The following is a 131,778-nucleotide window of genomic DNA, read 5'->3' as shown; positions in this document are numbered from 1 at the left end:
ATGTCAAATATTGTGAGTGCCAAAATATTGTCATAAACATTGGAGGTGGCTCTTTAAACTGCGATAAAACGTTCAAGCGCATCGCATTATTTATGTGCTGTGATAAGAAGAAGACCACAGGGCATCGGTCGATAAAAAAAATCAAGATTTATGATTGGCCAAGCAGGTGGAGGCAACGGAAACCTGATGCGAGCCACTTAATACGAATTTCTGGAAATGCAAGCAGCGACAGGGAGGCAGGGGCAATTTTCAGTTAACAACTTGCAGTTGGCAATCGTTAATTGGCCATCATGGCCAGTCAAAACAACTCAATCAAACGCCAGCGCTGTAAATGTCATTCATTAAATCGAACAAGCAGCTCGAAATGGCCCAAAGCCACAAGCCCGAGAGGACAAAGCCCAAAATGCAAGCGGGCAACTGTTGCAGCCAACCAGCTAACCAGCCAGGCACAAACAGCGACAGGCACGACTAAACTGTAACAAGGAACTGTTCTCCAGAAGGCAGCTGCCAGCAGGCTACGGGCAATGGGCAACGGGCAACGGGCAATGGGCAGCATGTTGCATGCGGCAAGGCAGCTGCTTGTTGAGCAACTTTCTAAATGAGTGCACTATAAATCACGACAGAACCTACAAGTTGCTGCCTTGTTCGTGGCTACCAGAACAAAAATTAATTTAGTCATACGGCCGGCCACTTGTAGCGGCAGCCAGGCGCTAGATTAATGGGCGGTAGTTAGAAAGTATTCTAGCTGCGATTACTGGCCAAAAAGATTTGAGCCAGTCATGCGCTGTGTGTGACCCCCAGTCTGGGCCTAAACTAAATCAATGGAGCGCACTCTTTAGTTTTACATTTTTTGTTGTTTTTTTATTTTGCTTTGTGGCATGGGGCGTGGGCGATGTCAGCTACATCAGCAACATCAACGACATCAGGAACTCGAACAACTTCAGTTTATGCGACTCGGTGCTGGATACGACCCACGTGCCCCGGACCACTCGACAACAATAAGAACTTAAATTTTTATTCATGATCAACAATGCGGAAGTTGCAGCAATCGAAAACAAAAGAAAATGCACTGGCAAAAATTTGCATTTTGTATAAACTCGATTCGTTTCACTGAGAGCCTGGTCATGATGCTGACTGTTGGGCTAAGCAGGCTTTAAGCCAACATGCTGCAGTCTGGCTGGCAAACAATTTTCAGCCTTTGCATATTTTTCGACTAAAATTCATTGCATTTTCATTCTCATTCACATTTCTGCTTAAATGTTTCTGCATGTGCATTTTTGCCAAACTCTGGCGTTGTCTTAACTGTTTTCGTCATTTCCGTTTAGCATTTGGTTGGTCCTCAGCCACATATCCAATGGCACAGTCGAACATGCAATGTAATATCTTTATTTTTTGCCCCGATTCATTAAACGTGTTTTTATACAGAAATTACTTGGGTAACTTTGCCATTGATATGGAATTACAAATAATTGCATTAATATTTTTGATAAAAATAAAGGTGTTATCATAACTGGGTTGTGAAAGAGGCAGAAGAGGGGCCTGGCATTTTTTTTAAATTTCAGCATATATATAAATTCTTTCAGCTTTCGAAGAATATATTCTTGCTTGTTTTGCAAGAAAAAGTAATATGAGCTTTCAATTTTTAAGTGCACGTTCACTTGGGTCCAACCTAGACGTCTTGCAATGCAAGAATTTTGAGCAGCTTAATATCTTAAAAAAAAAACAAAGTAATAGCTGCTTGAAAGTCATTAGCGTTCAATTTTCTTTGCTTTTACTTAAAATTTTATACATTATTATCTTTTTTCGCTGAGCACCTAATTATTGCGCTTTCTTTTCGCTCATCCAAAGTACGATTAATGTTCTCGAACTGCATGCCATTGACGTTCACTTGTAGATACATTTCAATTTGCAGCCAATCCCAGACCCAAACTCCATGCCAGGCATATTATCTTATCTGTTTGTTTATTTGGAGCGCATTGTGTTTCAGGGCTGGGCTTCATTTCTCGTTTGCTGTCGTGCGATTGTTTGACTTTTTGTTGCTGCGTCGCGTCACATCAGCAGCAGGAACAACAACAAACAGTGGCAAATTGTAATTTAATACCTGTAAAAATTTGCAATACAAAGGCGCTTAAATGAGGTGTTGCAAGTTCATGTCTGACCCGATGTCCCGCTGTCCCGTCCTGTTTGCCAGTCGGTTCGTCTGTCGCTTGGCCGCTTGGCTGAGCTCGGGCCACAACAGGCAGCTCTGGTTACAGGCGGAAACAATTTGCAATACGATAGAATTTCGTTGCAATTTTCACAGACAAACCGACCGCTGCTGCTGCTGCTTCTTCTGCCTTTTTTTAATTAAGCCAACGTCTGCTTAAGCCCCTACCAAGTCAAAGGTATGTGAATACGTGGTGTGCATGTTGCAGATACATATTTTCTTTAATTATGCGCAAACAGCCTCTGCTAGTGACACAGATATTTACCAGAACATTCGTATAACTTTTTGCACTGCTTCATACAAATACATAAGCATCCAGCAGGATGTTATTTGCAAATTTAATAATTAAACAGACGGCGTCATTTCTGGCACTTGGCAAGAAATAAGTGACTACCACAACGACAGCTCGGAACATTTCTTGCTAATTTAATCAAACACACTGCGTATGAGTAATGTAACTGCCAACAAGTCTACTGTCACCTGCCTGGCAGTGCATATGTGTATATTACTATATAAATATTTGCAACACATTTTGCAATTGCTTCAAGTGGCATAGTGACATTTGACTACATTGAGACCTCAATTCATAAACGCACAAGTTGCGACCCATTGAGACAGGCCGTCGACGACGGCTTCGGCCATGTTTTGAACTGTATTAGACACACATCAACACACACTCATACACACAGACACACACACTCTAGGGACTGGGTAGCCGGCGGAAAGCGACATGTGCTAACCATGTTCATAACTGTAAAATATTTGCACTGCAGGCATAAATGTAATTTCATGGTGTGTCATTTTCAACCCAGTTGCTCCCAATGGACAAGTACTTCAACCTATTCCCTCAGCTCCAACCCCACGAGCATGCAACGGATATTTGTTATATAGTATTGCGAGCAAAACATTTACGAGTAGATTTTGATTTTACTTTTGCTCCGAATGCAGCCCTCCGCCTCATGTGGAATTCGACTGGGGTATGATATAATATGCCAGTTCCTGGCACGTCATTTCGTTCGCAATTTGACTTTTCGTATTTTCTGGAGCAGAAATTGATTGTGACATTTCTCAATATAAATTCCTAGCATAAAATACACGTCTTCGTATACAGAAGATATATACTCTGCAAAGTAAATGTATGTATGCCGAGCATCTAATTAGAAGATGCTCCTTGAGTTAACACAGAAACTTTTCGAAATTTTAAAATTCAGTTTCTAAATATTGCACATAACATTATTAATATATATAATAATAAATATAATAGACTTGCTGAAAGTTTTATTAGCATAATAATAAAATATATACTAGCTAAAAAATGTATAGCTTTAATTCCTTAACACACAACTGAAAGTACATGCACAGTAATAAATCTTAATATAAATCATTTTATTCAATTTAAATAATAGGCAAATAAATAAATAAAAATAAATATATATTTAATTTGAATATGGTACTAAATAAATACTGAGGCATGTGGCTTTGGGCTGTCTTATATATTGCCTTCAAAATCCCGGCGCATAATTAATATATTGCTAAACAAATACCAAATAATTTGTATAATGATAAATGTATAAAATTATAGCAACATTTTAATGCAAAACGCCTTAAGGTAAGGCGAAAATTGATTTGATTTTCACAGCCAGCTGAATTTAGCCCAGCCGAATTCAGACTATTGCTATGGCCACCTACCAGCTGCCCCAATTTGAGTTATATTAAGTGTATAATAAAGTTTATGGCACGCGCTGGTGCAACAATAAAATTTGCAGAAATTAATAGCACACTGGAGGGCGGTGCCCCTGCGGCAGACCACCCACAATTTACACTCACAATTCCACACAGGAGCAACAAAGGCAACAACAACAGCTCGCCAGATATTTATTACATTTTAGCAATTGTAATTGTCATTGTTTGTCTTGGCGTCTGGCAAATGTCGTTTAATTGCCAGCACAAGCAAGAGAGTGAAAGACAGAGACGGGGGCGAGTACAGTGGGCACTGCAATTGAGGGTTGCCAATGCTTCCTTCTAACTCGGCTGACGGAGTGTGAAAGTTAGTCAGTCCATTTAAAAATAAACACGCTCTAATGCTTGAATAAATAAACAAAATGTCAGACAATAAAAATTTATGAGCCTCAATTGAAATACTGCAATTTCAATGGCAGACGATAAAAATACTTACTCCCTGAGAGAAAGAGAAAGAAGGGGGCAAACACGATATAAGGTACTGGCTAAAAAGTACATTGAAGTACCAGCTAAAAAGCTGATGAGTCAATTCATACAAAAGGCGCCACATGACCGCACACATGACTACAAATACACATATGCTTGGTTAGACATATATACTCCTTATCTAAATTATTGCGTTTGTAGTTTTTGCTTTCATTAGCCGTCGTGCTATTCATAAAACAAGTAAGAGTGCCCTAGTCGGAGGTGCCCGACTAAGGCACACCCTCAACCTTCTTCCCAGGACTTTGATATCAATTTTTATCGATTTCTTGGCTACAGGGCAAGCTTAATGCTAGAAGAAGCTACCTTCAAAATTTCAAGTTTCTTGCTTTTATAGTTTCTGAGATCGACGCATTCATAGATGCAGACAGACAGTCAGACAGACTGAAGGACAGACTGGCGGACAGATGGATAGACAGACGGGCATGGCTAGATCGACTCGGCTTTTGATGCTGACCAAGAACATATATACTTACTTAATAGGGTCGGAGTTGCTCCCTCTGCCTGTTACATGCATTTGCTAATAGCCATTATACCCCTATTACCCAACTTCAAAGGGTTCAGGGTATAATAAAGGAACTGGGTCAGAGCGGTTACAAATGTATCTCGATTTCATTTCATAGCGCCTGCAGCACTAACGCCTATCGCCAAATGACAATCTGCAGCGGCAGTGACAAACTAAAAGATACTTTTGCATATGCCTATTTGCACTGCACAAAGATGTCTATCGGTTGCATTTGAAGGTAAATTCTAAAATTGCCAGGCTGGCTGCGTTTCACTTTTGATATGTCCATAGGCTATAACGAGCGCCATATGGGTCACACTTTGCTGCAAAGCCTTAAAGGTTAAACTAAAGCTCTCCATAGACCTGTAAGCAAATAATATCCAGCTGTGCACAGCGGAGTCATTCACAGCTTAGCTACTATATGTTGGCTATTGGTCGATTCCTTGATAAAGAGTCCCATGCTGCGCTCATTTCTATCATTGATTTCATATGGGAAATTATATTTTGTATTGCCATTGGCTACTATTCAATTTCTTTTTGGCAGACAAATTGACAGAGCAAAAATCAAGATAAGTCGCAAAATAAATTGAATTAAATCAGCTAAAGTCACGTTTTCTGCTTTGCAATTAAGGCCAAGTCGGCATTAGAGTGCGGTTAATAAAAATGAAATAAAATAAATTGCCAAATCATTAATTCATTTGCCAGTTTATTACTTATCGATGAATTGAAATTTTTTGATTACCATTGCCAAACATAATTTCAAGACAGGCCAAGCCCCACTCGCCTATTTTACTTGCGCTTTCAAAGAGCCGTAGCCTACCACAGCATCTTGAAGATACACGTTCTGACAGATTGAATGAACCGTTTGTACTTCTCGTACTTCAAGTAGCAAATTATCTTGTCTCAAGTTGTCAGTGACAAGCAGTCAGTCAGCCAGTATGCGGTGAGAGAAGCATATTTTATCAAAGCAAAACTATCTCTATCTATATTACTTACTGTTGTTATCATTGTGTGGCAGATACAAAGATACATTCGTGCTTGCTCTGCTCGGCATTCAAACATTGTCCATTATGTGATGTTTTCAATTTGCAAAGGAAATGGCATAATAATTTACTTAAATCATTCAGTACAGGAATTGGAAATGCGAAAAACATGCTTTGCTGTGTAATAGATACATTTGCTGTGCTCGCCCCGTTCCGCCACTTGGTGCTGCCAATTTGCAGTTCTATTTATTTTGCATTAAAGTGCAGCGTACCGTGTGGAGCTCATTAAAATTGGTTTTTTGTCAAGAACAGTCGCAGCCAAGCACAAACGGGAGACGAGTCACAAGAGCACAAAGAACCATTTGTTGGGTCTTACAGTCTGTGGCGCCATTGTATGAAAATTTCTTATTAAGTGATCAATAATCATTTTGTTCAAATGCCAAAAGCACTCCATAAACCGCCCACAATGCTGGCCGGCATAGGATACCAAGACCAGAGCCAAATTACAAACAATTTACATAGCTGCCCTCGAGCGTAATTCGTCTGGTCTGAAGACTAAGATTCGGACCGAGCCAAAGTTGGTGCCAGCCTGTGCCGCTTTTATTGCCTGTTGCACTCTTTTGCTCCAAATGCAATTTGCAGCCATGGAATTTGGGTTAAATTACAGTAGATAAAACATTTCAGCTGCGGGCGAGTTGTCGAGTAGCTAGACAAGTTAGTGGAGTTCAAAACAAATCATTATCAGCATTACCTGAACTGCCTGGTGCCGATGTACAAACAACAAACAACATCACACCCAACCACTAAAATAATCAATTCAATTAAAATGCCATGCAACTGACCAAAGGGAACGCCCCATCAGCTACGCCTGCCACAAAACCGACTTCCAACTCCCGACTCCCTGTTGATAATGATGGGCACTGCAGTGATGCCGTCCTGCATTGTCGGTATCAGCTCTTGCCTTCTTTAGCTGCTCGCAAAATACACTTTAAAAAAAAAGCAAAACATATAGTCAGAAGAAGGGGCGTGCTGCAGATCTGGCTGGGCAAGTCAAGTGCCTGTCTGCCTGACTGTTTGGTTGGCTGACTGCTCCGCTCCGCACTGTTCTGCTCTGCTCATGAAAAATTCATTCATAGTGTGGAATTTCGCGCTTAAATGTAAAATAGTTTTTCAAACAAGTCGAACACAAAGCGCATTGTGAACGCAGCCGCCAAGGCGCTGTTATGAAAGGACGCTGCGAAAATGTAGCATAAAATACGAACACACACATACGCACCCACGGCAGTGATACGAATGTGTGTGTGCCTATAATATTTTTGCCCCTCTCTAGTAAGCAGGATTACGATTGCAACTGCGTCTGGGACTGGGACTAAAAAAGGGCTTGCCAGCTGCGTTGCCGTTGCCGTTGCCTTTAAAAGCCAAAGAGTTAAAGTAGCGGCATTACAACGCACCAGCTCGATTAGCATAAATGTATAAATACATATATAAAACCAGGAAAAATTCAATACATCTTGTTGACGGTGACTTGAAGATACCCTTTTTTGCAAAAAATTACTTTCCCAGGTATGGTATACTCTTCTATTATTTAAGATGTGAATATATTTAAGAGTCAGCTGCTTTATCTTAGAATTTCGATTAGAACTATAAAAAATAAACCAGAACCTAATCTGAGCTTGAGCTGCAAGTTTATTTTAAAGCCAGCAAACTCGAACTGAAAACTGGCATACCTAACATTTTAAGCTTTGTTACGCCACGCAGATGCGCGTCTGAAGCTGCAGATACAGATACATCTGCAGAGACGCTTATGTTAGCTAAGCTGGCACATAAGCAACTCCATAAAGATCTCGTCGCATTTAAAGACACCTCAAGTGGAACGCGCAAACAGCAAGCACACACATCCCAACACACACACACACACACGCACACGCAAACGCACACAAATAAGACATCTTGATAGATAAGTTGGGCGTGTGTGTTCCCAGCATCGTGTGTACGTGTTTAACAACAGGCGTCTTGTCAGAAGCCGAGAGCTAAGCACTTCTCCCCACTTAGACAAAAGCCTCCCGCACTCTTGTTTGAGGTTATATGGCACCATGGCGTTACGCCCAGCAGTCAGCCAGCTACCCTTACAGTTCCCTAATAACCGTGCAAAACTCGAGCAATATTACTTTTACGGTGGCAGAGTCGGCTTTTAATTTCCCCATGGCATGTGTAATCGCGGGTATAAAAAGTGCATGCTTTTGGGGCTGGTGGCATTTTTTCATTTCATCATTTTGTCAATCAAAAATCGCGAACTCAAATTGTCAATTAAAATGCACTTGCAAAGTTTGTAATTTGATGAAACGTGCATTTTAATTGCCCGCCGCCTAAATAACCACAATTATTGTGACAAAATGGCGAACGGACCAAAATTTAGTGGCGATTTAATTAAATTTCCAAGCATATTAATTAATAATGAATTCAGATGAAATTTAAATAGTTTTGCCTATTATTAAACGACCGCGCACCGATGCACATTATGTGCTGACTGCTGTTGTTGGTTTGGCATTTAATTTATGCAATGTCACACACATACATACGCACATTAAGCATACGCAATGTTGCTCAATTATTTATTAGCTATGGGCTGTGTAAATTTAACAAATCCAACTGCAACAGCGGCGATCGTCAATTAACACCCAGACCTTGTCCCAGCACTCAGTTGCAATAAAAGCTTGACTCTAAATCAATCATACGCAATGTGGTGCTAATTGACTAGGCAAACAAGTTTAATGATAAATTATGAGCCAAGTTCGGCCTTTGGTGTACCGACAGTAAGATTCGTATTCTCCTTCAAAGCCAGCAGAAAGTTCAACTAACTTATAAATAGTTGCCAGCAAGATTGAAATATAATGGTAATTGTATAAGTTGGATCATGTTTTACAAGTCATGAAAATAAAGAAGAACAAAATAATTGTATTTTCAAGTTAGTTTGTAATATTATTAAATAATGTTGATACAATCTCAAAAAGCACGTTCAATCGACGTGTGCCAGGAAATTGTCAATAAACACCAAAGTTGTCATATTATAAATACATATCACTCGCCGAAAAGTCAAGCGACTTGCACAGTTGCTTTAAGTATATATCTTAATCTAAGCAATAAATGTTTATCAAATTAAAAATGTTATTCTAATTAGACAAGTAAATGCAGAGTATCAAGTGAACTGATTCAGCATTACTGATATGATTTCGAGTGGAATGTAATAATATTATCAGTAGACTAGACCTGTCCTGATATCAAGTAATGAAAATTGTTGGAATACGCTATCAGCTTGCTACTTAATCAAATACCTTCCCTTAAGTACAGCTCTCGAAGAGCCACTAGAGAGTTCAGTGAACGGGCCATTTACTAAGCACCACTTGAAATTTAGTCAAATCTAAGTAAGCACTCGCCCAACGATTCGCACAAAGCTACAATTTCAAGTGTGTGGCAAGTTGAAAGCAAGAACCGCAACTCTAAACCCACTTTATAAAGTTGGCATATTATGAGTGACCCGCAGGCGAGCACCTCAACCTCAACCTCAACCTTAGCCCAAGCAATGCTAAGATCAATGCCACTTTGGCCATGGTCGACGTCGACTTTGCCAACTTCCTGTTAACTGTGTAAGGCAGCACGACTACTACTACCCTATTTATATGCAATGGTAACTAGTATTCTGTCCGGGTTGATTCTTCTCTTTTTCTTTATTTATTTTTTTTTTAAACACTTCCTCATTTCGCTTTGTGCCTTGGCATTTGGCGGCTATTCTGTGTCAATTCCCAGCACTGTGTCTGAGTGTCACCAGAATCAGGTAAAGCCGGGCCAAAGGAACGGTTGAATTGAGTTCGGGTTTCTGTGCTGGCTCCGTCGCCTTCTGGCTGAGTGCCAAGTGTAGTGCAATAAACTCGCTTTTTTGAATAGCTGGCAATCAAAGATTTGAATGCAAGATACGATGACATTTACTCGCACATTCAATTGCGCTTTTGATTTGAATATTTACATGCCTCGAATTCTCTCTCGCCTGGCATACGCTCATGTCTTTTTTATCCTTTGTGTGTGTGCTGAGTGCTGGCTGTATAAAGTAAGTATATTGACATAGTCAAATTGGCTTACAGTGGCTGCCATTGGGTCTTTGGTTCAGCTGGGTTGGCTTCAACCGAAAGCTAATTGATTTCTAAATGTACTGTTGTTTGGCTTTAAGCTGAGCTCTTCATTAGGCACATTTAACTGCTCGAAAAGTAAGATACTTGAAGTGTTTAAGCCTTGGCACATTCACCAACTAATTTGCCTAATTGATAAACCATGCCAAGAAGCATCTTAGCCTCAGCTGAGCTGAGCTGCAGTTTCGGTTTTTGTTTGTTTGTTTGCTTTGCCAGTCAACATCTTTTGAGCCGGTGCAATGAGGCGCAAACAGACGTACTTCAGCTGCAGCAGCTGCATAGAAAGCGGATGCACATTAACCGCCATACAAATCTCTCAGTGCAGCTGCCACGTCCCTGACGGGAACTTCATTCAGCTCCCGTGCCAGCCTACTGCTACTGCTGCTGCTGCTGCTGTTGCTGCTGCTGCTGATCCGCCTTCCCTTACTCCTTTGCCGTAGAGTGCCCATTAATTGCAATCAATTTCGCTGTCAACACACACTCCAAATAACTGCAGGATATTTATTTATGACCACACCCCCTGCCCTTGATGGCCACAGAACCCTTTGCAACTGAATAATTACCTTATGACACATTATCATTATTATTAAGCCTGCCCCAGCCGCAACTTATCATTTTCACATCAGCTTGGGGCCATATAAGTCCTGGAATTATAGTCTACCACGAAACGTGTAGTGGCTGCTCGCCTTGCCCCTAGGCCTCATAAATATGTGCTGCCAGCAAAATTATATAATTATTTCAAGTATTCTCAATCGGACTTGGAACGTGGAACGAGTGTGTGCTGAGTGCGTTATCTCAGCCGGAAACTTGTTTTTGTTATTGCTTTCGCTTTTATTTTAATACCCTGTACCCAATCACAATGGCATTGAAGGGTGTATAAAATGCACATTTGTATAATAATATGTTGCTTTCAACAACGAGTATACATTTTGATCTGCATCAACGCTCGAACGAAACTGCAAGTCTGACCGTCTGTAAGAAAGCGTCGTACAAATAGGATATCCCCTAGTCGAATATACTCGACTGAATTCTCATTCCTTATTTATTTCCATTTGTTTTTGCTGCCTTGACGCATTGCTTTTTTAGGCCAGCGCCAACAGCGAAATGCATTAAGCCCTGGCCTTTACGTACTGATTTCAGTTTAAAGTGCAAATATTTACGCCCTGCGACGCTTAACTGAAAAAAAGTCCCATTAATGAAATTGTGCGGTGCTCAATGTTTTCGCAGCACCACTCGATTTACATGTGTGTAACGTAGTGGTGCGCACAGTCAATATACATTTATTTTATGTAGTATCTGCCAGGGCTGGATATAAAAATGAACTTACAAAGAGATTGAACAGATTAAAAATAGTCATTAATTAGTTTTCAAAACATTTTTTACTAGTTGATGATTTTTTTTTACGAAACAAAATAAAACTCGCTTTCAATTTGTTGTACAGCTTTAAAACCATTTGTAATAGTTTCCACCCATTTTGTGAATTTTCCATATAAATACATACGAGTACCATACAATAAAATACAGTTTGTAGCGTGCAGAAGCTGCGCGCTGTAAATATTTGACCTGCACGCCCACAAACGCCCACTTTCCATAGCAACAAGCGCTGTCGGGTTGAGAAAAACCGCAGCGCATGCTTGACTTCCAGTGGCTCTGCCAGCAGGGAACTACGCACTCCGACCGTCCAAAGGTCTGCGGGTCCAACGTACCCGGGCAGTTATTGAATTGATGGTCGCGGCAAGTGCTTTAATGGAAACTTAAGTATCATCGTTTAAAATGACGCAGAAAAGCGCAGCCGGCGAACTAACAAACGAACCCAACGAATGTTGGTGACCCTTCACTGCCGACCATTGCGTTGCCAATGCCAATTATTATTTGTATACCCTGTAACTATAAAATGGTCGCAAACTGAGAGTGTGTTAAACTTATGCAAATTTGATTCACATTTTTCAAGACTGCAAAAAGATTTTCATTGAACCTGATATTCAAACTTTTTCCCAATATACGAGAAAGAGAAAAAGACTTAAGACCTAACTACAAGTCGTATTTAAGAAAATAGTTATTATTTCGGTTTTGTTTTTAAGATTTAAGTAGCTGAATTGTTTTCTTTAGATTAGGAAATAAAACGAAGCTAGATCCGAACTGGATGCCCGTCTTAAGCTAGTTGATGTTTTACATATTAGTTAAACTGCCAAACTAGTACAGGGTATCAATGTTTTTGAGCATACTTGAGCGGGGCCCTCTTACTGCTCATTTTAATTGTGGGTTTTCGGTGCACATTTATTTTATGCACTTTTTACGACAACTCGCATAGAAATTATGTGCAGGCCGCTGTAATGGACATTGTGAAAATGTATAACAACACTTTCAGCTAAAATATGCAACGCGGCAGGAAAATTTTGATGGAGCTGAAAGGGGCAACAATCACGTCATGAAAAAGGCATAAAAGTCAGACAAGCAATGGGCGAAGCGAACAAAGGCAGGGCATATTAAATATGCACCAATTAAAAATGACAACTGGGCCCTAAAACTCAGCAGCAAATCATCAAAAATTTGTTCAACAAAATAAAAATGCAAGAAATATATTTTTAAAAAGGTGTCGAACGGCTTACGTGAGGAATTAATTCCAACGCCCTTTTTTATCATCCACCTTATTTTGCGAGACCTGAGTAACTTTTGCATTAACAATCTGAGCTCGTAAAACACAAACAACCCACCAAAAGAGATGCACAGTCAGCCCAAAGCTTAAGGTTAAACCGATTTGTAAATTTATTTATGCACGCCCTTAGATCAAACTTTGATTTCTCTCTCATGGATAATAGAAAATCCTTTACAAAGGCCAACAGGATATTCGCTTTTAATATTTAATGCCAACCCACAGGCAGCTGGCTAAAACAAAAACCCTTGAAAACAAAAGCTAATTTTAAAACAGGTTTCAATTGTGTGGACACAATTGATACAAAGCTCGTTGATTTATTTTAACTATTCATTTATCGCATTTACGCTTGATTTAGCAAATAATGCGAAATTAATTTTAAATCTGGCGCATAAATTAAAATCACAAACAGCAGGCAGATAAAAAACTCCGAGCATGTTAATTACACATACGTCATTAACAATTAATTATAATGATAAGGGGTGAATGAGTCTGTCCAACAAGAACTGACTTTTAGTCCATTTTAATCAGTGCCGTTTTTCCATTAATATGCTCGCAAACGCTGACATTATAGAACGCGAATATATTATTTCAATAAATTTAAACGCATTTGCATTATTCAGAGAAATAAAATTGTTCTCACATGCAATTTCAATCTTACGGAATACATGTCAAACAGCAATTAGCTGTCTCAGATACAAACTTAATTTAAATAGGCTAAATTATCTACAAGTAGTTCAACTTGTTTTAATACCCTATAATGTAATGTAGTGCAAATGGAGGCTATCATATGTCACATTCACATTTCAGTTGTATCATAAACTCACACAGGAAAATCATTTTTCGATACATTAATCTTGACCTTCATCTTAATCTCAAGCTTAATTATTCTATATGTAATATAATATTTGACAGCTATATTAAATGCAATTTAATCGTTAATTTAGTACAGAATTGTTTTTCATACTTAACGTTAATGATAGAAAATGTTTGGTGTAGTAAATGCTCCAGCCAGGGCTCTTTTACAACGACCCAGGCTTTTAATCAACAAGTTTGTGCAAGTGTATTATTTTTAGCACCAGCTTAGGGTCAAGTTTAAGGCCAGGAGTTTGGAAGTTGTGTTACAACGACAGAGCATTACCCCGGAAAAATGATAAACAATGTCTGGGGACTGTGTCGCCGACGCTGCCTGGTAGACATTTATAATTACAACAAAAAAGTGTTCCCTATTTACATTGTTTTCTTTTTTTTCGGATTTTTTCTTCTTGCGAGACTTGGCGCATTCCTCTCCGCGCCTCTTATGCAGGATGTGAACGCCCTGTCGGCACATACAAAAAGATGATTTATGTATTTAATTTAATGCTGTTCTTGTTGGTGTTGGTCTCATGGAGGACAGTATTTCTTTGTGTGGTTGTGTGTGTATGTTTGTTTATTTGTTGGGCGACAACGGGATAATAAGAGAAACCAGAAACAGGAATCCGGCAGACAGTCCGGAAAACTCCTTGTTGTACATTATTTCCTTTTGCCGGTTTAACGGCATTTTGCTGTTTTAAAGGCATTAAATTGTCATTGCTGTTGTTATTGTTGTTGTTGTTGTTGTTGTGGCGCCCACACACAAAACCGTAAAAATGAAAAATATGCACCGTGACTTTGTTATGCTCTTCTTCTTTATCACCTTCATCTCCTGCTGCTGGTTCAGTTGTAATTATAAATAATTTGCTTGTTGTTGTTAGTACATTGTTAAACATTAATAAGTAAATAGACAAGAGGCCAACTAGCTTAGCCCAACGGGAACTCGCTCGAATTATGCAAAAAAATTCTACAAAAACAAATCAAATTTTCGGGCACAAAGCAGCTACAAATTCCCCCCTTCTCTGCCTCACAAGCATTACCTTCGACCAGGACTGTGTCCCTTGGCCAGATAAGCCGAGAGTAAATAACGAGTACTTGTAAAACATTAGCAACACACACACACACACTGGCGCACAGCTATAGAACTAGCAATTACCATAAGCTAGACACACACATGCATAAAGATACACACATGGCCATTAAACGAAATATGCCCAAAAAGAAAGAACGAACAAGGATCAAGTGCAAATTTTTGATAATTAAACATTCACAAGCGCCAAAATACTTAACACAAGCACAACGACTGCTAAAAAGAGGGCGTTCTGCCATGTGCCACGCCCCTGCAATGCCAACGGGTTAAGGCGCAGGCGGCTGTACGGGGGTCCTGAACTTATGCTGGCAATGTAATTAACACACAAAAATTGAAATCTGCTGCCAAGCACACACGCACACATAGGCAGCCCAGACGGCTTTATTGAGGTCTAGCAAGTCAGTCGTGTGTATATGTGTGTGTGTGTGCCTGCGGATGTGTGTGTGGGCGTGCACACTTGTGTGTGATTGTGTTTGTGTTTACATACACGAAGTCGCAACAACTTCCTTTCTTCTCTTGTACACATATATTTTTTTTTTTATGTTTTCGTAATTAAAAATCAGCTGCAGGATATTTTCGCCTTTTTCCCAGCGAAATTACAGGCAACATGTAAAACATAAACAGCAATTTTCACCGAGAACTCAACCAGGCCAGCCTGCTCGACCTGTCATATCCTTAATGCCCCAGAATCGGAGCTGAGTTGGGCGCACTGAGAACTTAATGGTTATAAAGATATGCGCGTTTCAATTGAATTTCGCATTTTAAAAAGAGCTTGTGTTTTTCGTTGAATTGTTTTTTTGTTAAGCGAGTGAAATAAAATCACAATGGAGCATCAGGAGCATCATCCAAGTAGAGAGTGCTCGACCGGAAGGTATCCCGACATGGGCTTAGAACATCTTGTAAGTTTTGTAAATAAGATATGCTTGCTTTTTATGCTTTTTATATAAATTATATAAAATATCTTGGATTGAATTAACATAATGACAAATTATTTACAATTGCTTGGAAAGATTTTAAACGTATATACATATTTTCAATAATTAAATACAGGGTATTCAAAAAACTGACAACTTATTTGAAAGACAGTACAACCGCAAGAAGAATATGTCTATAAAACGCCGATGTCATTAATGTTGTAATAATAAGCTTAACTACATTAAAATAAATAATATTGCTCCAGTCGGGAATGCCCGACCAGCAGATACCCTTAACCCCGCGCCGAGCTTCTATTTCAAACATTATATCTTCCTTCTTAGCATTAATATACAAGAAAACACATCCGCACACTCAGACAAGCCACTTGTGGCGCAGCATCGGAATATGTTGTCCGATCTTCATGAAATTTTAAGGGCATAAATAAGAGATATATACTTATTTAATCTCTATATACTATACGAAAGCCTAACCACCAAGTTTGATGAATCTAGCTCTGATAATGTTCGAGTAATGCTGTTTCAATATTGATATTTATCGAAAACATCAAAATGAACCGACGACAAAAGATAATAAGCTCGTACTGCGTATGGTATACATGGATATATATTTTAAATTTAAAGTCTCTAGCTCTGGAGGAGCTCAAGAATACATGTAATTTTTAGAGTCGAACTTGATCTCTCCTGCCCGTTACATACATTTCTACAAAAAACGTTACACCCGTTTTAAACATTTTCAATGGATCCAGGGTATAAAAAAGCTCTCAAGAATCAGAGTGAAAGGATTTTCAACGTACACTGCGTAAATATAAGACTGGCAGATGCATGCAAATATGATTGAATCATTTAAATAAATTGTCTGCCTGCTGCTGGAGGGCGTGACAAATGGCTCAAGCCCGTGGGTTGGGAAATCCGCAACCATTAACAAATATTTTTATTATACTCAAATAACAATTTCACGTCTGCTGCGCCCGAGAGCCGAATTTATTTACGTAATTTATATCCCAATCATTTATTTTGTATTAATTAAATATGTGGTTTTTTCATACAAAACCACGTAAATATTTATGTTTTTATAGGTTGTACAGAGGGTGAGAAAAATCTGTTTTTAAGCCACAATACAAACATGCAAACCCCAACAAAAACATTGACGGATTTTCCTTTTTTAAGTCGCTGCCTAAACTGAAATGAAATGAAAGAGCCTTTGAGTGATCTGAGTTTTTTTTTTTTTTGGGGTGCGGCCTGTTTTTGACAAATTGACTTTGGTAGCAATAATAATAACCAGAACAGCGAATGGCTCTCAAGTACTAAATTCATATTGATTTCAAACGAAACTCAACATGCAAATGACAGATTTATTTTTCATGCTGTCGTTTCGCCTGTCAATCAACTTGGCCAAGGTGTTGATTGATGTCTAGACTCCCAGACGCAGCTGGTTGAGCTCGTGGGCCCTAGCCAGGGGTTTTCACAAAAACGCCAAAGCTGAGCGGCAAAAACATTTCATATACATATGTATGTATGTATATATTTTTTGACAGCTACGCATTCAGTTTTTTCGGGTCTGGTTCCATATTTGGATTTGTTTAGATGTGGGTGCAATGCACGCCAAATAGAACGCCTTGACTACGCCTGGGTGCACTTGATTGACTTTGATATGGTATGGGGAAGCGAGTGGAGCTACTAAGCTGAGCATTAGCAATGCTTAGAAATGCAATGACGCATGTTGCGATCAATGTTGAATAGGATTATATTACAATATTCAAGTACATACATTTGTATGTACATGAGTCTGTCTGTCTGTCACTCAGAAATAGAGATGAACGTGTGTCAAATATGTTTAAACAAGATATTGCCACAAATCTTGGTCAGCACGAAATAGGCGAAGCAATATAATCATTTATTAACCACATTTAACTAAAATTTTAAACCAATAAGTAAAAGGTTCAGCTAGTTCTGTGCGTTGATCTCCAATCAGTCATTCATTCGGGACAAACAATTTTATGCAGAGAGAAATTTATAATTTTACAAACTCCATGAAATTGTAGTAAGACTTGATGCGGCTGCAACTTTGCCATTAAAATCTTAACCCACTTTTCATTGTCTGAAAAGCCAAAAATGTAACAAAAACACCATTCGCAGGTGTACGCAGCATACACAGGTGTGCGCACGAGCTTTTGTTTGTCAAGTACAGTAATTTGTTTGCATGCTTATTCGTGAAAACGCGGCAAGAGCTCAGACAAGAGGCAGACGAAAACCAAATACATACACACATACAAAAGCAAATTCTTCAAACGTGCAATTTAGGCACACTCTCTCTTTCTTTTCCCCGCTATTGCCCTCGCACTTACTCACACACTACGAAGATTTTAATAATTCAACACTTCTCTTAACGCCAGCAACAGCAGCAAAATTGAAAACTTAAGCGGGCAAAAACTTGATGCCGCCCCAAAACAGGCGACAATTCTCGGTTTCAACACCAAGAACAGCTCCTAAAAAAACAGAGTTGTTAAACGCGGCTAGAAACAAAGTGCTTTAAGTCCCCCAAACTTGGGGGTTGGGCATATACTTATAAACGCTGCGAAGATTGGGTCTAAGGCTGTGGCTGTCCTTAGTATGACGAATAACCCCATGAGGGGACAAGATAAAAGAGGCTAAGCTTTATTTATTATGCCAGTTAGGGGGCAAATCTTGGCAGTTCCTTCTAACTAAAAGATTGTACTAAAGGGAATTCGTTATGTGCGTAGTCTGTTTGATTTGAAAACTTATGCTTGGTTTAAATTTTCACAAATTTATCTGCACTTTTGGCCAAATATTTATTTTTTATTTGGAAATGTAAGCTTATTTAATGCTGTATTTAAATATATAAAAGGTTATTACATTGTTTAAGCTACATTTTAAATAGTGCAATGCAAGTCAGTTGTGGGAAACCACATCAGCGAGTTGTTCACATTTTTGTTTTACAGCAATCTTACAGAAGCCACGTCGAAAATTCAATTAAAAACTTTATGAACAACATGGATTTGCAAAAATCAAAGAAAATATTTTAAAATTTGCCTGCACATTACAGCCTGTGCATGGAAGTGCTATAAAAGCAGCTAGAACAACTGATAGCGATATGCCAGCGCCCACATAGACGCCAGTTGCCCAAGCGAATCTATCGGGCTCCCTCTATTCGCATGTGTGTGTGCGTGTGTGAGGATGCGGCCGGCAATGGCATCAGGTAGTCCAGGCAGTCATGTCAGAGCCTGGGGAGCTCGCGCAAACGAAATAATCCAATATACATATTGTATTGTGCGATAATACGCTACACGGGTGGAAAAACTGTTCGCCTCTCATAGAAGCCAGGCAAGTTTTCCTCTCTTTCTGTTTCTTGTTTTTTTTAAAACATTTTCTCGCTTTCGAGTGTTTACCTTGGTTGCTGTGTTGGCACAATGCTACGTATCTAGGAATAACGTTTGGTACGCTGCTCGAGTGCGTTCATTTAAATTTTTTGCAATTTTTAGGCAGTTGTATGCATGGCAAAACAAACAAACAAACCAACTGCTTTACAAAATTCAACGGAAATCATTTCCATTTTCAGAAACTGCGCAAAGAATTTGTATGGGTTTATACTAGGTATAGACTTTGCCATTTTCGCCCTTCGAATGAATGTGCAAATAAATGGCAAAGTCAAAACTCACACAAAAATTTCATTAAGATGAAACGCACTGAAATTCCATGAAGTCCTTTGCTTCAGCTGCTTAAATTAAGAGCGAAAACGTACTATATCAAATATTTTAGCTTGAAGTTCATAATGAATAAACAAGTATATGATATACCATATTTTATCATCATTTTTAATTTAACCGAACAATTTAATATGATAAAATAGTACTAGGTAAATATTGAAACACAATAAAAGCAAGCAGTCCCCTGCCATTTGAGAAATTGAACATATGTACAGATTGCATTTCATTTGTTTACTCATTTTGTCAATCTCTGCACAAACTATGGCAAATAAAAATTTATTTTGATTGTAAGTGCCAGTCGGGCCATGTGCCAAGGATAAACGCGCTCTCAATGTTTGGGCAACTCCCGGACTTTGTGGTCCATAACTGTCGACTGTTTCGACTGCCAACTGCCGGCCAGCCAGTGGGCAAATGTCCAAGATGGTTGGCGCTAATGTTACCGTCTGGACCTTTTCGTGCCACAACGCAACCCGCCCCCGCCCCATCCCTGACTTGGTTCGAGTGCCTCCTGGTGCTGTTTATTTTTATGTGACAATGCAAAGTAAGTGCACTTGAGTTGTGCTCCCGGCCTACAATCAGCTGGCAGCTGCTCAGTGCGCGATAATTAACATTTGTTACGCAGGTCAACAGCAATATACACACACGCGCACACACAAACACACACACACACACACATGGTACACTACTCCACTCCATAAATGCGTTCAGAGAACTGTATAAAAGTCAGTGAGCTTTAAAATTGGCACGGCCTTTCGCTCAATTACGGCAGTATGAGGAGCTCCATTGGCTGCCGGTGCTGCCGGTGGTGTTCCTGATGCTGAGTTGCCATTGCACGGCCATTAGCCCGAGTCCGGGATCGGGCTCGACTCTGAGAATGGGCATGGGCACGGCAGAGCTCCGACTTCAGTTCCGCTTTGTATGCATGCCATAATTGTTTGGCTAGGAAAAATAGCAGCTCGCAGATGCCAATCAATGAGAAGCCCGCTATGATACCGCAGATGTTGCCAATTGTACCTGGAAATGAAGTAGCAGTCGCATTCATATCCATATATATGTATAGTAGGCATATGTTTGTATATTTATGCAAAATTGTAATATGTAGCAGACTCACTGAAGATCTCATACCAGTCGTTTTTAATAATCTGCCGAAAGTATTGAATGTGCGTTTCGGCAAAGTAAATACGCACAACGGCCAATTCGGAGCTGTCATGGCCATAACTGTTATTGGCCATGCCACTGCCACTGCTGATGCCACTGCTGTGCCTCCTGCTGTTGTTGCTGCAAAAAAAAACTTATTGATAGTGACTGACGCAGGGTAAATGTAACCCCATCAGGGCAGCATGCACAGAGATGAACCAAACCAAAATAAAAAGAAGGCTTTTTCAATCACGAAACTTCAGTAATGGAAACTGTAGGAACTGTGGAGTTTTGGGAGCCATCAAATTTAATGTCATTACTTTGAATATTTTCATTTGTCTGAAGCTGAAACCATCAAGAAATATTCGATAATTTCTCATTGAATTATCAGACAAGCCTAAAAGAATGAATTTTGATCAAATTTACTTTTAAAGTGGAATACAGAGAACGGGTGAAAATTGATTTTAAAATGAAATGACGCAAATTCCTCTTTGAGCCACTTCCCTTTCTTTTTTTGTTTTTTTTTTTTTGCAATACTTGCTGCTTACGTCATAGGTCTATGCAGACTGTTGAGGGCCAGAGCTCCGGCGCCACGAACATTGTAGCGTATCTCAGTGCAGGAGGGCAGACATTCGGGACAGTAGAGCGCATCCTCCAACTCATGCTCGAGGCCGGGCACATTGGCGCGACTGGTGATGACATTCAGCCATTTGACTGAAATAATACCAAAAACTCAATCGACTTGAACAACTGCCACAGCCACTGCCCACTCACACTTATAGCGCCTGAGGCACTCCATGTGCTGGAGCGTGCAGAAGACGCCTCCCGTGGCGTCTCCAATGTAATGCTTGGGTATCTGAAAGGGCAGGCACTCACACAAATTATACATGCTGCGGGCGCGGCAGGCAGAGATGCATTTGCTGAAGGTATACCGACTGGTGAAGTTGTGCGGCATCTCATCCCAGAAGAGACATTTACGCTATGCACACGTTTATTGATTGATTGGACAATGATTGACATCTGGCTATGATACGCACCACAGCGGGACTCATGTGTCGGGCTTCCGGCACAGTCTCAAAGATCTTGGGCCGCACGGGCAGATGAGTGCGACGACCTGTCTGCACATAACGTACAGCAACGCCTCCAGATTGAGGATCCGGATAGTTCATGGGCTCGTAGATGGCAATCTGCTTGGATGATAATAGTTATATGTAATAGTTAAGATGTTGTACTAGCTGCTATAAACGAGAATCTTAATTTTTTATAATCTACCAAAGCTATCAATCTATTTGAAAGAATATGGTGTGGATATTATCTTTGCTAATTACCGAAAAACCGTCTAGATGATGCATCTTATAAAAATTATCGTCTTTTGGAGATTTGAGTGTAAGCACCAGACCCATATCGTATCCATAAAAGCGCTGATGATACGTGTGGTCCTTGAGAAACCTGTGAAAAGCCAACAACATATACCCAACATCTAGCACTCGATGCTTAGATTTGCATACTCTCCATCGGAATTGAAAGTGCAACAAAATCCATAGATCGAGAGCGTTTCGGGAAATTCCTGCAGGCAATCGAAGGATCGGCCTGCCAAACGACACGATACAAAGATGTCGCTGCAATTGGGCGTCAGAATGCGCATACGTTTGCTTGTATTAAAGAACAATTCGTAGGGCGTGGTATCCACCGAATCCAAGAAGCCCTGAAAACGCAGCACGCGCTCATAGTCGCCCAGCTCCTCGGGGCTGTAGAACATGCCAAAGGCATGAAGCTCACTATAGAAGTAACTAGCATTTCGCTGCTTGGGATCCTTGTCGCTGCTGGAATGGATAATGAGAAGGCATACCTATTAAGGGGCTTACCACATTTAAACTTAACTCACAGCTCCTGTGCGTACTGCCAGACGGCACGCTTGGATATGCGATTCTGGGTGCATACTGTAACGGCGGGCAGGGCGACTTGGCATACGGGATACAATGGATTGTATAGGGTGGTCACCAGCTCATCCGTTGCGTCCTTATACGTGCCCCATACGAATGCAATTAGGACGGTCAGCGCAGTTATGTGGCAAATAAGCCAAAAGAATCTGCGGCAGAGTTTGCTAATTGAAAGGACTGCCGAGCGGGGGGAACGAAGGCTTTTAAGCCTTGGCCGTGCTGCTTACCGCTCCTGAATGCGACGACCGTGCTCCACTAATTTGCCATAACAATGAAATGACAGGTTTTGCAGCAAATCCTTTAACGCCGCGGCAAATGACAGTTTTCGCGTAGCTGGTTCCTCTTCGCGAATAGCCGCCATTTGCGGGACTGACGCAGGTGCGTGAATCCTTGGTTTGGGTATCCACCAGGCGGCGCGTCCAACAACCAATCGTTGGGGTGGCAATCGCGGTGCCTGCTCCGCATTTGTTGTCATGTTTGGCACTCACTCAGCCGTTTGTGGATTGCAACTGTTGCGGCTGTCTACGCGGTGCGCGCCTTTTTGTAGGCGCCCTCCAACAAATGTCCTGCCTGGCATTGTCCCTGGCAGTGGGATGGGTGGCGGTTGGATGCCAGCCCGTTTTAATGAAAATTTTGCAGTCATGTCGTGCGTGTTGTTGTAATTAGGCCTCGTGTTTCAACTTATTGCCAACAAATTAACTGCGACATGGCACGTGGTGTTCAGCATTGGTCCCAATCCCACTCCGTTGGCTGTTTATTCAGCCAGGCTCTCGATTCGTCTTGGCAATTTTCCTTAATTGTCAACAATTTAAAATGAAATTAGTTAAATGCGCATTAAATGTCAGCCAACGGAAACAGCAACATCATCATCGTCGTCATCATCATCGTCATCATCATCATCATCATCATCATCATCATAATCATCATAATGACACTAAGTAGCAACAAGGACAGAAGCAGGTCATGTCCTTTTTGATTTGGCTTGGGCTTGCTGGCAGTCTAAAAAAACTCAGCACCCTCCCCAAATATGCCCCGTGGCCTGGATTACGCAGCAGGCAAATGAAGCCACGTGTTGATTGTGAATATAGATATACGAACTTTTATATTTCAAGTATTTATTTTCCAGAGTTTCTGTGCAATAATTTTTTAAAATTTGCTTTTTGTGAATAAAGAATCCAGTAATTCTGGATTACATTTAATAATTATCAATATAATTTTCTAGGCATTTTTCTCAATACTTAACTCTTTTTTCTTCAGCTCTTTTCTTTTTACTATGGGCATATATGTAACTGGCGTGCATTCAACATCTTTGCCTTACTGTTAGCTCTGCTATGATCTATTATTCGACAGCAGCCCATATAAATGTACTTGCAGAAAAAGAACAGAGCCTCAAAAATGGCCACCAATGAAAATCCCATAAATATTGACAAAATATTTCCAATGGTGCCTGATAGACAATCAAATACACATGAATAAATAATTAAGGGTATTAATGTATTCACAAATACTTACTGAATATCTCGAACCATTCGTTGTTCAATAATCTCATGTAGAGCTGAGCATGCGGCTGCCCAAAAAAGACTCGCAGTACGGATAAATCGGAGCCCAGCAGTGTGTCATTGTATTCATCAGGTTTTAGGTTGGCCAGATAGGTATCAATGGGTAGCTCACTCATAGATACCCTGTACTGAACATCATTGCATGAAGGCAGACACTGTGGACAGTACAGTGCTTCTTCGGTTTCACGCTCCAGACCCGGAATTCTAAGTCTCTCAGTAAGCACATTATTCCATTTAACTGCAAAATAATTCTCGAAAGATGTTAAGAGATTACTTGACTAGAGTCCAGGACTTACATTGATACTGGCCGAGGCACGTGACATGACTAAGCGTACAATAGACGACGCCTTCCAAGTTCTCGACTAGATCGAGTGGCAACTGGAAGGGCAGGCAGTTGCACAACGCTATGATGCTGCTAATGCGACATCTTGTAATGCAGTTGGGGAACGTGTAGACGGAGTTCTTCATTCGCATATTCGACTCGCTATGGAAATAACAGCGTCGCTAGAATAAGAGAAACTATTACAAAAATCAATATATAAACTAAACACAATTGCTCACATTAAATGGGGAAAAGGAGTGTAAATTTTTATCGGTATCTATAACACGTGCAAAAATCTTTAGAAAACTTTCCTGCCTTTGTCCTGGAAACATTTCCAATGCATTTGACGATGATATCGATGGATAATTGTCAGCGTCATGGATAATGACCACGTAACCATTTGTATTTAAAATGGGCGCCATATAATCCGCATGACTCGAATTGAGCACGACGGTGAGGCCCAAAGCTGAATCAGCATAGCGATTCTTAAAATCGCGTCTCTTAAGTCTACATAATGATTAAGTCAATATAATGATTGATCAAAGAGTGTGATATAAGGTGACAACAAGACTTACACGTTCTTGCCATTAAAAGTGCAGCAGGGTCCATACCTGGTCAGACTGGTCTGAAAAGCGGCCTCGCTAAAGCAAGGTATGTCCACATTGCGCAGACTGCATTTCATTATATAATCCCTGCAATTGGGCGCTAGCTGGAAAACATATGATATAGCATAACGAGCTTTCGTGGATTGTTAAGACAAACTCACCATTCTCATAATACGCCGCGTATCGAAGAAGGTTTCGTTGTTCCAGGTGCCGAATATGTCCAAAAACGCTTGAAAATTAACATAATCATCGACGTCTGAGTCCCGCTCGCCGGGTATATATAATTTGCGTAGATACGTCAGCATGTCCAAGTAGTACTTCAATTCACGTGGAGATGGATCATTTCTTTGCCTGCTCGACAATGTCGGGGTGTGATAACCAGGAAAGGGTCGATGGGATTAAGGCTACTTACAGCTCAAGAGCGTATCGGGTAGCGGCCCGCATGGAAATGCGATTGTTGGAGCATATTGACACAGCCGGAAATGGCACATTTTCAACAGGATAAAGTGGATCCTTCAGATTGATGACAAAGTATTGTGCAATAAATTGCTCCCAGGTGAGCAAGAGCACAGCCACCATTGAAATGAACGTGGTCGTGTGCACCAGCAGCCAAATTAATCTGCAAACAAACGAGCCCAAGATAAACGCACAAAGCACACGGCCATGAGCGCGTTTTGAGGCAAATACGGAAACGGAAATGAAAAATGTGAAAGCAAAAAAAAAAAATTAATGCAATGCTACAGCGGAACGAGATGCAACGAGACGTTGACGATGACGATGACGGCAATGCCTGGAGAGAGGTACGGAAAGACAATAGATACGAAGCATAGCTGCAAATTTTCTATGGGGTCCACGTTGCGTATGAGCAACGTAACGCCAGTGTAGCAAAAGCAGCATCGAGCTGCCGTTTCCTCTGTCGCTTACCTCTCCGCCAACGTTAATTCCGATGCCAATAGTTTGTTATAGCCCTGCAAGGATATATTGCGCAGTAATTCAGCCATATCCAGACAAAAGCGCGACCCTAGCGACGCCTTACGCCCAGCGCCGCCAACCGCTTTCGCTGCACTCGGATTTTTAATCCACCAGATGGCATTGGATGTTGATTCAATATTAACCATTGGAGCGCACAATTTTAACGATGATGCGAGCTATTCGCGCTATACCTGTCCTGTCCCTATACTTGTTGTCCGCCAACTGAGAGCCTTTCACGTGCAATTGAGTAGCTTCTGACGCCACCAAACTGGGCGGGGCCAGGCGTCGATGCCTTAATGCAAGTTTGTCATTAACTTCAGTTTTAATTGACTTAGCGGCTAGCTACAAAAACTCCTATATTAATTAGGGAAAATCGTGCAGCATACTTTTAGGCATTCACAGCAAACAAGCAGCCAGCGTTGCCAACTACTTATGACAAGTTTCGATGGGCAATTTTACTCAATACTCAGGTTGCTTTGAATAGTACATTTATAATTCAATATACATAATTAAAAGTCCAATGTTTTATTAAATAAATTATATATAAGTAAGCTTAATTAAATGAAAATAGCAAGCTCAAAACATGTAAGCAAAATTCATTGCATACTCTTATGCGCAATGGCTAATCAAAAATACCTTTGAATTGTGAGAAAACTAAATATATGTATTTACTTGTACTAAAACTGACTTAATATATTGTAAGCTTAAGTTTTTATCAAATAAACGAACGGTTACTTTTAGCGGCCTGCTGGCCAAAATGGCTGTCCCGGATAGTTACGGCTGCCCACAAAAGCATATTGATTGGGATTAACAACCCGAGCTATATCCGTATAACTGCGCCCGTTGCGCTCCGTGCGATATCCATAGGCCGGCCAGCCCAAGGCCACGGCAAGCAGTGTGAACCAGGCCAGTAGGGCGAGCAATAAACCCTTTCCTTGCAAAGAAGACATTCTGCTTCTAGGGATCGCTATTGAGAACTGCGCTTCGATGTCGTAGCGTCGATCCCTTTTATATGACTGTGCCCAGTAAGTGGTCAGAAGTGTCTTGAAATTCTGCCGCCTGATCGATCAGGTTTTGGTGTGACAACAACAACAACAATACTTCGAACAATTTCAGAGCCACGCGACGCATGCTGCGCACGTAGCGCCATTGTCAACCTCCTCTTCTCTCAGACTGCGACGTGGGATCTTCACCTGTAACATCTCGTAGTGCCATCAAAATGTCATTCACTTTGCGACCGGTCAGGTTTTAGGTACCAGAAATCACGTTTTGACTCAGAACCAAATAGATATACAATGTACATATGTCTTAATTCATAGTGATCTAAGGTTTCAGCTGTCAATTTTTATAGCTTTGTGAATGATTTGGCTTATTAAATTGTAGCCACTTTAAAAGTACTTAACAATTGCTAAATGACAATCTAATGAGGTTTGTGGGTGCGTTAAGAGTCGTGCAATAGCCAGCGGGGAACTCCCAGGCGAGTGCGAAGCTAAGCTGCATATCTTTATGCCAGACTGAGTCAATGCTAATTGAATCACATATGCCCGCACTTAAGGTACATATATCTTTTATGTGTCAAAAAAAAAACCTGTCTTCCAATCATACTATCTTTGCGGTCAAGTAAAAGAAGTCAAATAAACACATCGCTTAAAGAGAATGCTAAAATCGGAAATACTTGCTTAGATAAGCAAATGCTGTAGTAAACATTGCATTATCATAAATCAAATATTAAACACAATAAAAATGAAAAGAAGAGAAAAAGTTTTTTTTTATAGAAAACAAACTATAAAGTTAATAAAAGCGTCTATTCTTAAACATATTTACTAATAAACTAGAACGGAATGTATCGTTAACGTCCTCCTGGCCAATAGGGCTGTCCTGGATAGTTGCGGGAGCCGATTGAAACATATGGATTGGGATTAACGACACGCGTTATATCCGAATATGAATGTGCAGGCCCGGCCAAGGCAAGGGATAACAGCGTGATCCAAGCAAATAGAGCTATCAGCAAGACTTTTCCTTGCAACAATGACATTTTGTTCATAGATTTTACTATTGAGAACTGCACTTGAATGCCGCCACGCAGAAGCCTTTTATACGACAAAACGCAGTAAGTGGCCAGAAAAATCAATGCACTCTGTTTCCTGCTTATCGATCAGGTTTCGATTTAACAATAACAACATTAGCATTTCTATGGTTATACAAATACGACAAATTCCATGTTGACTTCTACCACTCACAACTTCCGATGTTAATCTTAAGCTGTTTTATTTTACACAATCATGTTTTCACCCAGAACAAACTACTCACATAGCTAACTGTAGATAACTTAGCTTTCAACTCTTTGTTGGAAAAGCACTGTGAATGATCGGGCGCAGCATAACACAACTATGACAATTTAAATAGTAATTAACAAGTATAATACGACTTGCTAATGACGTAGGTGCGCCAGTTGTTCGTTAGTATATGTCGTTAATGGCGAGAAACAATTGCGTTTTGTAGTTATATAAACTTATAAGAATTGCAATGAAATTTGGTTTTTTTGTTTCCTGCAATGACAATTTTATTATGGACTTAGGGGAACTCCTATATGAGTGTGCCGCACATCTTAACAGATAAATGACTCAGTAATGGCATTAAAATCTTATTTACTTGTATTTTCTCACAAGTGTAAGCCTTATGTAACTGCAAACCAGTCTTTGAATCAATTTACACTCAAGGGTTTATTTTTTATACCAGCTAATCTACAATATATAATATCTATACCATGTTTCCTTATTTGCAAAGAAGAAGATTGCTTGACTAGTGATGTATGTAATCATTGTCGATAAAACAGAACAATGAGGATCCGGTTCGAGTCATGGCCCTTAACTACTCTTTAAAAAGTGTTTTGATATTGTTGTATATAAGTACAAAAAGGATTTTAAAAAAAACTGTGCTTTAAAAAATTTATATCTTATAAAGATAATATAAAATCTCAACTGATCTTTAAGCAAGTGTATTGATATTATAAGTACACAAAAATGAATATCTTATGAAGATAATAAAAGATCTCAAACCAATTTCTCTTTCAACGCTAATAATAAAATTGTCTAAACTGGAGACAGGTATGCATATATATTGAAGTTAATTTAGCTGCAGAGACACCCATTTAAAGCAAATTTAAAAAATAGGTTCATTTTAAAAGGCTTTACATAAAAACTAGATGTGTATCAATTCGTCCGTAATAAAGTAAAACATATATATTGCCTATGATTAACTTTAGAATTTGTTAGACCCACAGTGCAGAATAGGGATAGAGCTACCCGCATCTATTCCTAAATATGAATTCGGTCATATAACTGTAGCTTTATGTACCTGAGTAGGTGCGTTCTGTTTTCCGTCTATTTCCGTCATACCTCAAATTTCCAGAACCAGGCCAAAAGAGCGAGCAAGAAGCCTTGCAAGCGCGAAATTCTGTTTACAGAGATTGTCACGTATAACTAAACTTTATAGTCAATACATAGAACCTTTTTAAACGATCAGAAAGTACCAGTATTAATCACTAGATTCTAGGTTCTTCCTATCGATCAGGCATTGATGTAAAAAAAAAACAACATAAGCAAATGCGAAAACATTCGAGCGACAAAACCCATGTTAACTTCTACTATTACTTACTTACAGCTTCCGATGTACATTTTAATCTGTATAGACATATCAACAATCTAGAATACTCACTCGCATCTAGTTGTAGGGAACTTGGACGTTAATATATAAAAGACAATCGCTTAAACATAGATTATGAGATTGACTATGTTAATATAATATATAAATATATATACCTATTTTTTATTTATTTAATTTATTTTTGCCTTATTTAATGCCAGTTTGATTTAGACTTAGGGAAACTCCGACATGAGTGTGTGTTGCATATATTTATTAAAAAATTATTCAGTAATAATAATTAAATTGTATACACTTCTGCTTATGGCAGATGTGTACCTTATATAACTTAAAACCCGTCTTATAAACTATTCGTAGCCCCCTGCCCCTTTTCCATGGAGTCAAAAAAAAAAACATTGCAAATAAAAGTTCTTTCAACTAGTCACAGCTTCAACTAATAATAAAAGAAGTAAATACAAATTGTTAACTGGTTAATACTTATAAATCCGTGTTTGACATTAAAATCAACCAGATTAATTTTCAAGAGCGTGATTCGCGTGACAGTTACGTGACACGCCCTTCCCTAACCTAGTCGCATTTCAGTCACGTAGCGCCGAGCAGCTACAGCTCGGTATATATGTTGTATGTGGTATATATATATGCATACATATGTTTAGTCTGATAATAAATGTTATTGCAAAGCTAATTAAAAATAGCTTTAATTAAAAAAGTTTCACATACAAAGCACGCAACAAGCTGTAGTTGAACTTAAATTATTTGAAAACAAAACTTTCACTGATTTATTTGCCCTAACTTGGTAATATTACACAAATTTTAACTATAGATGCTAGCCCCACAGATGGGAATATGGAGCACGCGGTAGATAACGACCCGCGCCTAGTCCTAGATAGGGATCCGGCCGTAAGACATTAGCAATATCCGAGTAGGTGCGTCCTGTGCGCTGTCGATTTCTTGTCCTGTACGGCTGCTGTGGATACCCATAGCCATAGCCATAACCATCATAACCTCCGTATCCACCATATACGCCGTTATAGTTATGGCCATAGTTTGCCGAATAGCCGTCATAGCCATAGTTGTAGCTTCTATAGCCCGAACCAGCGCTTCCCTTCAGTCCTTTTAGTGCCTTGAAAAACAGAGCGTTGCCCAAGTCCAGGCAGTTGCTCAGCAGCAGGGAGAGGAACAATATGCTAGGAACTCTCATGTTGTCTGTCTCTGGTTCTGGTTCTTGTTGTGTGCGGTTCGTTTGTGTTCTGGCCATATATCTACGCAGTTCCCTTCTATTTATACCCTGCGAATGGATCAGTCGGGATAGCGATGACACATTATGCTTTTAATGGTTTTATTTCTGCGTCTGTCTAGATATTTAGCCACCTGGATCGCTAGAGATCTGCTGCCATAATGCTAATGTCAATCCATCCAGCAACAATTTAATGCATGACTGTGAATTACTTGGACGTTAACAGATGGATCAAGCATATTGACATGCAGAGCACGTCCGTGATTAACGCACTGCGCGGGAAGAAGCCGCTCAAGCGGATCCATGAGTCGGCGGCCGTCGGTCAACGGCTGCCCTCATCTTATTTCCTCTCAAGCTTTTTGGACTTTTTGTTTACAATAAATGTTTTGATGAACACATACACATAATACGCTCCGTTAGAGAGCGAATCTTTTGCAGCTCTCACGATCTCTCATCATGCATTGATTAGCACAAGTCGCAAACAGACAAACAAACCGAGGACAGGTTTTGAATACAAATCCGAAACATCTGCCTCTCTTATCGCCTAACGCCAAAAACTTTCCCCTCAGTTAGAACTGGCTGCTCTTAGCGCATGGGCGCTCCAACTCGATTCATTCCAACGTGATCATGACGCGAATACGAATAAATATGCTAACGGCCTTGATAACGTGCCTTCTACTCCTAATCCGCACGTGTAGTTGCCAATTTCCAATAGCAAGATCATCAGCAGCAGCTGGTGCTGCAGTGGCATCCGCCGGCGCCATAACGGCAGTAGCCCAGTTACTTCAACAAGGATTGAATGGCAGGCAACATCACGGCGGCAGGAGACGTACGCCACCAGGCCAAATGAATAGACGTGGCGGCGGCGGCGGCTGGAATGCTGGCGGCGGCTGGAATGGTGGCGGCGACTGGAATGGTGGCGGCGACTGGAATGGTGTTGGCAGGCAACCACCTTCTGGTTGGGGTAACTGGGGAGGTGGCAGACCAAATCCTCCTGGATGGGGTGGCTGGAGTGATGGAGGCGGAAGGCGACCTCCACCCGGATGGGGTGGTGCAGGAGGCTGGGGAAATGGAGTTCCACCTGGTTGGAGAGATAGAAACGGACCCCCACCACCTGGCTGGGGAGCTGGAAATGGAAATCCACCACCAGGCTGGGACGACGGAAATGGAACACCACCCTCTGGATGGGGAGATAACGACGGGTCTTCACAGCCGGGTTGGGAAGATAACTACGATCCATCACGCCCCAGTTGGGGGAATGGAAATGTGCCATTCCAACTGCCGCCAACGAATGAAGATGGCCAGGAACCTGTGCAGAATACCAACTCCAATCCACCTATTTACACGCCGTCAACAACGACGCCAAGCCCCACTGCCCCTGCGCCATCCACACAACCCACCCACGATTCACTGATAGTTGGCAAAAATCCACCGCCTCTTGTAATTTCGCCTACTCCCACTCCAAATTCTGGTGACACGCTTATTGTGGGCACAAATCGTCCACCTCTGGGGCCACTAACAGCACCGACGCCATCATCTAGATCGATTGAGCAATCCCGGCTGCGAGACATTGTCTTCCCCAATTCGTTACATTACGTGCACGCCCCCGGCCTGGAACTTCAAGCGGATTCAATCGATGTGCGTAGAAGAAAATGAGCTTCACGATCTGTTAGATCTTTCAGTATGTTTGTTTATACTAAGTAGAGGTATTAATTATACATTAATATTTATAGGGAATGTGCAATTTAATAAACACAAATAAAATTGAATAATGGCAAAGCTCAGTGCTCTCTGAGATTCGGCTCGAACTCAAGTTCGCTTTCGTATGTCTAGGGGCTATGAGCTATATAAACAGGTTCTGTGAGCTGACAAACAACAGATAAATATATGTGTAAGAAGAGGGCAATAACAATAAAAATTATGTATGTGCTGATTATATTTTTATTACTTATAATACTGATACGATGTTTTCCATTCCTGGGTAGAAATGTCATGGCATTGATCTTCCATAATTATATATATACAATGTATTTGGTGAGTCTTGCTCTCGTAATCTACGAGGTAAGAATCGGGGCTGAAATCCGATATTTATCGATTTCATCTACAAATTAAAAGTCTCTAGAGTCCCCAATAGGTCTACTCGAATCTTGATGCTAACTAAGAAAATGCATATATAATTTACGGAGTCGGAAATGCTCGGTGCTCAATTTTTTCCCATTTTCACCAGGTACAGCATTGTGTACGCTCTCTAAGCTGTGACCAAGTTCGAGATGCCCAGAAATAACAACATATATGTAGATTGAGCAGATTGCAGTCATATAAATAAATTATGTATAAAAAACATTTCTTATAATCTTAAGTAATTTCTAAAATATGTATCAAATGCAAATGGATTTTAATAGCCATGTTGCTTGTAGCCGCCAACTCCGGGTCCTATTGCGCCCGATCTGCCATAGCCTTGTCCATAAGTAGGTGCTGTAGGTGCATAGCCATGTGGATACTGCGGTTCCGGATAGTAGCCCTTTACTGGACCATGCGCTGGTCTTGGGTAGTAGCCGTATGCAGGCGGTGGCGGGGGCTGGGAATAGGGACTGCCAACAACCACACCATTGCCATGGACATGTCCACCGCCGCCGCCATAATAGTAATCATAGCCATGATCGTAACCCTCCTGTATGAGCGGTGCTGGTGGTGGGTATGATCTATAGGGTCCCGCTCTTGCGTAGTGCGGACTATCATCCAGTACGCCAAGCAGCACCTCAGCCATCTTATCAAAGGTGGGTTTGGCCTGTGCAGCCAGCAGAAATGCCAGCGACAGGAGGCAGAATCTTATGTTGAGTTGCATCTCTGTGAGTGTTAAAAATTAATATGACGCTCTTCCTTCACAAAAGTCAGACTTATATAGCATGCTGATAATCGAACATATACATGTATGTGTTTACTCAATGATCAACCTTCAACAATGCTGATGATCCTATTATTAATAGGCTAATGGAATGGCAGAGATCTAGGTGCAAGTATCAGGGCTGCGCATTCTCGATTCTGCAAAACAAAGTCAAGGTTTAGCGAACCAAACTATGTGCTCGCCCAGAAAACATGGGAAAACCCAAACCATAGTGTATTGTCTCGTTAATACATAAAATTGTGACATCTTTAAATTTGATTAATGAACTTAATGAACGCTTCGCAACATATTTGTTTTGTATATTTCTCAGAATTGAAAAGAGAATTAGCTCTTCGGTTTTGCAAACATCTAATGCCATTATTATTTACTTCTAAATCAAACACAAAACGTCTCAGTCTAGAACATGACATGAACGATAACCCCATCAGGCATAAACTCAGCTAAGCTCACATCGCATTAACTTTAAATATACGAAGCATGCGCTGTTAGGGTCTAGTTCCATCGGAAGCTTCATCATGCGCTGGAGCATTGTCTATGTCGAGCTGCTATTAGCCCTGACCGCTGGCCTGACCCACGCGTCGCAATATTCGCGAGATGAAAGCAATGAGGATTCTAATACCCAATTTAACTTGGCCTCCACTTTTAAAGGCGGCATTACCAGCAATCGTCACCATGAGCGGGCGCGTCTCAACTCGCAACTGTATCCGGATCTAAGGCAGCAACAAAGTGATTCCCTTGACATTGACGCACCGTCCGCTCACGAGAGCGGCGGCAGTGGTGTCGGCATCTTTGATGCTCGTCCTGGGCCGTATGGTATTGCTGTGGGCATTCCACAGCAACAGCCTGTTGGATATCCAAATTATCCTGCACTACCCACCGCTGGACAACCACAGTCCGGCCTCTATCCAGTTCCTCAAAGCTCACCAGCTATATGCGGACGTCTTACACCAGGCGCTGCTCCAAATTCAGTACCAAACGGTTGTCAGCAACCAATTCCGGGACAAGCACAGCTGCCTGCATCGTTTCCCCATGGATATTCGCATAATACAAATCCGCAAGCAACCGCTCATACTGGAAGCAATCCTCCAGGCGTTTATCCAAGTTTTGGAGCTCACCAGCCTGGCTATCAGCCCGTACAGCCTGGCTACCCCTATCCAGGCCAATATTTGCCACAATATCCATCTTATCCACCTACAGCACCATTTCCACACTATTCAGGCGTTCCAGGAAATGTTCCTGTTGTGACCCACCCGGGAGCGCCACCCATCAGCTACCAGAACCAACATAACTATGGACCACATGCATCACCAGGGCAACGTGATCGTTGGGATCATAGCTTCAAAATGAAAACCGAGTACACAGAGGATGGTGTGCACAAGGGACCATTCGATGTGCTTAACAATCACGGTTCCCAGGGCTATGGCAGCGGCTTTGGTGGCGGCTATAATGGCCCCTTCAGTAGGCCAGGTTACTAAAAAGACAAAAATAACATTTAGAGTATGGTCATAAGTTAGGTGTAAGCTAACCTTACCGCGTCAGGTCTAGGAGCAGCAGCTGCTCGACCGTGTGTACTTTAATAAACTTGATTTTTTGCACACACCCAACCAAAGTAATTAGCCATATACCCCGGTTGCACCTTGAGCAACAGCAGCAGCAGCAGAAGTAGAAGAGGACGACATCAACACGAGGACAACTCTGCCTTTGTCCTGTACGTACATAACGCACCCTACCTTGCGAACCGGAAAAAAGTAACATGCATTTCAGTTGCCTCATAATTTCGTTGAGGAAACACACAATGGATATAAAACTACCTGGTTGCAGGCAGCGCTGGCAGCCAAAAAAAATTAAGAACAAGCGCACAATGGGAGGAGGACAGACGACGGACGACAGGCGGCCGGCGACCGACAAGGAAAGGTGGTAGAAAACGTCAAGGAGACAGACAGACAGACAGACAGGCGGCGGCTGCTGCTGCTAGCTGCCTGCCCTTTTAAGGTTCAACTGCAGCGGTAGAAATCGGTTATGTATGCAGTGATTTGTTGGACAAAGACGATTACGGGAACGGGAACGGGAACAGGCATCGATGCTGATGTCTTGCGGCGCATGCGCCGCTTGCCAAGCAAAACCCAAAATAATTTGGCGCTAAAATGTGAAGACGGGCGCGCCAAAAAAAACCAGAGCCTGAAATCAAATACATAGATTATTGATGTGCATGTGAATGTGCGTGTCACATGGGAAATAGACTCACCTGAACAAAATCAATTGAAACTAGAGCTGTCCCAAATAGTTGGTGTGCTGTGAATACATGCAAAATTATATATGTACATAGACATCTATATGGATTTATATGCGAAGCACTTACCTTAAACTCTTGCACATTCCCCCAACTTTATATAAATGTACTTTCTTGAACGGACATTAAGATTGTTTATTGGTTTTCTTGACTCGGCTGCATACATGCATACAGCCATACATATATAGATAACATGGAATACGAATACATACATAACTAGTTATTTAGACAATGGAATATTAATTTTCCCGTTACATACAATGTATAAAAAGTCATGATTGGTAACAAAAACAACAACTACAAAATTACATACATAAATGGGAATTGGCCAGCTGTGTAGAGCATCTGCCGTCGGTTAGTTGTTAACAGTACTACGCGTGTAAGGATCTGTAGAATTGTAGTATTAAATGTTTAAACGTATAATCCATGTCAGCTTTGGTGTCTAACATCATCAAACGGCATTGGCGTTGCAAATGCTTAAAATATGTGTAGAATTTATTATGGGTATTTTCTGATTATAAATAGTATACATTTAAATATATATATATATGTAAATGGTTAGTTCTTGTGGTCGGGTTGGGTGACAGTTGTGCTGGCTACCCTGCTTAATTGCCTTTTTTTTATAAAAGAAGAGTAAACAATAAACATAAATGGAAACAATCTGAATGCTGAACATAAAATTTATAGAAAGTCATAAATGTTAACCAATAATAGAACATCATTAGCAACACGCAAAAAGTACAAAATAAATCGAAAAAATTAAATAAAAATATATGAATATCTTGGTTAAGGGGTTGCTATTTGGACTGATAGGGTTCTTTAGAGGTGTTATGGGTTGAAGCGTCTTAATGTCTAGTGAAGCGTAACAGTTGTTGCTCATTATCAATTTGGCTAATTGGCGTTACAGCAGTGCAAGGCCCCCAATTGTATGGCTCAGGTGCACGAGTTACTTTCGTTCAGATCGAGATTGCTTTGGAATAGCTCCACGTTGCTAAGCAGCGGCACCTTGGCCACCTCATGGAATATCTTATGCGAGTACTTGTTCCGTATCGTCTTGATGGTGGCGCGTGGTTTCCTATGCAGTCCTGCGTTCAGCACCGGCACCACTTCAGCAAACTGTGCCAGTTGATAGCCTGTGTAGTAGGCCAGCGTTGAGGTCCAGGTCTTTTTGTGCAGATTCGCGGCACCGCCATGCATGCGCAGTGCCATGAAGAGAGCGGCCGAGGCCATTTGCGAGTCACTAAAACCAATGGTGGCATAGTCCATAAGCGACAGCTCCAGAATGTAGCGCGCCAGAGTAAGCGTGGGCATTTGCACCTTGGCACATCGAGCATAGCGGCGCAAGAAGCGGTAGGAGAGCGGTATGCCGAGATCGTAGTTGATGGTTCGCAGCGTTTCCATTTCCATTTTGACAAGCTCGTCGTGATTGTAGGCGCCATCGCATATGTACAGAAAGTCCTCAATTAGTGGCGGCTGGCGTTCATCGTACTTGCATGCAATGAAGAACGCGGCAGCGCCCAGCAGCTGCAGTTTTTCCTTGTTTATAACCTCGCGGCACAAATAGAGATCGACAATTTTGACAGCCAAATATAGTGTTTCATGATTTAACTCAAAGGTCTCCTGCACCTCGACCATCCAGTCCACCAGTAGCGTTCGCATCCAGGTGGTCAAATGTACCTGCTTTGGCATATAATCGTGAATGGGAAACTCTGGCTCGCGCAATTTCAAATAATTAAATATGTCCATGGCATAGTGGGACACCTGGAAGGGATCATCCCAGTTCTTGCGGTCAAAGTCCTCCACATCATCGGGCACGGGACGAACAGGCGTCACCATAGCAGCAGCAGCTGCTGCCATATGCACCGATTGCTGCGCCGGTGCTGCCTTTGGCTGATCAGTCTTTAGTTGCAGTTTAGCAGAGAGGCGTCGCGCTGCCTCAAAATTGCCAGACAAGCGCATGGATTCGCAGCTGGAGATGTCCTCCAGGGCGGACATATAGAGGCTCTCCTCAGTCTTATTAAAGTCATTTGATATGCGGCGCACCGGCTTGACGGCAGCCGGCGGAGGCGGTGCAGCCAATTTTTGGACAACAGGCGCCTGCATGGGCGCAACTTTTGGCTCGACTAGCACTGTGGCCGGCTTTTTTGCTGCCACTGGTGCCTTGCGTGTTTTTTGACGCGCTAACGCCTCCTCGAACTTGTCCAGCACTTTGTGGCAGTTCTCCACCGAGTCCTCTGTCTTGGTTGAGGCGCGCGTCATTATTTTGTTGGGCATAGCAGCAGGGAGTGGAGCAGTGACTGCAGCTAAAACATTTAGATTGTCAATAGTCTTTGCATCCAGAAGCGCCTGAAGTTGCTGTGCCGTCGGCTTTTTGGGCAACTGCTGCTTGGAGTCCTCGTCGCCTGGATGCAGCGTCATGATCTTAACATTGTTGGTCAAATTACCCAGCGCCGAGCGCTTGATCTTATCATTCTTGATGGGGCTATTATCGGCCTTGCGTTTACCGCGCGTCTGCATATTCTCTGCATTTGGATCAATGCCACTGTTGGCCGCCCGACGGCTCAGTCCCTTGCCTCGTACGCCTGCCATGGGCAAAAGTGCGTTTATGGTCGCCTGGTTGCTTGCAGCAGTGCGAGTGGTACCTTTAATTGGCGCCATTTTGAAATGCTTGTATGTGTGCGCTGGCTGTGTCGTTGTTGTTGTTGTTGTTTTTGTCGACCCTAGCGTTGTCCTGCTACACAGCGACTGCGTGCGCGATTTAATTGCCGTGCGTTGTATATTTTGTATTTCGATATTGGTACTTTGACTTATTTGCGCTCTCCGCTGTGATATTTGAACTGCTGAGTTGTTTAGTTGTGAGATATACTTGATTTTTGTTTATTCTTTTTGTATACTATAGCGTCGTTGCCTCACAAACTCACTTTTCACTTGGACTTATGGCGCTTGGCCGCTCTGCTCATAACGGCGCTTGCAAAGATACAAAAGCGAAAAACAGCGCCAGCTGCAGATGTCAAAAAAAAGTGAAGTTGGCCGCGGCGTCTTTTTGTAGGGTTGTCATTGCGTCTGCAATAATTTACCGTTGCCAACACGCTGAAGTCGCTTAGTACGTAGTTTGGTTGTAAGAGGCCGTTTTAGTTTTTAACGGTCTGGCAGCGCCGCCAATTAATGTACAGATGCACTACAGTGCAACAAAGAATTTGAATTTTAACGTGCGATGTGGGAATCCAAAATGCGGGTATATATAAGTTATATTGTAGTTTAATTAGACTAATCACAGATAAAAGAGTTAAAATAAGTTACTACTTCCAGAGCTTGATAACACCGTCACGCGAAGCCGACGCTATATAAATTTGTCCCTTATCTTTGCACATGAGCAAGTCAGTGATGGCATCATGATGACTTGCTTTGGGCATATCCGGTCCCGATCTGGGACTTTCCTCAATTGAAGTACGCATCTGTTGCGAGTCGCCTGTACCGTTTTTAGGAATGATTTGTTCTTCAATAACTTGGCTGCCGTCGATTAGACGAGCGCTAGAATTAGTCATACATATAAGAAAGGGTTTGGGAGAATAATTAAATGCATATCAACCATATGAGTACATACCTATAGTTAAAGGACACATTGGACAAATTATCATTTGCCGCTGGCACTTTCAATGCCGAGTTCTTTGGCGATCCTATGTCCCAGTACCTGATACGCTGATCCGAACTACCTGTCAAAATGAACGGTGAACCGTCGACCACACCGCTCAAAATACCACAAGTTGTTGCTGGATCATTGAGACTGGTATTAGTCAGAACGGGCGCTGGGCTGGCCCAAAGCACAGTTTGTCGTTGACCCGTCTCAATGTTCCATACAGATACTTCATTATTGGACTGCGAGGCGGAGATCAGATATGATGGCTCCGTTGGATGGCATGCCACTTTTCTTATCCACGAGTCCGCCGGATGTTTTATCTCGGTTATTGGCAGTCGGAAACGCAAGTCCCAGCAGATATGCTTGCCACCACTGGTGCCTGTTGCCAGCCAAGAGCCCGTTGGATCCGCACAAATGGTGGTGATGACACCATGACGCAGCTCATTCTGCAAACGCCAGGCGCTATGCTGCATGCGCGTATCCCAGGCCACAATGCCGCCATAAAGTGTTGCATAGACAATAACACTCTGAGCCGCCTGATCGTACGCATGCATATCCACAACAGGTCCATCGTTATATTCACTACAAAAAGATGAAAAAGCAAATTATGTCAAATGTGCAATCAAAGATTGGTCTATATTACTTCTGATCCAAGGCTTGCTGTAGGGTCATCTTGGTGGAATTGCGATCGATGCGCATTATTAATAGACTGCCATCCTTGCCACCCACCGCTAGTGATTGTCCAGCATCGCATGCGGCCAGCGCATAAATGGGCGTATGAGCAGAATATACCTGACGAGATTTATTTATGCCCTGATTGCCGTTTAGCTTGCTGCAATCCCACAATCTCACTGTGCCATCGATGCTGCCGCTGGCAAAAAGTGAACCGTCAGGACGCAACGGCGCCAGCTTAATTACCGACTCGGAATGTTCATGCAGATGCGCAACTAGCGTACCATTGAGGCGCCAATTGGATGGATATGGCGTGACCAGCTTATCATAATTGCAGCGTTGGGAGAGTGCCAGCACATTATAGCGACGCTTGATCTTAAGGGTCAGCGACTCCAAGTCCTTGCAACACTCCGAAGAGCGATCTAGCGAATAGTTTCGATCCGGCATGGTATATTCACCCAATGAAGTGGCAGTGCTTACTGTTGTATGCGGCACGCCCAGTAACATGGCGCCGGAGGCGGGACTGCCGGAGGGGCCAGCAGTTATGTGTGTAGTAATAGCCGCATCTGTCGCGGGTGAAACAAGTGCTGGAGCATCTGTATTTCCTAGGTGGAGACTATGTTTATCAAATCTGAAAGTCGATATAGCACTTAGTTTAAATCTTACGATTGTCCTGGGTCAATTTAGTAGCCTTTTCCGCCAGGGGATATTCATGGCAGCCCACCTGCTTGCGGCTGACCACAATCCGTCCATTGGCACAGCTGGCATCATCAAGATCTTGTTGCGCCTTGTGCTTAAGGGATATCAAAAAAGGTTTCATAGCCAACAATTGCATCTCAATAGTCTCCGTCAATCCCTCCGAGATAAGTCGTCGAAAGAGCTGTAGTGTTTTGGAAATGTGAGTGGTCCACTTGGAACAACCAAAATTACCAAAGCACTTACATTGAGCAGCGCCTGACCCATGTCATCAGACTGTGACTGGCCACTGTTCCGTGCACCACCAATCTGCCTGCTTATGTCATCATACTGAGGCTGGGCGCAGTGTCGTGTATTGTTGCGTAAGCGAGCACGGTCCTCGAGAGCACTGACAAAACACTGAACGTCCTGGAAGCGCAGCACGCTGTCAAAGACCTGTCGGGGTATAGGCGGTAGCAGACAATCAAGCAGAATATGCGGTTTGTCCACTTGTATAAGCGGCGCCTTCAAAAATCTTCCAATGGCCGGCATAATCTTACACTGCACATCGATAGCACTCAGATTGCGTGCTGTTGTGGCAATCATGCCGCAAATCTCATGACGCACCCACAAATTTGGATGACACAAATAGCAGGCGGTTTCATTTACAATTTCAGTAACGGTGGGCTTTCTTATGTGGCCCAACTCGATTAGAATTGTCACCGCACGTATGGCCTTTGCGATGACAAACTCCTCGCGATCGGTGAAGCCTTGCAGCAAAAGGGGAACCAGTATATCCGATGCTTGCCAGCCCACGTAACCAGCAACACCAGCAATGTTGTCATAAAAAGCGCCGCGCAAATTCTTATCATCGTCATTGAGGAACGTCATAATGTGCGAGAGTATCACGTCGTTCGCTTTCTCCTTTCCAAAAAACGCGCACAAATCGCAAATACCCGACTCCATCAGTGTCTGTTTGACAATGGGCTGCGTGTCTGTCAACAAACTGAGCACCGCCTGCCGCACAATATCATGCAGAGCATTCAGCTCAGCCTCATATCGTGGCGTAGGCATTTCGTTTGGTGCATTGCGCTGCGTCTCCTCCAGAAAGTAAACAGCACTCTTGGCAAGTGCTGCAATGTTGCGGGCAAAGGCCACGCGCACAATAACAGCGCTCGATTCGCTAGCCAAGTCGGTGATGTAGGGCAGTATGTATTCCGGAAATACATTGGCATCGCTGCGAGGAATGTCCTTGACCATGCTCAAGCAGGCGGTCAACGTTTCAATAGCCTGAACCTGTACCTTGGCTGTCGACTTTTGTGCCAGATTCAGCTGCAGGCAAAGAACATGAGTTAAATGAAATATTTGATAATTCAACTGTAACATACAATGTATGGTAATATACGATCCAGTATCGTCTCAGATGTAGTATACTTCGATAACTTTTGCAGTAGCTGCAACGCCGCAATTTTTGTGTTGGACTGTTTGAGACCTCTAATGCAAGAGGTGACTACTGTTATGATAAGTATAAGACCATCCTGATCTGGCGGCAGTCGCTCGTACTTAAGAGGATCCCTTTTCTCTGGTATCTGTTCGTCTTCCTCACTGGGAGTTACGTCCTGTGCTTGTGTGAGCACCTTAATGCAGTGACCAATATCTTTGTGCAGACATTGTATCTTGTCATCGGGCGACTTGATTGGTGTCGATGAGAACATTTGCAAATATGACTGCAGAAATGAGTAAAAGTATTCTGGAAATAGTTTACCGCGCTCCTGATCTAAATAATCCTCTGCGCTCTTGCGCTTTATTGAATTAATGTCAATCATGGATGCCAGTAAGTTGCGCAGTCGTTCGTTCTCAATGCCAGCCAAATGTTTCTCCACGAGATCTCGTTCACCTTGCCGATAAGCGAGCAGTTGAGAGAGCTCAAATGGAGCAGTGCCCTCTGTCCAGAGCTCTAGCAAGGCACAGCTGTGAATGGAAAAACTCTTAATACATTTATGTTGTGAATGTGTTCTATGTATTAACTCACCCAGCGGAGAATATATCCATGGCAGGCTGCAAAGTGTTGCCAGCATAGGAAGTCGGAACACGTATTATGGAGTCCGAGTGAATAACGGACATATTTGCATTATAAGGATCGTCTTCAGACGACATCGTCTTAACAAAACGCTCAGGAGCTATATAGCAAGTGCGGCGTCTGCTCGTGTCAAAGAAATAGGTATAATCTGCTGGATTGTCCTCAGGTAGATATGTGGGCTTAAATGAAGCAAAATCCGACAACAGGATCCAATTCCATGAGGTGATCAAAATGTTCTCAAGTTTTATATCACCATGACAGATTTTTTGCTTGTGACACTGGTTTAGAGCGCATAAAATCTGAAAGGTAATCCACTTCTTCTCGAGCACAGTAAGAAAAGGTCGAGTGGACACGCGATCGTACAGACTGTGCTTGACATACTCTCGCATTATATAGGCTGCCTTGTCGATGAGCTGTTCAGGAAAGTCAAAGATCGCATTAACACCTTGACGGAAAAATTTAATTGTGGACTAACCTCCACGCGTTGAAAGGGCAAACAGTTAACAGCATTTGCAAGCGATAGGGTCTTCTTGATGCTCTCCAAGCGTTCCTTGTGATCCTCCAGAGGCAAGGTTGGATCATGTTTGACAAATACCTTGACAACTATCAAACCTTCATCGGTTTTAGCTTTTGCCACTTTGAAAAAACGCGTACTCCCCATACTGTGGGTGGATAAGACGTCATATGAACACATATGTGCATATATACACTTATGTGTAATAAGCAGCTGTTAAATATGTACTCACTTCAGGTCGAAAATGATTTCATTGCCAAACTGGCCAGAAAAGTAGTGTTCCACTGCATAGATCTGCGATGGTGCAATGCCAACCAATTGATTACCCATTTTGCTTGCATTTGCGCGTTATTTCTGCCCAAAACAGTGCGCTTAATTATATTTGTTTGTTTTTAATTAACAAATTGCAGCTCTCACTTCTTCTTGTTGGAGTGTTTTCGTGCAGGGTTGCCAAGTCCACAATTGCAGTGTTGGCAAACGAGTTTTGAACAGCTGTCCTGCGGCCGATAACAAGCAGTCTTATCGATTGCGATTGCAATGTGCGATTGCGCGCCTAACTAGATTTAAATACATGCACACTAGCGATAAGAACTGCAAGTGTCAGCAAAACCAATATCGGCCATTCAAAGTGCAAAGCCCTAGCTTAACAAAGCACTGCAAATTCAGCAAAATATTCATAGATTATCAACCGTATAAAAGCCAGTGTCAATAGTGCTATCAGTAGTTGAGTTTAGCATTCATTCATTTTCATATAATGCGTCTCTCTTACATTCTTCTACTTGTCTGTATATTTGCCCTGGCTAAGGCCGGCACGTGGCGGCAGTCACAGGACTATAATACGAGTGACGAAGAGGTCCGACCAAGCTGGACTCATAGACACTCTGAGATGTGGCCCTGTGATGTCGCCGATTATCCAGAAGCCTATCTGCTCATACACAAAGTTGAGAAGCGTCTGGAGCGCATAGACAACGAGCAACTAAAAACCAGAGTCGTAGACTATGTGGTGGGCCAGTTGAGGCAGTGTAAGACAGGCAATGACATGGACGAGCACTGTGTCAAACGCTCCATTGGCTATGCAATGTCCTTTATAAACCGCAACAAAAGGCAACAGCTGTAATGTTATTTAAAAAAGAAACGTCTTAGTTATCAAAATAAATGAATACATAACATAGAACCAAAAAAACTGCAATTAATAAAGTTACTAGTGTGTCTTGCCGGTTACGTGGGTAATTCCGATTCTTGTCGTTCCATCTCTATTTTGGCGTACTTGCTTTTTGTATATAATTGCTCCTTAAATCGTTCCCTACGCGCATCGTCTAACGAAAAACGACGCAGAATGTCCCGCCTATCAAAAATTGACATTGTTATGTCCTGACAATCCCGTGACGGCTGACAAAAGGTCCAACTGCCGAAAATGGTGTCTATGCAACCGCATCGACGACAAAAGCCCAGAAAGGTTCCCATCAAATTGGAGTTTAGCTTCCGACAGGTTAACGATATCGGCCCACCTAAAGTATTGACCGCTTGACCCGTGAATGTCCATTCCGTAAGGTTATCCATCATTTCACGCGGACGTGGTGGCAGCGTGTCCTGTATGGTCACATTAAGCACTTTCATTTGAGATGATACGAAGCGTTGCTTGATTTCGATTGGGGTCATTTTAACACACTGTCGCCAAAGTCGATTGGTGTCGGAGCGACGCAATTTGGGCTGGGAACAGGTCGGCTTGACTTCCGGCACAACGATCTTGTTGTCATCTCTAATATTGATGCGAATGCTTAATAGTAGAGACTCCCAGGAGCCTGTTAATTCACAGGGAGCACCTGATACGAGTAGAATTTAAAAAAAATATGTGCATTTCAAACCTTAGTAGTCTGCTAACCGTCAGTTGGATCGGCGAAGCAACAAGGCAATTTGTCTGCTGTACCCTGATTAAAATTGGAATCTTGCATACTCTGTAGTCGATTTAAAATCTTTTCTAACATGGGCGCTAAATTAGCCGTTGGTCCCTGTTGGCAGGCTAATGTGGCTGACGGCGCAATCTTGGGGCTTGATGCTGCCATTGATACTTGGCATCCGTTGGTCTGGCTTGCTTTTTAAAAATCTTTGTCAGCTAATAATGTGCCAAATGCCAAACTACTTACCTAAGTTGGCCTGCAGTGGATAGCTGCCTGCACTACTAGACGAGGCAATCCGCTGAGCCATCTCCACAGGCGACACATTCAACTGCTTCGCCATATTCTCAATCATTCTGCCGCCGTTATCTTGCGTCTGCCCAAACTTATTAACGAGCACTTCCGGAAAAGCCAAATGGGCAGGCGTGTTATCAAACCCGTTGGCCAAGTTGATCAAGCCGCGCTTTGAGGTTTTTCTTACATTCATAGAGCGATGCTTGGCCTGAAAGACTTTGAGTATGTGCTGCAGCTGCTTTTGATTCTTGATAAATGCAGCGGAGTGTGTCGCGTTTTTACGCAAAAAACTTTTAGAGACTGCCTGCTCAATTTTGACCTTTGGCTTAGTTTTAGATGCGGCATTTGGAGCACGACTCTTCATATTGATTATAGTTGGGTTCATCCTACCATTGGATGCGGACAATATCTGCGGCTTAACAACTTTACCTTTTCTTTGACTTCCGGGCCTTATCAAAGGCACATCATTCCAAACCATCTGCCTGTGCTTTGAGTTTGATAAATAGTATGGTTTAAGGCCGCCATTCAGCTTATTTTCCTTGTTCATCTGCGTACTCGTGCTCTTCTCCTTTGTGCTCCTGCCTGTTTCAGATAAACACGAATTAACCACGTCGGCCAAGCTGGCACTTTTCATGGCTGCACATTGGCAGGGAATCAGGCCATTGGATATTTTAACCGTATCCCCTTCGAATGCCAAGTTGGTGTGTCTTGTGGCCTCACAATGGCATGGCGTCAGTTCCTTGGATACCTTCGGTCCACTACTGTCGACGGCCATGATTAGCGATTTCGCAGAATCACAGTGACACAGGGTCAGCTCCTTATGCTTTCCGGCTGAATTACTATGGAAAGGTACTGTCTCTTCTTTGACAAGGGATTTACGCGGATGCTTGTGTGCCTGTAGAATGCCATTCAGTTTTTTCTTGTACTCTTCATAAAGGCCACCGGTCTTAATATCGGGTGCCACATTAGGAGCCAAGCGCTTAAACATTTTTGAGGATCGGCTGCTAATTCTTTTGTTTTTCTCTTGATTTTGACTAGCTGGCGCTAGATTATTGTTTATATTTAGCTTAATGGAACCGATGAGACTTTCTTTTTCCGGATTCATTTCATCATTGATTGCCTTGACAATTTCATCCACCGGATTCGACTGCTTCAGATTCTCAACAACGTTCATTAGGGAGTTTAGTGCACTTAATCGAAAAGGCCTGGCCGGAAATGTATTCTTCTGTCCAAGCAAATTGTGGCCCCTTGTTTCCGGTGTAGGCCTTTTCCAGGCATTCACAAAATCCTGATACACCCGATTCAACTCTGCTATTCGCAGTTCAGCTGAATCCATTTCAGTTTTTTTGCCCTGAGGCCGTGCGCCTCTTCCCAAGTCCTTTTCGGAATCCGCTTTTGTCTCGGAAGGCACATCAATTTTAACTATAACCACGCCATGTCTTGCTGGATTTTTCGACTTCCCCTTATCGTTCTGTTCGTCCTCCACATCATTGAGTTTTCCAACCGGCACACATTTACCATTCGTCCCCTCCCGATCACCTGTTGCATCAAGTATAGTTTTAGTTCCATTTGCCTTATCTTGAAGTTCTTTATTTATTGTGGCTGCTTTCACCGTATTATTCACCCCTGTAGGTTCCTTGAGAATTTCGACACCTTTGCTAACCGCATCATCATCCTCCTCATCTGCCACAGCTGTTCTCTTGCCTAGTTTGCCCACGTTGAGTTTGACATCGGAGCCGCTCTCCTTCAATAGCACCCGGTATGCAGAGTAGAGCCGAGGTATATCGACTTTGTTGACAGACATTCGTTTCAACGTGGCCGTCTGGCTCTGGGGTAGATGGACTGGCGTACTGGCTATCTCTTTTATTTTGCTATCGCTGTTTGAGGTGGGAATCGAGAGAATCAGCAACAGGTATATGGTTGTTATTCGAAACTCGTGCTGCAGCTCATGCCAACCAGACATCTCATTTTGTGCCACCAATATAATGTCAACATTTGGCAAGCAGCACCATAAATTTCAAATTTTTTAAGCGTAGTGTACAAATATTTTCAGAACCTTTGAAAAACTGTTCACTGATTATCAGACATATAACTCATAACTAGGTATATTAAAAAGAATATCCATTTTCATTAGTATATATATCTAAGAGTAAAGAACTAAATTATTTAAGAACAAACACAGTCGTAGTTAAATCCCACATCCATTGTTTAACTTTAAAGTAATTTCACTAACAAGAATTTGCTGAAGACTAAAGTTTATTCGGTTCTATGCGAATTATAATCGTCAGAATCATCAGTTTCCTGAGGTTTAATTAATTTCTTAACGTCCTGTATAGTATCGCTGATCTCCATATAGGGATAATAAACATTTACATGCGGCACAAAGGACTCTTTAATAACCTGCGGCGATGTCCAGCGCAGCAAATACTGTGGACTTCCCATTTTCTCATTGGTGCCTGTCATTTGGCCAGCTCCAAATGGTTGCTGTCCCACCATGGCGCCCGTACATTTGTCATTTATATTTAAGTTACCCACATTGGATTTGAACGCTTCGCAAGCTTCCTTAATAAACTCATCGTCCATGGCAAAGACAGAGCCCGTCAGGCCGTGATTAATTTCCGCAACTTTATCCATGGTCTTATGTAAATCACTATCCTTATAGACATAGACGCAGAGAATGGGTCCTAACAGTTCATCTTTGCACAGACAACAGTCGAGATCGCTTACAAGCACTATGGTAGGATCGACAAAGTAGCCGCGACCCTTGGAGCATGTGCCACCAAGTATCAATTCACAGTTGGCGTTGTTATGTATATAGTTTAGATATGTAAACAGGCGTGTATATGCATTCTTATCAATGACCGCCGAGTAAAAGCAGTCACAGTAGGTAGCATCGCTGATAAACAGTCTGCGTGTTATCTCCAGCAGGGCTGTCTCAATCTCACTTTTCCACAAAGATTCGGGCACGTACAGCATGGAGCAGGAGGAGCACTTTTGCCCAGCATACTCGAACGCTGCTCGTATGGTGCAGGCTACTGCAACCTCTGTGTTTGCCGAGGGATGCACAAAGTGGAAATTTTTGCCGCCACAGTCACCGACTAGGCGTGGATAGTTCTTAAAGGTGTCAATACGCTCTCCAACCATCCTCCAGAGCACTTTTAGTACCGGTGACGTGCCGGTGAAGTGAATACCGGCTAGATTGCTATTACGCGTTATTGTCCGAGCGAATTTTGTCGGGTCGGCTGGGACAAAGTTTACTACGCCGTCTGGTACACCTGCCTCTTGCATGGCCTGGAACACATACCAGTTGGATAGAATAGCAGAATCTGAAGGTTTCCAGAGCACTGCATTGCCCATCAGTGCGGGTGTATAGGCCAAATTTCCAGCAATGCTGGTAAAGTTGAATGGACTGATCGCGGCTACAAAGCCGGAAAGACCGCGTAATATCATATGATTGCAATAGGCTTCTGGTCGACTGTTAAGTGGTTTGTAATTTGCCAAGTCACGTAGAAAAATTGGATTGATGCGCATAAAGTCCACCAGCTCAGCGACATCCATTTCCGCCTGGCACAGTGTCTTTCCCTGGCCAAGCATCGTTGCCGCCACAATCTTCAAACGATATTTATTGGCTATCAAATCGGCTGCTCTATCCCAAATGGCCATGCGCTCACTTAACTTTGTCTTATCCCACGTTTGCTGCGCCCTGGTAGCCGAATCGATTGCCTGATGAATAACTTTATGATCGGCGTGATTATAACTGTAAATGTTTTGGGATTATCCGATTAGAATAGATTATGATTTGTTTACATGAATATTCATACCGCGCTATATAATGGTGTATATTGTAAGGCACCCTCTGAACTAGCTCACATTTATTATAAAGCTCCTTGCCGTCTATTACGAATGGCACTGGCTCTATTTTGTTAAGGATTTCAGATAGCGCAGCTTTCACTTGAGTACGTTCATCAGAACCCGACTCATATTTCCACAGACGCTCATTTTGAATTGGCAGCATATTAAAATGTTCCGTTTGTATGTTTTCTTTTGGAAAACGGCTTATTGAAGAATGAGACACACTTCTTACATATTTCACAAGCCAAGTCCAATTTAAGTGCGATCTGAAATTAATTTAATTATTATAAATTTAAAAAGTCCGCCATATAATGTGTTGGGCAACGCATATAGATAACGCGGCAGTTATCGATATGGAAAGTCTGGCAACATTGGAGAACAAAACAGATGTTTGTATTGATACATATGCATTGATGTTATTTTATGCAATAAAACTGTTGCGCTTGTTTAAGAATGCAACTTACGCGAATTTTGCTGAAGCCCCGAGCCTCCGAGGTCCTGACAGCATATTTAAAACAGAGTCATGAACCATTTTGGACATCATATTTCGTAAAAGTAAGCAAGAAACAGCGGAATTAACAAATCCTTAACACCATCAATTAAGTTTAAAGACGTTCAGAATGATCAACGGGGAATGTCGCACTTCAATTGGACACTTGACACAGGCACAAACTATCATATACTACGCACAGGCTGTTATCCGTACATGAAATATCACTGTAGCAAACGTGAAGTACAGGATCTTACACTAGAGGACAAATTCTTTCGTTTCCTTAAAGTGATCAATCTAGGTGAGTGCATCAAAGGATAAGTATATGCAAGTAAATCAATTCGTACCTGTCGCAGGCCTTCCTATGCTCTTCTATGGACTTGCAGCAATTCGCCTAATAAGCCATAAAGAAATTGTTCGTGTCAGCGATACGGTGGAGGTACCAATTTACTTTTTATATGCCGAAGATAAGGGGTCCAGATTTTGAATTTAATTATAAAAAATTCCGAATTTGAAATGTTGCGCTCAGGAATGTTTTTTGAATATATAATAATATATATTCTCCAACAATAACAACATAGCTACATTTTAAAATACTTTCAATATAACAAAACATAAAATAATTAACTTAATTCTTGCAGTCCGTTAGGGGGTTCTCACAGGTATCATCATAATTATCTAGCAAAAGAGGCTCCAGCGAAGCACCAAATTGACTTAGCGAACAGGGTGCATCGCAATTTGGGATTGTTAGCTCCTTGGGGAACTTGTCCTCGCTGTTGAAGTAGTATACCAGCTGTGTGAAGACCAAATATATTAGACTAAAGTCAAATTAAGACAAACATGTCTGATGATAGTTTACTTTCACTTCGAAATCGCCATCAGCGAAAGATTTGCTGTGATGCAGCTCAAAGACCAATGCTGAGGCATACTCCGGCAACTTTGCCGTCTGGTCCAAAATGCCCAGCGAATTCATGACATTTACAAGCGTTACATCATGCGCTGAATACAGAAATATTTTGCGATCTGGATTCAAGTTCTTTCTGCGTTTGTTTTGCATTTTCTTGAGTATTTCGGTAAGAAAAGCGCCACCCTTAATGCGCTTCATGAGGTGTGTCTCTGTAAATAAGGTGTAGCTGCGCTCAGCTAACGGTCGCATTTCCTCGGGATATATGTTCTCTGTCCAATCGGGCAGAGCGAGACTGACTTCCTCTTCTGTTTTTAGTGTGGTATACAACAGTTCCACATCCAGCACATTGGAAATATTCTGCAAGATTTTGAAAATGAGTTGCTTGAAGAGTCTCTTATATGTTTTGTTAACCTTGCCCGTGTTCTTGCTGAGTAGTTTATATAGCGCCTTGTTGTCCTCGTTCAGCTTATCTAGCTCTGGAGGCGGAGTTTTGTATAGTTTCTGCAATATTGTGTCATATTTGATGCAGGGCTTCTTTTGCGCCAACAGCTGTAGGTTGATAAGAAAATCTCTCAATATCAATGTAAATTTGCTAGATGAAAAACTTACAATGTCATCATTGCGAGCGAGAGTGTTTATGGCCACCGGCTGCCAGGGTATGGGCAGCACATTGTTGTTCTCCAGCGGCGGCATCAGTCCGGCCAAAACGCTTTGAGCGCTCATCTAAAAGATAACTACCAACTGATAAGACACACAGTTCTCTTATCATCAGACAATAATTTTTGACTTTCACGCACCACACAGCGTTCCGCGGCGGAGCTTAGAACATGCACTTGCTGCTGTGTGTAAATGCTGTTCGAGGGCAACAGGCGATAATAGCGCATGCGCAGATTTTGGCCCAACTTATATGATTGCAGGGTGCCCTTCTGTAGAGACAACGAATCATTTTAGACTGACATTAACACTATTGTGGTCGCTCTCTCACCTGTGTGAGTGCACCGAGGCCTTCCCGCCACTCGAGCGCCGCGTGTGGATCATTTGGGTAGAAGCCACTCGGATTCTTGGCACCATGGCGAAACAGCTGCAGAAACATATGTAAATGACATACTTGATATGCGCATCTTAATTTGTTGTTTGGCTAATGCTCACAATTGATATCATGCGTAGCTTTTTCAAGCCCTGCTCATCGTTGCTGTCGCCAAACACAAAGTAAGCCATCATTACAATACATAGGGCGCTGCCCAATAATATAACAGATATTTTGGTGCCACGCCGTGATTTGCAGTCGAAAGGCGACATTTTGTCTTGTTTGCTGCTGCAGTTTATGAATGTATATACATATATGCTTATTTGCACTACAGCACTTTGATATTTTCACAGCCTAAAAATAGTTTTTGTTTGTTTGTTGTCCGAACTGTTATTGCTTTTAAGCGCACAAACAACGCACCGCGACACGTCATACAGCAGTGAGCTCTACGCGACAACTGAACGAGAATTGATAGGCAACTTGGCTCCAAAGAGAGAGAGAGCGAGAGGTGAACCCCGAAGAGAGTGAGAGCCACATTGATTGTGAGAGTGTACCCAAACATGTGCTAATAATCAAATTATGTAGCCATCGTACACAAATACCCAATAGGAAATTTAAGCGCGCGCATTTTGGATCAAAGCCAAAGAGCGCAACAACTTGTTAGGCTTATAGAAAGAACATATAGGTAAGAGGTTTTTTTTTATTTTTCAGCAGGCTTACGTTTAACAACAAAGAAACAATAAAAAATATGCATATGTATGTGCTTGCGTATATGTGTATGTTCAAAAATATATATGTATGTTCTGTACATGGGCATCAGGACTCTGGTCATTTAACATTTAAATATTAACATAAGCGTAACGGCTAACACAATTATTCGAACTGATATTATGTCGTTCAATGCGTTGCGGCAAGCCTGCCATCCATCCAAAAATATTATTGATTAGCCAGAAAGTCTACGTTGTGCCTTCTTGGTCCTCCTCGGATTCGCTGGTGGGCTCCTCCACCAAATAGCCCTGCTTTGTGCGGTAGATATTTTTTTTGCCACGATGCTTTTCTTCGGTATGTGGTTCCGATGCTGAAGCGTCTCCATCCCCAGTTTCACGCTCATGTTCCTTGGCAATATCTGCTGCTTGATCCTCATTTGTTTGATTAGGCAACGCGTATGTAGAATGTGGTTCCTCCTGATCACTAAATTCATATATAGTCTGCCTTTGGGGACATTGAACCGTGTCGTAGATAAGCTCACTATGCTGATTGTTGTCGCCAGCCATTGCCAAATGGTCTTGCAGATAAGTCAGATAGTTAAAAGAGCAAAGTGGTCGCGTCACGTAGCTATCCGAAATAGCAGCATGCAAAGGCCAGTGTATCGATTCAAAGTCGTATTCACGGGATTCCGGCATCAGATACTCGTAATACTCTACGGTGGTGGTGCGATAACTATGACTCGACATGGTGACCTCTAGTCTTATGTAGTCTTTCGACGTTGCTGTCCCCCGTGCTCTTCGTCCCGCCCGCAAGTCTGCCCAACGGCGCGTTCAATGTGATTGTTCCTCTATAAATTGCTCCTGGATAGCACCACTTTCTATAGGCGCGCTCTGGTTCACAACGCTAAGGCACAGCCGCAAAAAGTAGATACGCACCTCGTTATGCCGCAACAGATAAAACTGCAGATATATTTCAAAGATCATCAGAGGCCAACGGTAATACACAAATCAGCTTAAAAGTCGCTCAATGGGCTTGACTGCTCGCTGGCTATATGAGAAACGTTCTGCCGGAACTGGAAGGCGAACAATAATTTTGAATTTCATGAAAAATAGTAAATTTTGACAAAACAATGTGTTACTAGGAACTGTACGTTCTGTTCGTCTCAAACACAATCCACCGAATGGCAAGAGAAATAGGAAAAACTTATTCGCCAAATAATTTTCAAACTTATTTGTAATTTATTGTACATATTATAACTTAAGTTTAAGCACAGTCTTTGATCCCACACCTTGTAAGCGCATGCGCAATGTGAAAATAGCCAACATTGTCAACTGCCGCCGAGCACGTAGCGTTCTGTGTCCAGCTCCTCATCCGAGTATTGCTGTTCGATGCGCTCACACTCGCCATGCCGGGTGCAGCGCTTGTAGATCATGTATCCACCCCAAACGCTGAGCGGCAGCAGCGCTAAGCCAAGTGGCATGAGAAACAACAAGAGGAATTCGCGAGGATCGCTGGTATCTTCAGTGAGAACCTCATCGCTATTACTGTAGTCCACCCAGTATTCCATATTCTCGTCGGGTGGCAATACATCTAGATAGGCTTCTCTTATTTTGTGGCCCCGATAGCTTATTGCCACACAAGCATAGTAACCGGCATCCCTTAGCCGCACGTTGTTTAATATAAGCTTGCTGAGATAGATCTGTGGACTGATTAGCTTTTCCGGAGATGTAGGGAGCAGCTCGTAGGTACGTCCATTGTAGCGTACAATATGTGCACTGAAATTGGAAGTGCCGGGTGGGAACTGAGGCGTCTCTGGCGCCGGCATATATGCAGCATATCCATGCCGTCTAAACCATTTAATAGTCAAGTGCTCCTCGCTGTGCACGCGACACTGGAACACCACTCGAGTGTCCTGAATAGCTGTCTTATTGCTTGGATACGCATCTAAAAACTCCGGTGCGGCTAGCGAGCTATCTAAAAGGAGCCACAGAAATTAGCTGATTCTTGGCAATGTCCTGCGCAACACTTACTCTTCACTTCCAGCTGATAGGTGCGAATAAGTTGCACATCCCATACTTGAGGATTAATGCTGCACTTGTACAGGCCAGAGTAACGCTCGGTCACATTGCGCAGCCAAAGCTCTGGACGACAGAGTGTGGAGTCGCAGGGCAGTGCAGTCCAGTCATCGCCAGATTCCAGCTGGTAACAATTATTGTCGCTGCATTGCTGATATTGAAAAGAAAATCTATCAAACTTTGAGACAGTTACACTATATCATGCTCACCTTGAAGTACCAGTGTATTCTTATATCCGGCAGCCTGCGCTCATCCACCAGACCCGTGAGGTTGCACTGCAACCTAACGTCGTAGCCGGCACGTTGTTGTATCAGCTCCGTGTTCTCTGTCAAAAATGCAATCATACGAAACAACAGTTAAAAAAGGGAATCATCAATTTATTTTTACTTATTCAGAAAGTATCTTATCTAGCAGCATTGCTAAAAAAAGAACAAAATGATAAACTAGCCTTGTTTAAATAATTGCCAAAGAAATGCATGGCTTTTTATACCCTTGCAGAGGGTATTATAATTTTGTCGTGAAATGTGTACCGCATAGAGGGAGACATCTCCGACCCCATAAATTATATATATTCTTGATCAGCATCAACAGCCGAGTTGATATAGCCATGTCCGTCTGTCCGTCTGTCTGTTTCTATGCGAACTAGTCTCCAGTTTTAAAGCTATCTTAATGAAACTTTGCAGTAATCCCTTTTTCTGTTGCACGCAGCACATATGTCAAAACCAGCTGGATCGGACCACTATATCATATAGCTGTCATAGGAACGATCGGTCGAAAATTAAGTTTTTGTATGAAAAAACATTTTGTTTATCAAGATATCTTGATCAAACTCGGCAATTATTAGTTTTACTAAGCTCCTCATGCATATGCAAAAGCCTATTAAGATCGGACCACTATATCATATAGCTGTCATAGGAACGATCAGTTGAAAACTAGGTTTTTGATTAAAAACCTTTTTTGTTTATCAAGATAATTTGACCAAACTCGGCATTAACTATTTTCCCTGTGCTTCTTAGCACTATAGGCATTATGAAAAGTTTGGGTCTGCAAGGGTATTAGATCTTCGGCGTGCCAAAGATAGCCTTTCTTTGTCGTTTCCCTTCTATTTGTCGAGTATCTTACAGTTATTGTTAGACAGATTAAAATAAATATGATTTAGGTAAAAATTCAATTTATACTCTTAAGCTTTTACACCTACCTGTATAATCAATAAAGTACCCAATCGTCGTGGGCAATGCACAGATGCCAATTAAGAACCAAATGGCTGCTAAACGAAGCAGCCGCAGCTGTTTCATCACAATTATTGTCAACAACATCGTATGCACTGGCTTTAACAGAGTCTTTACATTGTTTTTCACTTTTTAGTTCTCATAATATAGTATAGTTTTATCTATATCTATTAGATTCCAACAAAGTTTCATCAAAAATTGCACAAATGATTTAGTTGTGTCTAAAAATGAATTTTACAAGTTCAAATATACTATATTAAGCTATTTTAACAATGCTTTAGATATTAAGTTTTGCCATTAACACGAAATGATCGATTTGTTTTTAGTTTTATAGTAAACATTTTGTGCTCGATTCAATGCTGCTCAGGTTCTTATTTATTTATTTAGACGTTGCATTTTTCACCGCCGCTCGCACACATTTTTCACACATTTTATTGGGCGCTGGCGGCCGCTGAGTGTACAATTTTCTTTTGTTTATTTACTTGGCCATTTAAAGCGGGTGATCCACATACAAATAGTGAAAAAAAAATACGTACACTCGCACACATACTTAAGTGCTACATACATAAATATGTACATTTAAATCCTTGGCTTACATATAAATTATGGCATTGTGTTTTCTTTTTTTTTTTTTTTGATGATTATTAAATAGCGACAGACCCCATTTAAACACAACAATAAATCATAAAAGCGATAATGCCCACTTATCAAATCGCTACCCACTAAAGGCGTGGGCTGATAGAAGACACTCGAAACGAACGAAATTTTATATATGCCCTATTCGAAAAATGAAAACACAAGATACCCAGAGTATACGTCAGAATATCGATATGAATATACATAAATATATATAATGAAATGAATTTTCTATAGTAAGCGAAGCGAAATAGTTTAACCAATATTCAAGGCATATAAATACCATTTGAAAAGTTAATTATTTATGCATATTATCAAATATACTTGATAATTGCTTTTCCACTTATTTTCAATAGAATTGATTTAAATGCGTTTTTAATTGGTTAGTAAAATGGAAAATCTAATGAAAGTATTCCGAGTTACGCGAAGTGGATTCCACATCATTTCAACACACATTTGCGTGTGTATGGTACGGTTCCCAGAAGAAGCACGTTTTAACACTTATTTGTATGTGGATCGATTCGATGCACCAAATGCCAATAAAACACATTTGTCTAAACGAACCGACTAACCGACTGACTATCTGTTTATATAGCTACTCTCCGCATGATCCATTTGTGTGGTAGATTTATCACAGTTGCCCCCATTTGATTGGCGTTCACTCAATTGATTTATATGGTATCATTTATTAGGTAGCGCTCGTTTCATACAACAAAATATCTATTGCTTGATAGACAATTTGTTTATGGCAAGCAACGTTTTTGAAAAATCAAAACTACGCGCAGTTACAGGCGCCCAGAAACAATGGACACACGACCATGACGGACTTTGACGATCGACTGTTTGGTTACTTAGTTCTTAATCACTTCATGAAGCACGTCGAACTGAAACTTGCTGATATCGAACTTTTTTTTATTTTTATTTTTTATTTTTCTGATGAATGCGCCAAACCGGCAGCAGACACATTGTGCTGATATAGGCGCCTTTTGTTACCTAATGCCACATCACGAAGTCAATTGGACCCCAAAGCTAAAACATTGCCATATTCGCAAGAGGCGCATCCAAACCCAAAGCGTGCAAACATTTTATTGTACATGTGTTTTTTTCATTGTTATTATTGAATAGTTCTCGTTTTTGTTTTCCTCTCCTAGCAATTGTTATTGCTGTTGTTTTTCACTGGGTAAATAGTACTCGTATGGTTTTGTGGGCACATCGATCTCTGGGACCGCATTGTGTGCGTCCGTACGATCGGCTGGCTATCAACAAACTACTGTAATACACGAATCGAACAAGTGTTACCCCTCGGCAGCGAGGTGCTCGCCATAGCTGGGAACAACTAAATAAATGTGTTTTATAAGCAGATTCGCTTATCGCATATCAATATAAATGCGTAAATATACAGTAGTCGATATAGTGTCCCGATATCGGCACAGCTATGTACATAGACGACTATGTACAGAGAGGCGGCCACACACGACTATTAGACTTCGTCTGCGATGCATTCAGCTCTAAGCTTTATCGCTTGCCTCGACCAAAAATGTAATTCAATATTGGTGAACCGAACCGAGCGAGTTGGAGAGGGAGTTAGATAAAGTAAGAGAGCCATGTAAGTATTGTATGGCCGGCACCCTCGTCATTTGTTTATTTTGGCTGCCACAGTGGGTTCTACTTACTATCAATGCCGCCAGTTATCGGTATACTGGCCCTACCTTGCTTATCAATACCGTAATAAATAGCGGGAGCCAAGCGGCAGCCCGATGGCGTCTATAGATTGCTGTCAATGGCGACAATACTGCGAACAATTTGACCAGCCCGTCCATTCATCGAACGTTAGCCCAACAAATCCAAATTAATTCCCAATGGGCTGGTCAACAAAGCCAGCCCGCCGGCCAAGGCGCTGCACTATTCCGTGCTGTTAGAGCTCTGCATAATACTTTACCAATTGATAAGTTTCAACAAGCGTTATATGATAGACCTTTAGCTGCCTGATTAAATAATATATACGCATTGCGATATCAAAGAAACACCAACGATCCAATTGAGTATCCAAATAATCCAATCGAAACCTTAAACTTAGTATTGAGAGTTTTTTGAACTATCTTATCGGGATTTAAATATCACAGTTTGTATTTGAATAAAAAACCCACTCTTTATTTGACTTTAATATAGACACGCGGGCAAATTGAAGTTTAGCTCTATAAGGAAAATTCAATATATTATCAGGCTCTTCATATATGAAGCTCTTACACTTACACTTGTCCTTCGGCTTCAGCTCGTTCAGCTCCGTGGCATGCTCAGCTAGCAAATCCAGCATAACCTCTATCTTCAAATTGCACATATTATTCTCCTCCTCTAGGGCACGAAATTTCTTGTTCAAACGCAGCATGTCATCCACATCCCCTTTGCGAGCCGAATGCATCCAAATGCCGTCAGCGAAGCGCAGCTCTTTGTTGCCCAAACTCAAGGAGATATTTCGAAAATCTTCAATTTCCTCGTTAACAACTGGAAAACCAATATTACAGCGGTTCACACGAGCTGGAATGGGCTTCGACTCGAATTTCTTGTTGAACAACGGCATCTCCAAGATTAACTGCAAACTGTCCACAAACTTGACCAATTCAATGTTTATGCTTTGCCACAAGCCGTTGCCACGGCAACTTGGTTGGGTCACAACCGAACCAGTCGAGCTGTGTGTACAAAATATGAGTACTATCTGCTCCCTGCTGCCAGGTCATTGAGCTGTCAAACAGTGACAGTAGAAAAAGTCTGCCAGCTGCACCGAGAAATTAACTTAAATAGAATTGGTGCTGCTTGAATGGAGTACCCTTGAAATTCGAAGTTTTTAGCGTGAAAAACGTATTTTTTTTTTTTAAATTTAAAATGTCGCAGGAGGCTATAACCTATGAGTTCCCGAGGTGTGATAAATAATAAGCACACAAATACATTCCGGCTCAAACAAATTTATTTTCATTCGTTTCAAACAGCGGTGCCGGCGAGGTGGCATTGTGCGTGGAGCGACTGATAAAGGAAACCAACGAGGACTTGAAAAATTTTCGCGTCGAGCAATCCGATCTGCGATCGCTAATAAGCGCTGTATTAAGTGAGAATCGTCACTTGACCGGTGAACTGGGGAAATTTAAAAAAGTAATGTGTACCAAAAGCAGTGAGAATATACAGGAAAGACTACATTTTGCTAACGATGCGTTGGTCAAAGCCATGGCTCAAATTGAGGCACTAAAAAAGGAGCAACGTAGTCTGCAGACGTTGCAGGAATGCTCACAGCGCACCATTAAAAGCATGGAGATCGAATTAAACAATTATCGTGCCCTGCTGCCACAAGGAGGCAATGATCAGGTGAGTATTGTTCCAGGACCAGAATGCTTTGCTTTTACCGTTTGTCATACCAAATTGTAAGTTTAGATGGCGCAAAAGTATAATAAAGCTGTTAAAATGCTAGAAGCCCGGTTGAGTGAGCAACAAGAGGAAATTCGTACACAGGCGAATCTCATCAAAGCTCTGCATGAGCATAAGCAACGCTGTGGTGAGCAGATCGACCAGTTGCGAACACAGTTAAAGGAACGCCAGCATGATGCAGCTACTCGAGAAGAAGATCACGCTAAGATAGCCAGTTTACATAAACAACTCAAGGACTTTGAGAAATCCTTGATGAAAACTCGAACCTTGCTTGATGAGAGTAAGAAGCGTGAGGTAGAGGCTATGCGCAAGATCCATGATGCGCTCAGTGTTAGCGAAGCAGCTGTTCGTGAAAAGGAGGAGGCTGAAAAGCTTGCTGAATCGTACAAGGAGGAAGCCAGCCATCTGGCATTTAACATCGGCAGCATTATGGATGAGGCGGCTAACCGTGTGGACAGTGAAGTCGCTCAACTTAGGACAAAATTGGCAGAGAAGGACAAAACTATTACATCGCTGCGTGAAAAGGTTAGGGAGATTTTTATGAAATGCATTATTCTTGTACGAGTTTCCATTGCAGCTTAAATTTGAAGCCATGGAATACAAGAAGGCAACGCTAACCCTGGAATCTCGGAATGAGCGTATTACCCTCAAATATAAAGAAGCTCTCAATCAAAACGCAAAACTCGAAAAGCAAGTGGAGTCTTGCAACAAGCGTCTAATAGAACTGGAGCAGTCTGCCTTTAATGATGAAACGCATCACTTACAACAGTGCGCATACTATAAGTACAGTTGCAGGACTTTCATTTAAATTTAATTTAATTTTGTCGCACAGCAAAAAAGATTACGAGTCCAAAATGGAGACCTATCTGAATTCATATAAGGAATTAAAAGCGCATTACAAGGAGCTTTTACAGGATCTTACGAGGAAATTCGAGGGCGCATTCGAAAGTCTACACAAGGAAAAGTGTGAGCTGCAGGCCGAAAACGAGATTTTAAGGAACAGTGCTGCAGGAGACGGCTTGGGAAAGTTATTGTAACATGTATATGCAATTATATTTTGTAGTAGATTGTTAAATAGTTTTATATACATTTTTTTTACAAGTAACTATGCAGCAGCGATTTGTGCATTGCGACCGGGAAACAAGCTAGGAAACCAATAACTTGGCTCAACATCCGATTGTTTATCAATCCAGCACAGGCCCTCGCCTAATACCTTTTCCAGCGCTTGTTTTGTGCGGTATTCGGTCCATCTGAAAGCGAAATTATTTGACTGTCGGTTTTGTTGAGTCGGTTTTGTTGACTTACCCCAAGTCTTTAATGAGTTGATTTTGGGTGACGTAGCCACTTTCCGTATTAGCTGCAGCACTGAGTATGTTGGTTTCCTCCATGCTTAGCTCACCCGGAATAGATTGGACAATGTATTTACCCTTACCCAGCTTGTGAACAACGAAGCTGAAAATATAGAGTTGTTAAAATTTGCGATTACAACGATTGACATGGTTCACACCCGTTGCCAAAAATGATCAATTTTTTTGCTGCCATGAGTATGTCCTCTTTTGTAATCTCCTGATGAACCGCACTTTGACCACGTGCGGCTATGAGACGACGGCGAAGTTCGTCTAATTCCATAAGGCCGCCAGTTTTATGATTGGCTGCAAGGCATACTTCCACAACCTGCACGCTAAGCTCGTAATAGAAATCTCCCATGCCAAGCACACTCCAGAATCCTTTTCCAGTGGCAAGAGGATCCACTCCAATGGCAGCGCACATTTCCTGAAATTGTCTTCGGAACTGCGAGTTTTTGCGTATGTCTTCCTTGTGTTTCATGGCAAACTCTTCCAATTTATTGCGAAAAACTTCCATTTGTTTCGTCATTTGCTCCAATTGAGATTCCTGCAAATCGGCCCCTTTATCCTTATATTTTTCGGCAGCCAACTTTTGCTGCTGTATGGCACCTAGACCCACTCGGCGGCGCATATTGACTACAGTTTCATTTATTGTTTACTTTCTATATAAAAGTCAGCTGTGACGAGAAACAAGTAATCTAATTTGTCAGTCGAACTGGTTCATCGGAATTGTTCATTTAGTTCATTATCGAATTTGAGCATTTGTAAAAGAATCGGCCTTAATTGATTATATGAATCAAGTTAAAAAATATATCACTTAAAATTGAAAAGATTATGCCTTTTAAACAATATGAGGGGAGTGGAAAAATTACACATATATATGTATGTAATATCATAAACTATCAATCTTGCTGGTTTACGCTGTTTTTCTGTCACACTCTCGTCTTCGGCATTTTTCACCACGACGATATTAGTGCATTAGTGATAACTTAATGCTTAGCCCTTTCAGGTCGCAGTTTTTGTTTGTTTTTCGATTAAAAATTCGGGTAATTTTCAATTTAAATAACGTTATCAATCAATTAACTGATACGTTTTAGTACATATTAAGTTGATTTCAATTTAAATACAGTTGAATACATCGATAGTTCGATACATCGATAGTTCAATACATCGAACGAGTATCAAGACTTATTTCTTAGGACTAAATCGATGTTTATTACATCTCTAGTGCATTTTGCTTGTGTTTTTGCGCATTTTTTTGCATTCGCGTTCTTTTAATTATTTTAGTTTAATTTCTCTGCCTGAGATTTATTTCGCGAACGTTTAAAAAATGTTATCAATTCATTTTCAATCACAACAAACCGAACCGCAGAGCAAAAGCCACAGCTAAATTAATATTTTGCAAGGCAGCTCCAAACAGTATCTATAACATAAACAACAACAATAGCACTACCCCTAGGACATCCGCCATAACGCCTCAAGCTCAAGGTTACTCAAAACCCCCCACGCTGCGACTGCAGCTGTCACAAAACCAAACAAGATGAGAATAATCTAGGCTTTTCAATTTGGAAGACATTCTCGCGCTTACTCCGTTGTCGCTTCTACTGCCTCGGCATGTTGTGCTTCGACTCGGAGAAGATGAACTGGTATTATCATGTGCTGGCACGGAGACCATACCTGGTGGTCGTCTCAATTGCAGTTTATTGCGTGGCCTGCATTATAGTCGCATTTTTACTGAACGACCTACCAGATTTTAGTGACCCCACCTTGGTTCGTATCAATCATACCCCAATATATAATTTCTACGCATGCTCATAATTTTACCCACAACAAATATTGCAGGGCTTTGAGACGCGAGGCACCGAAATTGGCAAACGTCTAACCGCTTGGCATAATCTGGATCAGGAGGTTGACGGCAACGGTGTCTTGTTTTCCAACCCCACACATCTGATGCAAAAGCTTCAATACGACAAGAAACGTGGGGTACCCCGTCATCAGCATCCCAATCACAGGCGGCACAAAAAACAGCGTCGAAAGCACAAAAACAGTAAGGGCCGCAGAGAGCACAAGAAGAACGAGCACGACGACATGGCGTACAAAATGATGCTTATTAATAAGCGCCTAAAGGCGACCAAGAGTCCGTTAAGCGATAAGTGGATGGGTGACAACGGCGTATTTCGTGATTACGAGGTAACAAACGACAGCAGCCCTTCCTTGCTAGAGCCGACCAGACGCAGCGAGGAGATTGAGTATGGCCACAATACAACTTTCGTGGATGAGGATGAGCATCGTGAGCGCGTACAGACCAAGAAGAGCACATGGCGTATGCTGAAGCAGGCCTCATTACCCAACGGCGGATGGTCTAGCTCAAGAGTGCGTCAGCCCATCGAGGGTTCTTTTTGTGATTCTTCACCACATAAGGAATACTCACATTTTGTGGTGCAGCGCATTGGACCGAATTCCACAGACTCACTGTTTGATCTAAATGGCATGTTAGCCATGTGCCAGCTGCAAGAGCAAATTGGTACCGTGCCGAGCTACCAGGCATTCTGTGAGCCCGAAATGCTGACATTCAATTGCTGCCGGCCGTGGTCGCTGCCCAACTATGCCACCCTGTTGGCCAATAAGAGTTCCTGTTTTGATCTGACCACGGATGATGTGTCGCTGCTACGATCGCTGCTGCTTAATTGCTACGATTACTTCCACTATCTAAAGCTGGACATCAATTGTAATGAATTAAATCGATGTTATGCGCCGGAAGAATGTACGCGCAACAATTTGGTTTTCAATGTACTCAACTTTCTAAGTGACCACAGCTTTATTAAGCCAAATGTTAGTGTTATTACGATAAAGATTGGTCCAATTAATAATTCTTTTTTTTTTATACAGGACACTAATGTTTATTTGAAATACGCAATGATTTTTGTACCAGTTGCTCGCTCCAATCGCATCCTGCCGCTTTTCCACGAATGGCAACACGTGTAAGTTGAATATTGAATTGTCTTAATAATTTTAGTACTTGCGCAGCGTGTAACGATCGATGGGTCCTGTAGGCATTTTGCCATCCTTTGCTGTCACCAATGCGGGTACGCAGACTTCTTCATAGTATGTACTCAGATCATATTTGCGGAAAAGCTTGCGCATGTTTTTGGCAAATGTCTCCATGGACATATTTTTGGGTTCAGGTCGCCGATACAATGCTGCACCCAAGGCATTGAGCTCCTCGAGCCGATTATAGTAATTACCATAGGTAGTCTGAATGTCCTTGGATGAAAGGCTCGGATCTGATATATCCGCTATTGTGGTTTTCCGACTATGCAGTGACGCATAGTCATTTGGCGAATAGTCTGAACCGTAAAGAGTTTTCTGCATATCCCTCAAAAAATCTTCGACTTGATCAAAACGCACTGGCGGGCACTCAAAGAACAATTTATAAATATCCTCGTTGCACCATTTGGTGCGCATTAAATATTGGCGATATTCTTCACGCCAGTCCATTGCATAGGGCCAGGTGCGCGTCTTTAATTCAAAATTATTAACCTTAAGATTGTTCGCATAATGTCCAGATATCAAAGCCGCATCGGTTTGCTTTTTAATTATCTTTTGTGGTTTATAAATGCGACCATCATGCATGTGGTTCACAAAGTCCGCCTTTGTGACGGTCTTTTTATTGAAACATGTTGGCAGCAGATCTTTGACGTCCACCTGAGCTAAACGTTCGCTGCGTGCCATAGATTCCTCTTCGCTAGCCATTTTACTAAATCAGTTCATGTACATTTAATGTTAAATTTAAATTTTCTAATTTGAGCGGTGAGTGAACTATTTGTGAATACTTTTGGGTACTTCTATTTAATATAATTTTAACATATATTTCTAGTCTTATGTGATTATTTAAATAGTTTTTATTCAACTCTTTTTACAGCGAGCTATGCAATGAGTTAGTGGAAGTTGTTGCCATGGATTTGGGTCTGGAAAATGAGCTATTTAGCGAGCTTTTACTAACTGACGTTTGGCTGGTATCGCTGGGTGGTCTCTTCGTTATGGCTTGCGTTTGGTTATATACAGGCTCTGCGTTTATTACACTAATGTCCTCTTGTGCCATTTGTTTCTCATTGGGATTGGCATACTTTGTTTATACGCTGGTATTTGAGTTAAGCTTCTTTCCATATATGAATCTCCTAGCCATTGTGGTGATCATTGGTATTGGTGCGGATGATGTATTCTTGTTCCTAAAAATCTGGCAATGTGTTCTGGCCGAGCGCTTTAGCAAGAGCAGTACATTAAACACACAATCAACGTTGCCCACTCCATTGGAGCACAATGAGCATACGGAAACATTAGAGAATCTAATGGCGCTGACCATGCGACATGCGGCAGCTTCTATGTTTGTCACCTCCGTAACCACTGCTAGCGCATTTTATGCCTCCTACAGTAGCTCCATAACTGCAATTAAATGTTTTGGGTAAGTCTTGTTAGTCTTATAATAAACTATCCACTATTAATGGCTTCCATTTACAGAATTTTTGCGGGCACCGTTGTGGTCACCAACTATTTGCTTATGATCACCTGGTTACCCGCCTCGGTATCAATTATGGAACGCCTGTTTGCCAGCCACATGTGCTGCCAGCAACATTTAACACAAAAATTGATCAACGCCTGCAAGAAGTCAATTAATCGATTTTGCGAATTGTTTGAAGAGTGTATTACGCAGAGTATTATGAGTTATGCATACCTGTGGTTGTTCATCTTTGCCGTGCTGGGCGTTTCCAGTGCGATCATTGTGTTTTGGTATCCGGGTCTACAGCTGCCAGAGAAACCACATTTTCAATTATTTGTGTCACAGCATCCTTTCGAGGCTTATACAAAGCTAAGGCATCAGTTTTGGTTTGAGAAGCCTCTGCAAGGAGTGGAAAATTTCAATATGAGCATGCGCTTCGTTTGGGGCGTACAAGCGGTGGACGATGGCGACTTCACGAACCCCAGCTCATACGGTAACCTACACTATGACAATAATTTTAATATATCAAGCAAGACGGCGCAGATTTGGTTAAGGAACTTTTGTCAAAACATACGCCAGCAGCCATTTTATCAGGCTACCTTTGGTTTCTTGCTGCCTAATTGCTTCATTGAGAACTTTATAAGATACATGGAGCGTAGGTAAGTATTGTGTTATACAAATTAGTGAAAGTTATTCACTCATTTTTTTCATTCTTAGATGCGTTGATGACATGGACTCAATGAGCTTGGATCGCGCACCCTGCTGCGACGCAGAGTTTCCCTACGAGCCGCACATATTTGAGGAGTGTTTGCCACAATGTATTTCGAATCTGTGCGAAACCAGTTTCTATCAGCACGGCAAAGCGGGTCCAAAGTTTGCTGCTGGACCCATCCACTCGGATGAGTACTTCGAGGGCAATAGTAATGAAAGCTTAAGCATTGAGTCTACACCTACGCAACTACTCGTGAAAGCGATCATTATTGAGTTTGATTCGAATGTCAGATACAGCACGCTCTTCGCTAACATCAACCAGTTTTATGAGAGCGTCGAGACTTGGTTTCAGCAGCAGCTCAGCACGGCGCCTTTGGAGTTGCGTGGTGGCTGGTTTATCAGTGATTTGAAGTTTTACAGCGTTCAGGACACACTTTCGCACGACACAATCATTGCTATTGGGCTGGCCATGGCAGCTTCTCTTGTGGTTCTGCTCTGCTTCACACTTAATTTTATTATTTCCATATATGCCGTCATTACCGTCTCTCTGACCATTTTTAACACGGTGGCTGTGCTTATTTTACTCGGATGGCGGCTTAATATACTGGAGAGCATTGCTGTATCGACTGCAATTGGCTTGGCTGTGGATTTTAGCCTGCACTATGGCATACATTATCGGCTCTCTCCCTCTAAGGAGCGCATTGCAGCCACACAATTCGCGCTGTCCCGCATCATTGGACCAACAGTTATGGCAGCGACTACCACTGGCGTTGCCGGTGGCATTATGATGGCATCAAATATATTACCTTACATACAGATTGGCATATTTTTAGTTGTAGTCATGGCCACCAGTTGGTTCTATGCAACCTTCTTCCTGATGAGCCTGCTTAAAGTGGCCGGACCGCAGTACGATTTCATGCAGTTGGGCTGGCCTGCATGGCGCAAGCGTCGCACTGCAAAGTCTAATAAGTTCTACGAACGGTAGGTCCAACTCCCATATTCTTGGCTATCTCTAATTTGTGTTTGTAATCTTTTACAGCAAACCCAGTCAAATAATTGCCACTGAACAGCTGCTAACACCCACCAGCTCAGCCATTGTTGAGATGGCCAATTCGGAGACACATGAATTGGAATCTCTTAATTCAAACAATCAGATCAGAACCATTTCAGGTACAGAAAGTGGACATCCGCCGCCTTCTCTGGCTGTGGACTCATTTCAAACGACGCACTAGTGGAAAATATCAAGCGGAGTCCGCGATTTTCAATGGAGCTTCTGATTGCCTAAGGAGCTGCAAGCATATGCATTTTTTATACAAAGAGCTACGCAACCAAGCTGTCCGAAATATATACAATTAATATGTATATGTATTTAGCACACATTGCGCCATTGTAAGTGTACGTGTGTGAGCTGTGTTGATATATCACAGCTAGTCGTATGTGCAACTACTTTGTTAGAGTTAAGCGTGACTCAAAGAGGCAAGCGGTTTGCGTAAATGTTTGAGACATTTTATACTTTGCTAATATAATATTCTAGTAGGCGGAGATTCGCAATTAATTGTACTTATGCTTGAGCAAACATTTGCGCCAACTATTTGGCTATTTGATTTACTATTTAGTGTGCTATTTCAAAAAGACTTTAAACAGTTGCAATGCGATTTTTACTTTGTTATTGTAACGTTTGACGCTCGCTCGAGCCAAGTGAGCTAAATATTGTAAACTGAAGCAATTGGCGGAAGGTACTGGGTACGTCCATAATTGTACGACTGCATGATGTCGGTATTATTAGGTTTAAGTAAATTATTGAACAGCAGAGCGCGTCCGCGTAATTGTTTATGTATTTACGTATTTAACTGTAATCAAAACTATTTATACTCTGAATTTTTATTAGCTGTTAAATGGGCCAACTATGTTGATGCCGGCATTATAGTATGTATGCAGCTATATGTAGTTACCATATATGGTAGTTATATACAGAACAAACATAAATATATGTATATATATATATATGTATACTATATATATATACATATATATATATATAATATACATTGGTGTACTATATGTGTTGTCTATCCTACTTAGTTGTAAATGTTTAAAACACACAGCAACACACAACACACTCGCGTTTGTAATAACCATGTAACTGTGATACAGAAGGTGACAAATTGATAAATACAAATCTATGTTTATACAGACAATGAGAGCTAGTTAAACAAAAAATCATGACGTATTGTACTTAACTATAACTGAAAACCTTGTACTTCCTTCATTGAACTTATTAAATGTGTTGAAGTGATTTAATAAATGTTACCTTTAAAACAATTAATAAAAATATTACTTTCAAAACAACCCAATTTAATTTAAAAACAACGTTTGTAATTACTTACATTAATTATCTTATATTTTTCAACTATTTTTCTCAATATTATTTGTGCTAGCAATTTATGAAATTGTGCATTCACTTTCTTCACATTAGTATGCAATACGAAAGAGTATAAGGAATTTTGTCCTAGGGGCTAAAAACTGCATTTGTCGATCGATTGCAGCATTGTCATTATCGCCTACAAGTATTCAACGATATCGCATTTAATGGATATATTAGGACAGCTCTGGCCAACAACACTTCGGCCGCGATAGTTGGGACTCTTTTCGGTGAGCAGCTTCCGGAATATGGGTAGTATAGCTGTCTCCCCCTCGATTAACTCCGTCTCGGAGCTGGCTCCATAGATTGAATGATCCGTTCTGTTGCGCTGCTTCCTTTGCTTCTCCGGCGCCACATTCGGTGAGCTGTGATGGTGCGCCGCATGCTGAATGTTGGAATTGCGATTGAACTTGCGCGTCTGTGTGCACTGCTGCACAGTAGTGGGTGTCGGTTCGCGCTCCCGCTCGCTGTCCGTTTCACTCTGGCACACCGTACCCTTTTGCGGCTTGGGACGATGCTTATTGCGATTCTTTTCCGAGACGGATCGTTGAATGGGCGACGTTGTGTTCTGGTCATAGGCCATCACGTGTCCATGATGTTCGGAACAGCGCTGTGGGCTGGCATAAGTACGCTGCGACTGGCGCGAGTGCTGCTTAGCATGTGAGAGCGTGTGTGTGTCCCAGAGATCGCTCTGCGAGACAACAAAATTAGACTTTAAAGCTGAGCCCATGCTAGTGCGCCGATGGTCACCCGCAGTGGGAGCTGTTAAAAAAGGAATGAAATGTAATTTTACTGAAGCATGAATAACAATTTATATTTGGTTAACATATGTAAGTAAATTTAAAGGGAGATTTATGCTTATAATTAAATATAGGTACTATTTTATTTTTTAACTGAATTTGAAACGTTGTGCAATATATAGGATAGGCGAATACTTACTCTTGATAATACCTGGCGTGCCGGGCTTGCTGTGCGGACAAGCATTGCTCAGCTCCGATTGTGAGGTGGATATATTCGTGGAGGAGTTGCGATGTGTGCTGCTATACTTTGGCTTCGCCGTTGGCGTTTGGCTCCCACTTTCATAGTGTCGGGATGCAGTTGACTGGCGGCGAATCGCGGCACAGTCGCCAGTGCTGCGTTTGCTGGCGCTGCTGGTTATGCTACCAATATTGGCATCTGTTTGAGCCGAAACTGAATTGCGTTTATCTAAATGTCGATGGTGTTGATGTTGTTGTTGCTGCTGTTGCTGCATTTGTTGCTGCTTCTGCAGATGTTGTTGTAGCTGCTGCTGGATAGGCTGCATCATTGCGGGCGGATGGTGTTCCACAATTGACTGTTTCTTTTTTTTACTGTTGGACATACTGATTAAATACACATATCTAGTATATGTGGCTCTCCTAGTACTTACGGCGGCAAAGAGGGCGCCAAAGTCGTGGACTGCACCGAAACGAAGGAATTGTCCATGTCAACGTGCGTGGAAGTGATGCTATCCACTGATGTCAGCTCGGTAACTTCTAAGTGCAATCAGTGAGCAATGCATGAATTTGTCTAGATAGAACCCAAGCTCACTCACCTGTAGTACTGGGCATCTCGCGACGCACCGGTGGCGCTGATAGCCTCGCCATATCCTCGCTTAGAATAGGCTCCATGTCAGTGGGGGCGCCTGTGCATGTGACACCATCGATCCACTTGCGAGCCTCTGGGCCCAGTTTGCGTATTAGAGCCTGCAGCTCGTTCTCCTTTTCCATCAGAGCTTTGCGGAAGCGACAATTGGTGTTCTTAACATCGCGAAGCCGCTGCTCTAGCTCACAGACCGAAGAATCGCGACGATTCTTGGACATAGGGCGTAGAGTAGCGCGCACTCGCTTGTCCACAACGCCCTGAGGATTGCGTTTGAGTTCGACGAGCTGAAATTCAATAAGCCGGGATTAGATAAGTTTGCTGCCAGACAACACAGCACACAGCAAGGAAAGTTCTCAAGTTGAAATTTGAGAATGTAGGATAGAACATACATATATCAGAAATACCGATAAATAGTAATATCCAATTATAGAGTAAAGGTTTTCAATGTTTCTACGGCATTGCTGATATACATAGCTAAGTATGTAGATAGAATTAACAGTTTATAAAAAGTTAGTAGTGTTATGTAGCATCAGCAAAGTTTAGAATTTAGTAACGTTTTTGTTTGTTCTGTGCGTAAAGAGTAGCGCTAAAGGAAATGCTGATCATTTGAAATGCAGTTCATTCGATTGATGGCATTCGAAATGATCAAACGAACAATATTAAACAACATTCAACAAAATACGTATGCACTCGTATGTTTGTTTGTATATAAGTAATACACGATTATATAACAGCTACAAAAACTACAAAACTTCCTTACTACCAGTCTTACTTTCGGTACGAACACCAAACACAAAGTGGCTGTCGTACAAAAAATTATAAAAAACGAGAGTAAGACAAAAACTAAATCCTTGCGATCCGATAAAACCAGCGATATGGCCGCGCCGGCAATACAAGTAATGAACACATTATAAACTGAGAAGCCAATGTGCTTGGAGTCATTTAGGGCTGGTATGGAGACATGCCTGGTTTCCCAGGCCAAGAAGGCGCCAAAAACCTAAAGGTGGCAAATAAGGAACACATTAGAATAAGTATAATTAACAGTCATTAGTGTCAAAGTATACAGACCAGTAGCAAGCCTTTATATGCATAGATGATGCTGACAAATATGGTCATGTGCTCTGATTGGCAGTACTCATTCTCAGGTATGACCAGCACATCATCAATGTTCTCGTGGTGCTGTAATAATAGTAAGTTATTAAGGAAGTCCCATTGGTGTAATACTCACTTTTGGTTCTAGCTGCTTCGTCTCACGATAGAACGGATCGGCTACCTGCCAGGTGGTTATTATCGCTATATCAATGGCTAAAAGCACGCCCACAACCATAAACAGCTGATAGTCCTTGATCACTTTCTTGTTCAGCTTCAGATCGGTAAAAATCGAATGCACTCGCCAAGTTTTCGAAAACATGGCACCAAAAGCCAAACTGAAACCTGCCATCAAAATCCATGCTCGAGCCGTGCATATATAGGGAAAGGCTGCTACACTGCTCAGCGTAGTATCCAGGCCCAGAAAAATGATGCTCAGATACGTCAGCATGCAGCCAACAATAATCAGATTGTTCAAATGTGGACTTGACATTTTGATGTAGCTGCAAGTAATACAGACTTGGTAAGTTAAGGAAGAGTAGCTATGGGAAGTTAAGATCTTACCGTTGATTACGATACTTGATGTTAAAGGCTAGGAAAACGGTGGCTATTATCACGCCAATGACAGAGGCGCTGGCTGACACAATATATATGGTGGGATTAACTTGACTGTGTTCTATATAGATCACCGTGCGATCCTTGGGTGGCGTCTTGCCCACCCAACGTACGGGCTTGCCCAGCGTCATATCCAAGTGTGCTTGCTGTGAGTGATATTCACCTATCTTTTCCATTTGTCCCACTTGAAACTGGGTAATCAGAATGTTAGCCTTGCGTTCGTTGTCGTAGAAGCGTACCGGTCCCTAGAAATAATATACACACGCTATTTAACAGCTTTTTAATTTTAGGGCTAATACCAACCGTGACACCCTCAAAGGAAGTATTACGTAATGCTTCCAGGAAAATATTTTCCCAGTCCTTGACTCGATAATCAAAATGTGTTAACAGATCTTCACGCTTCTCCGCTACATACTGTATGGCCAATGCAGCTGCCCAAATACCATCGTAGGTATATCCATGGAAGCGCGAGTATTCCGTGCCGCGTAATCTATCATACTCAACTAGATACTCATCCGCCGTCTGGAAAATAAATAAGCCATAAGAGGTTGCATATGTGGGTAAAATCTGGAGTCCTCTTACAATGCCTGCAACTGTTATGTCTCCGCTGGTTGAGAGCGGCAGCAAATCCACCAATATGGCACCCTCCAAGGCCGTGGCGATTTCCTTCACGCTGCATTCGCTGTCCATCGTCACATTCCACCAATTCGTGGTGTAGGTGGCCATAATCAGCCACTGATACGCGCGTCCATACATTTGCAATCTAAAAGCGGCATTATTACGGGCATTACAATATATTTATATTTTTCAAGGACTTACTTGAATGCCTCGCAGAAAACCTTGCGGGCAAAATGCTCATTAAAATTGCCCAAAATTATTCGAACATCTTTTTCCCGCAGCTTTTTCAGTGACTCGGCTACATCGTTGACGAAACTCTGGGTCTCTACCACCTCCAGCTCCATGGAATCCAGATCGGCAACCATATGATTGTGAGGCAGTGAATATCGTGGTTCGTTCTGATACACGGTGCCCACTCGCGTCCAATTAAACTCTTTGAGCAGCGCTAGGCGTGGTGCATTAAATGCATTCTCCGAGGGTACCACTCGAAAGAAATTGGGAAACGCATCCTTGGTGAACATGGGATGGGTATCCGCATAGCTCAGCTGTGTCAAATGCCAGTGCTTGCTGGCCTTGGCTATGGGATCTGTGACATGCGTGCAGGCTGCACCAAAGAGCATCACCTTGTTAGGACCAGAGTGCATCATGTCGAAAAAAGATTTCACTCCCACGGCAGCATTGCACTGCAAATAAGAAAAAGCATAAAGGAACTACTTCGCGGTTCGTGTAAACCAATTATACCTGTGTATCATTCCACCACATATGCAGCCTGTAGTTGGTCAGTATCTGTGGATGCTCATTGACATGACCAAGGGCCAGCTTGACACTGGGCATAACTCCGCGTCCCGTGTACGAGTTCTCAACGCCATCACCATATGGGAAGAAGCCCGCTATGTAGACATCGGAGCGTTTGGCAGTTCTTGACTGAACGGTCCACGAGCCGAGGCTAAAGCACAGCAGCAGTGACAGGACCAGATGTGGATGGGACATGTTGTGTGCGCGGGCTGTAATGCCATTAAATATTGTTAAATGTGATATGCCAATAATGCGATGTGGTAATCGTGTATAATGTTGTTGTTGTTGTTGTTGTACTTATGCATGTACATTCCAAATTAAAAGTAGATATGTATGTATATATGCACATTTGTACATATGTATGTATATTTTTAATTCCTTCATATTATTTTTCAGAAATATTATCCATGATTTAACAATTATCTAATTTATCATATTGTATCTCTGCATGTATCGGTTGCAATCGGTTTCAAGCTGCATGTTCTACCAATTATGGCAAATACTTTTCCAAAGTAAATTAGTTTAATACTTGTGTTTGCATACATAAACGGTTTATAAAGCCTTCAAATGCAATGCACTTTTTTTTTTTTGTTCAAAGTCAAAACCAATAGTAGAATTATAAAATTGGTTCAAGGTGCTGCTGCGCCTGACAGGCTGTGCGTGTCGATGCATGTCACAAAAAAAATTACAAACACTTGCACATACATACATACATACATATGTATGTAGATACACACTTTGCATGGCTCGCTAATACATTCATGTGTACATTAAATCGTTATTGACCTTATTGATCATAAATTGTAGTGAAAAGACCATGTAAAGGCTAATAATCATTTAATTTGCATCCTTAAATTGCTCATGTTAATAGTTTTTATATTAGCACAGTACACTTTATGGCACATGCATATATACATACATACACGTACGTACATGGCTGACACATATTTTACAGTTTTTGTAACGGTTATTTGCAGCGTTAGATTTGCAACTGATTTAAAATATAGTTACACCTACCAGCGAGTTAATTGATGTGCACCACTTATTTAATAACTAAAGACATATTTAAATAGTTTTATTTAATTTCGTAAGCTGCGTTCGTTTCTTTGGAAGTTGCGAGGGTCCGAAAAATTGTGTATCCGCACAAATTGACAGTTGACCTGGCACAGCAGAAGGACATGGAAATGCGCATGCCTCGAAATTTGACAGCCCACGCTTTAGGCCCCATTTCGCATTATCACAAACAGCAAAAACTAACTGTAAACAACCAGGCAACAGGTGGCTGAGCTTAAGGACTTCTGTTTTGCTAGTTGTGTTCGCAGGCTAACGGCTGTTTGGCATTGTTGTGACCGTTGCCAGGGACTACGGAGACAGTATATAAAAACACGGAAAAAAAACAAAGCTCATAAATAGAGTGGTACTCAATTACCAAATTAAAATTACAGTCTAATAATGGACGACTATGCGCCCAGTCGTTATAAAATGCAAGATAAAATTGGTGAAGGTGTTCACGGTTGCGTGTTCAAGGCCATCGATTTGCAGCGCAACGTGGAGGTGGCCATCAAGAAGGTCGCATTGAAGAACAAATTTGGCAACATATCCTTGAGTACGCTGCGCGAAATAAAAACACTTCAACTGTGTAATTCGGAATATGTAAGTTACGATCTGATACCAAATCTTATGTGTATGTTGCCTCAACGTTGCTGTTGCAGATATTAAACATTATCGAGATATATCCCGATCTCACTGGCCTTTCGCTGGTGTTAGAGTACATGCCGGACACACTGTATAGTCGACTGAAAAGCGAAGTGAATCCGTTGAGCCGCCAGCAGGTGCGAAAATATGCCCTGATGATGTTCAAAGGCATGGCATACCTGCATGAGGCGGGCATTATGCACAGGGACATCAAACCCGCCAATTTGCTAATCAGTCATACGGATGTCCTGAAGATTGCCGACTTTGGCTTAGCGCGCCTGTACTTCCCCGAAGAAGAGTCACGCCTTTATTCGCCACAAGTATCCACGAGGTGGTATCGTGCACCCGAAATACTCTGGGGCAGTCAGAAATATGGACCTGCCGTCGACTTGTGGGCATGCGGAAATGTGTTGGCCGAAATGCTACGCGGCGTACCGCTCTTTGCAGGCACAACAGATATCGAGCAATTGGCGATTATAATACGTACGTTGGGAAGCCCGCGGCTAAACGAATGGCCAGAGCTTACAGCGCTGCCGGATTACAGTAAAATAAGGTGAGATGTCCGCTTGCTTAGACAATGGGTTGATAATTAGTCTAATTGTTGCTGGCAGGTTTCCCAATTCGGTGGGCGTACGTTGGGACAATCTGTTTCCAAGCTGCACACATGCTGTTGAAATTGATTTGGTCTCGAACCTAGTCGTATATAATCCAAAGAATCGTCTTAAGGCCACCGAGGTGAGCGCTGAATTAACAACAAACAAGTGACGCAATTACCATCCACAAATCTCTTTCCATCTATATTTTCAGGCTGTCGAGCACAGTTATTTTCATTAATTTAAGATACTTGTATTTACACAATTTGTTGAGTAACAGGCTAAAATGATGCATTTAGGAGTTCTCCGATTCTTTGTATCTGTATAATAAACAAAGTTATAGTTAAGCATTTGCTATTGATCCCTTTGATGTTGCACTTACTTGCACTTCAAACAGGTGAAGAATACAGTCTGACCTTCATCCGCCGAACGTAGCTGCAAGGTGGCATAGGACATTTTGTCGTTGCCGCATTTGGGACACTTCCGCTCTACAACTGGACCATCAGCCTCTGCAGTATCGGTCTCACGGTTTCCTTTCTTGGACAGCTTGCTGGGATCGTAGGAATTAAAGTGTATTGTGTACTCGGATGTCTCACCGCTATAAACTGAGAGTCCGGCGTTTTGAGATTAAGCAAAAAAATAATATTAACAATAGCTTACCATCTGGAGAGAACTCTTGTTTACAGTTATAGCAAAAGACGTTTCCTTTAACTTGCAGAGGCGGCAAAATTGATCCACAGGACGGACAAAATCCTGGACGATTATTAAAAATTTCCATTACAAATCAAAACAAGTCTATGCCGCACGTGCAAGTCACCAGTGTTGTGAAATACGCTTTTTTGTGTTCATCCATAGCAGCCATCTTTTGTAAGTGACAGAACCCATCTATTAGCTGATCGAAAACATTACACCCTATGAAACCAAACAGCTTGTCTTTCCACAACAAAATTATCTACTGAGTACTTGAATTTATTACATACACATTTGTAAATGTATCTATTTAAAAAACAAAAGAATTATTTTTCAGATTTATCTTCCGCCTTAGCGGTTTCTTCAGCATCACTGCCGCTAGTCTCCTCTTCGTCATCATCATCGCTTTCGCTCTCATCGTCATCACCATCGTCCTCGTCATCATCGCCATACGTATAGCCAGCGCTGCTACTAGCCCCATAGCCCCCATAGTAGCCACCATACCCCTCTTCGTCGTCACTGCCCATGCCTTGTTGTTGACGGCCAAATTTATGGGATCGCGTGGACATGCTCAAATCCTTTGTCACAGATGTTTCATAATTGCACTTAGGGCAAGGTATAGCCTTGTTCTTATCATACTTGAATCCCTTGCGGCGCACATGGTCCTCGCAGTAGCACGTCTTGCAGCGCAAGCATGAATATTGACCCAGACGATTGCATGATTGGCATTTATAGTTCTCCGACTCCAGCACCTGGCACGAGGCCTGATGCTCAAATTGATCGTCTTCACACAGAAAGCCATCGCAAAAGGAGCACTTAAAGATGCGTCCACCATGCTCCCAAACACCACGTTCGCACTCTAGGCACACAGCGTTCTGCAACGGGCAGGTGCAGGCGTGCGTGGTTAGGCATTTTCGCCCGTGACACACCCAAGCCTCGCAGAAGTCGCAAATGGCACCAACCATGCCCGGAAATCCAGTCGTGTACACGCCGGGATGTTTGATTACACAGTCACCCGTCTTTAGCATGCACTTTATCTTGCCACATTGTGCACAAATGGGCAAACGCTGCACACTCTGGCAGAAATAGCAAAAGGCACGAGACTTTTGCTTTTTCTCACACTTGTCACAGTCCATCGGTGCATTGCAAGGCAGATCAGCGAGAGGAACCTCTCGTCCCCTAATCTCCTTCAAACGTAACTTTTGCTTCTCTGCTTTTTTGCGCTGGCCGGTTTTCTTTTTCGGCATCTTGACTTGTGTGTCGTATTAAAAAAAAAAAGAGCTAGTGAACTTGTTAAGATGTGTACGGTGATCAGATGGTTTTTATAAGTTATTTAAGCAAGTATTTTTTCGTTAGTCTTTGTATACTAATATATATCAAAATACATATTTAGCCGAGATTATCTCGCAACAGAAATTAAAAAACTATTTGCTTGTTTACAACACTGTCTAGTTAATGTAATGCGAATAAATAAATAAAATGTTTATGTTTATAAATTTGAGAAACAATGGTATCAACAAAAAAAAATAGCAACACCAACAACATATACTATTTAAATTTATTTTAAGTATATATATATGTATTCAGTCTGTTTATATCCAAGGAGTGATTTTTATTTATCATCACAAATACATTAAGAGCAGCGTACTATCCTGCAAAAAATATAAGAACCCTGCACAACACTACTTTGAAAGTATCGTGACGTTTTCCAGATTTGGTCACACAGCCTGGCATTACATTTCAATTTTCATTATTCAATTGAAACGGGTGAAGCATTGTGCTGTGTCGTTTTTCAAAATACAAAGGAAAAAGTAACAAATTAAGAACAATATATAAGATGGGCGGTCACAACGATCAAAATGGAAACTCAAATGGCCAGCATGACGATGTAAGTAGGCATATTATATTCGCTAAGAGTTTATGAGTTGGGTGCATGTATGCATGTGTGGGTACATACGCAAACTCGGTGACCGCCATTTTGAAATTTTCTACATGTGCGTCAGCGGGGTAGAGGTTAGGTTTGGCTTGATGAAAAAAAAAATCGATATGAAACTTTTGTTCTTTTATATTTAGGACTCAATTACTGAGCCAGAGCATATGCGTAAATTGTTCATTGGCGGTCTGGATTACCGCACCACCGATGACAATTTAAAAGCGCACTTTGAAAAATGGGGCCAAATTGTCGATGTGGTCGTCATGAAGGATCCGCGTACGAAGCGCTCACGCGGTTTCGGCTTTATTACATACTCGCATTCAAGCATGGTGGATGAAGCCCAAAAGGCACGTCCGCACAAAATCGACGGACGCGTCGTCGAGCCCAAGCGTGCTGTACCACGCCAAGACATTGACTCGCCCAATGCAGGCGCCACTGTCAAGAAGCTGTTTGTAGGCGCCCTGAAGGACGATCATGATGAGCAGAGTCTGCGTGATTACTTCCAGCACTATGGCAGCATTGTTGACATCAACATTGTCATGGACAAAGAGACTGGCAAGAAACGTGGCTTTGCCTTTGTTGAGTTCGACGACTACGATCCCGTGGATAAAGTTGTGTGTAAGTACAAAACTGAAACACTTATGTACATATTCTATAGACAGTCCCAGCTCCGCATAGCAATGTTTGATGTGTCTGTGCGGCGTTTCACGACTGTAAGATAAATGTTGCACATATTATATCTTTGTTAATTGGACACCCTGTATGCCTAATTGATGAAAACGTATGTTCCACAATTGGTGAGATAATTAACACAGTACTGACAAATTGACAGGCTTGACCAACGCTTGTACGGTTTCCCTTTAAACACTGTGAGATAAATAAAAGCGTCGGCTAAGCTATGTTATGCGAATGTATCTAAAATCCAAATTCAGCGTAACACGCAGCCTCGTTACATTAAAGCAATACAATTATTATAAGAATGAGATATGTATAGAAACAATATGAATAGGTCTCACCAAGACTTCAAGCCCAGCCAGACATTCGCACATGGATCCTTGTGCATTACTGACTCAGTAAACCCATCTACCTCGGATGGCATTAATTTATTAATGTTTCACAGTCCCAGCTCCGCATAGCAATGTTTGATGTGTCTGTGCGGCGTTTCATGACTGTAAGAGAAATGTTGCACATATTATATCTTTGTTAATTGGGCACTCTGTATGCCTAATTGATGAAAACGTATGTGCCACACTTGATTAATAAATAAACACAGTACTGACAAATTGACATGCTTGATCAACGCTTGTACAGTTTCCTTTTGAACGCTGTGAGATAAATAAAAGCGTCGGCTAAGCTATGTTATGCGAATGTATAAAAAAAAAGCTTGTTCAGTGTAACACGCAACCTCGTTACAATTTAATATATTAGGCGAATTACACAGTCCCAGCTCCGCATTGCAATGCTTGATGTGTCTTTGCGGCGTTTTATGGCTGTAAGATTAAAACCCAGCCCATATTATATTTTAGTTATTGTTGTATTTGTGCATCAATGATCAAAAAGTATTTGGCACATGTGGTTTTAGCTCAAATTACAAGTCTTACAAATTTTGCTTCGTGTTATACATTACTTACATTTTTTTCTATACTTTTTAATTGCAGTGCAAAAACAGCACCAGCTGAATGGCAAAATGGTGGACGTGAAGAAGGCTTTGCCGAAGCAAAATGAAATGGGCGGCGGCGGTGGTGGTGGTCGCGGTCAGGGTGGTCGCGGCGGTGGCGGCAATAGGGGTGGAAACATGGGCGGTGGTGGTAACTTTGGTAACCAGAACGGAAACTGGGGTAATCGCGGCGGTAATAACGACAATTGGGGCAACAACAATTTTGGCGGCGGCTACGGCGGCGGCAACAATTGCTGGGGCAATAACGGACCCTGGGACAACAATTGGGGCAACAATGGCGGCAACTTCGGTGGCGGCGGCGGTAACGGTAACTGGGGTAACAATGGCGGCAATGACTTTGGTAACTATCAGCAAGGCTACAGCGGTGGTCCACAGCGTGGCGGCAATTTTGGCAACAATCGCATGCAGCCCTACCAGAGCGGCAACTTTGCCAACAAAGCAGGTAAGCATCAATCAAACATGTCTCATCAAATTTCACAAACGATCACTTGAAGCTCCCAGCTCGAGTGCACAGCGAGAACTTAGCGCTTTATAGCGGCGCTGTGTATTTGTGCTGGGCATGGGATTCGTAGTTAATTAAGAGTAGCCTGACGGTGCGTCCATAGAGTTTGCCAGTTTTAGTTTTATAAAGAATGCTGTGAAACGAATGCAGAAGACTTTGTGCTTATGCAGTCGTAACACACACACACACCCACGTCGCAGTTCAGTTTTGTTCAGTTATTAGAGTAATCCTTTTGGGTTTAGTTTTTGAGCAGACTTTTTTAAAAGTGCATGTGGGTTTTCTTTTGTGTTTTTAAGGCGGTGGCAATCAAGGCAATTATGGTGGCAACAATCAGGGCTTCAATAACGGTGGCGGCAACAATCGCAGATATTGAGGCGCCCCCAGACGAGGTGAGCATAGTTATAAATTTAGTTAAGGACCCTAACAAAAAAAAAAAAAGAAAATATTGCGATCAACCTACCAACCACCCAGCCATATATATATATATTTGTATATATATATATTTATTTATAAATATATTTGCATATTTTTTTGTGTTATTTTGTTTATTTTTTTACAAACAATTTGCGTAGGTTTCTTGCGTTTTAAATATAAATACACATATAGCTCTCTTTCTTATCTTATCGGCATTTTCCTGGTAGCTTCTAACAGCATCTTAGTATCGATATCGAAGATTGAACAAATTTTTCTTTTAAAACTCCTTTTGAACTATTTGCAAACTAATCTTTTTAAGTATTTATTTTGTGTAAACGTAATTAGAAAAAAAAAAACCATTTAAGTACTGTTAGAATGCTTTACAACAATTTATTTAAATAACGTTTCTCATTTATCGACATTTTATAGGTGGTAAATTAGCAGTGGCTCAGTTTATTCCCAAAAGTCAAAGTCAAGTAAACGATACGCAATTCAATGATATGAGCAACAACTCATATACCTAAGAAGTTTTCCGAGAACATCCATACCAATATCATGACAGAGAAGATAAATATCAGGAACAGTGCAGTGCAGTCGTGTGAGATTGGTTCAGTCAAAGTCAGTACAAGTACAGAGCAGAGCAGTATGTGTGTGTGTGTGGTGCGTTTATTCAGAGAGCAGTTGCAGCAGCAGCAGCAGAGTTAACAGAACTTACAAATGCAGAGAAGACAGAAGTGAAATGAAGAGAAGTGAATTAAGCAGCAGCGAGACCCTCACACATACGCATCCAGCAGTACACGTACACAGCAGCTGGCCAGGATTCAATGAGAGTAATTTGCACAGTTACGATACGATATTATGATATACGATAATTGATTTAACACACACGTCATCAAACCTACCTATTCAATATTCAAAATAGAATAATATTTATATTCAACATTTTGTAGCCAACTTAATAATTATAACAAAAGGAACATTGTAAAATAGTAATGTCGCATACACCATGCGCATCAAAAACAAACAACTCGAGTTACATTTTGTACCCTTGTAGCCACAATCCTTCAGTAAGCAGTAATATTACTTAGTATATACAAAACATATTAAAAACGAAAACTTCAGGGCGGCAGCCGACTAAATCTATATTCAAGCGACCACCTCCAATGGTTGAATGGCTATCGCCCACAATTTCTGATAATCAGTGCAAAAATCTACACAAATCTATATTTAAACAAATGTATTAATATTTTTCATTAGGCTTAAGCTTCTCATAATTTTAAAAACGAGTAGAGCGTGCGCTCATCTTTTTCAAGAGCCGCTCGCGCTGCTCTAGCATTAAATACTACATATATATCTTAGCGAGGAGGAGCTTCTTATGCTCGTTTTTGTAAGTGACTATGACGCATTGAACTAAATTATCTCCGAATGTTTAGTTGTAACCAAAAGAACAATTAATTGTAACCGAAACCTTGTAGCAGTTTGTATGCAGTTCTCGAAGGTCAGCGCCATTAAGGACTTCTAATATGTTAACAAAATTTACATTTTAATGTAGCAAAGAAAGATATAAAATACAGCAATGAATTTATGTAAAATTGACAAAAACAAAAAAAAAAAAAAAAAAAAACAAACAAAGAAAAAGAAAACAAACAAAAAATACCAAAACCAAATCAAAAATGTTGTTTAGTTCAAGCCTAGTCTTGTTTATTTATTCATTTCATCTCTAGTATAAGTCTTGTATTTGTTTAGAACAGGCAAAAGGCGCAGCAGCAAAGCAAGCACAAAGCAAGGTGCCAAAGTACATTCCTATGTAAGTTGAAAGAGGCAAGTAAGCTGGTAGAGTCAGTATGCCAAATATCTTATATAATGGTAGCGATATTTGTGGGCGGGCACCTTTTATAATTTCTTTATTTCGATTTATTTTCATTTAACCTGGTTTCCATTTGGAATGCACACATGCTATACCGTTATATGTCATCTAAAATTATATATATTGTAATTTTTGTTCCAAGTTGGCTAAAAAGTAATGCAAAGCGCTGAAATGACGGTCGCCAAGCTAACTCAGCCACAAAGCGGACAATCTACACGTGCAATTGGGTCAGCACTGCCAAACATTTTCGGCAACCCTCGGAATGGTCGACTTGGGTAAGTTGTTGCTGCACACGTAAACAGGGAAGTGTTGTAATTTTCAGGTAACCATTTGAACGGACGAAAGCGCGCTGCCTACACTATTAAGTTAAATTTTTTTTTAATACATATCTACATTTTTAAATAAATACCGAAACCTTCAAAGCAAACTTGTTTTTATTTCAAATATAATACCGCTCTCGTTATGGGCTGGCAGTGTGTACACACTTCCGCAGTTACCGATAAGTTCGCTCTGTTAATTAACATTGTCATCGCATGTTAAATTGATGCCGGTAAACAGGTACATTTGTGCAAAGTTAAAAGAGCTACATCACGAGCAGAAACAAGAAGAGCAGAAATTACCAAACTCGAAATTTTCTTAAAAATGCAAATAAAACGCTAGTGTCCATATGATCGTAATAAAGACAAGCTAATTTTCGGGGCGTGCCTACCAAGCACGGGATGTGCACATCTCTAATTGCATTGCTCTGCGACTGTTAATTAACAGTGTTTTCACACTGCCAAGCAAAGTAGAAGAATATTTAAAATATATTAAAACAAATATACGCTGCAAAATTTAACCGATTCTCAGACGCTTCGGTAACTTTATAATGGAGACCAATCGCACAGTCCAATTTATATATAACTACAAGGATTATGCAGGCAAAGGTTGTGAAGCCAAGCTGGATATTAAATTGCCCTTTGAGGATGAAAGCCTTGAGGAATTGGTTACACAGCTTTTAGCTCAAATGGATCCAATGATGCGGTATTTGGACGAAGACATAAGTAAGTGAAATAGACAAAACAGAACAGCTATCTCTTATCAGACACTCCCCCAAAAAGATTTAGAGGAGGAACTAAAGTCGTTTATTGACCGGGAGCATCAGAAATTCCATGATGACTACGCTGAGAATTTGATCAGCCAAGCGGCCAACGAAGAGTTAGACTTGGAATCTATAGTGCGAAATACAGAACGTCTGTATAAAGAAGAGTTGCTGCAATTTGCAGATCGCATTGGTCCAAGCGATGAGGACATATTTGCGCAGAGCTTTCATCGACTGGTGCATTCCTCCTCTTTAGAGGATATACTAAAACGGGAACGTGGCTATGCTAAGGTCATAGCCGATATGACCGAGCATATGGACTCTGAGGTGGAAACGTTAAAGAACTCGCAACAGCAGGAAATGGACAGCCAAATAAATCAGCTGGACATAACGACCACATCGGAGGACATTAACAATCTGCTGGCACAGCAATATACAACGCACAACTTTGTGCGAAAGCGTTATGAATCCGAGCTGGAGGCAATGATGGGCCATCAGAAAAATGAGTATCGCAACTGGATAACCAGTCAAGTTAGCCAAATGTTCCAAGTATCGCCAGTCTCCACTCCGCTGGGCAATCGCTCCTCTATGTTCGTCTCGCAGCAGCCTTCGATGGAGGAGAGCTTCACCATACATTTGGGCTCTCAGCTTAAGCACATGCACAATATACGCATACTCAGCGCCAATGTGACGGACCTGTGTAGTCCGCTGCACGCGGATGAAAATTTGAATGGTCTCAACATGGCCTTGGGTCTTTACTCGAGCTCACTGTGCGGCGTGGTCGTGCTGACCCCTTCTATACAGGCACAGGCCAATAAGAGCATAATCAAGAATGCGAACAGATCGACTGAGTTTCATTTTGATCAGATGGATGTGCAGCTAGAAAAGATAGAGAAACAAATTCGGGCACTCAACACCAGTGGCACAAGCAACTCACCGAGTACTGGAAGCGGCAGTGGCAGTGGTAACAGTGCCGATGGTAGCGCCACATCTTCGCCAATTAAACAGCATGTGCCCAAGCTAAAGACCGGCGATTTTTTTATAACCAAACACTCGAATCTCTCACAATCGCACGTCATATTTCATTTGATATCCGATGAGCCCATCAATAGTCCCAGCGAAATAAATTCACGCCATCCAGTTATATTGGGTCTGCGCAGCATTTTAAAGACTGCCAGTCGGCATGATATAACCACATTGACAATCCCAGCCCTGCTGCGCCACGAGATGAGCGAGGACATGACAGTACAGTGGTGTGTTCGACGCGCAGAGCTGGTATTCAAGTGCGCCAAGGGTTTTATGATCGAATCAGCCTCTTGGGGTGGCGCGGAGTTAAGGTGAGCTTTTGATTAATAAACCATAAGACTATAATTAATTTACTTTATTGTTTAGTACCTTGCAATTGTTGCTGCCACACGATATCTCTGAGGAGCTGTTCACAACATTGGCGGGCATGGTGCCCAATGTATTCCGTGTTGCCAATCCAAAGGTACTCGTTGATAATAACAAATAGTTATTCGTATTAACATTCCAAGGGAAATATTTAGACTCAAATTTATTTATATGAATATACACTTTATTAGGCTTTATAGTTTATATTTAAATGTATATGCTTCGTTTCATGTCGCAAACAGTTGTTTAAACTAAAAACACACTCAGAATTGTTGTAAATGTTCCTGTATCCAATTTCGACAATATAATTATCCATAGTTTTTTAATTAAACTTCAATGCAAACGCTTTGCAAAACTACAACACTACTTTTTTATAAATACATTTATATTGTATAGGTAATCTTGTGTGTGTATATGTATTTATGTATATTATTTCCAAATTTAAATGTTTATCTTTGGTTTCATTAGACCCCGTCATGCAATTTGTGTCCATTTTTGTATAGGTGTGGGTGTAATTCAGTTTGTGTTCTTCGGTTATCTATAATGGTTAATATGAATATTTGAATAACTCTGCTTGTTGTTAACTTGTAAATATGCGTTTTGTCAAATAAATATATATGTATATATGTGTTCATGTATATTTAACAAATAATTACGTAATGTTTCCTTTTAATCAACATTTCGCTGTTAATATCTTTTTTTTGGATTTAGCCAAGTACGTTGTATAGTTGTCTGCCTGCTTGTGTTTTTCTGCTTTGCAGTGAGAGATAGAGTTTCAGAAAATATTATATCTGAAACTTTGTTAATGAATAAGTGTTTTGCGTCTACAGATTTTTCGGGTCTCGAATTAATAAAACATGGGTTTGTGTGTTTCAAATGAGTACAGGAACGGGTTACATTCAGTGTTGTGGGTTGATATAAGCAATTTTGGGCTTAAAGAATCATGCCATAGAAAATAAGTTAATAAGTTTAGAAACTGATTATAAAATTGACGTAATCAGCATTATTATATACTCATATATCTCAGTTTCATATGTTAAAATTGTTTTAATTCTAGTTATAAAATAAATTATATTATTCAGCCACTTCATGAATATAGTTAATGTTAATGTAGTATGGCGCATATAATTTGATCGGTCGTAGCAGACCAAATAAAACTCTTTAATAAAATAATTGAGTTTCTGCAGCATAACATATTCCACAAATAAATTAAAAACAAATTGGTTCCAAGGAGACTGAATTATAATTTTTTTTCTTGTTTTTAATTGTTATTTGGTTTTTATTTTTACACCCTTGCAGAGACATTTTAGACTTATTTTTTGTTGGATCTGTTTTGTAGATGAGAAACGGACTAGCACATCATTGAGTTGCCATAGGAACCAAAGTTCTCAAATGGATTTGTGTGTCTGCAAGGGTATTTAATTTTCGGCATGCCGAAGAGCATAATTTTGTTGATTTTTAATTTCGATGCTACTTGTTTGGAGTTCTCTACGATTGCATGCCAAAATGTACTGAAATACTCTATAATCGTTGATGAATCTACACAGCTTAATACTTTGCGCGTGCCTTAAACTACGGTCTTGCAATAGGTCTAGATGTATTTTTAGTTATATATGAAATAAGAATACATAATACGTGTGTATACTAAAATTGAAACTATCACAAAAAAACAAATACTTTTTTATATAAAGTATAAACTCAATAAGGTCAAATACGAGCTACTGTATAATTCAGTATGCAGGTTTATGTCTGTTTCGGTCGCCCTGGGTTTACATTTGACTCTCCTTGCGCCACTGAAAGGTGCCCGACTTGACACCAATGCTGGATGAGCCCTGATTGCTGCTAGAGGAGAGCATGTTATTGGTGCGTCTAATGAGCTGTGCCGCCGAATCGAAGCGGCTGCGAATAAGTCGCATTGCCGGATTGCTCGAGACGCCGCTGCGTTTGCTCTTGCTGCTTGAAGACGAGAAGAGAAATGAGTTAAAATTTGGGCTGCCCCTTAGTCATTTATAATGATAGCTTACCTCGATGAGCTGGGCTGATTCTCCTTAAGATTGCCCAAAATGATGCGCATATGCGTATCACGCGCAAAATGATTATCGGGCAAGGCGGGTTTTGAACCGCTACCACTAGGTCCAGCACGGTCATCATCCACAAAGGCATTCAAAGCGGGCAGCTGGCCCGGTGAGCTCAGCTCGCTACTGGGCGAGTGCGGAGGCGTTGCGTATAATGGTGACATGCATTCCATATCATACAGGTCCGCCTCATTAGTCATGTTGCTTGCTGTGTAGAAGAGTATTAGACAAGTGTTATATGCTTTGAAACTTGAAAGAATCTTACCCAGCTGGTGCTCGTTGAGATCAGGCAGCATCTGTGAATGTCGCTGATGGGCGCCCGCGCCACTATTGCTGCTGGATTTGTGAGCCGCTGCGGCCGAGCTTGATGCATGCTTAGAGTTGACCATTAGATTGTTGCGTGAGCTAAGCTTGCTTTGACGCTGCAATTGCTGAGTGAAAGTGAGCGGCGCCTGCTGCATAAGGGAGATCATGGAGACGTTATCAACTGGCAGCCATGGGCATATTGCAGCTATACTCACATCGTTGCTGCTGCCCGTGGATTGACTAGAGATGACGCTCTTGCGCTTGTGCAAACTGCTCGTATCTGATTGCATGGTGTTTTGATAGAAGTTGTTCGAGCTGTGCGTAGAGCTGGAGGCATTCAGCGCCTGCAGATTGCTACCATTGTGCACCGTAGCAGTGGTGGCTGCCGAGCAAACCGAGGAAGCGGAAGCGTGTGCCGGATACGGAGCTAAGTTTTGGTGCAGGGGCAGAGCCGGCGGCTGGTCCGGAGAGCGCAGCATGCTGGCGTGGAATTTCGCTTCATTGGGATTGCTAGCTTCATCTATAGAGGAACAGAGGTAAGTGGATAAGGGATTTAATAACATAATAACAGACTTTTCCGCCTACTATTGCGCTTACTTTTGGTATAGCTCTCAAAGATCTTGAGTATGCTACTGCGACTGGACTTGGCCGCCAGCTTAATGGGCGTGCGCCCGCAGTGATCCGATTTGTAGGGATTGGCGCCGAACTGCAGCAGCGCAATGACACACTTCTCGTGTCCCTCCTGTGCAGAGATACCCAGCGCTGTGGCACCCTGCTTGCATGCATGGTCCGCCAGGGCGCCATAGTAAAGCAGTATATTCATGACATCATGGTTGCCCTGCCAGGCACACGAGTGCAGCGGTGTACGCGCTTCCAGGTCCATTGAGTTAACATCGGCGCCAGCCTCGATAAGCGTCTTCACCATGTCGGCATGACCCTGCCAGGCTGCTACATGCAGCGCAGTGCGCCCCTCGCTATCGGGAATGTTAACATCCACATTGGTCATGTCTAGCAGGTACTTGACAATGTCCAGCTTGTTCTCGAGTGCCAAAATATAAAGCGTGGTGCGCGAGTCGGCGTCCTTGGAGTTGACATCGCAGCAGAACTTCAACAAGAACTCCACCGTGTCCATGTGACCCTCTAGGCAGGCCAGACGGAAAGCGGTCTTGCCATCGTGCGCCTTCTGATCCACAAAGCTGGAGTGTATATCAAGCAGGGTCTGCACGCAGCGCAGACGTCCCTCTTGGGCGGCCAAATGCAGTGCCGTCTTGCCCTCATTATCGCACTCATCGATCTTGGCGCCCGAGTCCAGCAGCTGCAGGCACACCTCATGGAAGCCCTCGAAGGCGGCATAGTGCAATGGCGTCCAGCCGGCATTGTCGCGATGCGTCTCGTCCAGGCCGCGATCCAGCAGCTGACGCACTGTCTCCACATTGCCTTGAGCAGCGCCAATGCTGAGCACTGTGCGACCTTCGGAGTCCATGCAATCGATGCCGCAGCCCCAGAAGAGCAGCAGTCGCACCACAGTGGCATGGCCAGCAGTGCAAGCGGCCCAAAGCGGCGTGCGGCCCATGAAATCAGCCAGATCCGGATCCGCTGCATTCTCCAGCAGCAGCTCACAGACCTCGGCATTGCCCTCAAACGAACTGACAAGTAGCGGTGACATGCCATCATTGTCAAGCTGATCCGTGTTGGCGCCATGATCCAGCAACGTGGAGATTACCTTGCTATAGCCCGAGGAGCCGCAAAGAGCGGCCACACACAGAGCGCTGCGCCCATCCAGATCCAGGTGGTTAACATTAGCGCCATTCTCCAGTAGAATCTCCACAATGTCATAGTGTCCCATGTACGAGGCGGCAATCAGCGAAGTGCGTCCTTGGCGATCCACAGAGTTGACGTCCGCGCCCGATTCAATCAACAGCTTCAAGATGTCCTCGTGGCCACTCCATGCGGCTGCGCGCAACGCAGTGCGTCCCTCCTTGTCAGCCAAATCGATTTTGCAAGCCGGCTGTGCAATGAGCAGTCGGACCACCTCGCTGTGCCCGCCCCAGGAGGCGGAACGCAATGGTGTCCATCCATCGCGATCCGCATGGTTAACATCCACACGCTTCATGCGGCCGGTGCCATCGTTGCAGGGCTGCGAGAAGCTAAGCAACAGCTTGACTACCTCCAGGTGTCCGTTTCTCGAGGCTATGTTGAGAGCTGTCTGGCCGTTATAATCCTCTATCTCAAGATCAATGGGACTCTTGCAGGCATTTAGAGCGCGCTCCAGCAGCTGATGGTTGCCATCGTTGGCAAGTATATGGATCAGGGCTTTGCCCTTGTGAAGCTCAATGTGATGCGAATCGGAGAGCTGATGCAGCGTGCTCGAGGCATTCTCGTCCTGGCTCTCATGTGGCGGTTCACTCTGCTCTGAAGGGCTGACCGTGCGCTGCGTCTCCAGCAGGCAGCTCTTCTCGCTGGACAGCAGCAGATCGGCCAGCTCAAAGTCAATGTTCTGTGACTTCTCCGACAGCTCCGGCGACATGAGCGACGACTCGCAGGAGTTCTGTGTGTCGGCATTGTTGATGCCTGTCTCGATCAGCAGCTTTAGCATTTTGGCATCCGTCGGCAGACTGGGCTTGAAGAAATCGCAGAGGAACTGCGCAAACGGTTCGCTCAGCTCGTTGGTCAGAAAACGCTCCAGCATGGAGCGTGTCTTGGGCAAAAAGTTGACATCATTCTTGAAGTCGTGCTCGCACTGGGCGCAGCAGTTAAAATGATTTGTATAGAAACAATCGCTCAGGTTCAAGCGAGACTCCAACAGCATCAAGATGAGATCCAGATCGATGTGCCGGCTGGTCAAGTATTCGCCGGACTTAATTAGATGATAGGCGAAGCGACGCACCGTGTTGGCGCACAGCGTATCCGCCACTAGCAAGTAGTACATGGAGATCATGACATGGCCCTCGTTCACATCGCAGATGAACTTCTTGGTGGCGAACTTCACATCCACCAGCCAATCCGCGAAAGAGTTGTGGAAAATCTTCAGGCGTTGCGCATTCGCATCATAGGCCAAAATGTTGCGCATGAGCTGCAGACGTTTCTCGAACTCCTGGCAATCGATGGTGTAGTTGTGAGTGCGCAAACAATTGAAGAGGAAGAGCTTGTCCACGTAGCCGGAGGAGGCGAGCAGCACATTGAGCAGCGGTCGTATCTTCATGTACTGCTTCTTGTTGAAGGACTTCTGGCAGATGTACAAGTACAGGCCGTTCAGGGTGCAGGGTATTAGCTTGATTTCGCGAAAGCTGAAGAAGTTGTCCTTGATGCCATGCAGGACCTTTTCTAGGTACAATATGCAGCCATTTGATTTGATGTAGAGCTGATGGAGCGACTCAATGATCTCCTTGGTCAACATGATGCTGTCCTTGAAATCGGAATTTAAACGATTTATGATATACTCCTGCACATCCTTGACCACGTGCGATTTGCGCAGATCATCCAGCGTTATCTTCTTAAAGCCCGTAAACATTTTGGTTATTTGCTTCGTCTGCTTCTTGGTGGTGCACACCAGGAACAGCCACTTGGGAAAGAGGTGTATGTGGTTCGAGAGCAGCTCGGCCACGTTGCGACTCTTGTGGCTGGTTACCGTGCCGCGACCACCCTTCAGCGTGGATATTAGATTGCCCTCATTGATGTAGTTCTCATCGATGGAATCGATGAGCAGAAGTAATGCGGTCTTTGGCGGCGTTAGCTCGAGCAGTGGGAAGAGCAGCGCCTTCTTAAAACACTCGTCGGGATTCTTTTCAATGCTGTCTACGCTGAGGCACTCCAGGATCTCCGGATTGGACATCAGCAGCTCGTAGTAGCCATCGGCAATGATGGTGCGGCAACTCTTTGTCTTGGGCAGCGGTGGCGGCAATGTATTGGTGCTGCTCCTAATCTTTGGCTTTTCGCCAGGCACAGGCGGCATGTTTGTTGTGGGTGCGTCCTCCTTAGGTAGCTCCACACGCTCCGCACTGGCACCAAAGTCGATGAGCAGCTCTGCCTCAGACTTTTCGGGCTCCTCATTTGTTGTTTCCTGCTGCGACGTCTTCTTTTGCGGCAGCTCATCTGCTAAGTCCTTGTCCGCTTCGGGCTTGTCTTCGTTGTGCTTCTCCAGCTTGTCATCCTTGATGGCCGCCTCAATCTCAGTTTTTAGCTGCTCGCTAACCAAATCGGCAATATCCTCGCCGCCGCCTTGTTGTATGGCCTGGCTATTGCTGTTGACAGCTGTGGCCGTGACCTGCTTGGCCGGCGAGGAGACGCCGCTGCCAGCACGACCGCGCTTTACGGGTATCTTGGACTTTGACTTGACGGGACTGCTTTTGGGCACCTCCTTTTCCTTCTCTTTCTGCTCACGAATTTGCTTCTGTTCCTTTTCGCTGCCCGTATCCTTGTCCTGTTCGCCACGCTCTTGAACTGCAGCACTGCCGCCACGCTTAGGCGGATGTGTGCCATAGTTGTTGGTGGCGGGTTTCTCCGTCAGATCTGATAGGTCGGGTGATAGCAGGCACTGTGCTGGCGCCGGCTCCGATTGCTGTCGCGTTAGATTGGACTTTGCCGGTTTCTGAGTGGTCGAAGTGCGTCGGATTTGAAAATTGTCCAGCTCCTTGGTATCGCATTCGCTTGCGCCACGCTTTAGCTCCTCGATGAGCAGCTCCTCGGCGTTCTCGCTGAGCGTGATATTATTCATGGCCTCGTCCAACTTAGATTCCTGCTGTTGTGCTTCCTCGCGCAGAAAGGAGAAGCCCTCGTCGATGATCTTCTGGCTATCGTCCCGGCTTATTAGTGAGGCATGGCTGAGCAGCTGTAGCACAATCTTGCGCATGAAGAGCGACAGGCTGTGGCACTCAGGATTCTGCGACTCGATCAGATAGCAGGCCAGCAACTTGCGATTGAGTATACCCTTGGTGCCGGAGTTGCCCTTCATGATGGCCTGGCAAATAGAGGTCTTTCCAGAGCCATTTGAGCCCAGCACCAGGCACCCATTGTAGCTGGAACTGGATATGGCGGCCGCTTTGGCGCGCGCCGACACATAACCGGCACTGGCAGCGCCAAGTGCAGCCGGCATAGGCTTCTTGCCAGCTGTGCGCTGCTCCAGACAGAGGGCAATCTTCTTGAGCACCCACTCCCGATGTATATAGACGGTGCTCACAATGCGATGATTGCTGGGCTCCAGTGGCGCCAGGCCATTGACCTCCTTATCCGGCGAGTGCTTGCGCTGCATCAACGACTCCAAATTGGCGGCTGTCTCAGGGGCTGGCTGCAGTTGCTTATCCAGCTCCAGGCCATCCTCTTCGGGAGCGGAACTGATAGCGGCGCCATTGGTTGGCGCCAGCTCCAGTGCGAAGTTCTGTTGCACCAGATTGGCAAAATGCTCCTCGCGCGCCAAATTCGAGAAGCTAGCATTGGGACAGTCCCGGCCGCTAATCTCCAGCTTCTTGTGCACCTGCGTGGTGTCCTTCAGAAAGTTGAGTATGCGTCGATCCTCCAGCTGCTGATTGGGTGTACCGCTGGCACCCAACGAAGCCGGCTGATTGTTGTACTTGGAGCCGCCGACCAGCGCACTTGTGGATGCATTTGCATCCGTTTCACGTTCCATGTGCTCCTCTTCATCATTGGCATCCAAATCGGTGACCTGCACTGGATTGCCATTGCGCACGCTGGCCAGCCGATTCGAGTCTCGCAAATTGGACAGTTTGGCGTCAGTCGAGGCTGCTTCCACGGCCGCACCATGGCGACTGCGTTCGCTGCTCTTGTAACGATCCGATTTACGCAATGGCGTCGCATAGAGCATCTCCTTGGGCATGTTGCCAGTGACAGCGTGTTGCTGTTTGTTATTTCCTGGCACCGAATTGCAGTTGCCTAACGAGTTGGAGTTGGAGTTGGCATTTGGATTACTGTTGCCGATATGGTTCAGCAACTGCAGCCCGCCAGCCTGTGAGGACTTCTGGGGATGTTGCTGTTGTTGCTGCTGATGCTGCATTTTGCGCACGGATTCATTATACATGGCCTGACAGGGCAGATTCTCGTAGATGTCATTGCGCAGATTATCGTTGTCTGTGTGCTTAGACATTGTTGTTGATGTCGTCTATTGGACAACTCCCAGCTTTCGAGTATTTACACGGTGCGTTGTCCTTGTGTTAAGTTTAAGTTAAATTTGCTGACTGCAAGGAAACAGAACAAAACCGACATGCGGGTTTTCATTAAGAATTTGATGATTTTTTGTTCGATATGCTTTGATTATCTTATTACGGCTTTAAAGATATACGATATTAGCCTTCATTCAACTAACTTCGTTCTTATGTGCCTCAGATTTCGCTACTTTTGCCACAACGAGCAGCTTTATGTCTCAGCTTGTTGCCAAGTTGTTTCTTTTTATGTTGGCTTCCCTTTTTTAGCATCCTGTTAACAATTGACCTGATTTTTCACACACTCTTTACCCTTTGGCAGAGCACACTCTTCACACATTCACAGAGTCAGTTAAACAAAACTCACCCAACCACAAGGCTGAAGAGACGTACGAGGGCGGTTCCGTAAGGATCGCAAGATATTTTAAAGAAGGTGAACCGTTTAAACAAAGATCTTGAGCTACGAAGTGCCAAAGACATTTTTTTGTATAAATATATAGTAAATGTATACGGCACGCTGTTTTATTTATACTTCGCCTCACAAAGGGGTTTGCATATCGATCATAAATATTAAGACGATTGTTCCAATTGGAGCTTCATATATGATGTAGCAATCCGATGTACATACATACATTTGTTAGGACAAAGTGATAAGCTAGCATATGAAATCAGTATATGGTTTGATACATGAATATATTTACTTTATTCTAAAGATATTCAATTCTATTGCACTTATTTGAGGGCCCTGTTTTGCATATTGATAACATTGAAAGTGCATTTGTTTCTTGTATAAATTCAGGAGCAGCCCTCGTATGCACATTTTTGTCATTATAGTTTTTAGAGCTTGTCTCTGGTTACAGTCTTTTGTTCTCGGTTTTTATCTAAGCCGTTTATGTGCAATGTGCGTGGGTGGTTTTGGGTGGCTGCCCGATGGCTGCTCGGGGATCCTCGTGCTGAATGCAGCGCAAATAACACTCTTTATGCTGCAAAGTTTTTATTTTAAACTTCAATTTACTTGCCGCGTTCCAAACACAGCTCGGCGGCTTGTGTCTTGGGGGCGTAGTTGGGTTGAAGTGCTGTTGGGAATGTAACTAATGATGCGTTCGGCGCTTGTTGTGCAAGTTGCAGACGGAAAATGGAACAAATTCAGCACGTTCGCTAAACGAAATGGCTGAGACATTAGGGCAAAGAGAGACCACAGTATTCTAGCTATAAAAATCGATGGAAACACGAAATGATTTACGGCTTGCTGTGTTTGGTGACGCTGCCAGCAGAAGATTTGCCACAAAGTGTGCCAAGCACAATAACGTCGACATTTGATAAATTACCATAATGTAAGCAAGTCAGACGTAAAATCTTTTGATTAACCAAGTGACAGGACACACACACATACACACACACACTGCCACACAAGTCCTGTCGACCATTCGTCAAAGCCAAATGAAAACTCGGTTAGTTGAAGTGCTGTATGTGCTGCCTGCAACCACAAATCCGTTTCTTGCCCACAATTGCCACAGTTAGAGCTGTGGATGCTGCTTCAAGAGTGACGTTTAGCTTATCGTAATTATTGAAGCGAGGCACTCGCTGCCAGGGGCGGCTGAAGTGGGCCACACTGGAGTATTTACAAAGGCTGGACAATGTTCAGACTCAGAGAGCTTAGATCTTTAATATATTTAGTATATTGTGTTCATATATACGAGACAATTATAAAAATGAATATCAGTTGGCATTACTTGAGATCGTAAAAATAGCATGGAACGGCGGTATTCATACGCGAGCGTATGTGTGAGACAGAAAGGGGAAAGAGGGAACCTGATATGTCTTGCACAAACAAATTTAAAAATTGCCATGTAAGCTCAACTAACCGTATAACGATTCTAATATTATGTTTTAGACAAATATATGTTCATGCTTTCATCGTTTCTTGTTGACCCGACTGCCTGCTGAACCGCTCCTGTGTATAACTCAACCAAGCGGAACTAACACCCACATTGCTGGCACTCAGCACAATCAAGTTTTCTCTTATTCACTGCGAATGCAATTTCCATTGAAATATTCTGCAATCTATGCGTTTCTCATTCATAAATCGACTTTGTTTCGATTTCATCTTTTTATTTCAAAAGCTAATCAAATCGATGGTTTTTATTGTATTTTATTTGCAGTCGAAAGTGAGTAGTTTTAATTTAATTTAATTTTTAATAGAGGGTCTAGTGCAAAATTAGGTTGTATTTAATTGTTTAAAATGAATTTATCCTGAATTTTCAAATGAAAAAAAAAACGCCACACGAACTTTGTAGATTGAAAGAGCGAAAAAGTACACAAATCGAGGGTAGTAGAGACCGAGAACGTGTCAACTGCAAAAGCAGCGTAATTGAAATTTTGCAAGCATCAAAGTCAACTTGAACGAAGTTCCATTAGTTTTTCACGCTTTTTAAAAGTTTAATTGGATCGCTTGTGCACTTAAGTTAATTAAACATACGACACGCTTGAAATACGCATCCTGCACTTATTTAAATAAGGTAATGGAGGAAAAACATTTTGCTTTCAATCATTTTCAGGGATTTGTTCAAACTTAACCATGCAACTTTGAACTCTTTAAACGGTGAGAGTTGTGTAGAATGTGAAATTCAGTTAAAAGGATAACAGAACAGTTCTCAACTTAGATAAAAACTCTTAAAACTAAGATATTGACACGCATTTATTGTCAACGCCAACATGTTGTATTTATTTAAGAGCTCTATTTCAACTTATATTTTTTGACTTCTGGGCAATATTCAAATTTACAATACGTTGTATTTGCAACAATAATTCCAATTACATGTATTGGTTCAGCCTGCTTTTCATTGAAGCACACACAAATCTACATATATACACATCTATACCTTCACATCAATATTTTTAAAATTCTTGTTGCTTTTCATGACCCAGAGTCCAAACAATAAAAATATTCCATGCATATGTGCGTACGTTGTAAAAATATCATCGACAAGCTGCCAAAAGAAATGTAAACAATTGAAGTGCCTTAACAAATACGAAAAAAGTTTAATTAATTTGCGTAAAATAAGTTAAAACAAAAAGTATTTCTGACGATGAATATAAGTATGCAAGGAATGTAAACACAAACACAGACACACGCACACACATGCATACTCGAGTGCGTAAGTAATGAATAAATAAATAAATAATTGCACGCCTCGCAAGCGGCGCATATGGCGCAAGAAATGTAACTACATTTGAGCTTGCAATTGTATCTGTATCTGCCACTGACAGCAGCTGCCCGAACTTGAGCCTCGGCAGCGTGGGAATTTAACAGTTTTCCAGCATTTTTAATGCTCCTTGCCGCATGACGGGATAACAAAAAAAAAAAATGGGAAACTTAGCACAGCAACAATATTTTGACGTTTGCTAGCCAGAGGCGGTTGCAACGTGCAACGGGCTTAATTGAAATGTTTCAAGCTGCAACTACGAATATATATAATTTTTAAGGATGTCTGACAGGAAACGCGCTATTAATTTGTATTTACATTTTACCTATGCTTTTTTCTTTTAGACAGCTTAATTTGTTGTTGACTTTACTTCGTCGACGCTGTCGGCTTGTTAAAATATGGACTGCCAAGGTAAAGTATATTCCATGCATTACAAATGCGAAGCTTGCTGTAATATAATACAAGTCACATAGGGAACGTGGGAGTCCAATCAACTATCCATCTATCTATATATACATGGATAACGCTTGTGCTGCAGGCAGCATCCTTGCGCCCAATCAGTGCAACGATTGTGCGAGCAAATAGCAAATCAAATTCCAAAAAAAATGTTTACCTGCACAATACACAGGTAACAGATCAAATCACTATGCGCGGCAGTTTGTGTGACTTGCAGATGCACTATATTAAGGATAATAAAGGTAGAAGTTCTTTTTTGGCAAAGATAACAAAAATAAAGTTACTGATTCAAAATGATGACATCGAAAAGCTCTCTCATTCCAATTGGTCAAGTTATAAACATTTTTTTATAATTCACAACTAGTTTAAGCGTAGCTTTAGTCTAGTTTCCATGCTGCTCCCCCACATTTTAGTCTTTTGTTATTTAAGAGCAGCATACTTTACGGAAATGTGCAACCAGTCTGAATAGACTGTAAGCTACTTCTTTCAGCTCTATTCAACAAGTTGAAAGAAGTGATATTTTTATACTCATATTTGAATAGTTAACACTAGATGTAATCACGAGCCACTTAAGCATCACAACGAAAGCTGATTAAGGGCCAGGATTCTCGCTTCAATTAAATTTATATAATATACTCTCTCTGTACTGGTATATTAGAAAGGAACTATGTTGAAATAGTATGGACTAGCAGGATACCCTGTAACTAAAATTGTTGTGCGATTTGTGTTGAGGACGACTCAACTTTTGCTTCACGTAAAAAGTAACAACGTTAACAACGATAACAAATCGAATTATGATTTAGCTGTAAAAGTATGTACAGATAGTAAGGATCTTTTGGAAACTCCCATGGGTTGTAACATATAATTTCAAAAAATAATTATTTCCTTTGTGGGAACAGGGTATAAGCAACGAAAAAGCGCTGAGCGCGAAAAAACTTGTTGAAAAATTTCGCTTAGAGCAACATCAGCAGCTCCAGCAGCAGCAGCAAAAGAAGAAAAAAAAAGCGGAAAAGTTTCGCATCGATTTTCTAGTTGCTGTTGCTGCAGGCGCTGTCGGTGCTGTAAAGAAAAATAAAATCCAGAGACGTAATCAAAACGAATGTAGCTCGAGTTTTAAATGCGCTTAATTTTGGAACGTAATACGGGTGTGGTGGCACCGGATGCTGCTCTAAAGTGCTCATGTTGCTCCCAATACGCCCAGTTTTGCGAGCTGCCCGTTTGTTGTCCTTGGTGTCCTACGTGACCAGAACTGGCATTGTGTTTAGCGTTTGGTTTGCGGCGGTGGCGGTGGCTGTGGCTGTGGCTGTAACGGAAGTGAATTCAATGCGGGCTCTTCCAAAAAGGACAATGAGAGGCGATGCTGCAACGTGCGAGCTGCATGGCTGACAAAACAGGATGTCAGGAGCTTGCCAGGATGCGACCAGTTGCCCCCAGGGGCATTTGACGAACGCTTAATTAAACCTTAATTTTTCATGATTGCATGAAATGTGAACACATATTCATAAATCATTGAGCACATTCATTTCACAACAATGTGTCGTTTACTGTTCTGCAAATGGCTGCAAAAGGACACGCCCAAATGTGCATGATATTTGTGTGTGAGAATATTGTTGTTCTCTCTGTTCCTAAAAGCTCATCAACATTGCATTGCAGCGAAAACTTTTCTCATTTTTTTTATTTACTCTGCACATTTGTAAAGTTGAGTGCTAAAAGATAAACTGTAAACGCCCCATCGTTATTCGAGCTGTGAATGCACTGGAATTAGTTCAACTGCAGTTAAATACCCTGTCGCTGGAGAGCATTAACAGGGCTTAATACTTAGGTTGACTCATGTAACTGACAAGCAACTTGACAACTGCTTTAAGTTGTAGTCAAATTGATGTTAATGTTTGTGCAATAAAGTATTAATTTCAGTGTTGCCACATTAGACAGTGTGACTTGGCGTTGCCACTGCAGCACAAAATTTTAACATTTTGCTATTACGGCAAATTACGATGAAACACATGTTATGTATGCATATCATCTTATCAATTGTAAGTTAGAGAAAAACTCAAAGCGTGTAGTATATATTAAAGTACTTCCTATTGAATGCTGGGTATTTGACAGTCGAGCATTTTGCCGTACAAAGAGTGGTTTATCATGTAGTTGCATTGTCTTCGGCAGCTGCTCTCGACCCGACCTGCGCTTTATCTATGTCAAAATAGTCGCACGCACGATATTGTCTCTTGTTTTTTAACTCACCCAACCCTTGTTCTTTTCTATGCCTTTCTCTTATCCTCTCCCTATCTTCCATTCTTTGTCAACTGCTTGCTGTCAGCTTTGTTGTTGTTGTGTGCATATTGACATCGTTTTGACAGACAACACTACTCGCTTCACCCCTCAGTGCACCACAAATTCGCACCGCCCCCACATGACTTCATTTCGTTGTGACATGTGCAGAAACACGCACTTCATGGACCTTTTGGCATTTCCGTTTCCTCAATGGGGCTTGGCATATTTTTTGCCTGCCATGTTGTTTGTCTTTCAATAACTGTCGGCGAGGTACGCTTCATAAGTTCTTTGCCTTACTATGCCAAGAATCAAGTGCTATTGTAGTAAAATTATAAATTTGAGAATAACTATTCATTTTATAAAGAAACTGATTTATCATTCAAGCTTTTACTTAAAACTCTTGGGAATTTGTTCTAGAGTTTCCATTATTTATTTATTTGTTCATTATTATGAAAATAACTCAATCTTGAAGTAATTTGAAGTTCTACTTAAATTTCAATAATTTTTGATGCACTCTCGCTTCGTAAATGTCAGTAACTTGTCTTGTCTTGGTATGTGCAAACTATGTTGTTTGGTAAGAAATATGAGAGAACAGATAAAAAATCTGTTTCTTGAGGTATATTTAATCAAATTAATGAAGAGGTAGACAGGCTGGCTTCAGTGTTCCCATGAACACTTGACAGTTGCTTGACATTTAACAGTTCCTTAATGCCATTTATGATGGATACATACAAAAGAGGACGTTGCAAGGATATAAGGATTCAATAAAATATTTATTTTATGGCAAGACGTTTGAATAGTATTCAATTTAGGGGCACCTGTCGAAAGGACATTCAGTTTGGCATTTCGTTTTACTTTTCCCTTTGTACACAATTGCTTGTAATGTAATTGAATTGAAAACTTCTGCATGAAAAAAGCTTTGCTCAAAGGTTTTCCATGAAATACATATTAAGTGAGGCGTGTACACTACCTTCTCCTTTCCTTTCAACTTGAATAACGTTCTGGAAAATGCAAGCGCACGTTGACAAGGCTCGTATACACGACCACGTCCTGGCTGTCTGGCTTCTTCGCCTCGGGTTTAATTAATGTTGGAACTGATTACATTCACTGTGGCTTCTGGCTCCTCCACCAGGAGCACGATGCGCTGCCAAGTATGCAGTTACGAATGTTACTCATTTTCGCATTGATTTAGCTACAGCTTTGTTTGCATTTCCAAACCCCTTTCTCCCGTCTGAGCCGTGGAACTGACACGTGCCGTGGCAAGCGGAAAGCAAAATGGCAAATTGCAAACAAAATGGGCGTGACGTGGCGTGCGTAAGCTTTGGGTCAGCTTATTTTCCGTTAAATTGCAGTATTTCCGCTTGTCCGACGTCCGTTCGACCAGATTTACCTTGGCTAAGTGCATTACCGCAATGCAACCGGGTTTAAGTTGACATTAAGTGGATTGGACAGATGAAGCCAGCATTCAAGTGCAAGGATTACGATTTGTTTTTCTGATTTGACTTGGGCTAATGAAAATTACCCACATATACTTAGATACAACAGGAAGAGCTGAGTATAAAGCACCGAGCTGTCCAATGACAACACAGAGTATAAACATGCGTATTGCTGGGAACTGAACACGTCAAATATAACTATCCCTGTCGAATATGACAGGCAAGTTTTGGAGGGTAAAATCAACAGAAATACACATTTAAAAACATCAAAGATATGGAAAAGGAATGTGTGCAATATAATAATTAAAATTTAATCAAAAATCAATTTGTAAGGCTTACTTGAATTTATGAGAATCGCATAGTGGAGCGATATTTAAATGACAACGGGAAGATTATACATTCAATCATATAGACATAAACATACACTTACACAAATGCATTAATAAATATTTTATACCCATCGGAACAATATTAAAATTTAAATGCCAACCAAAAACTATTTGAAATAGCAACATTAACAATGTATTTCTCCCTAATCGGTTTATTGAACAGTTTGGTAAATATTGCTATTATTTATATTTAATTGTATTATTTAACACAAAGTGCATTTACACAGTTTCTGTTGCATTTTTGTTAAATTGGATGCAAACAATTTGAATGCCAGCGGCTTTTGCATTTGTTTTGGCTGTTCGCCAAAAGCACTTTGAATGCGAATCATAATTAAAATTAAGGCAAAATACAATTAGCCACACCCTAACAATACACAGGGAAAGCGCCGTAAAAACGTTTGCAAAATTTGAAATTTATGTTAAAGTGATTAAAGGTAAAGCACATAATGACTAGTTAATAAGCTAGCTAATTATAAATTTCATTCTATTTAATTGCTTTTGTATTTTACGAGTTATTTACTTTATTTATTGCCCTTAGCCTTTTCTCTATTATCTTTGCTAATTGCATTATTAATTGGACAGCCAAAATGACATTTCAATTAGCTGCAACAATCGGAAAATGGAATAAATAGTGGAAACTGTTCCACTTTGACTTTTTGGCATTAACACGACTTTTTCAGTGGTAAAAATCGATTGCCATCGATGTGACCCACTTAACAAAATGAAAATGAAAATTACATTGATGATCATCATTGAAGCAATTTTTCTTCATTTATCGCAGCGATGCGCTAATCAAAGTCAAACCTGCTTTCGTGATGGATGATGCTGATGTCAGGCCATCACCCGCATCAGGTGTTTAAGTAGGTTGAGCGAGTGTGTGTGTGTAAGTGTGTGTATATGAGTGCTAATGAAAATCAACAACACCTAAATGAGCAAAGACGCTAAAGAGCAACACACGCCACAGGCGGTAATCATCAGCTGCAAATGCAGCAACAAAAACAAACTCTTCGACTAAAGCTAACCCTAAAAACGCCTTACACGCTAAACTTAATGCTAAAAGATATGTATATGTTCGATAATTCATCCCATTTGGCAGCCCAAATGTATGCAATGTAAAATTTAACCGTGTAATGCAGTTGACTGGTTAATACTCTGTACAAAATTTCAAGTTTTGTCCGTATTGCCTTTTACCGTCGCTTGACGCCTTTTTATCTCAATAAGTTTAAGGTCCAAACGACTAGAAAAGCAGGTGCAAACCTTGAATGTGTTCAACATTTATATTTTTGGCATATATACAAATTGTCCAAGACCAAAGTCTGTCAGATAAACGCGCCCAAATCAACTATGGACCACCTTGATACAGGGTATATTTGAGAACAGGAGATAAAACGTTAGCCACAAACCCCTTTGTCAGCTTGCCCTTTAGTATTCTACAAATGTCTCCTGGCGGCAGTTAGCAAAGTTTTCAATTTGCGAGGAAAGTTCATTTTTGTCAAGTACAAATTAAATCAGAGAAGGCAACCGGAACGAAGACAAGCGTGAGGCAACTCGCGACTGGCAGCCGAGCTGCATTGAAGTCTTTGACATTGATTGGATTAACTAAGCCAAGTTGCTGTGAAGAGCCGAATGGCTTATTGGCTTATAATAGCGTTAAGAAGAGCTTTCTAATCAAATGCAGCCACTTGCACAAATTGCCAACAGGATGCAAAATGACGAGAGTGGCAAATATAGAGGCCAAATATATATAAGTATGTCTAGAGAACTCGTCTATGCCAATGAAATGAAAGCAAAACTTGTGGCAAGCGTTCGAGGCGATAAGAAAATATCGCCTGTTGAGAAAATCGAGCGATAAGCCCGATGAAAAAGTTGCAACGCCAGAGCTGCTCAAGAGTTTGAAGAGGCAGTTGACATTCAGCTGCCGCTATGAAGTGTCGCCTCGAATTGAATTTCCTGCTACTGCTGATGTGGGGCATATCAGGCATTTGGCTGCTGCCCAGTCCCAACTTGGCGTCAGAATTCAATGCAATGTTTCTGGCGCAAGTGTTTCGAAATGTAAACGCCAGCGTTGAGCCTTGCCAGGATTTCTATGGTTATGCCTGTGGCAATTGGAGTGCAAACTACAACGACATTCAAAGCTACCTGGATATGCCCGGCTATATGGATTACAAATTTAATAAACAGTTGCTGAGTGCCTTGGAAGCGCAAAGCTCTGAAGGCGGCATCTATGATCAGCTATGGGCGTACTATGTGGCTTGTCGGGATCTGGCTCAGCCGGCACTAAATGAACTGCTGCATTTGCTCGAGCCCCAGCTCGGTCTGGAATGGCCCATCTTTCGGAGTAATCAGAGCGAAATGTGGCGCAACGCTACACAATTTGATTGGCTCGCCACGCTGGCCAAGCTGCGCGTCTATGGACTCAATGGTGTCTTTATCAAACAGGATGTGAATGTGCGACGCGAGAATGGAACGCATTATGTGATTCTTTTTGCGCCGCAGCCCGCCGACGCAACGCCGCTAACTGAACAGGAGGTACAAGATTTGTACGTAGCCTTTGGACTGGATGAACCGCTGTCCAAGAATCTTACTGCCAGACTAATGCAGCTGGAGTGGCGACTGGGCAATATGACGCGCCAAGCAGCAGATCAGTCTACAGACAGCCTGCCCGAGTGGACATTGCCACAGCTGCAGCAACGGCTGCCCCAAATCAATTGGCGCCACTATTTGGCAGAGCTGCTGGAGAGGCCAGCGGATGCAGTGCAGTTGCTCCAAGTGTCTGCGCTGAATGCCAGCTATCTGGAGCAGCTGCAACTAATACTTGGAGAGAGCTCCAATGAAACTATCTGTTATTATCTCATGTTCAAGCTGCTCTATATGCTCAACGAGGAGCTGCCGCCCAGTGGCCCAAGCGATACGCGTTCCATGGCCTGCGTGCTGCAGCTGCGCGGCCACATGCCACTTGCCATGAACTACCTGTACGAGCAGCACTACTATAAGGAACGACGTGAGCAAACTGATGCGGCGCTGCAGCGACTGCAGCAGAAGCTACGCAAGGAATTTGAGCAACTACTAATTGAGAATCATTTACAGCTGGATGAGCTGGAACAGGCCTATGTGCTGGAGGAGTTGCGTAGCCTGCGCCTCAAGATAGGCAATATACCTCCAGGCTTAACAATGGACCAGCTGACAATGTACTACCAGAATTTACAGTTGCTGCCAAATGACTTCTATGGCAACAAGTTGCAGCTACTGCGTTTTTATCAACGCCTCGAGCAGCAGTTGCTGGCCAATAGGCCAGGTGTCTGGCCAGTACATGACTACTATCAGCAGGATGCTGTGGTGGCACGGAGCTCCTCGCCGGTGAAAATATTCCAAAATGCCGTGCTGCTGCCACACGGGTATTTGCAACTGCCGCTTTACGATGCCCGCCTCTCAGAGATGCTGCAACATGCCCAGCTAGGTTTCATACTGGCGCACGAGCTACAACATGCCTTTGACCTATTTCACATTGTGTACGATGCCCGAGGCAACTACAATCAGACTGGGTTGGCGTTGCTGCAGCATTTCGCTAACTTCACCAGCTGCTATACCAGGCAAAATGCCCAGCAGCTGCTGCTCTCCGAAAGCATGTCGGACATTGTGGGTCTGCGTTTGGCCTTCGCCTCCTACTTTAATCATGTGCAACCAGCTGACCGCCCCCCAGTTGGCAATTATACGCAGGAGCAGCTCTTTTTTATCAACTCCGTGCAGTTTTTGTGCGCCAACATGCAAAAAATTGCGACCATGACCACCATGGAGGATACGGAACACGGACTGCATAATGAGCGAGTCAATCGCAATTGGCCGCATCACGAGGAATTTGCCAAGGCTTTCAACTGCACTGCGGGTCAGGCCATGTACCAGGCGGAGCCGTGTCGCCTGTGGTGAATGGCACGCTGATATAGATAAATGTTGCGTGCGTCTAAAAAAGCGAATATCGATTAACAATTTGCGCAGTTTACGAACTAGGCAACCTAGGTGCATATTAAATAGATGGAAGGGTCTGTTATGTTCATGTTATTAAGATAATTATCGATTTATGTAAAGCTCAAAGATGTACAAGTGCCAAGAGCTATCGAAACTAAAAAATAATATAAGGGCTTGACTTTTTAAATTTACAAAATCTCGATAGTCGAAGCTTAACGATAGTTTAGAATGCAATGTAAATAGAGACAAAATACAAACAAGATATACAAAAGCCTATTTTAAGAAATTTAATTTTCTTCGAATTGTAACGGAACGGTTGTGCAACGCTCTCAACACTGGAATTTATGTGTGGTCATAAGGATTACTTTGTCTATGAAACTATGAAACTTCTTGACTTCAAAATCTTGGCGTTATCTACAAAAATATCGATTATCCAACACTTTAAGTCCCTTCTAGCACTCAAATATCCACAAATTATCATGTTGTCCAACACTGTTTACACATTTGCAGTGTTTTCACTGGGATATGCCCACGCAATGACCTTGAGCAGGCATACATAAGGCAACAACAACCACAAAAGCAATAACAACCGCAGTTCACGCAACAATAACAATAATGGGCATAAATTACAGCGCGGCCTCCATTTAAATGTAAATGTGACCAGGCCCTCATTCATCCATCCGGCCATCCATGATGTCAGCGCTACATTGTCAAAGGCTTAACTTGGTGGGCAAATTATCTGCAGCATGCCAAGGGAACAACTGGGCCAGGAGCGGCCAGCGGCAGCGGAGATGCAATGACTCTCATATGCTATATTGTATTTAATATAATTTATTGTCGCGCATATTTTGATGGCAATTTATGTGGCCCACGCACGTGTTGCATTTGGATGAAACGAAAGCTGCAGCTTTCGGTGGTGAGACGGCGGGCACGCGACTTGAAAGTGTTGCAAATTGAAATTGTGTCAGTGGTGGCGGCATCGGCAATACGCCATATGCATAGGCATGGGCATGGGCATGGGCATGGTCATGTCCGACACTTGATACACATTTCACACACAGCGCACAAAAGTCAACAGAGGCCAAAAGTGGTCGACGCACAGTGAAACCATTTAAAAAATGATAAATAAAATTGCAACCGAATACGTTTTGGTTCTTGCTCGAGAATGCGAAGAAATAAATATCACTATTTAGATCTAGAGAAAGGAAAAGCCCTGACTTTTTGATATGCGCACTCATTTGAATGTTATCTATGTGTCCTGTAAAATATTAACTTAAAATGTTACTTAAGCGCAAATTGTCCATAGTTGGGGCTAAGATTAAGAAAAATAATAGCGACCGCCAGCTACGCAGCTAATAAAGTAAGTATGAATGTGTGATACGGCTGATCGGAGTTCAGTACAGGGTATCTTCTATACATGAACTGTCTAAAGTACATCTGTTTCATACTGTTCCGAGCAGTTGTCATACATTTTAGAGCCACTGTTGGGCTGTTTGTTTGTAGGGCTTCACATCCGACAAAGAATGCCGCTCGTATATTTCAAAACAAATGACAGCCGCGGGAGTCATGGAAATGCCACACATTTGGCCACCAGTGCACCAACGGCATCTCACCAATTGGTCACTTGATACACATTGGACAAACCGGTCGCCTTGTAAATGAATTATATATATTTTTTGCTATTTGTCATGGCCCGTGGGGCGCGCTTAGTTAAACTGGGAATGTTTGTGGACGGCTTTGGCTAATTAATGCGAGTGTACAGCAAATTAAAATGCAATTTAAGCAGCGGCCGTCTTCTTGACTCGTTTTCAACTTTGTTGCATTCATGTGCAGTTGGTTAGGCCCCATTTGAGCCTACACACGGGCCAAAGCCAACGCCAAAGTAAACCCAAAGCCAAAGCCAAATCCAGAGCTCTCTTAACGAAGTTTTTTCTTGCCTTTCAGCAAATGTGGGTTAAATGCTTTTTGCGGCGTGCAGCGTCGCAATTTGAAGTCGACTCCGTGGGTTTGAATGTGTGTGTGTGTGTATTTTTTTTGTGGCTCTGCTGTTGCTGGTTTTTCTTTGTGCGTCAAATGCAAATTTTCAATTTGGCTAACAGACGCGAAAAGCTTTTCATTTAATTTGATTAAAACATTCAGTAAACTGAGCAAAAACTTTCATTTTTTGCAGCTCATAAAAAATAGAAATGAAAATAAGTCAATTAGTCCACAATTAAGTTCGAACATTTTGCGGTAAATGTAAATATAATTGTGTGTGGTTTTGTAACACTTCATTGTGTGAGTGTGTGGGTGGGTGTTGATGGACGTAAGCTTACAACATTATTACACAGCTGGGAATTAAATTTTAAAGACTGCCCTTGGCTTTAAGCTAAGCTGCATTATGCACTGCTGTGAATTGGGTGTGTATGAAGGTGTGTGTGGGTGGCAGGTGTTTTATACTGAGTCATTAACAAATTGGTATTTTCTGTACTATTTTCTAGAAGGCCAAACTAAATAGAAATAGCTGGGTTAAGCTAATAAACGTGCTTCGGGATGAATCCGCTTTTTACGTCCATTTTTTAAACTGCCCTGCAATTTTCTTCAACACATAAAAAAATTCGTATAATAATAATTAATTATAATACTTATTATTCATATCTTTGTATCGGAATCAATTTAATTTAACATAAACTTGAATCAATTAAATTGAATTGCAATGTTTGTCATTAGCAATACGTTGCTCGACACGACTACTGTTCGTTTGATAGCCAGCTGGGCCTGCCTACAGCCAATGAACTCAATACAAGTGCACCTTATCAATAACAAGCCGTTATCAGTTCGCGCTAGTCGCTGGTGTGTGCCTTGCTCTAGCTATGACGCTTAGTATATTATTATTGTTATTACGCATACGCCCCATTGGTTGTGTCACAATTTCAATTCATTGAGAATTCTTAGCGAGTATTTAAGCCTAATCAGGTTCACGTTTCAATGCCAGTGGGCCATAAGTCTGTTCCAAGCTGTTTGCTAGTGGGCGGCAAACAACAGTTAGTTATTTGGCCAAACGGTACAGGTTTGTGGCCAGGCGTCTGATCGGATGTGCAGTTAGTAAATAAACTTGTTTTGTGTTAAATATAACAAATAATTACAATCAAATTTCCGGCTTGACTGCAACTATGTCAATTCCATAAGATTTGCATGCGCTACAAAGTCCGACCTACATATATATGCATTTATATATATATATATCTATATCTATGTGTGTGTGTGTGTCTTGATTGACAGTCGGCACTAGGCTCTCGAGTCTCGACACTCGTCAGCCGGCACTTTGGTTAGTCAATTATTTATGCTGACACTTAGTGCGCTTGAGACTGCAAGATAATTGGCAAAATGTACACACACACATGCACGCATATAGGCATACACTTACAAGCATATGGAGGGAGAGAATCACACACATGGAGCGCGAACACGTGGCGTATGCGTAACGTAAATGCCAATTGGCGAGCCATGTTAATGCGTTGGCAAACAACATTAGCACAACCAACGTACACACACACACACACGCAAACACACCACATAATAAAGTGTAGCTTGTTTTACCAGACAGACATGACCATAGACACCATAAAATCCATTTTATGCACTCTGTCAAATTTAATGGCTTCGATTGGCGCTGCAAATTTGCAAATTTGGCCGTCAAACCAAAATAGGTGGTCGCTGCATTTAATTGCCGTACACCGTGGTCAGCAAATGGGAGTTGGGTCGAGGCACCAAGTGCAGGCAAAAATCAGAAAACCTGTCAATTAACTCGAATGCGGTAAAGCTGACGGCAATTACATTCAGTGCCAAGTTTGCAGAGAACGGAAGCAAATACCCGAACTGGAGAGCAACGTCGAAAAATAAAGAGAATGAAAAATGAATAAAAGCTAAAATGGAAATATCATAATTGAAGTGACCAACGAGCAGAGAATTGAGTGGATGAACCGGAAGCGAATGAAGGCAGTTGATGAACTCAGGTAAAAGTGCCTGGTAAAAAGTGAATGCATGAACGAGTAGTATATTAAGCACTTTATCACAATTCAATTATGATTCACCTTTGCAGCCGCTTATTCAGTAGAAGACCCCGCCTCGTTCACATCTCTTGGAGACAAGAGTCCACATTAAGGGCCATCTACTATGCAGCTCATCGGGTATTGTGGGACCTCGACTTTGGCCAAGTGCTATTGGCACAAGCAATTAGCCAAAGTGTCGTCTCATATGCTTAGCACCACCAACACCAACACGAACGCCACCAGCAACAACAATAGCAACGCCAACAACAACTGATTACGATTTATCCGGCAGCTGTGCACATGCCAAAGCTCATAAAGCCCCGGCAAACAGTTGAGTGGCGCCGTCGGTCAGGCCGGAATAAGGCGTGGCACGTCATGAAAGCCACGCACAGACACACGCACGCACACAAAGCAGTTCATTCATGCAACTTTTGGTTTGTTTGCTGTCCTCATTGTTGTTGTTGGTGTTGTTGTTTACGCTTCATTTGGCTTTTTTACTAGGTTCCATTTGGTTTGTCGCTGACGGCGTCGTCGTCGTCGTTGTGGCTGCCTTATTGGACCGCTTTGGGCGCACGCTTTGGCGCTAATTAACAGTTGCGTTGAAATCTTATATATTATAACAACATTTATAGCCATAATTGTTAGTTGTAGCTATACCCTGCATAAAACTGTAAAGGTTAGCTTGGCTAGGCTGAAATGATTGATTCGATACACACATACACAATATACATATTTTTTAGTGTGTGACATCTTTTTTGTAATCGATCTATTAATTTTCCCATCGTTTCCCTTTCCATATCTCAGTCTTTCTTTCTTATCTCATTCTTATTATTGCTACCTCTCTTTACCCCTTCTTTCTGCTCCCTCGCACTCTGTCCTATGTTATGATGATGGAATGCATTTGATTGTCATTCTTCCTTGTGCGTCATCCTTAAACGATTAACGAGAAAATGCTTTGAAATATTCAGCCATAATATTGAAATACAAAACCACAGAGCGAATGTAATAAGGTCCGATCGATTGTCAAGTCTATTTTGCTTTATCTATTCAAATAGAATCCAATGAGGCATAAAGAATTGTATTTATCTAAATATATCGTCGTTTTAGGGCATATATAAATACCCAGCCATATAAGTGCAAAGACACATATAGCTAGCATAAATAAGTGCCGGCAAATAAGCAAAAGTCAACAAATTGGTTGTGTTTATTTTTAAATTTGCATAGCGCTAAATGTGGCTCATGTTTGCGCGATTTCTGTGTTTCCGCTAATTAAAGTGAGGGGATGTTGGCTGAAATGCCTCTTTTAAAAGCATTCAACTTTTCGAGCTTTGAGCGCGCTTCTAGTACCAGTGAGAGTGCCAGAAAGCTGGCTAACGGCAATAAATATTTCATTCGGTTTTAGTGTACAGGAAGAAAGGACAGGTCTTGTGCCTGGAGGCTTACTGCACTTCATTGCAGTAATAAAACAAAGCAATTAAAATGGCTGCCAGAAGCTGCAAGTGGACCACAATAAAGTGCCCAGACGTATGTGGGTCACAGGCAACTAAAAGTTGCTGCCAGTTGCCTGCCGGCCTGCCTCCGCTCCCGGAAAAGCCATTACAATGCCAATCGACAAAATGCTGACAGGCGTGCCCAAATGGCAGGCCCGAATCTCGACAGAGCGGATGGCAAGATTTTCGCAACACTCGAAAACTTTTACAGGCGGAAACAGCAGAGCAGAACAGCGCACACACTTGACAGCCAGGACATGGAACAAGAGAAGTCCTTGCTAATTCTATGGCAATTCAAGTTTTTAATATACGTTTGCCCAGCAGCAAGTGATGCATTTCGGATTTCATGACTCAGCCAAAGTTGGCAACTCTCTGCTTATAGTCAACAGTTGATGCTGCTTTCGTTGTTGTGGTTATGCAACAACATTCATTAATCATCATGCGCCCACGCCCAAAGACGACCCCAAAATGCAGCCATAGCAATTGGGAGCAAACCCAATGAAACTAGCAAGAAGCAACAAGGCAACCCTAGCCAGTGGCATTCCAATCAGCTGGCTGGGTCAAACTGTTTGGCTCCCACACACACACACATTAAATACTTTCCATTGCGTAAATTGTGGGGGCGCTGGCATCGATGATAAATGTTTGCCGGTTGCGATTGCAACTGGAGGGAAATTGATGGTTGTTGTTTGTGGGCTGCATGTGGCATCGGTTGCATTTGCAACAAATATGTGAAAAGTTCCACAAACAGGTGCAGCTCAAATGGAGGAAGTTAAATGATGCTCGTTTGGGATAAAATTGCTTTAGAAAGACAGGCTTATCCATTTCACGTAGTACAAGTGGAAATAAATGGATAGACCCGGGAGAAAATACAAAGCTTTTACTTACTTCTTAAATAGCCCGTGCCTAAACCTAATAAAGAAAGATATATTCTTCCTACACAATTTAATGAATAAAATAATCAAAGGTTTGTGCAACACGACATGTGTCTGTTAGTCTTAATAAATCCATCGAACTAAGGGTTTGTAGGAGGTTATCTACGCACTATCCCCATATAGAATATAGTTTAAGGCAGTTGATTTCATCATGCATTAGTCATTAGTTATTATGCAGCTTGGGTAATGTGTGTTTGATATTAAATGACGATGAAATAATCTCACATAGGCATCAAGCTAGGTACCTATCGGCCAACCTCGAATATATCACTATTACCTAAGTACACTTAAGGTATTTCATTTCAATATTCCATGCCACTTTTCTTTTGAATATATTATTGCTAGCTGGGAATGCTAAGATACCACAACTAAAAGCTTCTAGAGCAGCTTTAATTAGTTAGTTAAAATCTCCACCTCCTCCATACTAAGTATAAACATAGCATATGCATTCGGTTCCACTCAGTTGGACTGCATTATTATCAATGTGCTCCATAATGACTAAAGCTTAACAACCTGTTTCAAAGGCAGCTGCCTTTCAAGTGGAAAATAAAATGTATAAAATAAATCCATTACAATATTTTCGCTTTCACCGTGCTCTGCTCACTGGCTGCTGTCTGACAACAGCAACAAAAAAAAAATCCCTGACCTTTGTGGTAGGCATCTCTCTACCTTTCTCTGCCCCTCTCTGAGTTAATTACACATGGGCTTCTTTTTTACCAGCTTCCACTCATATTTTTCCCTTTGGCTGCACTGCCTACAAAATTTGGGTCAGCCACTAAGCGCAAGTGAGTGTTATGTAAATTACAGCGCGCAGCTTAAAAGGACCTGCAAGGTCTACACTTTACATTCATCCCCACCTCCCTGTCAGCCTACACTAACTGATACCGCTGTTTGTTGCTGTCGTTTGCATTCATCTTGCCTGGCGGAGATACAACACAAAACTGGAAATGCTGATACCGCGTCCGTTTGAGGGGCCGTTAGCTAAACTGCTGCCATTTCATTTCTCGTGGTGCGTTTTTAATTTAGCTGCAGTTGGCAGCTGCAAAGTGTGCGCGAGTGTGTGTGTGTGTGTATCTGTGTGTGAGTGCGTAAGTGTGTGCGAGTCTGGGGTTGGGCATACTGCAAACAAACGCAGATGCAGCCAGGAGAGGAGCAGAGCTGATGAAATGCTCATAGGCAAGTAAGTCGCTGACGTCGGACGACCGCAGATTATATCATAACCCTAGCGCATAGTCGTCATCACCATCATAATCAGAAACAACAATATCATCATCATCATCGTCATCGTCATCATCATCATCATCATCTTGAGCGCTGCCTGCTTTAATACCCCATGCGTCGGCCATTGACCATGACGAAGAGCAGCGCCAAAGCAGAATGTAAATAAAGCACAGTAACAAGACAAGACGCGACAACAAGTAAGCCAAAACTGCAGTCAAATAATGCATGACTATAAGATACCTCTTGCAAAAAAAACATTTCTTGATTAGTAAGTAATGATTAACAGAAATTAAAAATGTTAATTTGTCTACAGTTCTAACTTCTGTAAACCAAAATTATTAATCGAAATATTCTCAAAAATAATGCATTCCAAATACCTTTCCTAAGTGAAAGTCTAGTCAAGAGATCTCTATAGCAATATCAAGAGTACAAGTATTGAATTGAAAGAATGCTTTATAATAATTACTATTCTTAATTGGCGCGAGGTGCATAAAATTACTTTACTAAGCGTTGCAGATCTACTTATTGACTTAATTCAATTACATTATACAAAAGATACTGGATCGTGTTTTTATTTACATGCATGGGCTATAACTCTATTTCTTGTTAAGTAACATACTTTTCCAATCGGTTTGATTTGCTTAACTCAGATGACGATAATAAAGTGACTAATAAAAACTCTCAGTTTAAGACAAACAAATTTAAACTAGTCGTGAGTTAATTTAAGCGAAAATGCTTTGATTCAAAGTGGGCTTTAGTCGAAAGATATATGAAGAACCATATCTATTAAGAAGTCAAATATTTGAGTTAAATGATTATTATATTGACTAAATGTGTAATGTTATTCATGCCAAATATGTATTAATAATATGTCTTATTCATAAAAGTCAGCTAGTCAACACAATTACAAGAAAAACGAAAAATGTATGTACACCAGGCTCTGTAATTGTGGATAGGGTATAAGAAGACACATTGAAGACGCGTAAAAGTGCTTTATATATAGCAGCAGACCAAGCACTAAACACAAAGTAACAACATCGTCATCGACACCGGCTGCGGCTGCGGCACTTCCCCATCTGGCGCGGAAGGCGGCGGCGTACAAGTCAACAATCTCATAATCAGTTAAATTACATAGCAACACAATGGAGGGGCAGCATTTGAGGGGAGGGAGGGTGGCAAACCGTAAGCTGGACGTCGTTTGGCTTTGGCAAGTAATTTAGCCGACTTAAGTGGGTGTGGCTCGGGTAGGCGGAACAGTGTCTTAGTTGGCCAAATATGAGCTGCAAACGTTGGTAATTTGTGCGCCACGGGTAACAACAAATCGATAAGTTCTCAAAAGCGGCTGCTGCTGCAATTTGCGAGCCAATAAAATAAAGGCGAAAGGGCGTGATAGACGTCATCATCATCGATAACATCATTATGTCCATCAGCTGGCAGCAGCACAAAAGACAGGAAGACAGTTCGCCTGACGGGTCACTCACAATTGCTGACCCATTTCGTTTGGTCGGCCAGCTGACCAAATTGTCGGTTTATTGCATTGAATTAATTATTACGTATGCTCCATAAGCACGTCCGACATGTGGAACAGCCTCTCTGTTTTGGGCGCGTCCCGAACGCTGCTAAAAATAACAAATAACAAACTCGAAAACGTGAAGCGCCGAAAAATAAAAATTAACCTGAAAAAGCGCTGGGGAAAAGCAATGAAAAACGCTGGGGAAAAACATTGAAGAACTCTACAGCGCGAATGGGCCTTTGAACTGTTTGTCATAGTTGTTGCCCGTGGCTGCGGCGGCCACAAAAATAGCCGCACAAATCTCATTGAGAGTCGAAGCTCTGTGCTCCATTTGCCACAACAACAACAACAACAAAGATATTGTACCAAAGTGCACCGAAACATGAATGCACTTCATGATACATAATCATCTCTTTTAACTTCTATTACAAATATTCTCAATTATTCAATAAATTGATTCCCTTTCAATATACTAAGTCGTACTAATAGCTATATTTTCGACAAAGATACATATATTTATTAATTTAAACATTCTTATTCAATCTATTTTAAACTTTTCATTAGCGCACATCAAGCTCAACCGCATTGTTATTATGGCCTTAATAAACGAAAGAGTATCGGAAAACTGGGAGAGCACGTAAATCTCTTGGGATAAGGCTAGGACTGGACACCGACGACATCGCCTTGCTTTCGGCAGCGGCTGCCTGGAACTATTCCAAAACGTTTGTCGAAGAAAATTTAATGCGGTCACTGGCTTTTTGACACGCCGCAAACTATTTTCGAATATGAATATATTCACAGTCGGTATTCATTTCGCTTTGGTCAGCGCTGGAGCTGCGTTGTTTTTGTTATTTTTAGCGCCGTCTGAAGAGAAGTGCGCCATACACCAACTGGGCTCACTTTGCTCACTTGGAGCATCCTTCAATATTTGAAGCAGCTGATGTTATGTAAACCCAATTTTTTTACGAGTTTTCTTTAGCTTATTGCACACGATGATGATGATGACAATGCTGATGATGCTGCAGGGGACGAGGAGGTTCAAGAGGATGATGAAGACCTAAAGTGTAGCCCGGCCAAAACTAATAAAACGTCAAAGCAATTTTGACAACTCGAGAGTTGGAGGCAGAAAAAAAGTTGTGAAAGAAAAAGTTATTTCTGGTCTTTTCGTGTGGATGCAGTCACAAAGAAATGAAATATTTCTGCTCTTTTTTTTAAGTTAAATGTGCATACACACTTGTATATACCTTTTCATTATCGACATACTAATATGCTTAGTAACAATTGAAGGAGTCAGTGCTTGGAGTAATCATTTTCATATCATATTGCTGCTCTGTAAAAATATAATATACATCTAGAGTTCAAAATAAGATTCAAAGAGAAAACTTTGAAAGCAGTTCGGGTACTGTGCTCTATATTTAAATATATTGTGTAAATATAATATTATATAAATTTAAATATATGGGCCAAAACCTAATTATTAGTTAGGATTGGGACATCATTTTGAGTAGCTAGTGAAACAGTTTTACGCTAGTTCAGAAGCAATAATTTTGCTAGTTTTTGATATATTATCTATCTTAAATATATTTGTTCATACTAGGAAATTATCTAGTAAGTTAAGATGTATGTATGTTAATTTGGCTTAAGATCAAGAAAAGATATTATATCTTCGATTATGCGAACTGTTTCTAAAGATACAACCCTTCAAAGAGATCAGTTATGGCAAAACACAGCTGCTGCTTGAGATATATATTTTGCAGATTCAGCATTTTGTTCATCACATATCCAAGCTGATCTAAAAAGCATTTCAGGAACTGAGAGTTCCATATTCTTGTTACCGCTGCATAGTTCATATTATAACAATAATACCCACTTCTTAGGTCACATAAAAATAGAAATAAAAAATGCAGCCACTTGGCTACAGAGCAGCTTGGCTACGCTTTGTGCAATTTTTACAGGCAAAAACTTTGTCTGCCAGTTATTTTCAGCCAACGGGGGCTTAAGCAGAGAGAGAGAGAGAGAGAGAGAGGGGGTCACTTTGCTATTTCTTTGCGTTATTTATGTATGAATATTTCTTCGCCTTGGAGACGCGCTCGGCATAGAGCGTCTGTCTGAGCAGCTTAAAGCTATCAGATATGAAATTGCGCCATTAAAGTCGTGTGAAAATTGCGGCTTAATGTGTTAAATTGCAAGTGGCGGGGGCGTGGTCGGATGAAGTGTCAAGAGTGATAAGCGCTCTGTTTATAGAGTTGTCAAGTGCTCATAAAATGTATGTGTCGTCACAGTTTGCATTGCTACCTGTGCATTTGACACGCCTATTTAGCGCGGTTTTTGGCTTTCGGCTAACATGGGTTAAGTGTGACCCAAGTGCCGCTCATTAGCACACACACACACGCACAAACATATACGTATGTATCTATGTATATATATGGACGGGCACACGCTGCGAGAATTCGAATGAAGTTGTTAGCGCTGAGAGGCCACTCGTTTCAAAAGTGTTTTTCTTCTATTTTTTTCCAGGCAACCAGGAAAAGCCAGCGGGTTGCCTAGAACAGCTCTTGACCCTGGGCCAGTAGACAACAACAAACAAAACAGCAGCAACAACAAGGACAACCCATTTAAGTTTATGACTTGTGCCATTGAATGATTGAATGACTCAGGCCTTGTTTTGTCCTGCTCGCGTGCGTTTGAGGCATTAAAGGACCTGCCGGTACCCAAATCCACAACACATTAATTATATTACAAATATTTATGCTTGGGGCATGTGTATATATCTCACCGATATTATCTAGCTCATTTGCAACTTCCCGTTCATACGAGTACGAGTTTTGTTTTTTAGTGTCAACCGATAATGCCTCTCGTTTGCTCAAAACTTAGAGAAAGCGATTTCCGGGGCTCGAGAACAAATCGAATAATATAAGACTAGAAATCCTAAGCCCATCTATCAAGAATCTTTGACCAGTATAAAACCTCTTCCACATCCCTATGTTAAAGAAGAAAACGCACTTTGGGAGGCTCATTCTTGGATTTTGCTGTATATACAGACTCTATCTTCATTTTCAAGCAGTGACAATTTTATAAGCATGAGATATTGACAAGAAAATGAAGAATGTTACATAGCATGGGTTCAAGAACAAGAAGAAGCACAATTAATTGCGAGGGTACTTTGCAGGGCATATCCCTAGCAGGCACTGGCGTCAAGAATACTTTTGCCCTTTTTTTTTATTCATTTTCGTTTTTGGTTTTGTCAATTCAATTAATTTGCAGCCGTGTCCTTAAGTGGCTGCCTACAAGGGATCTGACGAGTGGTTAAATTTTAATGCTGCGGCACAGGACGCACAGCCCTGGCCTGAGTGGGTAATGAAAATTTAATGACTGAGGTCTCCACAAATTGCCTGCCAGCGTTTCGCAACACTGATGCCGATTCCGGAAACTTGTCGAGGAGCTTTAAATTGTACGCAGCTCGTTAAAGATTTCGACTGAGGGGCAAGTGTTGCCAAAATGCTTGAAGAAAGCGCAGAACAGCATAAAAAAAAATAAAACGAGCGCACAGCAAATTATGAAAAGTTCCTGGCAAGCAGCATAGAAAAGTGGAAAAATGCGCGACCGCAAAACGCAAATGAAAATGCAAAAGGCCGAGAGAAAAACGGGTCTGGGTCTGGGTCTGAGAGTCAGCTGCTCTTGAGCTTCAATGGCCACAAGACAGTCGGAGTCGGAGCTACAGGCAAACATCCCTACACACACAGACACACACACACACACACACACACATACAAGCACGTGTCACTACACTGTCTGGGCCAGGTCTGACTTTATGTAGCTCTGGCTTTTGGTCTGGCAATTACGTCAATTGCGCAAACGTCCAAATGTAACAAACAAAACCGTTAAACCGAATTCCAGTGCAATTTATGACAGAATCATCGCGCCAGGCAGCTAGTCATTGCTGATTTTCCCCATACCCTGTAAACGCCAAGAACTGCTGTGTGCATATGCACACAGGTCTGTGTACCAGCCGACATTTATGTTTTATCCAAACAAAGTCCACTTATTTAATAAATAGTTTGAACGCATTGATATTGTTACCACGAATAGGCCTGTTCATTGTAAAGTTATTGTTAGTTACCCGGAGGATAGATGTAGCAATACTTTTAAGAAGCAAGCGTATAAAAAGAGGCCTAAACTAGTCAATAAACTAAATCGTTTTATGATTTAATAAACACTTTCAGCCTATACTTAAATGGATTAAAATAATTTATACAAACTAGAGTCCACAACGACAACTGTGAGATCTGAATTCAGTCTTATTTTTTGTTTCTGTTGCCAAAGTAAAATTTAAAAGAAGTCTGTTTTTGCCATTAAATGTTTTTTATATTGTACAATTCACAGATCAAAGTAGCGTTTGCCCCTTTGAAAATGTTGTGGAAAAAGTACGAAAAATGCATTTGTAAAGGCAAAAATTGGCCGAAAAGTCGAGAGATCAGCTCTCTTTATACATAGCTTCTAACAAGCATATACTAAGTTACAACACAGTATCTCAAAGTCGGGCATGCTCAAATTAGCGCATGCTTGCTTAACTTTTCTTCGACTGTGTCTGATTCATACCGAGTTCTAGTGAAGCTTTTTCATAGTGTTGATGTTTGTTGTTCTTGTTGTTGTTATTGTTGTTGTTGTTGTTGTTGCTGTTGATGTTGATATCATCCAGAATTGTTGCAGACGTCGCGTCGCTGTCGGCGCTTTGTCTGCGCAGCTCAACCCATGCCATGCGATCCATTCGAGCCTATGCCAAAGCTTTGGGGCGTGGCACAGGGCGCATTGTTGTGCTTGCAATTCATAAAGTTGCCGGCACAGGGCAAAAAAAAAAAAAAACAAAATCATAACAGAAATGAAAATAAAGCCACAAACGGAGAACATTGTGTGCAGTTACATCAACTATTTAAAGTATGCGCCGAGTTCTTGTTGTATATATATTTATATATATATATACACACACACACACACACACACGACTTTGTAGTAGTTTTCGCCCATTTGTTGTTGTTTTTGTTGCTGTCTGGTTCGTTTGGCTTTGAGCAGCGCTGAAGTGCAGCAGCAGCCGGCGCGCCGCTTATAATTTTCTCTATATACTCTGTTTACAAAAGGAAGAAGAGTATGCACTGTTTAGTTTTGGCAACTGCAACATGCATATTTTATGAGATTTAAACATACAATATTCTCGTATGTACTCTCTAGAACCGAAGCGATCCATGTTGCGTCCGTCTACTACATTGGTTTTGTAAAGCTTAGGAATCTCGGAGTTACCAAATGTGAAAGGTAGGGTGTCACCGGTGATCCCCCAATGCTCGAGATCCTACTTTTATATAGCGCGACTCGATATTTCTAGTCACGGAATTGTGGAACCGTGTAATTATCACAATCAATAAGATTTTTGTCGAGCCATTTTTACACAGCGAAGAGAGTATTGCGCAGTCGGTGCATTTGCAAAGTTATTACTAACTTTTTCAACTCTTTTTTTTTATTAGCTGCAACTTTAATTGGCTGCAGACGTGAAAGAGCGTTGGCAAACGTGTTTTTGACTAATTCTACGTACAATTGGCATTCATTTCCTACGCGACTTTAAGCGCGAGGTCGTGTGTGGGCGTTTGATAGACTTACCTTTAGCCAAACATGACACAGAGCGGTGACCTCTCTGCTGCCGTCAGTTATTAATGGCTGATAAGAGACGCGCGCGGGTGGTTGGTGGTGGCTGCAACGACGCTTGCACAGAAGGCATAAAAGTCACCCGCTTTGGGTTTGTGCAAAAACGAAAGAAATTAAACGATAATTTGTTGTGAGCGGCAGACGCGACGCCGACGCTGACGCCGAAGCTGGCGACGGCGGTGCACAGTGTTTGCTCTCTCGCTCTTGCTAGCTTTAGCCCTCGCTCGCCCGCTCGCTCGCTCGCTCACGTTGCGTTTGTGGGCTTGTGTTGTTTGGTTTTGTTTGTTCTTCCTCTGCTTGCTTGCCTCTTACTTTACAACGCGTTGTTGCATGCTGCACATTTCACTTATTTTAATCACAAATGCATTTCTTACAACGATTTGTTTCAATTTGTATTCACTGTTGTGACTGCGGCAAATTGCTTTCGGCTTGGTATTATTCTCCTGTTTGCTTTGCACGCCTATCCTGCGTGGGCAAGGATATAATTTTCTTTTTCTTTGGTGGAAAGTTGCACATTGAGTACGCGTTATGAAAGCAACATTTTTATTTATTTTTATTTTATTTTTGGCAAACTCAAAGCACAGTGGCCCAGCTAAGATGTGCGTTGCTTATTTCCGATGATTTCACTACATATTTGTTAGTTTTAAATATTTTTCACGCACCGCAAATACGCGCAGACACGCTCAAATTTTCTCAAATATCAACTAAGCCAAAAACAATGTGCCCGAGATGGGCTCACCAAAAAATACCAGCTTGTAGATAAATTCGGTTATATTTTAGTATTTTTGGTGTTGTATACATGTTTAGTCACATGAGAATGCTTAGCGACATGTTGCCTCAAATCAACAAATGTGACCAGTGTGCGTAGGTTCAAAATACCAAAACAGTAGTTTTTGGTATTCATTACTATTGCTTCCAGCAGTACTTAATTTTGACGCTACATGGTGTGTGCAGCCAAAACGCCATCTTTGTATAAGTTGAGTAACTACATGTTTTAACGGTATGGTACTTTGCTTTAATTCGAAAGGTTGCGAGTCAGAATAACTAACTATAAACATTTTTTTTCTAAATCTACTTTTTGATGTTTAAAAGCTGAAAAAAAAAATGAAGTTGAATGTTAAAAAAATGTATGTACGAACTGTGTTACGACAAACCGCGCAAACATTTTCATTTGATACTAAAAAGAAGAACGGTATATTTGCTGTAGAAGATAAGAAAATAATGCGTATCAATGCTACAATACCAACCCTAGTCAATCTGTTATCAAAGCAATATGCTTCAGGAAAGAGTAAAACATGTAATTGCAAAAAACCGCATGTCAACCAATTTAGTTATCGACAAACATGCATAGCTCACGAGCCAAAAGCCACACGTGAGTAAACATTTTCTCTGTAACTGTTTATCTGCATATCTGTCGAAGCGAAGCATTTAAAAAACACACCCTTTAATAACACTAACCAATTCTCGTTAACGCACACTATCGAAAGTGTGCCAATGCTCAAGCTGAATGTTTACTAGAATTGGCTGATTTATCGAGCGGAACATGGAAACATTTCAAAAATTTGGCTCAAATTCATACAGGGAGCAACGACTTTAAGATAGGTCTGTTTCTTATGTGCAAAAACGTATGTTAATTTATTATTGGTGCATTTACTAATTAGTAAACAGCACTTTTTGCAGCGTTCAGATGCACACCTATTCCTCTCAATGCTGAGTAGCCCGGTAAAACACTAATTATAACCACGTTTTTGCTGATAATGAAAGTTACGGACGCAATGTTTACGGAGCTGCCTTTGCGGGGACTCCGCAGTCTGATTCTGTGCGTCGTGAATTGAGTTACAAAATGTATTTCGGTTCTGCAATTTCTCATTCGCGTTTCAAATGGCTCGGTATCTGTTTCCTGACAATGCTCCTAATATACTGTCTAACCAATCAAGATATGGGTTTAAATACAAGGAACAAAATATATAAAATGCATGCAAGCAGCACAGGACCTAGTGATAGTGTGAGAGATCATTCCGAAAATAGTACCCACCGGGTAGATGACAGCCCAGGGTCGCCAGAACTCCCACAGCAACTGTACTATGTGAACAGTCCACATTGTAAAATGCCATACATAGATCCCTTCTCACAGGAGTTGTTGGCAATCTATAAGCCCATGGTATTCGAGACATGTACCAATGAGTCGGATCTAGTAACACCTATCTTCGATGTCAATCGCAAGCGCTATGTGCTCCATATTGATGAAGGTGTCGCAGCGAAAATACTTAATTCCAGTGAAATTGAGTATAATTGTTATTACCAGGAAATAACGCGATATGCTGAACACGACAGTTATAACGAGTAAAGAACTTTTCTGTCAATTTCTGGTGTGGTTTTATAAGAGATTATCAGAATTTGTAGCATTTCAAATTAAAGTTATTCGTTAAAATCGTGGATTTGAATTTTTTTCAATTGTCAGCTATGCTATCTGTTTTCTAAAGTTTGATAGTCTTCTTGGAACATGTATGTTTTGCGAACATAATTTTCGTTGTTTTCACAACCACAATGGCTCAACCCATGATGATAAGATTGAATATTGAAAGTATTATCATAAAAATAAGGTATTTTTTATAACGTACTTACTTTATTGATTTAATTAAACGGCTCTTTACACGATTTGCCGTTAAACATATTAAATATCAATCCAAGAACAATTTTATAAAACAAAATGCAAAGAAAATTATTAAATAATATAAGAATGTAAAATATAGAAATTACCTAACGTTTCATATTTTACTTTCATCACGAAAAACATGAATATAATAATTCTTATGTCGATTACAAATTTAGAAATATTAAAAATTTAGAGAAACAATTTGAGTTACATGAATATCAATTGCATTAAGAAACTGAAACTTTGTTATTTAGTAAATACGAGAGATCTTTTAAAACCACATCCAGGCTGTAGATGTTAGCAATATTAACAGCAAATATGTTCTCTTTAGCCTGCCGCCGAGGATATACTTCAGCCAGGGTTACGTGGTACCGTTGCACGTTGAGGGCATGATATTGGGCTGCAGCGAGGCGGCCAATGACTCAAATGTCCTGCAAACGGATGCCTTCGGGTTTATTCAATACAAGCCATTCCCATCCGCAGTGCCGACTCTGAAAACAGCTCCAGCACAGGCTGCGCAGCGAAAGCCCAGTGTCATAATGTTTGGAATCGATAGTATATCGAGAATTAATTTAAGACGCACCATGCCCAAAGTTTACAAATTCTTAACTCGCAGCGGCTGGTATGAGATGCAGGGCTATAATAAGGTGAGCTCATGCTGAATATATGTAAATAAAAGGAAATGACATACACAATACTCAGGTTGCAGATAACACTTTTCCAAACTTAATGGCCATTCTTAGTGGCTTTACGCCCGACACGGTCAAGGAGACAATCTGCGATACGGATGAAAAAGGTTGCTTCGCTCGTATTCCCTTTATCTGGAAGTATTTGAAGGATGCTGGATATTTGACAGCCTATGCGGAGGATACGTGCAACATAAACACATTCAACTACGTAAAGCCGGGCTTTTCGCTGCAGCCGACGGATTACTATTATAGACCACTTCTGCGAGCCTTCGAGAGTGAGATGAAAACTTGGAAATGCGCCAAGTGCACAATTAAATATTGCATCGGCCGACGCATTCAAAGTAGCTATATTTATGACTATGCAAAGGAATTCGCCAGACGCTATGTGGATGAGCGACCCATTTGGGGCCTTTTCTGGTCGAGCAGTTTTAGCCATGACGATTATGCTATGCCCTCGAAAATGGCTGACTTTGTTTTACAGTATTTACTGGACTTTGAGACGGACGGTGTGTTGGATGAGAGCATTGTTATATTCTTCTCTGATCATGGCTCACGGTATGGCAAATTAATGTATTTAAGCAGCGGATTCTTAGAGGAGCGTTTGCCCATGATGTTTATCTATTTGCCGCCCTGGTTTCGGGCGCAATATCCGGAATTTGCGGAAGCCTTAACGGCAAACCGCAATCGTCTGACATCCAATTATGATCTGCATAATACTCTCAAGCACATCGCCGAAATAGCCGGTCTACCCAATTCTGCTCCACTGCCAAAGGCCAACGACTGTCCCAGGTGTCAATCGTTGTTCTACCCTGTAAATGCAACGCGAACCTGTGCGGATGCTGGCATACCGGAGCACTATTGCACCTGCAAGCCGTATAAAAGGCTTTCAGATGAATGGGCAGATCGCATAGCTCCTCGGGTAATCGATCGCATGAACGACTATCTAAGGGGCAAAAATCTAAGCAGCCTCTGCACAAATCTTACCTTAAGCTATATTCATAAAACGGAAATTCAAATCGGTCCAGAACAGAAATTTCATGAATTCCAAAAAATGGATGTGGCAGTCTATCGCACCAAGTTCAAAGTTCAACAGAATAGCGCCGACTTTTTCGCAACTGTAGTCTATAATAATGTTACCAATAATGTGGACGTTGATGTGGAGAAAATAAGTCGCACAAATTCCTATGCGGAAGACTCAACCTGCATAAATGATAAAATTGCCAAATTATATTGCATATGCATAAAAGATTTGAAGCCATCATATTAGTATAATTTAATTTCTATCGTGAGTGTTATGTCTGCAAAAAGAATTCATAAATCAAATCAACCTTAAGCGAAAAACTCATTTCCTTTTTTATCAATTGCGAAAATTAAGCGAAAATATTTTTTGCAACTTTCATTACTGAAAATAAGTTTTGTTGTTAAAGTTGCTTGTAGTTTGTAGGGGGTACAAAAACAACAAATAAACGGAAGTAATTTTTGCTGAAAATATGTATTTTAGTTAAGGTTGCTTGTCTCTTTTATGGTGTACAAATGTCAACAAAAAAAACATGTGTTCGCTACATATACATTGGTCTTGGCTATCAGCTATTAATTAAATTGACACTCCACTTTTAAAATTAAATACAAATAAGAGGCTCTAGTCGCCAGGTTCTACTCCAAAAGAAAGAACAAAGAAAAAGAAAGGCTATCTTCGGCACGCCGAAGATCTAATACCCTTGCAGACCTAATCTTTTCATAATGCTTATAGTGCTTTGCCCGTATCTAAGAAGCACAGGGAAAATAGTTAATGCCGAGTTTGGGCAATTTTCGACCGATCGTTCCTATGGCAGCTATATGAGATAGTGGTCCGATCCAGCTGGTTTTGACATATGTACTGCGTGCAACAGAAAGAGGGACTTCTGCAAAATTTCATTAAAAAAGCTTCAAAACTGAGGGACTAGTTCGCATAGAAACAGACAGACAGACAGACGGTCAGCCGGACATGGCTCTATCGACTTGGCTGTTGATGCTGATCAAAAATATATATAGTTTATGGGGTCGGAGATGTCTCCTTCTATGCGTTACACATTTCACGACAAACTTATAATACCCTCTGCAAGGGTTTAAAAAGTTCCCTTGGCAGGGTTCGAACAACCGCCACACCAATCATTATTTTATAATGAGAAAAAATCAAATTAAAATAGCAGCACAGAAAGCAATACAATCGCAATTGCAATGCTGTTGATAGAATTCGAAGCAAACGCGCATGAATGTGTGTGTGTACAGAAATTCTTGAAATGCGCTAGCTGCCGCAGGCACGTGTTACTTAACCGATCTTAATGAAATGTTCTGCAGTATATCAATTGCATTTAAATTGTGGCTTAAATTTGTGGGCAATACAAGTTGGGTTATTAACTTGATTTATAGCTCTCTATATTAATGCAAAACTCTCTTTGAAATATGATATGTTCACTTTCAATATACTTTTTATTCGGAAATTAGAAGACAGCGTTAATATACTAATCTGAATTTCATATACTGATATCTGACCTGTTGTCCGTATCTTAGCAGACCTTTGCCAAATGGGGTACATTCCTTCTGATAAAATCGATAGGATCGCAGCAAAAGCTGAGACCTGCTTCCCTGTTAGGGATTAGCTGCAGGGAAAAAGGACATGAAACCTGCCGGCAATTCGGTGACAATTTCTCAATGTCGTGAATATTGTTGTAGGTGAGAAAGGCGAGGTGAGTGCCGGCACCGTCGCTAACAATCTTGAATAGCCATTTGGGTATGGGATTACTACGCTTGGCGCCCAGATAAATCGCTTTCAAATCTCCCCTGCTGTCTGGTAGCTGCAGTACGCCTAATGCTCCAGTGCACACCTGCAGCGCTGGATAAAAGCCAATGTTAAGCTGTTTGCGTATCCAGTTCTCGATGGTTTTCCAGTTGCTACGATTGATGCGTCGAAACTGAGCCACCACATTGATGTACTTAAAGGTCTGACGCATATATTGCTCAAAGCCAAAATCAGCTGAGGGGGCCAGATGGCCACGATCAAATACCAGCTCCCGCCGGGAGCTAACAAATGTCTGATGTGATCCCAGCAGTTCCTGGAAGCGAGAATATATGTGCTTGGCCTGGAAAGAGGCGGACCCGGCGCTGCTAATTACGCCATCTGTGGTAAAGGCCTGTTCGGGTCGAGCTATGTCTGCAGGAATGGTAAAGATCTGAGATGCAACTGCATTAGGTGTTCACCATTTCAACCTACTCAGCATGCTTGGATAAACTAGATGTTTGACAAAATGCGCCGTTTGATTTCCAGGATCATAACAACTTCTGTATAGCTCCAGAAACTGTTGATCATTCAGCTTATAGCCCACACGGTACATGGTATGTGGGCAGCTCTCATCGGAAACCACTTCCACAGTTGACTTGGGCGGATTGCTGCAATCGCTTAACGGCAATGGCGGCTTTAAGCGACCATTTTGCTGGCAAGTGGTGTGCACCACATCCCGGTTACTGCAAAACATTTCCAACGTTTGGTGGGTGCGCACCACATCCAAGCGCAACGGATATAGCTGATCATCGCCACGGAATGCAAAGACGCGATTTGTCTGAGAGATCTCCTCAGCCCCAAGGTGACAATCTGCGCCAGCCCGTGCAAAAACTGTAAACATCTTATTGTATTTTATGTAAATTTCAACTAATCAGCTTGAGCTGAACATTAATTAATCTATAGACTCACGCAGTAGTAGGGAAAAACAAAGCGTCTTGTTCATCTTTAGAACTTGATACAACTGATGATCGCTCACGGCTGCTCTCAAGTGCAAGCCGCGAAAAAACAAACCGAACTGTAGATAGAGATTTGAGTACAGAGAGTAGTCGACGAAAGTGTTTGCTTGTGCCAAGAAAAAAAAACATGCGCAGTTCCAAAATTCTGCCCAAATGCTCTCGTCAAGCAATGTCTGTCTCATACGATAACATTTTGTGGTTATTTAATACCCTGTACTCACAGCTAGTGAATAAAGTAGGCATAATGTTTCATGTTTTTGTAAGTCAAAAGCCGAGTCAATCTAGTCCGTTCTTATGAACTCTCAGATTTCGTAAGATATAAGAGTTGGAGACTTACAAATTGATATAAGAAAAAAAAAATAGTTTGTTTTTCAATATCTCGAACTATTTTTCAAATGCTTATCAATATGTATTTTTTTTAAGAAGTAGCGAAATAAAATTGATTTTTAGAATATTTCACTTTTTAAATAACTACTGGGTACTGGGTACCTCCCAGTCGTGCACTCCCGACTAAAGCACACTGTTTTGTTTTTCTTTGTATTAGCATCGCACGGTTCGCTTCTCGCTCGCGTGTTTTGGCATTCATAAATTGTCATTTCAATGTGTCGTCGACACTTCACAGCGCAGGTCATCGCTGATAAGTAGCACAGGTGAGGCTGGTTCTTTGCTGAGGTTGGCTGTCAGCTTGGTATATTCACAGAAAACGCCATGCCCCTTGTAGCTTATCAGTGTTTATTATCAGACCTCGGCAGGTGGAAATGTCGGTTGCGCTGTTTGCTTGGCTACTGCACACAACCTCCCTTATAAGTACTTATGGATATCACAACAAAGGGGTTGCCTTTTTCTACACATTTTTTAGCTCCGAGCTTTATGTGCATTGCATTTTATCATCAGCACTCGAGCCACTTATCTAAAATTGAATCTAAGGTGTAGCAAAAAATAAAAGGCGCTCTTGAAACTATTCGCTGGTCTGGCGTATTAGAGCCGTACGGTCAACCCAGTCAATCAAGTCTCTGGGTTGACTGAATGCGGCCAACTATTCTGGCTACATTTATGTGCCTATGACTTGGCAGCTGTTTGCAGATCAGATTAATTTTTGCCAGATACTAGCACAAATGTTAAAGTTATGTTAGCGGCTATGCTATTTCATGCAGGGAAAATGTTAAGGGAAGAAATGTTAATAATAATATGTTACGAATATTTACGCTTTTCATAATTATTATATCATATTTCAGATGCAAAAAAAAATAGAGTCTGTTGAGTGTACCATAAAATCACCAAGTACACCATTTTTGGGACATTCGCAATAAAATAGCATCGTTTTTCTCAGCTGTTTTAAGCAATTGTACCTATAATATAAGAGTATTTTATTATTTTAATTGCGTTCTGAAGTCCAAAATATTTAACACCGGATGTACTCAGTTATTTTCGCTTTCCGACCAACATTTGCAAGATATCCTAGAAAACTTGTGGCACATCTACAAAACTGGGTCAACATGTGCGAGAGCTCCTTTTGGCAATTTAATGAATTTTTATTGCACACATATTTACCCACAATTATTTCGCTGTATTTTATCGCAAATAAATGTTTTCGGCTTAGTATTGCAGCTTCCGCGTACAAACACACGCACGCACATACACACGCACACACATACTATTATATAACAATCGTTATTTTGGCAAAAACATTCTGTTGCATTCTTTGAAATAAAAATGCAGTTTGCAGTGACCTCTGCCGAAGAAGCGCATGCACATTCCAATAATGAAGATAAAATATATTTTTAAGGATTAAGGATAGAAAAATCCACAACGCATTATCAATTCACATTAAGAAGAACAAGTAAGAAACGTTTAACAAATCTATTTGAGCTTCAAGTAGAGCAGAGTAAGGCAATTTCTCTATAATAACCATTTTCTAGAGCAACTCAACTAACAACGAGAATAGAATTTTACAAAAATGCCATAATTCCTTTATGCTCTGGCAACACAAGATTTTTATCAAATAGAAAACGTTCCAGAAAAAACTCAACTGCACAATACCTAGACAAAAGACCTAGGATTCTCTCCGATTTCAATTGTGATGCAAATGAATGTGTTAACAACAATATGGACAACAAAAAATATTCGTTTAATGCGCTAAAAAGTATGCATGACTTTCTTTCACAGCTCTCGGGACTTAGAGATCTGTCGGAGGCGCAAATGCAATTTTCAGGCAATTTGGAACAATTTGAGGCTCCTTTAATGCATGCCAAATTATGCCATATTAAATCATGCAGTGAATGGGTTATTTGTTCTGTGAGTGTGTGTTGTGGTCAATAAAAATAAAAGAGGTCTAAAAAGCAACAACAAAATCAACAAGCCGACCACAATCCGACACATAAATTAAATTGTGCCGCAGTGCAGGCGGCAGTCTCCAGTGAATGGGTGTGGCCAGTCAAGAGCTGCCAGTCACACACACACACACACACACACACACACACCCACACAATCGCACACTTACGCACGTTTACAGTGCCATTTGAGCTGCGTGTTTACAGCACAATTACAACTGTTAGGTTTTATGCGTGCTCAATAGACGCGAGTGCGTCCAGAAGTCGCAAGTTAATGCTGCAGTTTTATGAGCTAGCAGGGCCACAATCTCCACTGTCCACGCCCCACTCATACACACAAACACACCGCACATAATAATCTCGCAGTGGGCGAATTAGAAGGCAACACCAGCGTGCCCTGCTGAATAATTTATTCAATGTCTGCTTTTAGGCGCAGCAAAGAGCCAGAGCAAAAGCAACAACTGCTATTTTATTGCACACCCACAGACACTCACATTTATACACCTCTGCTTCTTACAATGGCTGCAGAAGCAATTTGAATTGCTGCCACAATTTATGAGCAGCCACCGAATGACCATTACGAGTTAAAGTCTGCACAAAAAATTCTGAGACGTTCACTTGTTGTTGCTTCTAAATGTTGAGTCCGGTTTTACGATTTATGAAAATTGATTTGCTGCAAAATACGTTTGTTTTTGAATGCTTCTTTAATGGGATTAAGGTGCGACTTGCCAAAATATTTGTATTTAATTTATATACTTGACAGAAAATTAAAAATAAATAAAATAAATTTTTGATTTTCTCTAACCAAATAACTGTGAATGTTCATATACCCTGCAAATAATGGACAACAGGATTGAAAAATTTGCTAGTTTACATGAGCTGGTGAAATCCTGTGAATAAAGCTGTTCATTTCATGGATATTATACTTCGAACACTATTTATTTTAAAAACTGTGAAATTGTGATTAAAATAATAAAATAATTTTAGACAAGCAACTAATCTAATGTGAACGAAAGTGTAAATCCTAAATTTAGGGTATATTTTGGCCTTGCACTCTCAACCGATTGTTATTTAAATGGAATAATACCAATATTTTGTGTTATATCGTTTTACTTTAAGCCTTTTGATGGGATTGACAAAGTTGAAATTCCAATTGAAATGAGAAATTGCGCTACTCAAATTGTTTAACAAAACATAAAGAAATAGCTAACTGGATTACAGAGTAGCTGACAAGTACACAAACAAAAGCTACAATAAAGAAACAATATGCCAAGGACTCTCAAAGCGAAAAAGTACCGACCATATAAGCCCAGGAAGAGGTCTAATTGGAATGCATGCATCAAAGGAATACGGCTTATACATAAACAACAATTGCAGCTAGTTTTGTTCGCATGAACTGGTCAAAAGCAAAGGGAAATCGGGCCAGGATATTTCGTTAAGCCTTTGCATTGTTTGTTGGCCAGAGTTAGCCTTGCCTTTTGCACATTTTTATATTTGCACATTGCCTACCAGTTTTCATGAGATACTTTTGGTCTGAGCAC

General features: G+C 41.7%; 31 protein-coding genes across 51 annotated transcripts; 11 read left to right on the top strand and 20 right to left on the bottom strand.

Annotated features, from left to right (window-relative positions):
- Positions 1-19,992: 19,992 nt before the first annotated feature.
- On the bottom strand, positions 19,993-22,905 carry LOC115771692 (sodium channel protein Nach). Its single transcript, XM_030717508.1, has 9 exons — positions 22,658-22,905; positions 22,376-22,579; positions 21,999-22,313; positions 21,819-21,939; positions 21,528-21,662; positions 21,265-21,469; positions 21,039-21,204; positions 20,465-20,598; positions 19,993-20,367 (listed from the first exon to the last, which is right to left on the bottom strand). Exons 1-9 carry the CDS (start codon positions 22,903-22,905, stop codon positions 20,114-20,116), a joined length of 1,782 nt encoding a protein of 593 aa, XP_030573368.1. The 3' UTR covers positions 19,993-20,113.
- A 796-nt stretch (positions 22,906-23,701) lies between these two features.
- Positions 23,702-26,034, bottom strand: LOC115772132 (sodium channel protein Nach). Its single transcript, XM_030718113.1, has 8 exons — positions 25,841-26,034; positions 25,329-25,535; positions 25,074-25,267; positions 24,887-25,016; positions 24,551-24,818; positions 24,286-24,493; positions 23,943-24,227; positions 23,702-23,877 (listed from the first exon to the last, which is right to left on the bottom strand). The coding sequence occupies exons 1-8, from the start codon at positions 26,032-26,034 to the stop codon at positions 23,702-23,704; spliced, it is 1,662 nt and encodes a 553-aa protein (XP_030573973.1).
- Positions 26,035-26,500: 466 nt separating this feature from the next.
- Positions 26,501-27,090, bottom strand: LOC115771691. Its single transcript, XM_030717507.1, has 2 exons — positions 27,029-27,090; positions 26,501-26,947 (listed from the first exon to the last, which is right to left on the bottom strand). Exons 1-2 carry the CDS (start codon positions 27,088-27,090, stop codon positions 26,626-26,628), a joined length of 384 nt encoding a protein of 127 aa, XP_030573367.1. The 3' UTR covers positions 26,501-26,625.
- A 3,287-nt stretch (positions 27,091-30,377) lies between these two features.
- On the bottom strand, positions 30,378-30,752 carry LOC115771689 (neuropeptide-like protein 31). The gene has a single exon (XM_030717506.1). It carries the CDS (start codon positions 30,750-30,752, stop codon positions 30,378-30,380), a length of 375 nt encoding a protein of 124 aa, XP_030573366.1.
- Positions 30,753-31,386: 634 nt separating this feature from the next.
- Positions 31,387-32,707, top strand: LOC115771915 (pH-response regulator protein palI/prr-5). The gene has a single exon (XM_030717804.1). It carries the CDS (start codon positions 31,416-31,418, stop codon positions 32,442-32,444), a length of 1,029 nt encoding a protein of 342 aa, XP_030573664.1. The 5' UTR covers positions 31,387-31,415; the 3' UTR covers positions 32,445-32,707.
- Positions 32,708-33,100: 393 nt separating this feature from the next.
- On the bottom strand, positions 33,101-33,633 carry LOC115771688 (pupal cuticle protein Edg-91). Its single transcript, XM_030717505.1, has one exon. It carries the CDS (start codon positions 33,631-33,633, stop codon positions 33,184-33,186), a length of 450 nt encoding a protein of 149 aa, XP_030573365.1. The 3' UTR covers positions 33,101-33,183.
- Positions 33,634-34,187: 554 nt separating this feature from the next.
- LOC115771940 (calcium-binding protein P) lies at positions 34,188-35,188 on the top strand. Its single transcript, XM_030717840.1, has one exon. The coding sequence runs from the start codon at positions 34,209-34,211 to the stop codon at positions 35,166-35,168; it is 960 nt and encodes a 319-aa protein (XP_030573700.1). The 5' UTR covers positions 34,188-34,208; the 3' UTR covers positions 35,169-35,188.
- Positions 35,189-36,908: 1,720 nt separating this feature from the next.
- LOC115771939 (G2/mitotic-specific cyclin-B3) lies at positions 36,909-38,948 on the bottom strand. Its single transcript, XM_030717838.1, has one exon. It carries the CDS (start codon positions 38,639-38,641, stop codon positions 36,917-36,919), a length of 1,725 nt encoding a protein of 574 aa, XP_030573698.1. The 5' UTR covers positions 38,642-38,948; the 3' UTR covers positions 36,909-36,916.
- A 295-nt stretch (positions 38,949-39,243) lies between these two features.
- Positions 39,244-44,060, bottom strand: LOC115771746 (phosphoinositide 3-kinase regulatory subunit 4). Of its 3 annotated transcripts, XM_030717588.1 has the most exons (10): positions 43,979-44,060; positions 43,794-43,915; positions 43,523-43,709; positions 43,000-43,460; positions 42,356-42,938; positions 41,235-42,299; positions 40,959-41,172; positions 40,264-40,897; positions 39,588-40,202; positions 39,244-39,514 (listed from the first exon to the last, which is right to left on the bottom strand). In XM_030717588.1, the coding sequence occupies exons 2-10, from the start codon at positions 43,889-43,891 to the stop codon at positions 39,283-39,285; spliced, it is 4,089 nt and encodes a 1,362-aa protein (XP_030573448.1). In that variant the 5' UTR covers positions 43,892-43,915; positions 43,979-44,060; the 3' UTR covers positions 39,244-39,282. The 3 variants fall into 3 exon arrangements, with proteins under 3 accessions (XP_030573448.1, XP_030573447.1, XP_030573450.1); XM_030717587.1 differs by lacking the exon at positions 43,979-44,060 and having other exon boundaries at positions 43,794-43,972; XM_030717590.1 differs by lacking the exon at positions 43,979-44,060 and having other exon boundaries at positions 40,264-40,888; positions 43,794-43,972.
- Positions 44,061-44,123: 63 nt separating this feature from the next.
- Positions 44,124-44,688, top strand: LOC115771754. Its single transcript, XM_030717604.1, has one exon. It carries the CDS (start codon positions 44,316-44,318, stop codon positions 44,676-44,678), a length of 363 nt encoding a protein of 120 aa, XP_030573464.1. The 5' UTR covers positions 44,124-44,315; the 3' UTR covers positions 44,679-44,688.
- A 10-nt stretch (positions 44,689-44,698) lies between these two features.
- On the bottom strand, positions 44,699-47,804 carry LOC115771747. 3 transcript variants are annotated; one of them, XM_030717591.1, is made up of 3 exons: positions 45,706-47,803; positions 45,444-45,653; positions 44,699-45,384 (listed from the first exon to the last, which is right to left on the bottom strand). In XM_030717591.1, the coding sequence occupies exons 1-3, from the start codon at positions 47,711-47,713 to the stop codon at positions 44,780-44,782; spliced, it is 2,823 nt and encodes a 940-aa protein (XP_030573451.1). In that variant the 5' UTR covers positions 47,714-47,803; the 3' UTR covers positions 44,699-44,779. The 3 variants fall into 3 exon arrangements, with proteins under 3 accessions (XP_030573451.1, XP_030573452.1, XP_030573453.1); XM_030717592.1 differs by having other exon boundaries at positions 45,281-45,363; positions 45,427-45,653; positions 45,706-47,804; XM_030717593.1 differs by lacking the exon at positions 44,699-45,384 and having other exon boundaries at positions 45,503-45,649; positions 45,706-47,804.
- A 184-nt stretch (positions 47,805-47,988) lies between these two features.
- Positions 47,989-50,165, bottom strand: LOC115771748 (delta-1-pyrroline-5-carboxylate dehydrogenase, mitochondrial). The gene is made up of 3 exons (XM_030717594.1): positions 50,067-50,165; positions 49,572-49,868; positions 47,989-49,507 (listed from the first exon to the last, which is right to left on the bottom strand). The coding sequence occupies exons 1-3, from the start codon at positions 50,144-50,146 to the stop codon at positions 48,007-48,009; spliced, it is 1,878 nt and encodes a 625-aa protein (XP_030573454.1). The 5' UTR covers positions 50,147-50,165; the 3' UTR covers positions 47,989-48,006.
- Positions 50,166-50,226: 61 nt separating this feature from the next.
- LOC115771757 (uncharacterized protein C15orf61 homolog) lies at positions 50,227-50,642 on the top strand. The gene is made up of 2 exons (XM_030717606.1): positions 50,227-50,393; positions 50,449-50,642. Exons 1-2 carry the CDS (start codon positions 50,237-50,239, stop codon positions 50,577-50,579), a joined length of 288 nt encoding a protein of 95 aa, XP_030573466.1. The 5' UTR covers positions 50,227-50,236; the 3' UTR covers positions 50,580-50,642.
- Positions 50,643-50,650: 8 nt separating this feature from the next.
- LOC115771750 (lysosomal acid phosphatase) lies at positions 50,651-52,462 on the bottom strand. 2 transcript variants are annotated; one of them, XM_030717597.1, is made up of 7 exons: positions 52,149-52,462; positions 51,985-52,080; positions 51,797-51,925; positions 51,609-51,722; positions 51,411-51,548; positions 50,952-51,356; positions 50,651-50,885 (listed from the first exon to the last, which is right to left on the bottom strand). In XM_030717597.1, the coding sequence occupies exons 1-7, from the start codon at positions 52,296-52,298 to the stop codon at positions 50,721-50,723; spliced, it is 1,197 nt and encodes a 398-aa protein (XP_030573457.1). In that variant the 5' UTR covers positions 52,299-52,462; the 3' UTR covers positions 50,651-50,720. The 2 variants fall into 2 exon arrangements, with proteins under 2 accessions (XP_030573457.1, XP_030573459.1); XM_030717599.1 differs by lacking the exon at positions 50,651-50,885 and having other exon boundaries at positions 51,148-51,356; positions 51,416-51,548.
- A 270-nt stretch (positions 52,463-52,732) lies between these two features.
- Positions 52,733-53,898, bottom strand: LOC115771753. Its single transcript, XM_030717603.1, has 2 exons — positions 53,670-53,898; positions 52,733-53,611 (listed from the first exon to the last, which is right to left on the bottom strand). Exon 2 carries the CDS (start codon positions 53,478-53,480, stop codon positions 52,983-52,985), a length of 498 nt encoding a protein of 165 aa, XP_030573463.1. The 5' UTR covers positions 53,481-53,611; positions 53,670-53,898; the 3' UTR covers positions 52,733-52,982.
- Positions 53,899-53,975: 77 nt separating this feature from the next.
- On the bottom strand, positions 53,976-57,943 carry LOC115771751 (fibroblast growth factor receptor 3). Of its 2 annotated transcripts, none has more exons than XM_030717600.1 (5): positions 57,668-57,943; positions 56,008-56,259; positions 55,019-55,134; positions 54,765-54,960; positions 53,976-54,708 (listed from the first exon to the last, which is right to left on the bottom strand). In XM_030717600.1, exons 2-5 carry the CDS (start codon positions 56,123-56,125, stop codon positions 54,062-54,064), a joined length of 1,077 nt encoding a protein of 358 aa, XP_030573460.1. In that variant the 5' UTR covers positions 56,126-56,259; positions 57,668-57,943; the 3' UTR covers positions 53,976-54,061. The 2 variants fall into 2 exon arrangements, with proteins under 2 accessions (XP_030573460.1, XP_030573461.1); XM_030717601.1 differs by having other exon boundaries at positions 57,866-57,937.
- Positions 57,944-58,798: 855 nt separating this feature from the next.
- On the bottom strand, positions 58,799-59,261 carry LOC115771755 (protein chibby homolog 1). Its single transcript, XM_030717605.1, has 2 exons — positions 58,928-59,261; positions 58,799-58,869 (listed from the first exon to the last, which is right to left on the bottom strand). Coding segments are annotated over exons 1-2 (327 nt in total). The 5' UTR covers positions 59,253-59,261; the 3' UTR covers positions 58,799-58,867.
- Positions 59,262-59,514: 253 nt separating this feature from the next.
- LOC115771749 (kinesin-like protein KIF15) lies at positions 59,515-61,163 on the top strand. Of its 2 annotated transcripts, none has more exons than XM_030717596.1 (5): positions 59,515-59,589; positions 59,659-60,028; positions 60,095-60,613; positions 60,666-60,856; positions 60,921-61,163. In XM_030717596.1, the coding sequence occupies exons 1-5, from the start codon at positions 59,555-59,557 to the stop codon at positions 61,123-61,125; spliced, it is 1,320 nt and encodes a 439-aa protein (XP_030573456.1). In that variant the 5' UTR covers positions 59,515-59,554; the 3' UTR covers positions 61,126-61,163. The 2 variants fall into 2 exon arrangements, with proteins under 2 accessions (XP_030573456.1, XP_030573455.1); XM_030717595.1 differs by having other exon boundaries at positions 60,666-60,871.
- Positions 61,121-62,105, bottom strand: LOC115771752 (vacuolar-sorting protein SNF8). Its single transcript, XM_030717602.1, has 3 exons — positions 61,596-62,105; positions 61,394-61,540; positions 61,121-61,338 (listed from the first exon to the last, which is right to left on the bottom strand). Exons 1-3 carry the CDS (start codon positions 62,063-62,065, stop codon positions 61,194-61,196), a joined length of 762 nt encoding a protein of 253 aa, XP_030573462.1. The 5' UTR covers positions 62,066-62,105; the 3' UTR covers positions 61,121-61,193.
- A 575-nt stretch (positions 62,106-62,680) lies between these two features.
- LOC115757727 (protein dispatched) lies at positions 62,681-68,980 on the top strand. 2 transcript variants are annotated; one of them, XM_030698101.1, is made up of 7 exons: positions 62,681-63,204; positions 63,277-64,266; positions 64,324-64,415; positions 65,357-65,896; positions 65,953-66,591; positions 66,650-67,624; positions 67,683-68,980. In XM_030698101.1, the coding sequence occupies exons 1-7, from the start codon at positions 63,049-63,051 to the stop codon at positions 67,873-67,875; spliced, it is 3,585 nt and encodes a 1,194-aa protein (XP_030553961.1). In that variant the 5' UTR covers positions 62,681-63,048; the 3' UTR covers positions 67,876-68,980. The 2 variants fall into 2 exon arrangements, with proteins under 2 accessions (XP_030553961.1, XP_030553960.1); XM_030698100.1 differs by having other exon boundaries at positions 63,277-64,415.
- LOC115757728 lies at positions 64,371-65,292 on the bottom strand. The gene has a single exon (XM_030698103.1). The coding sequence runs from the start codon at positions 65,185-65,187 to the stop codon at positions 64,447-64,449; it is 741 nt and encodes a 246-aa protein (XP_030553963.1). The 5' UTR covers positions 65,188-65,292; the 3' UTR covers positions 64,371-64,446.
- A 39-nt stretch (positions 68,981-69,019) lies between the features above and the next one.
- On the bottom strand, positions 69,020-74,919 carry LOC115757726 (gamma-aminobutyric acid type B receptor subunit 2). Of its 8 annotated transcripts, none has more exons than XM_030698093.1 (12): positions 74,823-74,919; positions 73,752-74,014; positions 73,212-73,693; positions 72,696-73,155; positions 72,342-72,637; positions 71,917-72,280; positions 71,757-71,867; positions 71,449-71,685; positions 70,639-70,972; positions 70,474-70,579; positions 70,005-70,414; positions 69,020-69,827 (listed from the first exon to the last, which is right to left on the bottom strand). In XM_030698093.1, exons 2-12 carry the CDS (start codon positions 73,998-74,000, stop codon positions 69,205-69,207), a joined length of 3,672 nt encoding a protein of 1,223 aa, XP_030553953.1. In that variant the 5' UTR covers positions 74,001-74,014; positions 74,823-74,919; the 3' UTR covers positions 69,020-69,204. The 8 variants fall into 8 exon arrangements, with proteins under 8 accessions (XP_030553953.1, XP_030553956.1, XP_030553957.1 ...); XM_030698096.1 differs by lacking the exon at positions 74,823-74,919 and having other exon boundaries at positions 72,696-72,914; positions 72,975-73,155; positions 73,752-74,142; XM_030698097.1 differs by lacking the exon at positions 74,823-74,919 and having other exon boundaries at positions 70,474-70,576; positions 72,696-72,914; positions 72,975-73,155; positions 73,752-74,142.
- A 338-nt stretch (positions 74,920-75,257) lies between these two features.
- Positions 75,258-76,265, top strand: LOC115771687 (cyclin-dependent kinase 20). Its single transcript, XM_030717504.1, has 3 exons — positions 75,258-75,458; positions 75,518-76,053; positions 76,112-76,265. Exons 1-3 carry the CDS (start codon positions 75,258-75,260, stop codon positions 76,263-76,265), a joined length of 891 nt encoding a protein of 296 aa, XP_030573364.1.
- A 21-nt stretch (positions 76,266-76,286) lies between these two features.
- Positions 76,287-76,917, bottom strand: LOC115771966 (DNA-directed RNA polymerase I subunit RPA12). The gene is made up of 3 exons (XM_030717878.1): positions 76,754-76,917; positions 76,476-76,698; positions 76,287-76,413 (listed from the first exon to the last, which is right to left on the bottom strand). Exons 1-3 carry the CDS (start codon positions 76,869-76,871, stop codon positions 76,389-76,391), a joined length of 366 nt encoding a protein of 121 aa, XP_030573738.1. The 5' UTR covers positions 76,872-76,917; the 3' UTR covers positions 76,287-76,388.
- A 127-nt stretch (positions 76,918-77,044) lies between these two features.
- LOC115771740 (zinc finger protein 330 homolog) lies at positions 77,045-78,082 on the bottom strand. The gene has a single exon (XM_030717567.1). It carries the CDS (start codon positions 78,028-78,030, stop codon positions 77,110-77,112), a length of 921 nt encoding a protein of 306 aa, XP_030573427.1. The 5' UTR covers positions 78,031-78,082; the 3' UTR covers positions 77,045-77,109.
- Positions 78,083-78,529: 447 nt separating this feature from the next.
- Positions 78,530-83,599, top strand: LOC115771804 (heterogeneous nuclear ribonucleoprotein A1). 4 transcript variants are annotated; one of them, XM_030717677.1, is made up of 5 exons: positions 78,531-78,671; positions 78,857-79,334; positions 80,375-80,836; positions 81,193-81,285; positions 83,320-83,599. In XM_030717677.1, exons 1-4 carry the CDS (start codon positions 78,621-78,623, stop codon positions 81,267-81,269), a joined length of 1,068 nt encoding a protein of 355 aa, XP_030573537.1. In that variant the 5' UTR covers positions 78,531-78,620; the 3' UTR covers positions 81,270-81,285; positions 83,320-83,599. The 4 variants fall into 4 exon arrangements, with proteins under 4 accessions (XP_030573539.1, XP_030573537.1, XP_030573536.1 ...); XM_030717676.1 differs by lacking the exon at positions 83,320-83,599 and adding an exon at positions 81,740-81,817; XM_030717679.1 differs by lacking the exon at positions 81,193-81,285 and having other exon boundaries at positions 78,530-78,671.
- A 353-nt stretch (positions 83,600-83,952) lies between these two features.
- On the top strand, positions 83,953-86,873 carry LOC115772123 (protein C12orf4). The gene is made up of 3 exons (XM_030718098.1): positions 83,953-84,220; positions 84,278-85,595; positions 85,651-86,873. The coding sequence occupies exons 1-3, from the start codon at positions 84,046-84,048 to the stop codon at positions 85,769-85,771; spliced, it is 1,614 nt and encodes a 537-aa protein (XP_030573958.1). The 5' UTR covers positions 83,953-84,045; the 3' UTR covers positions 85,772-86,873.
- Positions 86,874-86,921: 48 nt separating this feature from the next.
- LOC115771832 lies at positions 86,922-121,462 on the bottom strand. Of its 3 annotated transcripts, none has more exons than XM_030717712.1 (6): positions 120,744-121,462; positions 88,629-94,219; positions 88,247-88,551; positions 87,991-88,180; positions 87,675-87,933; positions 86,922-87,606 (listed from the first exon to the last, which is right to left on the bottom strand). In XM_030717712.1, the coding sequence occupies exons 2-6, from the start codon at positions 94,126-94,128 to the stop codon at positions 87,420-87,422; spliced, it is 6,441 nt and encodes a 2,146-aa protein (XP_030573572.1). In that variant the 5' UTR covers positions 94,129-94,219; positions 120,744-121,462; the 3' UTR covers positions 86,922-87,419. The 3 variants fall into 3 exon arrangements, with proteins under 3 accessions (XP_030573572.1, XP_030573573.1, XP_030573574.1); XM_030717713.1 differs by having other exon boundaries at positions 86,922-87,603; XM_030717714.1 differs by having other exon boundaries at positions 87,991-88,177.
- Positions 103,865-105,865, top strand: LOC115771686 (neprilysin-1-like). Its single transcript, XM_030717503.1, has one exon. It carries the CDS (start codon positions 103,865-103,867, stop codon positions 105,863-105,865), a length of 2,001 nt encoding a protein of 666 aa, XP_030573363.1.
- Positions 121,463-122,615: 1,153 nt separating the features above from the next.
- LOC115771821 lies at positions 122,616-125,591 on the top strand. The gene is made up of 3 exons (XM_030717700.1): positions 122,616-123,131; positions 123,776-124,091; positions 124,147-125,591. Exons 1-3 carry the CDS (start codon positions 122,632-122,634, stop codon positions 125,398-125,400), a joined length of 2,070 nt encoding a protein of 689 aa, XP_030573560.1. The 5' UTR covers positions 122,616-122,631; the 3' UTR covers positions 125,401-125,591.
- Positions 125,592-126,546: 955 nt separating this feature from the next.
- On the bottom strand, positions 126,547-127,951 carry LOC115771867. Its single transcript, XM_030717746.1, has 3 exons — positions 127,861-127,951; positions 127,384-127,782; positions 126,547-127,323 (listed from the first exon to the last, which is right to left on the bottom strand). The coding sequence occupies exons 1-3, from the start codon at positions 127,892-127,894 to the stop codon at positions 126,680-126,682; spliced, it is 1,077 nt and encodes a 358-aa protein (XP_030573606.1). The 5' UTR covers positions 127,895-127,951; the 3' UTR covers positions 126,547-126,679.
- Positions 127,952-131,778: the final 3,827 nt, after the last annotated feature.

The sequence above is a fragment of the Drosophila novamexicana genome, unplaced genomic scaffold, assembly GCF_003285875.2.
Source record: "Drosophila novamexicana strain 15010-1031.04,08,12 unplaced genomic scaffold, DnovRS2.1 tig00000108-arrow-pilon, whole genome shotgun sequence".
NCBI classification, from domain to species: domain Eukaryota; kingdom Metazoa; phylum Arthropoda; class Insecta; order Diptera; family Drosophilidae; genus Drosophila; species Drosophila novamexicana.
The sequence above is the reverse complement of the archived record's forward strand: the minus strand, read 5'-3'. Positions and strand labels throughout refer to the sequence as shown.

What these genes read in the sequence shown, in the direction of transcription:
- LOC115771692 (XM_030717508.1), bottom strand. Translation starts at nt 22,905, where the DNA reads ATGACAACAAATGCGGAGCAGGCACCGCGATTGCCACCCCAACGATTG. An exon ending in TGGCAGTACGCACAGGAGCT is followed by an intron (nt 22,314 to 22,375) that starts GTGAGTTAAGTT and finishes TATCCATTCCAG; the next exon opens with CAGCGACAAGGATCCCAAGC. An exon ending in GACACATGAGTCCCGCTGTG is followed by an intron (nt 21,470 to 21,527) that starts GTGCGTATCATA and finishes ACGTGTGCATAG; the next exon opens with CGTAAATGTCTCTTCTGGGA.
- LOC115772132 (XM_030718113.1), bottom strand. Translation starts at nt 26,034, where the DNA reads ATGGTTAATATTGAATCAACATCCAATGCCATCTGGTGGATTAAAAAT. An exon ending in ACCCGATACGCTCTTGAGCT is followed by an intron (nt 25,268 to 25,328) that starts GTAAGTAGCCTT and finishes ATTGTCGAGCAG; the next exon opens with GCAAAGAAATGATCCATCTC. An exon ending in ACTTTTAATGGCAAGAACGT is followed by an intron (nt 24,819 to 24,886) that starts GTAAGTCTTGTT and finishes ATCATTATGTAG; the next exon opens with ACTTAAGAGACGCGATTTTA.
- LOC115771691 (XM_030717507.1), bottom strand. Translation starts at nt 27,090, where the DNA reads ATGTTACAGGTGAAGATCCCACGTCGCAGTCTGAGAGAAGAGGAGGTT. An exon ending in GAGGTTGACAATGGCGCTAC is followed by an intron (nt 26,948 to 27,028) that starts GTGCGCAGCATG and finishes CTGATCGATCAG; the next exon opens with GCGGCAGAATTTCAAGACAC.
- LOC115771689 (XM_030717506.1), bottom strand. Translation starts at nt 30,752, where the DNA reads ATGAGAGTTCCTAGCATATTGTTCCTCTCCCTGCTGCTGAGCAACTGC.
- LOC115771915 (XM_030717804.1), top strand. Translation starts at nt 31,416, where the DNA reads ATGACGCGAATACGAATAAATATGCTAACGGCCTTGATAACGTGCCTT.
- LOC115771688 (XM_030717505.1), bottom strand. Translation starts at nt 33,633, where the DNA reads ATGCAACTCAACATAAGATTCTGCCTCCTGTCGCTGGCATTTCTGCTG.
- LOC115771940 (XM_030717840.1), top strand. Translation starts at nt 34,209, where the DNA reads ATGCGCTGGAGCATTGTCTATGTCGAGCTGCTATTAGCCCTGACCGCT.
- LOC115771939 (XM_030717838.1), bottom strand. Translation starts at nt 38,641, where the DNA reads ATGGCGCCAATTAAAGGTACCACTCGCACTGCTGCAAGCAACCAGGCG.
- LOC115771746 (XM_030717588.1), bottom strand. Translation starts at nt 43,891, where the DNA reads ATGGGTAATCAATTGGTTGGCATTGCACCATCGCAGATCTATGCAGTG. An exon ending in ATCGTATATTACCATACATT is followed by an intron (nt 42,300 to 42,355) that starts GTATGTTACAGT and finishes CTTTGCCTGCAG; the next exon opens with CTGAATCTGGCACAAAAGTC. An exon ending in CAGCAAGCCTTGGATCAGAA is followed by an intron (nt 40,203 to 40,263) that starts GTAATATAGACC and finishes ATCTTTTTGTAG; the next exon opens with TGAATATAACGATGGACCTG.
- LOC115771754 (XM_030717604.1), top strand. Translation starts at nt 44,316, where the DNA reads ATGCGTCTCTCTTACATTCTTCTACTTGTCTGTATATTTGCCCTGGCT.
- LOC115771747 (XM_030717591.1), bottom strand. Translation starts at nt 47,713, where the DNA reads ATGTCTGGTTGGCATGAGCTGCAGCACGAGTTTCGAATAACAACCATA. An exon ending in TCCACTGCAGGCCAACTTAG is followed by an intron (nt 45,654 to 45,705) that starts GTAAGTAGTTTG and finishes ATTTTTAAAAAG; the next exon opens with CAAGCCAGACCAACGGATGC. An exon ending in CTTCGCCGATCCAACTGACG is followed by an intron (nt 45,385 to 45,443) that starts GTTAGCAGACTA and finishes TACTCGTATCAG; the next exon opens with GTGCTCCCTGTGAATTAACA.
- LOC115771748 (XM_030717594.1), bottom strand. Translation starts at nt 50,146, where the DNA reads ATGATGTCCAAAATGGTTCATGACTCTGTTTTAAATATGCTGTCAGGA. An exon ending in GGGGCTTCAGCAAAATTCGC is followed by an intron (nt 49,869 to 50,066) that starts GTAAGTTGCATT and finishes AATTAATTTCAG; the next exon opens with ATCGCACTTAAATTGGACTT. An exon ending in ATACACCATTATATAGCGCG is followed by an intron (nt 49,508 to 49,571) that starts GTATGAATATTC and finishes AAACATTTACAG; the next exon opens with TTATAATCACGCCGATCATA.
- LOC115771757 (XM_030717606.1), top strand. Translation starts at nt 50,237, where the DNA reads ATGTCGCACTTCAATTGGACACTTGACACAGGCACAAACTATCATATA. An exon ending in CCTTAAAGTGATCAATCTAG is followed by an intron (nt 50,394 to 50,448) that starts GTGAGTGCATCA and finishes TACCTGTCGCAG; the next exon opens with GCCTTCCTATGCTCTTCTAT.
- LOC115771750 (XM_030717597.1), bottom strand. Translation starts at nt 52,298, where the DNA reads ATGTCGCCTTTCGACTGCAAATCACGGCGTGGCACCAAAATATCTGTT. An exon ending in AGCTACGCATGATATCAATT is followed by an intron (nt 52,081 to 52,148) that starts GTGAGCATTAGC and finishes ATGTTTCTGCAG; the next exon opens with CTGTTTCGCCATGGTGCCAA. An exon ending in TCGCTCGCAATGATGACATT is followed by an intron (nt 51,549 to 51,608) that starts GTAAGTTTTTCA and finishes ATCAACCTACAG; the next exon opens with CTGTTGGCGCAAAAGAAGCC.
- LOC115771753 (XM_030717603.1), bottom strand. Translation starts at nt 53,480, where the DNA reads ATGTCGAGTCATAGTTATCGCACCACCACCGTAGAGTATTACGAGTAT.
- LOC115771751 (XM_030717600.1), bottom strand. Translation starts at nt 56,125, where the DNA reads ATGTTGTTGACAATAATTGTGATGAAACAGCTGCGGCTGCTTCGTTTA. An exon ending in GTACTTTATTGATTATACAG is followed by an intron (nt 55,135 to 56,007) that starts GTAGGTGTAAAA and finishes CATTTTTGACAG; the next exon opens with AGAACACGGAGCTGATACAA. An exon ending in GAATACACTGGTACTTCAAG is followed by an intron (nt 54,961 to 55,018) that starts GTGAGCATGATA and finishes TTTCAATATCAG; the next exon opens with CAATGCAGCGACAATAATTG.
- LOC115771755 (XM_030717605.1), bottom strand. Translation starts at nt 59,252, where the DNA reads ATGCCGTTGTTCAACAAGAAATTCGAGTCGAAGCCCATTCCAGCTCGT.
- LOC115771749 (XM_030717595.1), top strand. Translation starts at nt 59,555, where the DNA reads ATGTCGCAGGAGGCTATAACCTATGAGTTCCCGAG. An exon ending in ATAACCTATGAGTTCCCGAG is followed by an intron (nt 59,590 to 59,658) that starts GTGTGATAAATA and finishes CGTTTCAAACAG; the next exon opens with CGGTGCCGGCGAGGTGGCAT. An exon ending in CAACAGTGCGCATACTATAA is followed by an intron (nt 60,872 to 60,920) that starts GTACAGTTGCAG and finishes TTTGTCGCACAG; the next exon opens with CAAAAAAGATTACGAGTCCA.
- LOC115771752 (XM_030717602.1), bottom strand. Translation starts at nt 62,065, where the DNA reads ATGCGCCGCCGAGTGGGTCTAGGTGCCATACAGCAGCAAAAGTTGGCT. An exon ending in TTGATCATTTTTGGCAACGG is followed by an intron (nt 61,541 to 61,595) that starts GTGTGAACCATG and finishes CTATATTTTCAG; the next exon opens with CTTCGTTGTTCACAAGCTGG. An exon ending in CAACTCATTAAAGACTTGGG is followed by an intron (nt 61,339 to 61,393) that starts GTAAGTCAACAA and finishes TTTCGCTTTCAG; the next exon opens with ATGGACCGAATACCGCACAA.
- LOC115757727 (XM_030698100.1), top strand. Translation starts at nt 63,049, where the DNA reads ATGTTGTGCTTCGACTCGGAGAAGATGAACTGGTATTATCATGTGCTG. An exon ending in ATTTTAGTGACCCCACCTTG is followed by an intron (nt 63,205 to 63,276) that starts GTTCGTATCAAT and finishes CAAATATTGCAG; the next exon opens with GGCTTTGAGACGCGAGGCAC. An exon ending in ATAAGATACATGGAGCGTAG is followed by an intron (nt 66,592 to 66,649) that starts GTAAGTATTGTG and finishes TTTCATTCTTAG; the next exon opens with ATGCGTTGATGACATGGACT.
- LOC115757728 (XM_030698103.1), bottom strand. Translation starts at nt 65,187, where the DNA reads ATGGCTAGCGAAGAGGAATCTATGGCACGCAGCGAACGTTTAGCTCAG.
- LOC115757726 (XM_030698093.1), bottom strand. Translation starts at nt 74,000, where the DNA reads ATGTCCCATCCACATCTGGTCCTGTCACTGCTGCTGTGCTTTAGCCTC. An exon ending in TGTGGTGGAATGATACACAG is followed by an intron (nt 73,694 to 73,751) that starts GTATAATTGGTT and finishes TCTTATTTGCAG; the next exon opens with TGCAATGCTGCCGTGGGAGT. An exon ending in CATATAAAGGCTTGCTACTG is followed by an intron (nt 71,686 to 71,756) that starts GTCTGTATACTT and finishes TGCCACCTTTAG; the next exon opens with GTTTTTGGCGCCTTCTTGGC.
- LOC115771687 (XM_030717504.1), top strand. Translation starts at nt 75,258, where the DNA reads ATGGACGACTATGCGCCCAGTCGTTATAAAATGCAAGATAAAATTGGT. An exon ending in AACTGTGTAATTCGGAATAT is followed by an intron (nt 75,459 to 75,517) that starts GTAAGTTACGAT and finishes TTGCTGTTGCAG; the next exon opens with ATATTAAACATTATCGAGAT. An exon ending in CCGGATTACAGTAAAATAAG is followed by an intron (nt 76,054 to 76,111) that starts GTGAGATGTCCG and finishes TGTTGCTGGCAG; the next exon opens with GTTTCCCAATTCGGTGGGCG.
- LOC115771966 (XM_030717878.1), bottom strand. Translation starts at nt 76,871, where the DNA reads ATGGAAATTTTTAATAATCGTCCAGGATTTTGTCCGTCCTGTGGATCA. An exon ending in ACAAGAGTTCTCTCCAGATG is followed by an intron (nt 76,699 to 76,753) that starts GTAAGCTATTGT and finishes CCGGACTCTCAG; the next exon opens with TTTATAGCGGTGAGACATCC. An exon ending in TTCACCTGTTTGAAGTGCAA is followed by an intron (nt 76,414 to 76,475) that starts GTAAGTGCAACA and finishes TTTATTATACAG; the next exon opens with ATACAAAGAATCGGAGAACT.
- LOC115771740 (XM_030717567.1), bottom strand. Translation starts at nt 78,030, where the DNA reads ATGCCGAAAAAGAAAACCGGCCAGCGCAAAAAAGCAGAGAAGCAAAAG.
- LOC115771804 (XM_030717675.1), top strand. Translation starts at nt 78,621, where the DNA reads ATGGGCGGTCACAACGATCAAAATGGAAACTCAAATGGCCAGCATGAC. An exon ending in CAAATGGCCAGCATGACGAT is followed by an intron (nt 78,672 to 78,856) that starts GTAAGTAGGCAT and finishes TTTTATATTTAG; the next exon opens with GACTCAATTACTGAGCCAGA. An exon ending in CAACTTTGCCAACAAAGCAG is followed by an intron (nt 80,837 to 81,739) that starts GTAAGCATCAAT and finishes GACATTTTATAG; the next exon opens with GTGGTAAATTAGCAGTGGCT.
- LOC115772123 (XM_030718098.1), top strand. Translation starts at nt 84,046, where the DNA reads ATGGAGACCAATCGCACAGTCCAATTTATATATAACTACAAGGATTAT. An exon ending in GTATTTGGACGAAGACATAA is followed by an intron (nt 84,221 to 84,277) that starts GTAAGTGAAATA and finishes TCCCCCAAAAAG; the next exon opens with ATTTAGAGGAGGAACTAAAG. An exon ending in TGGGGTGGCGCGGAGTTAAG is followed by an intron (nt 85,596 to 85,650) that starts GTGAGCTTTTGA and finishes TTTATTGTTTAG; the next exon opens with TACCTTGCAATTGTTGCTGC.
- LOC115771832 (XM_030717712.1), bottom strand. Translation starts at nt 94,128, where the DNA reads ATGTCTAAGCACACAGACAACGATAATCTGCGCAATGACATCTACGAG. An exon ending in CCACGGGCAGCAGCAACGAT is followed by an intron (nt 88,181 to 88,246) that starts GTGAGTATAGCT and finishes TCCCTTATGCAG; the next exon opens with CAGGCGCCGCTCACTTTCAC. An exon ending in AATCAGCCCAGCTCATCGAG is followed by an intron (nt 87,607 to 87,674) that starts GTAAGCTATCAT and finishes CTCGTCTTCAAG; the next exon opens with CAGCAAGAGCAAACGCAGCG.
- LOC115771686 (XM_030717503.1), top strand. Translation starts at nt 103,865, where the DNA reads ATGAAGTGTCGCCTCGAATTGAATTTCCTGCTACTGCTGATGTGGGGC.
- LOC115771821 (XM_030717700.1), top strand. Translation starts at nt 122,632, where the DNA reads ATGTATTTCGGTTCTGCAATTTCTCATTCGCGTTTCAAATGGCTCGGT. An exon ending in GAACACGACAGTTATAACGA is followed by an intron (nt 123,132 to 123,775) that starts GTAAAGAACTTT and finishes TGTTCTCTTTAG; the next exon opens with CCTGCCGCCGAGGATATACT. An exon ending in AGATGCAGGGCTATAATAAG is followed by an intron (nt 124,092 to 124,146) that starts GTGAGCTCATGC and finishes CACAATACTCAG; the next exon opens with GTTGCAGATAACACTTTTCC.
- LOC115771867 (XM_030717746.1), bottom strand. Translation starts at nt 127,894, where the DNA reads ATGAACAAGACGCTTTGTTTTTCCCTACTACTGC. An exon ending in TTGTTTTTCCCTACTACTGC is followed by an intron (nt 127,783 to 127,860) that starts GTGAGTCTATAG and finishes AGATGTTTACAG; the next exon opens with TTTTTGCACGGGCTGGCGCA. An exon ending in AGTTTATCCAAGCATGCTGA is followed by an intron (nt 127,324 to 127,383) that starts GTAGGTTGAAAT and finishes CCATTCCTGCAG; the next exon opens with ACATAGCTCGACCCGAACAG.